Here is a 144,179-nt window from a genome sequence, read left to right on the forward strand (position 1 = left end):
GTGTCGGGCAACACAAGTTTGTTTCTCAAGGTTTGAATTAAATCTGTCCACAAACTTTTGAAGGACATGCTCATGAGTGTTTTTCTTTCCACTCCTTTGCTGGTCTGTTATATCCGTCCATTATTACCTAATTCTTCATTCCTGTCCCAAAGAGCTTATAGTTTACGTATTCACTCCATGTTTGTACAGTTCTGGCACAGTGGAGCTCTAGCCTATGATCTGGGCTCATAGTTAATATGAAAATACAAGTAAGAAGAAAGTTGAACTGTGTGGTCTTCTGTAAATTAATAAAACTGGGTTTAAAAAAAAGGTTTACAAGCACAGGAGAGTTTAATAAAACTCAGGAACAGATTCCTAGAGAGCATTACATAAGTTCATGCAGGGGAAAAAAAGAAGGCCTTCAATTCTAGCTTGGGACACTAGATTTTTCTGGCAAGTATGTTGCCAGTGAGCAAAATAACCACTCAAACCAAGAAGTTAATTATTTAATGCATTATCAGTAATGTCTAGCATTTCCCTCCCCTAAAACTGGAGTTCATGTTCAGGCATATAGTACCTGAGTTATGAATGAGTGCAATTGTTAATGCATGCACACTGTGCGTGTAAAAATGATTCAGTAAACAGAAAAGTTGAGCTTTTAGCTCTTAATTATAATGAACTCATAAGCAAAGATGGCTCTGGAGTCTGGTGCAAGCATTCTCTGTATTAGCGTTAAACTCAGAGTAGCTCAGGTAGTATAAATTTAGAGTTGATCTAGTTTTTTTCCAGTGTAAACATCAGAAAGTACTTGGACTCTGATTCTGTAATTACCTGATTAAATGTCCCACCATCTTAAAAAAGGAATAGTTCTCCTAACATAAGTAGGTATCTTTATACAGTACCTACAGTTACCCGTGATAATTTGAATTCTCTGTCTGGTTTGCATTATTTTTTCCCTTTCTTTTTCTTTTCCCTTCAAGTCCAATTATCCAGTACTTCATTTTGTCCTTCATTTGAAGGCACAGTAGTGCTGGTTATTGTAGCGTGTAAATCCTGGCATTTAGTCATCTGCCTCTTACTGCTTGATTTATTTGAGAACTTTTAAAAAAAAGTGTAAGTAGATGTTACGTAGTTGCAGAGATTTCTAAAACATTTGCCCCCCCCCCCCCCCCCCCCCTTGATTTTAACATGTTGCCAGTTTTGTCTGTCCTGCTGGTTTTGCTTTGTCTCTATTCCTGGGATCAGCTGTTCCCGCTGTTTCAGTACCAGGTACTTGAAGATCTGAGTAGTAAACAACTTTGAAAAGAGAAAGAACGCTGTCCTTGTCCAACATAAAGCCATACAGGACAGACTTTATTCCATATGAAACCATCTTGCTTTTGGCAGTGTGTTCAATCTGTCACATCTAGGCAGATGCTTCTGGCCTACACCAGCCATCAAGTCTGACCCGCCTGAGCTCTTTGCACTTTGCCAACTTCAGCTTCTGGATTTTGCTTTCCATACGGTTACAGTTAACAAGTATTGTAATTGTCACAGTCGCGCATGTTAGCCAATACAGTTCTGACATCATTTCTTATTTTCCTTCTTTGGCCTCACTGTTAACAGGCGAGATGATGACATCATCCTCAGGAGGACTGTGATGTCATCAGAAGTACTATCAAGTTTAAGTCATCAATGAGGCAGGGGAGTGACAGGTGAGAGGGGAAACTGAGATGATTATTTTGTCAAATGATCAAATGTCAGATTGTAATTTTCCAGGAACTCTTGCAGCTGGAATTAGAGGCAGGGTAGGAGGCACTGGTCATGTACCAAAATGCTCATCTGTAACAGTAACATGCTTATCAGGTCTCATGCCATCAGGGCTTGCACTGCATAACCAAATTTGATGTGGAACCAAGTACTTTTGGACTTAGTTTTGTCACAGATACACTGTTTCCCTGCCTCCCCCCCCAAATATAGTCTCCAAAAGGGTATCTGTAGCCGACACACTACCAGACAAGTTTTTTTGCCTTTTCAGAATATAACAAGTCTTGATGATGAAGGTTCTCAAAAGAGCCTTTCTTTTCCCTCTAGATCCACATCCAGCCTTGCAAAACCATGAAAACCTCAATGCTTCCTTTATATCCTAGCAGCTCTTTCCACAGTTAAAATTCAGTTCTCAGCTACAAAATACTTGGCTACTGAGAAACAGAGGCATCTATTGACTGCTATGATCCAAACAAGGCCAAAGCAAAAGAGTGTAGGAATATTTAAATTAGGAACAAGAGAGGCTAAATATATCAACCCTGCTGAGGGTCTACTTGTACCAGTCCAATCTCATCAGACAGTAATTTAGCTGCAAATCTGTAAATAACCAAGCTTGAGCTCCTAAATAAGCTTAGAAAGTCCTAAGCCCTGATAAAGCAAAGCAATCACAGTGTATGAGATTAAGGATATAACAGTAAAATCAACATGTTCTTTCTTCAGCCAAAGCCTAGAATTCCTGCATAGGCATGTTTAAACACAGACCTGTACTCTGCTCAGGCAAAATACATACTGATGTTTAAATGCACACACATACAAGAAATGAGAGATAATACACCACTCCATGGAAAACCCCTCCATCCTGTTTTGGACTGAAATGCTTTCCAGCCCAAAACCTAGCTTTTCATCAGTCCAGTAAATCTATGCATGACTAGCAAAGCTTTTGCCCAGAATACTGTTTTCAAAGCACAGCAAATCAAAAGCAGGATCATCAACATTATTTGTTTAGAACAAAATAGTACAAAACACACTTTGAGAACTTCAAACAAAGCTGCTCTACTTCCCACGGTATAATCTTTTCTTTATTATTCCTGTAGCTCTTGCAAACTAAAATAGTAATCTTAATCTTGAAGAGGAAAAGATATTTGGAAACCAATTTCTTCTGTTGAGAAGATTGTTGCTTTCCTCTCAGCCTCACATCTGCAATTTCTACATCAGACTGCCTACCAATATTGAATTATCCTCACAAACAGGTTCTGAAAGTTATTGCTCAGGGGTTGTAAAGTAGCACATCTTGATTAGTTCACTGTATTGTTACCTCCTTACTATGCAAACTAGTCCCTCTTTCCTGTAGCTAGCAAAGATGTAATAGCTATAGCCAACTTAAGATAATAAGAAGATAAACAGATACAGGAAGATAAACAGAGATTTTGTATAAAGCTTTTTCTTATAGTAGGCTAAGCAGTAAGTGCTAACAGAGCTCAGCTTGAAGTTCATTCTGTAACTACTGAAATAGTGGTCTAAAATCAGGTTTGTAATAAAAGTAACAATATTTGGTGCTTCTCACTGTGACAGAAAAATTCTTCACTTTTGTGCAGACCAGGATATAAAAGTGGCTGTTCTGTGTGTGGCTCCTGGTGAATGAAGGGGCACTCCGTCACTTGCTTGTAGTTACAAGACACAGGTTTACTTGGCTTTGAAGTTAGAAAATTGTGCGCTCTCTCAGGTACTGTCATTAGTTCAGGCTGTCATAAACTGGATGAAAAGGGTTTTAATCTCCCCTCAAGAAAGAGGCAGATGGAGGATTGTGAGCAGGCTGTCAGAAGAGGCAGACCCTGGCGACTTTCTCCCCCACCAGTGAATGGATGGAGGAGGCCTCTGCAGGCTCTGCCTGAAAGTTCTCCTCTTCAGTCCTATCTTATTAATTTTGCTTAAAAAATTGAGATGATCCAACCCCTTGCTACTATTTTTTTATTTCTCTCACTATCAACTTTCTTGAATATTCAAAGTGGTAGAATGTAACCAAGTTAGGACTTTTTTTTTTAAACATCTGTGTGTATCATTTAAAAGGGCAATTTTCCACTTTTCCCAATTCAGCCGGTGTAGCAGGTGTGGATCCTGCACCTCCGCCTGAAGGGCTCCTGCTTTCCCTCCACAAGGCTTTCTGTAACGGTGAGGCTGGCGTAAGGGTGCAAGTCTGTTCAAGGGCTTTGGCCCTCAGGTCTTTCCACACTGTCTTCTCATTCCTTCTCGTGTGCTGAGCTGTGAAGACACCTTAATCTGGCATCACAGATTTTAGATCTCTCTGATCTTTAACCCCTAGATTCAGTATCAGGTGATTCAGGAGGATGGGTGAGATACTGTTTGGGATAACCTGTTCTAGAGTAATTTTCTTTACAATTCCATTCTTGGGGATTTAGTGATTATGGTTTATATCAAGGACTCTGCTTGTTCTGGATTTAAAGTACAGTCATTCTTTGAATGCTTGTGGTAATAATTTCTTCAGGCAAAATTTGATCTGTATGGAACAATGATAATGTTTAAAAATATATTTGTCTTAAGCAAATGATCTTTTCAACCTCACTTGCTGTCAGAGCTGACTTAATCTTACTGTGCGTGGGCTGATTTCTTCTCAAAATACGTTGTTACTGATAAAGTTCACGATCAAGATTGTGTCGAAATTCTGGAAACAAGTTGAGGCACAGAATTAAATTCTGCACATTCGGTCACAGGACAATAAATTCTCTTTAATTACTTACATCAATCCTGAACAATTAATCAGTAAATAAGGCTGTTTACTGCAGTCTTTCTCTTATCTAAGCAGTTCACTCTCCTGGTTTAGACTGAGGACTTGTATAAAACTCTCACCGGTACCTCTAAGTCAGGTATGTTAAAGCGGGAACATTGTCATTTATTTCAGTTTTGTACCTGCTATCTTTCTTTACATCTTCTGTAAGGACATGCATATCTATGTGACATTATCTGAGGAACTGGCTTCATTTTTATCTGGAGTGCTAATATAGTTAATAGATGTGATCAGCTTTGGAAACTCATGAAAATAGTACTTTATTTCAGTTTCATCTTCAAATTTTTATGAGGGGGAGAGGTATCCCTGGTAACTTAACAGTAAATCTTTCCCTCAAAATATTCTTGGTGTCAAAATGAGTGCAGTCTTTCCAGAAGTGCTATAGCACTACAATCCCTGAACATAGTAATAAACGTTGTTTTAGATCTGCAGTTAAACAACACTTCATCTCCATTAGTCTCAAAATAATTGTTTGGAAATCTAAACTTAGGTTTGCTGTGACAAAGAGTATAACAGCCAATTTGGATTTGGAAAATGAAGTATTTAATGGAGGAACTGTGGATTGAAAAGAAGAATTTCTTCTTTCTGATTTCTGCAGTTGTGTTGAAAGCTGAGCAAAACTAGAATTTTACCCTAACAGAAAGTTTCAGTATTCAAATATTAATATTTGAACAAAGACTCTGAAATATAAAAGAGTCTTGAAGTATAAAATGCACAAAAGTTTTTTCAAATGAAACACCTGTTTTAAAGGGGGGTTATTATGGCCATGTAATCTGGCCAGAAAGTACGATGTATTTGAATGGCTCTTAAGAGACAATGATCCATTGTAAGGAAATCTAATTCAATGTTGATCTGAGAAAGTTGAAACAATTTTAGTTAGTCCAGTATTAAAATACTGTAAATGAATCTCTACCTGGTCTACGTATCGTTCTCTAGATTCTGCCCTTACATAAAAGCCAATGAGGGTCAACTCTGTGTCCATGTATTTCTGTTCATAATTTGAAAAAAGCTTACAAGCACTTGCACATACATACAAGAACTTTTTTTAAAAATCATGTTTCAGAGTTATTTTAAGAAAGTGGCTGCATTCAAGAATTAACGTGCAGTGAAAATCATTTATCCCTGTTTCATAAATTGGCAGAGGTGTTTCCTAAAACAAGCATTTTGCATAAGTCTATGGAAATCATTTACTTCAGTGAAATTAGCGGAATCCATTTCATTAGGTCTAGCATGTTCTGGGGTAGAAAGCCTTTGTCAGGGCAGTCTGTATGCTTTACATATGCCGTTATGCAAATCTGAGAATACATCAGAGACTTTGCCTCATTCCTGCTACTCTCATTACAGCTTACTGTACAGTTTATCTACTGCAGACAAATCTACATACCATGAACAAACCTAGCAGCTTCTGCCCACAAAAGCAACATAAGCTTGTTTTACTATTATTTGCACATCAGCAACATTGTGTTCAGAGTATCATGCGCAAAGAGAATTCCTATCCCAGTGAGTTTAGAGTCTGAAAAGTGTCAGGCCACACAAAGCAAAATAATCCCATTGAAGCCAGTGAACTTTGTATTACACAAGCAAAGGGTCTTGCTCATTGTTTCAAACAGGTGAAATTTTTTTTTAAAAAAGCAAGGCTAAGAACAGGCAATCAGACAGTGCTTTGTATCAAGCTCTGCTATAGCACAAGAAGAGACAAAGGCCTGGTCAGAAAATACAGAAAATAATTCTATTTAATAGAATAAAAAACAAAGTCATACCCACAGGTAGCTCAGAGTCATGTCAAGGTACATGTCTGCTTCTGATCTGAACTCTTCAAACACCCTGTTTTTCCCCATGCCCACCCCCACACTGCAATCTGGGCACAAACAAAAAAGCCTCCCTGTGCAGTCATCCCGGTGATATCAGATGCCCCTCCCCTGCAGCCCTAGGTGACAGCCCAGCTCATTCACCCTGCATGTTTTGCATGTTGCTTGCATGGGGTTGGGATCATGCTTATTGCTCATCTACCTTGTCCAGGTCAGATGTAATGTATCCTGTGTAATTCTGCTTCGTGTGGCAGATTCCATTTGATATGGGTTTCTCACTTTCTGTTTCATACTGCTAACGTGTCTGTACAGACGTAGGCACAGCTTAGTGCGAACACATCTTTTGTCTGCAACATCTTTGTGATTTTTTTATCGTTAGTGGTTTGATAATTTCCCAAGATCTCCCTTCTGGGTAGCACATTTTAAATATAGCACATACATATTACAAAATTCTTCCTCCTCTTCATGTATTTCTGTACTACATTATGAGAAATCTAGGACAAACAGTGTAATAATGATATATAAAAATTAATTTAAAATTTTGCCCAGATAAAACATAAACTGATTCTTCTTAAAGTATAATCTCACTGCAAGAATGCATTCTCCTCAGTTCTTTTGAAGTTACAGTACAAGTTCACATGACATATTTTGGTTACCCAGGAGATGTTCTTGTAAAGTTCAGAATCTCACCTGAATGCAGATCTAAATGTTCCCAAAGTTTGGAAAGAAAAGATCACAGCTGTAGTATTGCTTTGCATGTGTTTAATTTTCAGATTTTATGCTGTTCTTTGCTAATTGGAGTTCCTTCACTGTTTATTTTACTGGCATTTTGAATTTCCAGGTACTTTTCTGTCTGCATAGCTCAGCTACTGCACTGGTGTCCAAAGCCAACCCCTGACAACAGCAACTAACCTATCCCTCATTTCAGACTGCCTCTTTGACTTAACCACCTGTCCAGTTTACATGACATAGCTAATATCAAACTCATCGTAGAAGTTAGATTCTCAATTTGTAAAAGTTGACATACCTTCATGGAAATCTTGACCTGCATCTGCCAGACCCAAACTGAAAAGCTGCCAGGCTCTACCAACCAGCTAGCACACTGAGAAGCTACATGCAAGTCACCATAGACCCCTGGATCAGGAAAGTTCCTCCGTAAACCATGGAATATATCCTACACTGTACTGTGTAGGTTGTACGGAAACACCTGAGTGGGATCTATGTGAGATAGCAGTATAGTTATGCTAACATTATACTCCACCCAGGCTAATACGTCTCTTGTGAGACCTACGCAGAGCTGTACAGTGACTCCAATGGTTCAGCCAAGAGGATGTGTCTGCATGGCTCTGCTTGGTGCTGGGTAGAAATGCTGTGGTCCTACCTGTGATTTCAAACACATCAGCCTCTAAATATTCTGCTCCGCCATCACCGTAAGAGTAGGTCACTCTGAGGAATACAGTCCACAGTGACTTAGGAAATTACCAGGTTGTTTCCTGGATCTGCCTCTTTTCCCTTCTTCACCAGTTGTTCAGCAGTGGCAGTTCTATAACTGGGGTGTGAAGTGACATTTTCCCTTTCTCGTTACTTCTCCTGAGTGGTTCTTCTGTATAATTCATGGCTGTGTCCCAAGACCACCACCTCACAGATGTACTCTCTGTTTTTCAGGAGAGCAGTAGCAGGGGTGTCTGGACATGTTTTCCCTGGCTTGGGACCTGTCTTGCATCTCACATTTGCCACAGGTTTGCTGATTCTGTGCTTATTTTCCAGGTCAAATGTCAAATTTCCAAATTTTTGTGCTGTTTCCCTCCTTATCCTGCTAGGACTGGCCACAGGTGAGTGCCACCAGTTTCACAGAGCCACCCAGCCTTTCACAGCAATAATAATACCACAGTGGACATATAGTAACACAGTGTCCAAAGGGTGACATTTGGACATGCTGTGCTGGGTACCAGAAGATGGACAGGAGTTAACCACTGCCTTGTCCTGTTTTCCCAAAGACCCACCAGGCTTCAAGTTAGGTCTGCCCTAAGGCACTGGAGTTAAAAAGAAAATGAACAATTAAATTCCTACATTTAGATTGCGAGTCCAGACGTTTCGAATCCAACCAGGATCTTTCATCAATGGAATCTGAAAGAAACGAAGAATAATGAGGAATAATAGAGTTAATTAACTATGCACAGAAGTTAATGTATCCAAGCCTCAATTATGGTCTTTGAAACTCAGCTGCCCTAATGAATACCTCTCCTGTGATTCCTTTGTAAGCCACATTACCCTTGTGTGATCCTCATTTTGTATCTGTACTGGGAGATGTTCTCAATATTCTCTTTCTACCATCTGTTTCCAGGGTTTTTGCAGGAGGATTTAATCCTCTGCTAGTAGGATCTGTATTGTCAGATGGGGAGAGGTTGGAAGCAGGGAATCCCTGTGAGCTCTGAAGAAGCATGGACCACAATAAGCTCTGTTTATTCTTTTGCAGGATGGGGATGCCCAGTGCAAAGGACAGAGGCAGAGCTGTGATCGCACTCTTCTGCCTAGGGAAAAAACCTTTTCATGTGGCAGCATCCTGAGATCTGTTCATGGTACAGGAAGACCTCTAATACCCAGTAGGACAGGAAAAGCAATTCGGTAGGACAAGAAGAGTACATTTCAGCACCTTTGAAGCAACCTGGGGTTCAGGGGCTGCATAGCAGAGCCAGGACTTTATTCCCTGAGCAGTGCGCTGCTGACAGGCAGCACAGAAGCCTCAACAGAGTGGCTGCACTTTCAGAGTCAGAGCCCCAAGGCTGAGGTGGCACACAATTACTGTGGTCACCTCTTTCTGAATACACAGAAGTAGGAGTGAATGGTGACTTCATTTTTAAAGAAGCCACCGTTGAAAGACACATTGACATAAATTAATGCCTAGTAAAAAGGGTAAGCTTCCGGTGTTGCTGGAGATGATGGGATTCATGTTTAAAATAAAAGTTACTGAAGAGAAATTCTGTACTGCATTTTATACTATTTTTTATTCCATAGTGAAATTTTATACTGAAAGGACTAATTCTACAGGATTGATAAATACGATGATATGAACAAATAATTTGAAAGATTTCCCTTTGATGTTTAGCAAAATTAACATTCAAATACGGCCAGGTTTGCTGGTGGTGTGTGTTCTGAAAACATTCATATTCCCTCATATTCAAATCTCATAATTTTTCAAGCACAAATGCTCACCATAAAAAAACAAACTCATTCTACTCTTTATCATTCTCAAGTTATATGTCACCCAGAAATACACTGTGGAATCTTACTGAGCAAGTAGAAAAGGCATGAAATGATCCCTTTTCTGAAATTTCTCTCATTTAAATACAGCTAATGAAACAATAACAAATACGGAGAAATCAGAAATAGAAAAACAGACATTACAGAAATAAATTCACCCAGTTCTGATAGGTGTGGTTCTTAAGAGTTCCATTAATGTTCATTGCACTCACTCACACACTCTGTTATATGTATAATTAGAATAACATTTCGTGTGGGTGACATGAAAAGTAAGTTCGGGGTGGTACCATCAGGAGAAGACAGTAGACGTCTGGCACATAGCCCTTCTCTGTTCACGATAATACCTTGCACTTGAGCATTCCATTAGGGATTGCACCACACTATTCAAACACAATATACTGAGTCTCTCAACAACCTTATGGGCCAGGAGGTATTATTAATTCCATTTTTCAAATGAAGAAACTGAGATACACCCTGATTAAATGACTTACTCTGCATTACAAAGGAAGTCTCGCATCAGAATTAGAAACATCTCTTTCCATATGGCCCATTGTTTTAACAAGTCTATCCTTTCTATTCTCAGAAGCAGAACAAAAATACTGGCCTTATTGAACCAATAATTGAACAGAAATACTCTTGCAGTTTAAATTATTAATTGAAATACAGATGCATGTTGTATGCAAATACTGTATTTAATATAATTACATTTTCTTGTTGCATGTGCATGTTTGGGTTTAAGAGGTATCTTGCTGCTTTGTTGACCAAGATGGTGACTTGAAGCTATCATAGCAGTTGCCTGCTCAGTGACAACACTAGATATTTTAGAACATGAAATATTGCTGTCTCATCCCATTGTACACAGTCTGAGGTGTGGGTCTCAGTGTATGTCTTTAGTCTTTATCACTTTTTTAATTCTAGGTCCACTTCCACCTCCCAGGGAGAGCTGCCAGCCCTGTCCACATCTTGACCATGTAAGAAGGAAACCCAGATGTCCTGGCTGGATGCAGTGTTTGGGGAACAACTGGGTTCATTCCTTGGAAAATGCCTGCCCCAGAGATTGGTTGTAGCCTCCAGATTTCCCAGAGGAAATCAGCTGTGCAGAACAAGAACCAGCTAGGGTACCGATCTGCCACCTGTGCACACTGGGTCCAGAAGAGCTGCTTTGAGGATGGGCTGGAAGGAGAGGCCGTGAGGGCAGGCTGTACACTAGGAAGTGCCACCTTCTTACTCCCAACATCAGGAGCACGTTGGCAGAGTGGATCAAGGTGGGGTTGTATTAATTAATCCCTTCTTCCTCTTTCACCAGTCTTTGCAGTCCAGTCTGGAGCCCACCCGCTAGAAAACAACTCAGATGAGTAGATTTATTTTCAAATATCTATATTAATGAAAGGGCTAGGCTGACCTTCCCTCCCTCCCTTCCTTTCTTTTTCTTTCTTTCTTTCTTTCTTTCTTTCTTTCTTTCTTTCTTTCTTTCTTTCTTTCTTTCTTTCTTTCTTTCTTTCTCTCTCTTTCTCTCTCTCTCTCTCTCTTTCTCTCTTTCTCTCTTTCTCTCTTTCTTTCTTTCTCTCTTTCTCTCTCTCTTTCTCTCTTTCTCTCTCTCTTTCTCTCTCTCTTTCTCTCTCTCTTTCTCTCTCTCTTTCTCTCTCTCTCTTTCTTTCTCCTTCCTTCCTTCCTTCCTTCCTTCCTTCCTTCCTTCCTTCCTTCCTTCCTTCCTTCCTTCCTTCCTTCCTTCCTTCCTTCCTTCCTTCCTTCCTTCCTTCCTTCCTTCCTTCCTTCCTCCCTTCCTCCCTTCCTCTCTTTCTTTCTCTTTTTTTGCTTTTATTTCGTTCTCCATCTTTCTCTCTATTTCCCTCACATGGAACAATCAAAGTTCCATGATTAAATAAATCTCAGAAACACAATAATAGAAACTGCCACAGGAAAACAATACGTTTCATTAGCAGAGAAGTCAACAGTGTGTTGCAACAGAGTTGGTAATTGTACAATAGTGCTGCTGCCTGTGCATTCAGTTCCTCTGAAAAACAATGATCAGAGACAGTCCTGTAAAACATTCTCTGTGTACTGTTGTAACAACCACGCGACTCTCCAGGATTCCTGCCAGCAGTTTAAAAGTACACTTAATGTTGCAGTTAAGTATTTGATCTTTAGAATTGTCTAATCTCTGCTCCTGCTCACATTTGAAAAACTACCCTAAGGATCTTTCATTCAGTCCTGCAATTCATGGAAAAATTTAGTATTTATTGAATTATATTTTGTCCATTGTTTAGAGTGACTGTTATAAATCAGCTGTCTGCCTTTCCTATTTAGTAGGCTTGGAAATGCAAACTGATATGAGTAAAAATTACTTTAAAGCAGACACAACATGTCAGATCTTTTCTTCAGCTGTGCCAGTCTCTGTAGTCACCCTGCTGACCTCAGAGAACAAAGCTAACGTAGGGAAAAGATGACCTTGCACTTAATCTAGTGAAATAGGACACAAGGGCTATTCCTGTACGAGAAAACTAGACAGAGTCAAGGCACAGGCGGAGGCACTGGGACACTCTGATCTATGCCCTGATACTGGAAGAACAGCACTTGGCATGGCTGCAGCCCTGGCCAGCTAGCAGCTCCCTTCTTGGGAATGAGCACAGAGCATTTCCAACATGCATCTGTATGGGGCCAACCAGTTTTGAGAGTTGAAGGAGCTAAATAGCATGGAGGTGACTAGATCACGCCAGGTAGCATCAAAGCTGGAGAATGGGCACTGTCACTGTTTAGTTCACTCACACCAGTGTAGCCAAGAGATCCAGATCTCCTCTGGAGCCACCTGAGCTTTCTTCCTTATAGGACTGTGAACATACCACAATACCTGTTGCTCAGTTCTCCTGATGTCTAACAGGAATAATATCCTCCTAAGCTGTCAGGATAAATTCATTAATATTCATAAGAAAACTGTAACTTGTGGTGCAAAGCAAATTTGCCTTTTGACCCCTATAGAGAGGCTTTGTGACCCTATCTTGCCTGGTCTGGCAGCATTAAGCCAAGCTGTACTTTTCCCAGATAAATACAAAGCATTTAAGAATGAAGAGATTTCTTATAGCTGTTAGAAGATGGAGTAAAACAAGAGAAGATTCAGAGTTAACAGAGGCGATGCCATGATATCTGCAGGAGAACAGATTAGTCTATACTTCATACTCTCACTAGAGTGAAAAATACATAAAAATATTGCAAGGAAAAAACGAAAAGTTGGTAACTGTAATCCATGGCTCATTGTGAGAGATATGGAGATGCAGTGAGCTTGAAATGCAACAGGAAACATTTAGGCATTAGGAAAACTTTATAATACCACGGGCGGGCAAGCTCTGCTATGGCTTGCCAGAAGAGGCCGAGATCTTTCAGAGCAGGCTGAACATGCATTTGTCAGAAATGTTTTAATTAACATTGATTTGGCTGTAGGCATAGAAATAGACCGGATGATCTCTGAGTCTCTTTCAGCCTTGTATTCTATTATTCTGTGACAAAGTGACATGGTAGGATGAGGTGACATTTTCAGGAGCGCTTTCCTAGCAATAAAATCTCACAGTGGAAAAAAATTCAGAAACTGGTGGTGAAAAACCTGTTACATGAACTGTTTTGAATCTGACTAAGAAAATAGTGCAGAAATGAGTTGTAGGGAAGCATGGCAGAGTAGCCAAGGGACTGGCTGAGTGACCTAAGAGGCTTTCTGTCTCAAACTTCCGACTCAGTCTCACGACATCACCTGACTATGTTTAACTCATCGCACTGATGCAACAGATGTTGTAAACAAAGTTACTCATTTGTGAATTACTCAGGTAATTTAAATCTGGTTCCTACAGTAATCATGCCTCTTAATGTAGCTAAGTACAGACAGTATGTGTGCTTCAGTGCTGCTAATACCAGACAGAAACATCGTATTTCTTCCCTTGAGGAGCATCTGATTTTACAAAACAATTATAAGACCTACCTCTGATGCCTGGAGATGACTTACATTTTCTCTGTAATGTGGGTGCCTAGTGCAGAGGGGCTGATCTGTTCTTTCACAGAGATCCAGTACCTTTGATGAGGGGATGCTATCTCCACTACAGAATATCTTCTAAGCAACAAAGAGGAAGGAGGGCTGGCTCCTTTGAAGATAAGATGACAATCCTAAATTCAGCCCATGACCAAATTACTTTTCTAAATGACCTAAAGAAAGAAAATCATTTCCTAGTATCTGGAATAGTCAGGTTTGATGGACAACATTAAACTTTCCCGGGGAGGTGTAACTAGAGTCAGGTAAAGCTTGGGACATCAGTAAATAATGTCAAAGAAATGTAACTACAGAAAGCTCTGTCAGAAACTGCAGTAGTGAGTTCCTAGTCAACTGGCCTGATGTCTTAACACACCAAGCCAAAGAATTGCTGTCTATGTTTACTTTCTAGAAGGCGGCTACCAAAATATAGCTGCTGGTCTGTAGGAGGCCACATGGGGGGCCTCAGCACATGGAGATCAGCACAGTTTAAGTTCTTGCAACATGAAAACCATAGTCAAGCTTTATTTTATGAAGTGGAGGAGGCTCAACAAGAAAGCAGTTCTGCTTTAGCACCTCACAAGGCAGCACATGGAAAGAGGGTCACAGGTATAGGGTGGGAAGATCCCAGCAGCTTGGAGCCTCCTTACTTGCCCAGCCTTCACAGCCTGCCTTGCTCCAGGGACAGCATGAGAGCCAGGACAGGTCTTGCAGCATGAGCATGATGTTCTCCCTGCTGAAAATACTGATAGCTGCATTTTGCACTACCTCAAGTTCCCAAATGATTTTAAAATCCAGACATATGCTGAATGCTTTGTAATAACCCAGTCTCTAAATTTAAAAAAGTGAGAATATCCAGGCACTTCTGTCCTGGAGCTCCAATCTTCTTGCTAAGCATCAGTGGGAGAAGGGAACTATTGAAATGCTGTGATCTGCAGCAAATCCCAGGCACCATGATTTGCTAGCCACACTTGAAAGTGAGTTTGAGTAAAGAACTGGAGGTGAAACACTACACAGCAGTTAAATTATTTAGCCAGGCACGTCCTTGAGTACTCCCCAGCACTGGGTTAGTGCATAAGACTCCAGCACCAGTCTTTGATATACACCCATCCAGCCTGGTGCCTTATGACAGGTCTGAATTCTTTCTGCTGAGCTCCTCCCATTTCTTAACCCCATGTTAGTCATTCACAGTGAGAATTATCAGCTGTTTATCATCTAAAATCTTGTGACACATCTATTGACGGCTGATAAGGCCGTTTCCTCATCTCCACCAAACCATTCAGCTGGAGGAGCGTGTTTGACCGCTGCCTCCATTGGCTGACGTGGTGGCCCCACCGCCACACCTGCTGCTTGCTTTTGGCAGATATTTTAATGACTGCAGTTAACACTGCACCTGGGAATGTTCCTCTTAGAAATTACCCCAGGCTACCAAAAGGTATTTCATGAGGTGTTGTTTCCACATCACCCAATCGTCACACCCTCCCTTGTAGCATTGTTCTTTCCAGACCCGGGGGCCTCCTAGCCCTCTCCTTCACAGGTCAGCTTTGCTATCCAGCCTGGAAATGGGGACTGCCAGCTGCAGCTCGCCATCGGACTGCCGAGGCAGGTCATACATGCCTTTCACCAAAGGAGGGTTAAAATGACTGCCTCCTGCTCACAGTTAGGGTCAGAAAGCTGGTGGGTAGTGAAGCTGCACAACTGTGTTATCTGCATTGTACATGCCCTGGCACATGGGCTTAGCCTTCTGGGAAGCTTTGGTTCATCCAGACCCTCGATGTTAAGTACAAGGCAGAGGAGTTGAGAGCTAGATCTGGCAGAATATGGGATTTGCACCCATGAAGAATCTGGAAACTTTTTTTTTTTTCCATGATAAATGGAGAACAGACCAAGCTGATGATACTAATATTCATTCTGAGACACCAGATACATGCTTAGTCATGTATACAGAGGACCCTCACAAGTGAAAAAAATCGGGAGCTATTAAGAAGTTCTTGACTTAGTTCAGACATATTCTGGTCAAACAGGTACAGCAGTGGAGCTAAACCCAGAGCAGTTCTGTTTACAGGCTTGAGAAACTTGTGACACACATTGGATCCTCAGGCTCTGCATCACCTAAAAGTACACAGGCATAAAAACTGCTATAACTGCTGTGCTGCTTATGGCTCCTTAAATAACACCAGGCACAATTTGTGTGTGTTTTCACTTACTGGTAGATTTTGCTATAGGTCACATACAAATACCTTATAGAAGCTTGGGGGAGCTTTTGGAAAGGAGCATTTCCCTGTTCCCATTTGTTTTCTGTGTAAATCTGGGCATGAGTTTCAGGAATGGGGATGTGGTTGGGAAGATGACAGGCACAAAACTGGGTGCTGCACACTGAAAAGCTCTGCAAGCTTTTTGTGTTGTGAATTGTACCCTTTGTCCATTTGTCTGAGGCAGCTGCCTCTGTAGCGTGGCATAAATGTCACAGCAGCAAGTGGGAGGCAATGGTCGTTATCTGGGGCTGACCTTTAAAAATCAGATGGACTTTTTATTCTCTGTTTACTTTTTCTGTTTACTCACTTGTTTGCTTGCAGACTTTTACTCAGAGGTCTTCCCTGTGGGTATCAGAGCCATTTTAGACTGCAGGTGATGCTTCCCATCCCCCTGCCCACTGATTTGGAGTAAGCCTCCCATCAGAATGCAATTTATTCAGAGCAGATTAAATTTTGCCACAGGCTGAACTTGCTTCAAGTCAGTCCTGATATCTGAGTACTTATGTATAAGTTACCATCCAGAGCCAGCAAGTGTACAAACAGAGTAATGTGCACATCAGATTTCAAGATATGGCTTCATGACAGGTTTGAAAGAGTGGTAACAAGTCTGCATTAAAGTATAAGGGAATTAAAGTACACATGGGGTTTTTTCTACTTTTCTCTGTCCATCTGAGAAAAAAAAAATAGATAGGTTTGCTATAATTCTTTCAAACCTTTCATGTGGTCAAATCGTAAAGCCTCACATGCACATTATTAACTGCAGAAAAAATGTATCATTGTCTTATGTGTAGTCTTCATAGTTTTTTAAAGGGATTTACTAGCCACAGCCTTTTAGAGAGTAAGTTTAGTGGAACATGGGTATGATTGTAATATGGAGAGGACAGAACTTCAGTCCCGAGATCAGATTTCTGAAGAGGAAGCAACAGGAGAGGAAGAACAATCCTACCTCTGAGGGGTGGGTCAGGAAGTTTGGAAACTTCCATTGCAGCTGGCACTATCGCAGGCTTTCCGTGCTCTGCTGCACAACCCAGCTAACCTTACTCTGCTTCTGTTTTTTTTAAATAAAAAATAGAGAAAACAATATCAGCCCTAGAGTACTGTTATGAAACTGAATTTCTCAATGTTCACAAAGGTTCTGAGTTCCTTGGGTCAGTACACAGGGATCACATGTAGTAAAGACTACGTGTATGTAAAAGTAAACACAAGTTCATAAATAGTCTTTGGAAGCAGTTCCCTACTGGATTTTATCCAGGAGGTCAGAAAATAAGGAGGAGGGGAAAGCTAAGTGTGCTTTTCATTGCACGTGATTTGTTTTTCTCACTAACACCACACTCTGTTCAGGACTATTTCTAGGAAGAAGGATCATAAAACCCAATCAAAATATGCTACAACTTCGCTGACTAGTAGATAAACAGCACGTGCAGAACAAGGAAGCTTTTGACTCAAATTCTTGGGCAGAAGCATTGCAGAATGCAATGGGGCAGGAGCATGTTATTCCTGTGGCACAAGTTTAGTATTTGTTCATATAGAAAACTTTAAAAGTCTTTAGAAATATTTTAAAGGATGTTATTAATCCTTTAGGCTTAACTAGGTTTTAATTAATACTAAAATAATTGGATTGGCTTTGGAATTCTTCCACCATGCAATAATATCTCACTTTTAGGTGTTCCCTGCCTCAGTATTTTGCCTTCACTCAGTATTTTGCCTAAGCCAGACTCAGTGGCCTGGCATCTATCACTCTTTTGTTAAATGTCCTATAGTTTTTCTCCAGGGAGTGCAATGCTATGGGTGAAGCTTTACAGATCCCTGGCTGTAAAGAATGCAATTTATGTCACCAGCAGATGCTCCACACAGGGCAGGCTGACCTAAGAATAGAGAAACAGGTCCTAATATTAACTACAAGTGTTTATTTTACAGTCCTGAAGATGCCATTGCTCCTAGGCTGGTGGTGAAGCAGTGCCTAATTGATACAGCAACAGTCAGCTGCCCTCAGGAATGCTTTGGGACTCTCTGTTTTCTGGATTTGTAATTTAAGAACAATATGGAGAATTGGGTGCCAAGACCTGCACCACAAACCTCCCCCAGCATCCAACGACGTGGCCAAGGACATCAGAGATCCACCTCTGTCAGTGGAGGATCCTGACTGGTGTTTCTGTTACCTACACGGGGCTGGTTTTCCCCAGAAGTTAAATCAGGGAACATTCAAAGCTCAATTTTGTGAATCATCTCTTATTGAGTACGTTAGACTTTAACGGTACTCCCGCATTCAGATGGATGAAAGATAGTTAACTCTGTGATACTCCAGACTAGCAGGATCCATTTTTTAAATAGGCTTCACAGATTAGGAAATCAGCAAAAAGTGAGATAGTGACAAGAGATAATCTGTTCACTGTAACAGGAAACAGCATATTTACTTGTTTTCTCTTCATTAATGCAATGCCTATAATGTAATTATTGCTATGTGAAGGGATTCCTGCAGAGAAGAAGCACATAGGTCCAGCTGTTCTTGTTTTGCTTGAGGTGGCAACATAGGACTATACCTTTTCAGAGCCTTTCTCTCCCAGGTCACGGTTTTCATTATGTGGCATCAGTTGAGTAGAAAGCTGTCCTGCCTCTCAGTTGGTTTGTTAGTGTTACTGTTAGTGAGACAGCATTAGATTTGGAGTCCCCATGGTATACAATGCAAAGATGCTTAACAAAAGAACCCTCCTACATTTAGCCCAGGTGTACCTATCTGACTTCAGGGACAGAGAATAGTCCCCCTGACTTCAAAACCACCTTTCTTAAGTGGGATCAGATCCTGGGGCTGCTCCTCTTATATTAGACATCCATAACAAAGATGGTTACCTCTGGACTCCCTTTCTAATCAACAGGAAGTGTGGCATTGCTGGAGCATGATCCATCTGAGCTACCTTAAGATGGCACAACATAGAGCACTCAAATGCAACCTGTTTTCTGTAAATGGACCTCCGGCCTGTCTTGGGAAGGCAGTTTCCATAACTGCCCACTATTCTTTTTCCTTTACATTTTTCACCCTTTTCCCCCACAGGATAGATCTGCTTTTGTACCTTGCCTAAAGCATGCTGCTTCCATTAGGGGTTGCAGCTCCATGAAACAAAGTCTACTTTTCTTCAGCAAAGCTCTCATGGGCAATGGAAAAGTGAAAACAAATGCAAATACATCCTGAAAACGAGTACGGCAGTTAAAAGAGCTTCATTTTGTCAGTATTAAATTATCTCAGGGTTTACAAAGGAAAAGAGTATGCACTAAGACTCACATTTTATACTGCTCTTTGCTCGCCTTCAGCAGAGTTTAGAAGCTTTAATTGTGGCCCACTTTGCCACACACTGTACAGGAACAAAAGGAAAAGGTTGTGCCAGGGTCTTTCTCTTTTGCAATCGTCCCTAACTTAAGAAAGTGAAGGATTTCCAAATATTAACATCCAAAAGTCTGATCAGTCATTCACTGTCTGCTGCTTGTAACCAGCTTTATTAATATAATAAGGAACAAGACATCATTAATGTAGGCAGTGTAGGATGAGGTGAAGAGTTTGCTTGATGTGTATGGCAGGATGAGGAATGTATTGTCCAGCTGCCGCAAGGCCAGCGGACAGTCAGGAGGTATGTCTGCTCCAGCACTCCCAATGTCCTGGTTTCAGGGATGCTTGTCTGGGGATTTATAAAGGACTTTTACAAAGCAGAAAATAAACCACTGGCGTTACCAGGTAAGTAAGGGCACCATTTTTCAATAGCTGTGAACTGGCACAAGGCAGTTAAAGTGAAGAACTGCCTCTCCCATGTGTGAATGTGGTGCAGATCCCCAGTGAGTAGCATCTTCCCTAACCTTAGCCGAAGCCTAAGCAAGCTTACAGTTCCCTCTGTAGGCCGTGGAGAGGTAGAGCCGATTTCAAGGATTGATTTACTCCAACAGGATTGTTGTCTTTAGATTGCAGAAATGAATCCTTCTGTGGGTTCAAATGAACCCTCTCTTTCCACTGAGCACAAATGCTGTAAAATAACCTGCAGCATCCTGATTCACTCCCTCTGACATGGGTGGAGATGAAATGAGTCCCTGGGAAATCAGGAGGTGGGAGCCCCAGGGCACCTGTGGGAATCCCTGGAGAGGCTGGGATGGAGGCTCCTTCCCAGATGCCATGCGAGGAAGGGCTAAAGGCTGATGCCTCTGGCCTTTGGCAGACCTCCTCAGTGGAGGGTGAAGGTTGCCTCCAGCTCCTGCCAAAAGCTAAGGGAAAGCATTGCTGGGCTGGATGCAGCCCAGCTCTTGCATACATTTTATATGGGTGCTCTGTGGAATGGAAACCTTTTCCCCACTAGCCAGTGCCCCCATCCCTCTGGATCTGTCACCCCTCACCCCCCAGCTCTATTTCACTCTTGCCATTAACTCCCCTTCTCTTCCCTGCCTTTCTTCCAAATCACCACAGGCTGTCCTGCTAATAGTCCTTTCCCAAGTACAGGCTACAGGAAAAGTGCCGAGCCCGTGCAAAAGCTAAATATCTGGGTCCTGCAGTACGCACTGGGTTAATACTTAATCCAGAACATTTTCCTAGTGCCTTATCCATCTCAGAAACTTCCCTCTCGTACCCAACTGCCCAGAACCACTGAGAAAACTGACTTGGGAAACTTGACCATTGCCTTTCCTGCTGCACTAACCTGTCACCCATTAGGCACATACTGCCTGCAGGAAATTAGACACCTGCTTTGGTCTTCTTGCAGTCATTAAGTGTCAGTATAGTATGTCTGCCAAACCCCTATTAATAAACCACCTTTTTGTCTGTCGCAGAGTTATGCCAAGATAAAATGTCTTTACCCTTCTACCATCTTTGTGTTTCACAGGTCCTAACAGAGCTTTTTTTACTGTACCATTTCCTGATTTACTGAGATTTGTGCAGCACTTACAAGAGGAAGAATAATGTAAAAATCAGTGAACTAGTCACATTAAGAGTTACAGGAAACTACTTGTTCTCAGTTATACCATTAGGGCCTGACTATCCACAACCTACTACCGTAGGGGAAAAAAGAAAGAGAGAGAGAGAGAGAGAGAGAGAGAAAGTATATTCATTTTGAGCAGAACGTAGACTTTATAGCACAGTTTATAACCAAATGTGTTGCTGCAGAAATGTTCTGTGACCGTTTTGATGGGCTCCTACTTTACAAGTCTAATACAGCTGCTGGAGGGGCACAGAAGTGTCAGATGAAATGAAAAATAAAGCAAACTTCCCTCTTCCATTATTTAAACTCCTATTCACTTAATGTTATTTTTTACATAGAAGGGGGGGAAGTATTATTATGTTTATAATCTGTTTATTAAGTGCATTGTCCCTCTCATATACAGCACAGCATCCATGAGTCTCAAAGTATATTACAAAAGATGTTATTAGCATAATCCCCTTTTAACAGATGGAGCAACTAAAAGTTGCAGTGGGTTATTGAAACTCATCCAGCAGCACAAGGGAAACAGCTTTGTCATCCTGTCTCAGGCCAGCACTGCACAAGAGCTACAGTTCATTTCTCAGACTAAGCTGAGAGTCAAGTCTTACTTGACTTACATTCAAGTTTTGGCCTCTATTGCACACACAACATAAAACTTCCAGGGGAAGGGATTTATGAGTACCCAACATTTTTTACCAAAGGCCATGTCTGTATTGCTTTAAATTAGCTCAATTGCAATGACTGACTGCATTTCCACTGACCTTCCAAAAATATCAGGACTCAGCCTGATATTTTTGAATTTAACCTTAGTTAAATTGGATTCATTGGATCTAAAGATGAAGAACATTTAAATACCTATAGGAAAACTCTTCTTCAAGTTTAACCTGTTTTGTTTTAAATTAGGCTAATACAAATTAAGGAAACCATTGTTTTTCAAGAGAGTGTTCATACAAATATTTCTTGCAATTTATTTATTAAAGAGTATATTTCCATTGAATTTCCTAAGTGTACCTCTGAAGAAAAGCGCCCCTACAGACATCTTTGACTGGTAAAAACCTCTAAGCAAAAGGTGACAGGCTGGAGGTTCTCAGACATTTACGATGAAAGGAGATCTCTGAACTCTCGGAGGTATTTGGAGATATTTACTGGGATCTCCAAGGAGATTTCTTGGAGATATTTACTGGGATGGAGATCCCACAAAGCCTCGACTTACACCTCTGCCCCATTTCTCTGTTTTCAAGCATCCAAGAAATAATGAGTCCATGGGATCCTAAAATGCTTAGGAAAATATAGGACAATCCATCATGTTGTCCAGATTTTAAAGGAAAATTAATGATTTTATTAGCAAAGCTATGCAGAACTTCTAATTGCTGTGTAAGTAAAAGTTCACCTTGAGATGCTTGATGATACTTTAGTTGCTTTTTAAAAGGTCACCTCCATCCTGTAGCAGATTGCTATATGTAGAATTTTAGCAGCAAAGCTGTACTACGTGCAGAGGGTGGGCAAAGAGAACGGTGCATTATAACCCAGCATAATGCAGGAAAAAAAAAAAAACCTGGATGTAAAACATTGATGTAAAAGAAAATAAATTTAAAACGTTCATACTGGTTAGCAGGTATGCAAATAACCTGGATGTAAGGGTACATCAAGATTAACAGACCATTTTTTGTTTTTAAAGGATAAATCCAATTTAATTAACCACGCTCGATGCAGGCTATTAATTATCAATTGCCTCATTTCTAACAAAAGGAAGGAAGATAAATACCAGACGTCAGCCATAAATAATGTGTGTGACCACTGGAGGTCACTTTTGGTTTAGAAATCCTCTGCTTTAGAGACCTTGTGACAGCAATACAATTTTTTGCAAAAGCAGAAGAGAGCACAACTGAGGTTTGCAACTTGTTCATGAAAATTCATTGGAAAATATTTATTTCATTTTGGGATATTTTGTAGCCCAGAAGGGCTTCAGGGAATTCTAGCAAATTATCTTCATGAAACAGCTACTCTCATTCAATTTTTTCCATATCACAGAGTTTTGCAATGTGGCTATTTTGGCCTGAAAGACAATAACAATAATAAATCAATAAATTGAAACAACTATAGGATTGGATTAGAATGCAAAAGAACATATTTTTTGTCTTTGTGGCTAAGCAGACACATTACTGTCTCTGCATTTAAAAGAAGAAAATGTTAAAACTATTCACCAGATCCATGGATCAGCTACCTACCAATTAGCTCAAAGGCTCCAAGTTTCCAGCTTTTGCCACTGAAGAAGTAAACAAGCAAAGAAAAGTAGCAATACTCTTTGTACTGGATTAATTTCTAGACTGATCCTGCAAAATCTTACTCCTCTGAGGGGTCATCCTTAGATGATTGATAAACTGACTTCAAAGGGACAGTGTGTCTGAGTAAAAAAGTTTTGACCAGCCATCAATGTTCAGCCTCTTTTTGCAGTTTTTTTCTTGTTTGCTCAGGCCCTTGTGAAAGGGGGCTGCTTCCCAGCCTCCCTTGCTTGGGAGCAACCATGCAGTCCCCTGGCCCCTTGTGTTCCCCATCTCTGTTGGGCAAAGGACAATTTGCTCATCCATTAGAGCAATGCATTTCGGCTGTGATGCAACAAAACCAACATTACTCCAAGATTGCACCAAGGCTTTTGCGGAATTCAGAAGACAGAAGGGAAAAAAGGAAGAGAGGGCAAGAGAATATAGAAACCACATAAATTCCTCCATCAAGTATTTTCTTCTTGGCCTTTCTGAAGGAAGGATGAAGAATTTATTGTGAATGGGCATGTCTCCATTGCCTGGTAACAGTGTCTGTAATATAGCGCCTCCTGTGTTCAAGTAACTGACTGCTCTTTTGTGTTGTGGTCTGTGGTTTTGATGATGAACTTCCTGAGAGACTGTAAAGATAAAAATCGCAGCTTGCCACTTGTTGAAGATTTAAGAAGAATTAAGATTTCTACTTAGGGATAAACAGGCTCTTGACTCCTGCACCTGACCGCCATGGCAGTGCTGCAGAATTTCAGTTGCTGAAACCTAAACAAAAGTCACGCGCAAGCACACGAAATTCCTGCCCGTTTCCCTACAATCGCTTCTTTCGCAATGCAAAGAGGCTCTGCAAAGCTGACCAGAGACTCTCCTTTGCTGTCAGCTTTGCAGGGAAACCATCCCAATACAGCAACAACGGGCAGCAGCGCAGCCATACAGAGAGCTCGAGGATGGCAGTGAAGGTGCAGCAGAAGGTACCAGCTTCATTTGAAACAATACAGACCATAGACTAAAGGAAAAACACTTTCGGGAACTTCTTTTTCTCTCTGCATTCATATATATGACATTATACTGGTAATTTCTCATTAAAATAGCAGCTGATTTTCCTGTGAGAGTGGCTACTGCTATCAAAAGAGAGAAAATTAATTCTGAGGATGGTCTTGGGGTCACTTTCCTTCCTCATTTCATGAACTGCAATCCCAGGTGGGATGTGCCTTGGTTCTAATACATGGTGCATTTAAACTGGGGGCACAGGGGCTTGAGCTATAAGGCAGCATGCCCCGGCAGGATGGGCATATACAAGGTTATGCAGTAAAACATGCCCTTCTCTTCTTGCAGCTTTTACTCCACAAGCAAGCTTAGTTTTGCTTTCTGCTCCCATGCTCACTTCCACACCTATTTCTAGCCCTCAACATATGCAGCTTTTTTGCAATTTCTTAATTTCTAGCTCTGTAAAATCAATGTGGTCCACAAGACCATTTACTCCCATTTGCTTAACACTCCCCCATATATGTAATTGTGAGTGAAGTAGGAGACAGTTCTGCCATGAATGCTCTTCTCTGATGATCTCTCCAGCTTGTGCCTGTTAAAACCAGAGGACACACATTTTGGGATGCCAACATGATGGTCCCTTTTCAAGGCACACCCTGTTATAGCACCTGTGGCCTCATGGCTCCCTGGGTGACAGCGGTAGGAAGCACTCAGCTGATGACAGCCCAGCCCTTATCTGCTGGTTGATTTGGAGTAGAAGCTCTTTGGGAGCCTTCAGTGTAAGCACCAGACTTCTGCTGCTTTTCAGGAAGCTTTTTCTTATCTCCCAGAGACAGGGGACTTTAAATGGAAAAAAGTTTTAACCTTTGCCATGACTGGTAAAAGCTTGATACATTTTTGAATGTAGATGTCTGAAAGCCAGTAGCAGGAAACAAGTATCACTGCTTTGAAAAATCTCAGATTTTAAGGCAACCCTGGTTCTTGGAGATGTGTTTGTGCTTTCTGTCTGTTTGGACTGGGCTTTTATTGTGTGCTCCACTTCTAGGAGTGTTTTGCACTTGCAGCCCAGATCTCAGCGTAGGTTTTGCTTAGTCACTTGGTCACGGCTGCTGAAGCTCACCCCTGGGCTGATCAGGCCCAGGGGTGAGGCCTTGATGTGGTGCAAACTCCTGCTCCAGATGAGATTCAGCTGTCACAGATCACCACAAGGAGTAGGAGAGTTGGAAGCAGAGAGGTTAACACTCCATTTGTATTTATGGCAGCATAAGATAAATAAATGTTATTAAAGCATTACTTATCATGCAAAGAAGGGTTATCATGCAAAGGCAGTGTAGGCGACAGGAACTGGGGGGCGAAGCAGCTGACAGCCTTGATACTATTTGTCTACCACTTATTGCCCTCACAGCCTTTTATCCCCATGGACCAAGCTGAACTTTCAAATCTATATTAAGACAGGACAGGCTCTCGGAGACATGATCTCCAGATACAGAGGATTTCTGACCTCCAGCAATCTGCTCTAAATAAAGTGCAAAAGGACTCGGTCCCCAGTCAGCTCCCCAGAGAGGTGCTCTGGGAGCTCTGGGGTGAACCACAGGGAAGGGTCTGTGTTCAGTTTACTGTTTGTTTTTCAGTAGGTGGGAAGGCAGCATACATGCTTGATGCTGAAAGAAAGTAGATCTGCAGTGAATACCTCTGAGCCTTATTTACCCTTGGAAAAATACATCCTCCAGTCGCTGAAGTGTCAGCCCACCAAAAGGGGAGCAAGGGGCTGCAACCAGGCAGCACCTGCTCCCCAGGCTGCAGCTGCTGACCCGCTGGGCACGATGGAGTAGGGCCACCATGGGGGAAAGAAGCACCTGCCTCTGAAAAGTCTGAGGTCTACTCGACAGATGGGTGCAAAAAGGCCCACCAAAATAAAACAGAACAAGAGCCCACACCATGAACCCTGTGCATAGGGCAGTAGTTCAATCCTTGTGCCTGAAGTGGTACAGATCAGCCACAAGTCAGAAAGCCAGAGGGAATCAGGCCCCACATGAGAGACCCTTCACTGGGGAAGGTCCACGGGATGGGGCAGTCCCAGAGTCCAGACCATTCTCATCTGTGGGGACGGCTGGAAACAGTCCTGCTGTCAGAGTAACTGGAGGCATCCTTACTCTAAAAGTGCAGGGGACTCCAAGAGACCAAAGCCACTGGGTAAATGGGCTCTGATCTCCAGCTGACCTGAGCTGGTGCAACATCGGAGGGGTGAGAGCAACCTCTGGTGCCAACCTGCTCTTTCCCATTTATGCGGGATAACAGTTTTCTTGCAGTAAGTCTCACAGTGAGAGACACGCAGATGTTTTTAGCTTTCCAAAGAAACTGATGCTAATTAAATTGTTATCCCCACTGGAATTTGGTAAACCCAGGACTGCCTGCAGCCCTGGAGAAATGACAGTCTTTTATCAATGACCCCGTGGTTTGGCCTGGGACTGGGCAGAGATTGATAGAAACTTGCCCTTGAGAAGCCAACCAGTCCCTCCCCCATGGCAGCATCAACGGCAGCTGTAGCACTGGCAGCAGATGGCAACTTAATTGCAGCAAGGCTTTGTATTTCTAAAAGGCTTCTTCTCCCAGCGGATCTCAAAATACAATATAAGCTTCAGGTTAAATTAACCTAAAAAAGTTGGGGAGAGGTGGAAAATTAAGGTTACAGTTTTCAAGTATGCCCATTTATTTTGGGTACCCAGTACAAGCGGCTCGGGGGATTTTCACAGATGCTCAGCCCTTGCAGTTCAGGTGAAATTTGTAGAAATTCCTCTGAACTTGAAGGTCTCAAGCCAGGAACTCAGAGCAGAGCTACCTACAAAAACTGGAAACACTGGAAAATAAAACCTGAATTTTGCTTAGTGCTCTATGGGAAGTTTGTATTTGATTCAGGATTTTGCATAGATCTCCCTGTGTCTGCTATGCTTTGACAGGCCCAGTCCTGCTCTAAAACTTGGCAATAATGAGGGTGGGTGAGTACTTTCAGTGTCCCTCCTAGATATTTCTGTAATTAAATGTGAACAGCAGTGAGAGCATCTGTTAGCTAAGCTACACAGCCCACACTATTTTATTAGTTATCAGGCAAAAATAAATCTTTATGGGATCAAACTGAAAGAAACACCACCATATGGAGAGCTTGGAGATGTTTTAAATATTCTCTTTTCTCCAATATGTTTTGGGGTTTTTTTGCTAAATATGTTACTGGCTTTCGGTGCCCACTGCAAAGTGTAACTTGGAAAATCCCTCCATGGCCCAGCCACTGGGGCTGCTGGGGGGATGCGACAGGAAGGCAGCAATGCCCAGGGATGCCTGGGGACAAGTCAGGCCAGGCACCATGTCTGCATCTGAGGTAGTCCTGTTGCCTTGCTGAATACGATTGCTCTTTGCCCCAGGCTGGAGGAGCAGAAACATTCTCCACACATGGCCCAGCAGTGGTCATTTTGGGCAATATTTGGTTGGAAGAGAAGCTCCCCAGCCACCCTGGGACTCCTCCACCGCAGCTGGTGTCTCTCCCTGGAAAGCAGCAGCGGTACAGCCCAAAGTGTCTCCCCTAGAGCCACTCCCCACCATCCTTCACTGGCAAGACAGCTGCCGGCCCCAGAGCATGGGGATTTCAAGCACATTCACAAAAACAGGGAGGCACAGGTGAGTGCAGGAATGGTCCCCGCCCTTTCCAGCTTCCCCAGCCCATCTCATTTGGCAAATATGCTCAAATGTGGTTGCCAGTCCCAGTTCTAGCCCTACACCAATGGTGAGGTTGGGATGAGCTCCTCACCAGTAACACATAGCCCAGCTTGTCAGACACTTGCAGACACTGTCACTGTCTCCAGGTTGGTAGAGTCTGTCACCAAGAGTTTGTCACCAGTGGAAAGAGGGGAGTGAGGAAGAGCCAGCCTTGCTAAAATGCTGGTGGCACAGTACTGCCACATTTGACTCCTCCATCACAGACCATTCCCCCAGGGTGGATGTGTTGTCTTCTACCCCTCTTTCTGTACATCATGAACTTCTCACCTCCCCAGCCATCATCTCCCCCACCTCTGCAGAGTGCAGTCTGGGGATATTGCCAGTACAGTGCTTTCTGGGTCAGGGATGGACTGGGGAGGCTTTAGTCTGCCCTTCCCAGAGCTATCAAGAACTGTGAAATAAGTTCTCCGCAGCATGAAAGAGTACCGTAGCACATAGCAGCCTCTCCCCAAATTAGATATGGGCTAAACCGGTGCAAGAACGGGCTAGAGGTATCCACCTGTGCATTATCCATACAAAGCTGTGGCAATGCACTATAACAAGGGTTTATAATTATCTTACTTCCACAGGAGTTCTAGAAAGGCAGATACTTAAGGACAGCATAACCTAAATAGGGCTTTGGGTCACACTGCTCTGGCAGAGGCCTCCCTTCTGAACATTCCCATTTCCAACAGCACAGGGTAGCCACAATTTTCTGTTGAAACTTCACATGCTGTCACATTGCCAAAGACTGGTCAAAAGTGGAAAAGAAACTGGACTGATTATGCAGGGGTTTAAGGTAATTTTTCTTGCTGCTTAATTTGTGTAGTTATCATAAAGCTGTCTGCCCAAGTATCGTTCTGTTTCAAGTCTAAGGGCACTTGTGTTTAAATTCTTGTACCACCATCCCCACCGTGTTATATCAGCTTCTCTCAGTGGTGCATAATTTATTTTTTATTTTTTCTTTATTCCTCCTCTGGAAAGGACAGAAGTGTACAATCTCATTCATATCCTTAGGGAAAGAAGACATCTGTATGAAATCATATTTGTGTCATCCTCTTGCAACATCATGGTAAATCAGAGGAAGTGTTCTGAGGTCTAGATGCTTGCAAAAACCAATTTTTGCTTCTGGAAGCATTTAAATTTTTAATCACATGCTACATTTCAAAGCCTAGGGCTTGTATGTTTATCTTTGCATACCTAGGGGATCTTTTTATCAAAGAGCTCTTTATTAGGAGTTTTTTATATTCTCAACTATATGTATTCTGTCATCCTCTCCCAGGACCACAATTTTCTCTGTACTCTATGACACACCAATATGCAGAAGCACTACAGTAAATCTATGGAGGCAAATGGTACTTCTATTCTGAAGTCCTTAGCAGAAGCCCAGAGACAGCAATTCCTAAAGGCCAATAGCAACAGTTTCAAATGATCTTTAGCACATCTATTTCTATCAGAAATCCAATATGCTTTATATGGTGAATAACACTGTTTATTTAACTTGTAATGAAACTTACATATTTGTTGCAGAACAGATTGTTTCATGGAGCAGTGGGATCCATGGTTTCCCTTGGCAATTAAAAAGACTTATATGTGAAGGAAATTCCCAGAAGGAAACTTAAGCTAAAGTACATATCATACACAAAATGTTGTGTAGGACATCTTAATTTTTAATAAAACTGATAGCCAGAAATACACTGATGTTTGAAGTTTAAAAAAAAAAAAAAATCCCTGCCTTCTTTGTTTATACTGAAAGTTTGGTTTATATTGAATGTAATTTAGGTGTTCCTTAGCACTTCAGCCATCTGCCAACTATTCAGTACCTATCTCTCCCCAGCCAGCCTACATTCTGCTCAGTATGTAGGGGATTTTCAGTGGAAATAGAAAGTTTCCACTTACGTTTAATTAAGAAACCAACATCCATAAATTATCTTCCTACCCATCAAAAATAGACATTCACCAACACACAAATACTGTTGCTCACCAAGAAACCTGTGTCCTGATAGTGAGAACAACTGGTAATCCTTTTCATCCTCCCAGCATGTTCCTCCAAAGGTGAGACTATTTTAAATCCACATTCCTGTCATCAACTAAACCAATTTATTCTATGCCTTTTACCTTCAAAAAGCAATTGACTCTGATAACTTGGGTACCTGCACTGTTGCATCTTTACACACATCTTCATGCCCGACCACAAACACCTAGACACTATTTCAAACACTGACATTTCCAGAAAAATCATAGGTGTGCATGTCTATAAAAAGATATGGAAGTTTAAGGTTATGACATGAAACCATAAATGCTATTTTCAAGACATATAATTGGTTTTTAATCACTTTAATGCATTTTTTAAAGTAATTGAAAACCTTGGTTGTACATCCCCCACCCTTTTCCTGAAATTTAGAGAATTCCCAGACCATTCAGTAGAACTGTTCCTACTTCCACTCAAAGCCCTTTCAGAGTGAATGCATCCTTTTCATCAGAAAACCGTACTGACCCACATCATCTCCAGCAGCATTAGGCATCAAGCCCAGATCTTGAAACACAGGACCATGCAACCACTGTTAGTGGACTATCAGTGCGGACTGTCTTTCATTAAGGCAGCTTCTATCTTACTAAAAAAATTATGGCAAGACATTTCTGTATTTGTAATAGGCGTCTTGCTGACCCTTTTCTTAAGGCAGACCTTCAGAGCAAACACTTGCACTATTGTTTACATCATTTTCCCTCCATTATACCTAAAAGGTGTCTTTGAACAGTGCTCCTTTACATGGCCAGTGAAACAGCAAAGCAAACAGTACAGAATCAACCAGGTTTTCTTGTAGCATCTGACATGCATAACAACAGCAAAAGAAAGTTTTCCTCATTCAAATTTTTGTTTTAAATGTCCACGTGTAGAACTAGAACAGATAATCTAACCATTAATGAAACACAAACTTCAACATGAGAGTAAAAAAGCTGATGATACTCAGTTCTATCTAGGTTCACACAGCACAGCTTGTTATTTTTTTCCTAGAGCTTTAGTGTTATTTATGCAACCTTACAGCATAAGCTCTTACCCAAGACCAAGGGGAGCCAGTGAGGGTCTCTGGCTGGTCCTCCTCCTCAGACGACGTCCTGAGCCGATAATTTTCCCCCATTATTTGCATACACTACTAAAACCACTCTTGGTTTCGGCCATATACAAAAAATGCTTCCTTCAAGTTTTAGCTGTTGACAACAAAGCTCCAGAGAATATAATTTCCCAGCGATCATGTTTGCTTGCTAATTTTACCTGCTGAAGTTCTTGGAAGCACAGTCAGAGCAAGAAACCTGAGCTCAGTAAACCAGAGCACACTTTCCTTGCAACTGACTCTTCAAGTATCCTAATTAAGTCATAAGGTTCAGTGAAAAATTAGAGCCTGACAAACACCAATTCCAAACAGTTAGTATCCTCACTTTCATAGGAGATTTTATGGTTGGACAGTTTGCTGAGTTGTAAATTCTGTGAACAGAATATAAGGAATTTTCACTGCCAACATTTTGTTACCATCATTAATCATATTTCATATGGGTTTTAATGGTTTAATTTTGTTTTCAAGACAGGTTCTTAATGTCAAAATCTAATTCTACCTTTCTGCACAGCCACACGACTCCACAACCATAATTGTATGTTTGTGAAGGCAGCAAGCTTTACTGTTCTTCTGTGCAATCACTTTTGAAAGAGGACCACTTTCTTTTCCATTTGCCCCTTTTGGTCATCTGTTTCTGTTTGGTACCAGAGTGTAGAATCCTATTATTATTGATCTCATCCTATGTAACTTCAGACAAACTTGCTCTGTTAACTGTGAGATTTCTGGTTCTGCGAGAGGCAGCTGCTGATTCCAGCATCTTGAAATCACTTCTGGCAGCTGACAGGAGTGGCAGCTTTGTCTCCAAGATCAGGTCTAAAGGAGGCTTTGTGCCTGAACTGACCACTAATTCGCAGCTATGATATGCTTTCAAATTCACAACCTTTAGCTTGAATTTTATTATTTATTATTCCTCTGCTTATAAGGCATCCAGCTGCAGTAGCAGGTGAAATAAAATTGTTATCAAAACCCCTGAACCCTTCTGATACAAGTCTGACTTTGGGCAAAGGCTTATAAGTCTTTCCGCTGAGTTATATAACAAAATGGGCTATTTATAGCACACCAGTGCAGGAGAGTCCTAGCATTAGCTATGAGCTGATAATGATCATCAAATGAACAAATATGCCCAGCCATGTTTGATATTTAACCTTAAGCTATATGCAAACTCAGTAAGTAGGAAAAAAAATTAAATGGTGGAAAAAGAAAACTTTGGAAATATAGCATTAAGTAGAGAAATAGCCTGTGGCCAGCGCGTGGTCTCTCATCACTGTGAGCGTCACTAAGCTGGGCAGCATGTAACGATAGAGAAGATTAAGAAGTGCTAGCCCTCTCTGACAGTTGGCAGCCCACCAGACATTGTCTACTTGAGGATTAGGGTATCACAGTCACATGGGCTGTGGTTTGACAGTGTGTTGTTTTCAACAGCAACATCAGCGTCAGCTGTACTTGCCTCCGTCATCCTCCTTATCCCAAACTACAACATGCAGGGCTTTTAAAAGTCTCAAACAGTTTCCTAAAACAATTTATTCTGGGGTCTCAAGAAGAGCTGTGACATCCCAGGTGAGAGGGAAGCTCACTGCTGCATGGAGTTGCCTTTAAGCTTTGGGAGTATTGGGAACGAAGTGCTATTCCCATGCATCAACCAAAACTAACAGAGCTGCCAGACTGCTGCAAATGTCTGACATGGCAAAGGGAATGTCAGTTTGCATCACAGGACAGGCATCAGGTGCAAGCAACACACTCTTGGCTCACTCCAGTTACTCACTGGGCCTATGGGAGGCTGCTGGGCTGCCCTCAGCATCCCTCCTGCACTGTCACGCAGCCTCGTGCTGCCAGCTTGGACCTGCTCCTGCCCCTGAAGCTCTGCCATTCTGGCCCACTGGTTCCAGCCTGATGGGTGACAGGATCACAGGACATTGACTTGGAAGACATCTGGAAGAGACCTAATTTTCAGAAAAATTGATGTTTACCTAGACTCTTTCACGTTTTACATTAGAAACTCAGAATCTGAAGTGGCCCAGTAACCAAGTCACTCTCCAGTTGTAGGCTAACACTTCCAAGAGAAAGCAGCACAGCACTTAAGTTACCAAGATGCTCAAGTTACTCAACAACTGTACTGTTGTACACCAAATGTTAAGACTGTGAGCACAGAAACCCATTTATTAGCTATCTGACAGATCACATTTTCTTTTTGGAACAATTTCAGGGAAGGAAATTCAATACAATTCTTCTCATTTCAGCTAAACAGGGAAATGCCACACCTAATGAATTTCAATGGCATTCCTGCCTCTGCTGAAAGATCTATTCACTAAACTTAAAAGATAGGAACCACTGTTTGTTGGAGTAGTTTTCCACCGTCCCACCCATTTCTTCTGTTAAATTTGCTTTCAAGCTGTGATGGGTAAGTATAACAATCTATCAGAAATACTGTTTAAATCATTGTAATATGTTACATAATGTTTATTTATAAAACTCTTCAAGAAGTAGCTGTGCATCTTTCCCAGCACACTGTATTTCTGAAGCCTTTGTCATATTCTGCGCCACCCAACTTCAGGATCTTTCTGCTTTCACCCAGAAGCACTAACAAGTACGAGCATTTCTTCTGTGCAACATACATGAACCCAACGACTGCTGTTCCTAGATCAATGCATCTGATAGTCTGGTATGCTATGTCCAAGGGTGGCCATCACCAAACACTTCTGATCAAGATATCCAGAAATGGAATAATAACCAGATGTAAAAAGAGCTTTCTCCATAATTTTCATAAATGAGGACAGTGGTTCCCAACCTTTTTCCACGGTTGCTGTTCCCACCACCTGCTCCCCTTCCCGCCTCCTCTGCTGCCATGTCCTCATAGCCAAGCCACGGTCTCTTTGCCTCCTTCCCAGTGCTCCCCCACAGCCCCAGCAGCTGCTTTTCCCACACTCCCTTCCCATTTCCCCACTCCCAGGACTTCACAATTTTGCTGCTACTTCCCCAGTTGGTGTTTTCAACCAAAGACACACGTGGAACACGGGGCTGACACAAAATTCACAGAAATTATTCTCAGACTCACAGTTCACAAAAGCTTCACAATGGTTTTTGGACTCCTGTTCAGCTCATAATCTCTGTGACATCCTGTAGCAACAAGTTTCATTGGATAATTATGCAGTGTAAACAGAAATCTTGCTGTCAGTTTTAAACATTGCCTAATGATTTCACTGCATGATGACACAGGGTAAACAGGAGCCAACTTCTTTTTATAAACAGTGTTTGTAAGTGCTGTATCATGAGAAGGAAAAAACCACTTGTAATCATCACAGAATATTAAAATATAGTAATATTAGCTCATGGTAACCTTCATGTGAACTTCATTGTGTTGAACTGATAAGATTATGTCATCTTATTTTTAATAGAATAATTGTTTAACTTTAAGATTAATTTAAGATATTGTTAAATACAATCACAACTCTACTGTATTGGGACAGCATCACTCACCCAAAATAGTTTTAAGTTTCTCCAGCCTTTTCACATTACTGCAGTTGCCATGGACAAAGTGTATGGAACTCCTCTTCTCTATTTTCTTTCTGTAAAAGGCTTCTGTCTCATAAACAGCCATAGCAATTTATAGCACCTTGGTACCTGAAATAGGGCTATATTAAGAAAGCAAGAATAAAATCTACCTTACACAGCTGCTGAGTTGTAACTCTCTAGTTTTGCATCTCCTGCAGAGGTAAGATTCAAGATGCTGCATGTTCAGCCCAACGGTGAGCTTAGTAGGGGATTTCATACACAACACTGCCAACATGCCCCAACACAGATGCCATCTTGTCTGGGACAGATCTATGAAATTTATGGCTGATAAATCAACAGTATTTACAATAATAATTTAAGTTTGAATAGAAAGAAATCACACCATCACCAAAAAACAGGTTCTGTGTGTTTGCAAAAGCATGTTCTGCATAGGTATCATATGATGCAGAATTAATCCTGTGGTTACTGCAATAGTCTGTGAGCCAATAACTGTTCTCCAAACCGTTACTGGTCCCTGTAGGTAGTAACAAGTGAAAACTCACTTTCCTATCAATCCCATTGTCTCTAAGTATAAAGAAAATTGTTAAATTGCTGTTAACAGGGCCACTCAACATTTTCTATAGCACTTCAGCAGACACTGCCAGAATTAACCCTCCTTAGTATGCTCAGAGTTTAAGTGCATAATCAACACATCAGTCATGTAACAAGTGTGAAGAAATTTACTTCTGTTTATAACACTATGTAAATCTAAATTAAAAATTTCAATTTTCTTGAGGATATTTATCAAAAACACTTTTACATATGAAGCAGCTTTATGAAGCTGCTTTCTTAAAATCATAGTAGTTGATTCCAACCATCTTTTTCTCAATGAGCAGGAGTCTCACTGTTATATCCAACACCCCATCACTCCCTTACTGAATAATATGTCAGCAGTGGGCAATGCCAGCAATTGGACTATTGCATCAAAACTCCTGGAGCTGTCCCCTCCACAATCGTCAATGGTTATTTGGGGCACTGTCAAAACAGGACCAGAAAGGTTATAAAAGCATTTGCAAATGACTAGAACCACTGAGTATTTCTTCACATGAAAACTGTAGCAGGGATAAGGAGTAGAAGACAGTCAACAGGCAGAGGATGTCTGGGACTAGTTCTACTTCTCGTCGAAGAGCTGTCTCCTTAAGGAAGTACGAAAAAGGAAAGAATACAGATTTTATTTCTCACCAACATAGCCACGATATTTCAGTGACAGTTGATGAAATATTAAGGCTGGTTGCTGAGGGGTGGGGGATGACGTGTGAGCGGAGGACTCTGGTGGCAGAGCGGCGGATTGCGCGTGGTGCGGCGAAAGGCCGTGGTGTGGGTGTGTGGGTGACTGCCAGCGTGCAGGACTCTGATCGCTGCCAAGCAGTGCGTGGTTGGTCTTTCAGATAATTGCAATGCCTTACCGCTCTGAAAATCAGCTCCAGCATTGTCATTTCTGCTACAGGTGTCGTGGCAGTGGCTGGGGCACAGAGCCTAGGAAGGAGCGATGTCTCGAGACCACCCGCCAAGCCCCGCAGCCTGCCCAGCCCCGCAATCCGCGGCAGATGGCCGGGACCCATTGAGCTGGGTGCTTATGCCACCCACCTGAATTCCCCCTGGCATGAAAATCCTGATTCTTTTGCACCACATGCAGCCCCTGCCCAGGGTCCTTGTGCCCAGCAAACACTTCCTAACGCAGCCAGGAGCCCTACTTGCCTCCCAGCTTCCTCTGTGCTGCTGCCTCTGTTCATAGCCCCCACTTCCCTTGCTGTCCATTTTCCACCCAGTGGAGCTCTCCCCTGACCCCTCCTTGGGTTGTTTCTCTATTAGTTGTACATCTTTCTTTTTGAGTGAGCGACAGATTTCACCACAGTGTGTCACAGATACAGCCTTTGAAAAGCAGCTCCCTCTCAAGCAATATTTAGCAGCTGCTTTTAGATGCAGAGTGGGAGCCGAGATCTGTACATTCCCTACCACCACAACCGGAGGCACTTGCTAGGGAAGGATGAAATTCCTTACATTGTTTAGTGTTCAAATCATCTGTAATGCCCAGATGATTAGATACCAGACATTAGTGCTTAAATGCTTGTGAAGAGCACTTTGGTAGTGGAGAGAGGATGGTAAGAAGGAAACTAATGTCACCTTCCCAGTAACCTTCTCTATATTTGGATACCGTCTTTTGCAGAAGCTGAATCATAAAGTACTTCACTCTCTAACACACAATACAGAACATGCTAACAATACTATCTGCAGGTGATAATAGTGGATAACTAAACCAGCAAGCATGGAAGGCACTAAAGAAGAAGGTAGAGGCTGTAAAAAGTCTGTAAATGCATGCAGGCAATGCCTTTTATTTTGTTTGCTACTACACTATCAAGTCAATCCATGTGATGGAGAGCTCTCTTTTCTTGCAAAGTCCAAAATCAGAAAAGAAATATTTAAAAGGTTTGTGTACATAATGGGAATGGGCCAAGTTTTCTCGCAAAGGTCACTGGGACTGAAAGCTGATAATTCCCTCCCACGAAAGGCAAGACAAGAGAAGGGTGGAGCTGGGACCTGGGTTCCCAGCCCTACACATTCAGCTGTGGTAAACAACTGCAGCACAAAGAAGTTGCAGCACAGGATGCCAGTCCCACAGAAACAGATTTGCTTTTATTTATCACTGTTATTTATCTGTGCTACTGTATCACCTCAGAGGCCCAGTTGGACACAAACCTTACGTTGTCCCTCTCCCTGAAAGCTTGCACTCTAAGGGAGCTTAGCTTGTAAACTAGGTCAGGGAAGAAGAAGCTTTAGGATGGAACTCTGGAGAGCCGCTCTTCCTGACTCATCCATCATTACTTTTTTGGCATCTTGTGAACAAAATACCGTATTTTTCTACCATATTGGGTGCATAGATGCTTGTATGATCAGAAGCAACTGCATTTTGGTCACATGTAAGTGCATATCTGGTCATATAACAGGATGTGATCCATCAGACAATGGGCCGCGCAAGCAAGTTTCGCCATATACAATTGCTTATGTATATACTCCATGATGGACAATGATTGCAGTTGGTCCCATGATAAAGATACGTCTGGTAAGGCCAGGTCCTGAGACTCCTATCTGGTAGACAAGATACACTAGGTAGTTATCTCATGGAGCAAAGGTTAAAGGTGAAACAACACTCAGGAGTATGACGGCTTCAGCCCACTAGCAGCTGCATTTTGTCAAAGTTCTGAAGGCCTTGTGGCAAAAGAGAATGTTAAGAAAGGACATGATTTTTAAAATTTATTTATTAGTATATACTTTAGGCCTTTTTTCAGTTTCTTGGAGAAAATGGGCATCTAAAGACTCGCAAAGCAAATCTCAGATCTAAAACACAGGAAACATTAACAGACACTTGGTATAAGTTGTTTAAGTATTTGGTTACAGGAAAGGAGGTATCAACCCGCCATCTTTAGTTCTGAGTTCTTGTAAAAACTCTTATGCCTTTGAGGCTGCATTATGCTTTAGGCCATTAAGCAGTACTATACTTTCTTTTGACCAGTTCAAGGCATTCCTTAATTATATTAACTCCTTTCTGCCAATCCTTTTCTTTTTTTTTTCCCTTACAAAAGCATACTTCATGGTCCTGTACATCACAAAGACAGATGTCCATGCAGCATGAACTTTATTTATAAAGGATGGATTAGACATGAATGTCACACTTCTTTAAAAAAGTTTAAATTAACTTATCAACTGGTGAAAACTGAACAGGTAGTACTATTTACATAGGACAATGCTTGCCTTCCTTCCCAAAACTTAAAGTGAATTTGCACTCTGAAACAAGGACAATGAAATATAGAAATACACTGATTTCTAGAAGTTACCTTATAAATAGAGATCTAAGTTTCTCAAACTTACAGAACTTACCTTTTCCCTGTAAATGAACCTAAATTAGCTCTTTGGCATAGTCACACTGATATCTGCATTTCAAGGCCAGTACTGTAATGGACTCAGCCACCTAATGGCATTTCATCAGTATAAAATCAATGATCTTTCCATTGGTGTATCCCGCAAGAAAGGACTGCCCAAATATTAGAGGTCTTCTGTCAATGTCTATACTCATCCTTCCTGCACCTGGACTGAGTGAATCAGAACAGATCTGATGTAGAGAACACTGATTCTATAAAGACAAACAGGAAGTTTGCAACTCGGAGTGTTTCCAAAAACCTAGACAAAGACCGTGGTCACTGACTTCACATTTAGAGTGTACAAAACATTGTGATGCCTGGTGCCATTCTAGAACATATTTTTAGATTTCTACCTGAATTCCTCAGAAATGTAGTCTCCATTTTCTCACTCTTTTGAAGCACCTTGGCAAGAAAATATCCCCAGAAAGTGTATTGGGAGTGTTTCAGAACTGTCTCATCTGCTGTCCTGAGTGCACTGGGCCCAGCTTGAAGTCTGCAGCCAGTGCAACAATTTAATCAGAAATCAGAAAACATCACTGTTCTAGATGGAATAAGTAAGTCACTTGCAGGTCAGTCTCACCATTTGATCTCTTCAATTACTCAAGGTAATTTCAGTTTCAAGTTTAAATATTCAGATCTCATTTTAAAATCTACTTTCTTGACTCTCTTCCTTATGCTAATAAAACCAGACATATAATTATGCTTCTATCTCAAGAGTCCTGTATGGTAAAACTATCCAGTGTGGCACCTGTTCCAAAAATTAAGGTTCCAACTGAGTTCCCACTATTCAAGAAATATACTTTACAAATCTTCATATAAAAGCCTACCTGGATCAATCAGTAGCAGTATACTACAAAACTGTAACAATTCCTGTTGCCTTGTGCCAACTGTTACATAAATAAGACTTGTAAAATAAAATCTGCTCCTAAATTTACATTTCCTATTTCTGGAATGTCCAAAAGTTTTCTAAAATTCTTGCTTATGAACTTGGATGTGGGTTTTTTTGTCACAGAAGTGGTGCACCCATTGACCTCCCTTCTGATCCAAAATTATTTCTGCCATGGGGAGTAGTAAGTTTTTGCATCTCTCCCAGGAATTAGGAATGACTTCCATCAGACAATTAAATTAGAAAAGTCACTTCAAAGTTTGGAAATATGAGCATAAATAGTCTGATTAGATTTCATTCGAATAAACAATGAAAAACGGTCCTGTTTCTGTTCAGAAAGCAGAGAGTCTCAGAAGTCATTTAATAAGATGGTGGCAATCAGTCTCTTGTATCATTCAGGAAATGTGTCTCTTTTCAATTAAATATGTCGTCCAGTCAGGAAGAAAAGTGGTCTGTCCTCTTTTGCATTGGCAGTCTGGAATTCATCCCGCAGTCGGAACTGCCATTCATCTTCCAGCTCTAGTCGGACAACAGTCTGGCGAAGAGAATTGCGATCTTGACAAATCACACACAGGGTGGCACCTAAGCAAACAGTTAAAAAGAAATGCACGTGAGTATCCATTCCTTGTTCTCAGATCACCCATCTTCCACCACCCCTTCGTATGTAGAACTCCACCACTTTCACAACAGGAGTTACAAATGGGGTTGGGAGAAAATTAAGACACTCATGTAGGATTGAAGGAGAGCTATGTTCAGCTTCTCATTTATCAGGATCTTCTTATGTAACTTGAGGTATCTAGTATTCATCTAGTAAACAGGACTAACAATACATTCTCTATTCTTTAAGGTAAGGAAGGGTAAAACTGTCAGGTCTAAGCAGGTGGTAATGAGTCCTGGCAGAAAACAAGATACAGCCCTACATCCATTACTGTTCTAGCCCTACTATCATTACCTTGTTGAATGAAAACCTCACTTAGCAAAACACTTACACCACAAGTCAATCACCATGATGTCTGCCTAAGCTCTTTGTGCTTTGCTGACCAGAAATTGTCTAAACATGTCCTTAAAACTAATCACAAACTTTTTGGATTGGTAGACTAATGTGCTGTCAAAGAAGAATCTGGTCTGTTTGGCTATGGACACAGGCAAATCCAGAATGCCAAAGTAAGAAATATCATATTTTAGTAAACAATATCAACTGTCTTGACTGGCATGCTGATACCATTTTAACTTGCATGCATGATTTCCTGGCTTCTGAGAAAAGTGCTCAATTAAGAGGAAATAATTACCTTGCCAGCATTCAATAATCTGAATAAGATGAAGTGGAAATGCCCAAGACATAAAAAAAAAAAAGCTGAGAATATAATAAAAGAAACCAGACAGACAGTCATGTGATGTTTAATGCTCATGTGGTGGGTTAGAAAAATCAAGTAGACTGCCAAAGGGGATGGAAAAATCCCGAATAAAATACACTTTGTGCTGCACACTATAAAAATTGTCTGGTTTATGCAAAATGAAACTGATTGATAGCCTCTGGTCACTCAAAAAATGCAGTACAAAAGCACTGCTTTCATTTGCAGTTAGTCTGATAGCCTTGTTAGAGAAACTAAAGGCTGATTAAAATGTGGACACTGCTCCAGAATGAGCACAGGCAGCGTCACTCATGTGGCTTCAGGTAAAAGCACTGTATACCCCAATTTGCACTGTGCTACACATACCTACATGAGACTGTATGAACTGCAACAAAGAACACAGCAGTTAATAACAACTCTGCCTGCTTCAGGAAGGCATTTGCCTCGGTGTTCTTCCTCCAGTGACAGTTATAGTTGTGAGTGAAACAAATCCCCAGAGTGCTAAATGCCTAAGTTAGCAGAACAAGCCAAAAGCAGTTTGCAATGTGACTGCCTGCAATACAAATGGAAGTTATTTGTCTCCACTGCTATCCACCATCATAAGGACAACACGAAGAAACTGGTTGTTAGGAATAAATTTTAAATGAGCCAGATTCTATTTCCAAGGATAGTAAAAAGATTTTGATGGAGGCTTGTCCATCACCCATTTTCTATCAAAAATTAGAAAACCTGCAAGAACACAATAGGTAAATGCTTCCTACACAAACCTTAAATGCTCAGTTTTCAAACATAAAGTAAGGAGTTGTGCATAAACACCAGGCATAATGATATGGATTCAACATTCCTCCCTCACTTAGAAATCTGCAGAATTTACAGCACTGTTATATACCAGTTTACTATAGTACAGAGCCAGCATGATCAAGCATCAAAGATGGGTGGGATGTATAAAGACAAATATGAATACATGCATATACATATATATGCACATATATTTTCATATAAAATACATTTTTCCCCAGGTTCCCAGAGACCAGGTCATATAATTCTCTGTAATAAAATTATTGCAGCTCACCTTTAAGAAAATGAAACTTCTTCAAAAAGCTGGCTACAACAAAGGAGTCACAGAGGTATAGCAGGAGACCACTAAATGTCAAACCAGAGGAACTGATATTCAGAGAGTGAGGCCGAGAACTCACATAGCAAACCGCAATCTGATTGGGAGAGGGGGAAAAAATTTAACATTTTTCAACCTTCTACATAAAGCTAAGACCTGATACCAAGCTTTCAGTAGTCGCACCCAATTCAAATTCAGACTTGCTTTCCAGCTCCAAATATTGTGATCTTTGTAGTTCCTTCTGAAACATCCCCCTACTTATTAAAAATCTACATAAAAGCACTATTCATAACTATGTGTTAGTCATTACTATGTATTACTATTATTATCATGAGGTTTAGTTGTGATAGGGTTTGAAAGCTGCAGTAACAATAGCTCCCCACAACCATAATGCTGTGACCTGCCCAACACAGTTTATCTACACATGAGTAAATATAGTAACTGTGCAGTCAGACACAAAAAGAACCCTTTAGAAATTACTAATTTAATTTCCATTAAAATAGGATTAGTCAAGTCAGTAGAGGTGTGCATATACATAAATGCATAAGGTTTCCTCTTGTCTAGGTTTTTTTTATGGCTAGTCCCCAAATCCACTAGGCACTGGGAATATTTATAGCACTCTTTCAGGACTTATAAATTTAAATTAAGGAATCTTCCACACAAGACTTTGTTACTTAGTTGGGGCAGACCCTCATCTGGCATAAATCACCATGATTCAATGGAGGAAGGTTGACCCACAGCAACTGAGACTCTGGCCCAGGATGCCTATATTTATCCATATTCCTTCAATCCTATTGTATTATATTCCAGCTCAGATAACAATTCCAGATCAGAATTGAACTCATTTCATGTGTTGAATGGGTTAGAGTTGAAAGGATGCTATGGATGAAGACAGTAACAGTACAGTGCCCTTCCACAGAGTTTGTTTTTCCAAACATGGTGGGAACATAGACCTCTAAGAGCTCAGCCAGAAGGGAAATTAAAAATATAGTTCAAAATGTTCTGGGAGCAGCATATATGGGAAGGTCATTACACAGCTGTTTTTGTAAAGAAGTTTAGTAAATCCAGCAAGACTGAATTTCATTTAGTATTCAAGTCAGGTGAAAAGGTAAAAGGTTTCTCTCTCCTGAACAACACCACCTTAGTATCACACTTCTATCCAACCTACATTTGAGTTTAAGCATGACCTTGGCTTTAGATTCAAACTCATCAGAGAGCCAACAGCTCCTGAGATCTAATGTCAGCTTCTCCCATTCTCACTGTTTTCTTGGTATTTGCTTCTCTGCCTCAAGCTTATCAGTCAAAAGTGAACTAAAACATTTGTGGTTTGAAGTGCTTTCTAAGGGCTAGCTAGTATTTGTAAAACACTCTTGTGGAAGAAATTTGCTGTAGGAAGGGCCAAATTATAGCAGACTGAGAAAACACTCATCTCTGTGCTGAGTGTTAAAAATGTGCTCTGTGTTAATTCAGAATCTAATATAATTCACAGACTATATTAGTATTTAGGACAACTCTGGTATTGTTCTCCATGTATTTTATTTGAAGCCTCTAATAATATGTCTATAGGACTAAGAATTCGACTTTAATGTTATAGGGATGTAATACCTGATTCTAACTATTACTAATGCATCAACAAACTCATTCAAAACATAGCCTATACACTTCTAGAGCTGCTTGAAGATAATTTTGTTCAGTACCTGTGGTCCTAAGTTAAGGTAACAGTCCACAGATAGCACTGGATGGCTATAATTCTTCAGTGAGAGAGGGAAGAAGCGATGGCTGTGATACTGGAGGTATTTTTCAAGGAGCAATTGAGCAGGTGCTGCCAAGAAGGTATGCTTGCTGTCAGGAGCACAAATGTACTGAGCAGGGGAGATTGAAACTGGAGTGTCAGATACCTATGAGGAAAAAATATTTCTGATATAGATCAGTCTGATCAATCAAGTTGTACTTATCTGAATTTTGGTTTGTATAAAATATATCTCTATCCTACAAATCTAAGATTTATATAAGAAGCAAAGTCATTCAGCCAAAAATATCTGCTACCAAAAAAAGTTTCAGAGTTTCACAGAATTATATTTGTATTTATAGAGTCTTTGAGGTTTCTTTGAACCCAAAGAACCCATACTCCTACATATGAAGTCATACGAAGATGAGGAATTCAATAGCTATAGATAAAAAACTCATAGTAAATGGTTACTTGGATTGTAAAGAGACACTTTAGGTGTTTTTAATAGTTTTAAAGGAAAATGATTCAGGAAAGGTGCATTTATGTCAAGAATATTGTGGATTTCAGAAATAAATGTAAAAAAACCAACACATGACAGACATACCCCATTACTGGCAACTGGTGATGCACCAAAATACCTCAGCTCTCTTGGTTACAGGGTACAAAAAAGGAAAACAGAATTTTAACAATAATGAAACAGAGGTCTCAGTTACCACCTTAGACTTAATGTGGAAGGATCGCTGTCCTCCTACTGCAATTTGCTTTTTCATGGCACTGAAGTGATTGAACCGACAGATGAGAAGGCCAGCACTGTGGACACGCAAGTTGAAGTCAACATCATCACACGTAAATCTGGAAAGAATAAAATCATAGCAGTTCAGAGGAAGGTCTCTCATCACATACTAACAAATACAAGCACTCAGGGGCTTTGATCACCATAGAAAGGACAGGTGTCAAACATACTGACCCTTCACCAGTGCCTATCAATCAGGAAAAGAGGCTTCAGCTTTGTAATAATAAACTAGGCTAGAATGAGTTCAGCAAGATCAGAAAGAGGGAAGGAACCACTTAGAGAGGGAAAGGACCAGAAACACTGAGGAAAGGCGGAGGAGAAAGGTAATAAATTGCCAGGGAAAAGACCTAGGAGTTAAAATATTTTCTTTGCCTTTTACTACAATAATGCAGTCATAGAAAATAGCTACATATGTTACTATCCTAAATCAGGTCAAAGAAATTATTGAAAAAGAAACCTCCACAGAAATGGATGAGGCCCTACATTTGATTTGTCAAATGCACAGAGGTCTCGGACTACTCATTTTTCCCTTAGAATACAATTAGAGACAAAAACTACTTGAAGACAAGGAGTCTTTTCTTAATACAACAGAACTGCTGAGACATAGGAATAAATTAAGCGGAATGAGGCCAAACACCCCTGAGCTAAATTTGACCCATTTTAAAAATAAGATGGAACAGAATAAAAGGTAAACTTCTAAAGCTGACTAAATTCAAATACTCCAGCCTTTGGAAAAAGTTCTCCATTTTGAACGTATATATTACACAGAAAACAGGATGATGTGCAGAACCATCAGATTAACATCCAGGGCTTGGATTTAAGAGAGCTGAGCAACAGCTGACCGCAACGGTCGACATCAGTGAGAAACATGGCATTTAATTATAGGTTTTAAAAATCTTGTCTTTGATCTTAGTAATATTTACTTGGATATTTGGTATCCCTGACTGTCAATGTCTCTGTGTTTTAAAATGTACCTTTTTTCTTGCCAGCCCAGGCTTGGAATGTCATACAATACTTCAGGCTCGACAGCACCCACACAGAGGATTATGGTGAGCCACACATGGTTTAAAGACACAGGCAGGAAGCGGGTGGTGTGATCTGGCATTCCTGACATTTTAGCATTGCTGCCTGTACTCATATCATTTGCTTTGTTGCTGTTCTTTTCATTAGCCCTTCATAATGCTTCATAAGGTAATACAGTTAGACAGCCTGGGAGCACCGTTCTGTACTAGGACATGCACGAGAACAAGTTTAAAATGCTCCTTTAAAGTGTCAGGCTGGTGATGGTAGAAATTTAGGTCATCTGTTTATCTACAGAATAATGAAAGCAAAAGTGCTTCCCTGTGGTTATAAGTAAACTCAGACTTCAAAAGACATCTTCCAGAGATAGGAGACTTCTCCTGAGAAGTAGTGACTGATGTTCAGTTATCTAAGTCTAGGTGTGTAGAGCCATTTTAGATTAACTGGGGTATCCCACCTAACTTTCAAAAAAACACATGTAGATTTCATGTCATACCTGTCAGCCCCATATGGACATCTTGCATATTCTGTGGTGTCTAAAGACCAGCTTTAGACAAGTGAATCCCACCTCTAGTGATATCTACTTCATTTGGTTGTAATAAATGCTTGTGACTCAGAAATGGGGCCAAAACCACAGTTTATTAGACATAGATCAGTGAAATTCTGTGAGATGAAATACCTAGTGGATACAGTTCTAGTAACTGTGGTGATACTGTGTATTATAATCTGATTTATCCTATGTGGCACAATAAATGAAAAAAAAAAAAAAGTGGAATTTCTGAGACACCTGAATGTGAGAAACAACCATCAACATTAACGAGGCTTATTTATTCCTTTCTTCTGATTGTCCTGATGAGCACATGTGCAGTATGCTCCAGTGAAAAAAAAAGCCCAGCTATCCAGCTATATCTCAATTCCATGTCATAACAAGACTTGGTTATGCACCATTCACCCATACACCCCTGTTTCCTTTGGAAGGGAGTGCAGCCAAGTGGGCAGGAGGGGAAGTACAGTGTTTACCAAAAGGCCACTTGGACTAGACAACTGGGGGACCAATACTGCAGGGCACACTGCTGAGTGTGACTACCCTGTAATTCAAATATGAGTATTTTATTTGGACGTATGGAAATGAAAGTCTTTTTGCAACTGCTGGCAATTTGGGAAGGATCTGAACGACCAGTAAGAAAACAAAACCTGTCTGCATCCCATTAACAACCTCTCCAAAAAACCAACAAGAAATTTTGTAAAACTTCCTTTATTTGGTTCATTATCTCTTTTGAAAGATGCTACTTATTCACTTACCTGTTCTGATTGTACTGTACATTCTGTGTCAGATCGACATTCAGCATGATGAAATCATGCACGTGGCAGCAGGAGAATGGCTCCTTGATCTCAGCCCTGTTTGTTTTACTAGACCATTTCCTCATCCCAATTAAGGCATAGTGAGTGACATTGGGAGTTGCTTCAATATGTTGCAGAATTTGCTTCAAGGAAACATTCCTTTCAGTCCATGTATAATCACTACAATAATTATAAAAATGTGTTAATTTTAAAGTATAGAGAAAATATTCAGAATGTCATTCAGCTGAAGAGAAATTCATAACAGTCAAAAGTAGTTATGAGTATCAGGTAGATAACTTCAGTGTTGTCTTTACTGCAACTTTTTGTCTCTCACTCTAACGAAAACTTAAAATTAACCAGGGCTTATGTGTTGGGAACTGTGTGACAGATCTGAAACTTAGTCTGGTTCTTTCAAAATACTCACTCAGATATGTAAACCTTTAAAGTTACCTGGATAATGTTCCAAATTACTCTGTGAGGGTTGCTGACTTTGTGCCATAACTTAAGTGCAAAGTATAAGATCCTTCTAGCTCACCCCTAGGGTCCATAAATCTCAGTTTTCACTGAGTTTAGTTCTCTTTGAAGGTTTGCTGTAAATCCTGCATAGCACCATTCTGGGAATAGATAAAAATATCTAGTACAAACAATGATCTAAAGTAATGAAAACAAAAACACTTGTTTGGGGATTTGGGGAGCTAATAAATGAGCCATACAGACTGGGACTGACAAAAGAGCCAGAGGAAATCAGTTGTACAATTTGCACAGAAATGTCTTTTAGCTTCCTTAGAAAAAGCCTGTTAAAAAATGTACATGTGAATGCCTGTGCTTACCCAGTGTATCAGGGATTGTTTACAGAGTCTGAAATCTGCAGTTCAAGTAACTCTAGTTTGAACTGGATTCAAGCTATACAGCAAAGGCTGCAAGGCACTTAAACCCCCAGGGGACAGGAATGAAAACCAGGCACTAAACTATGTGCCATGCAAAGGCAGATATCTAAGGGAAAATACTTCTCTCATTAGGCGAATATTATTCTCTGCTTGTACGGGGTAAAAGTTGTAGTACATCAAACATAATTTCAAAATCGATATACAGTGAAAGGTTAAAAGAGATCAGCTGCAAAACCATGTATTACCCTATTTACCTTTTCCTGTCTCCTGAACAATCAACTTCTACTGCATTCCACATAACACAGGAGTCATCTGAAATGACAATGAAAGGCCAAATATCCTGGGGTTTTATCCCCAGCTCCTCTTGCCGATTTCGTTCAAGCTCCAAATTATGATAAGACAATTCTTTTATCAGGAAGTGTGCAGCACCTGAAATCAAGGACATAATCCATCAGATTAAAAGTAGGGGCAGAAATTGTTTGCTTTTAACTTGGAAGCCTTTTGAAGTGAATATTTCTGCAGACTAGGGTATGAATTACTCTGAAGGTTTTAACACCGTAACACTCCCCAGAGCCAACTTACTTTGTCTCTTGCCCAGCAAGTGACTTATAGGACCCCACTGGGAAGCACACAAATTGAGGTCTGACTTCTGTGGTAAAGATTTGCTAGTGTTTTAAGGGTTTAGCGACTGATTCTTTTGACCTAACAGATATTTAGTTCCACTAGCATCTCAGTGCAAACATCTAGAGATGTTGATTGACCAACTGAATAACATGGGAACAATTTCCCTTGATAATCTACTTTGAACATTTGTCACTACTGCTGTCTATAAATTGTACCAGCAGTAAAAGCAAGGTGCTAAATATTTCACAGATATATTAGCAGAACCTACCTAAGAGAGGTACCTAATCAGTGCATCACTGCCTATGCAAATAGTACATAACTTATTTCCACAAGGAAACAGAGTAGGTAACTCCACCTGAGTTAACAACCTCAGCTCCCTTTAAAATCAGTAGAGTAGATATTTCTAGGGTGCAATTCATCTAGCTTGTTTTAGGTGACCTGGATTAAGTGAATTGCATCTTCAACTATGACACATTGTCTTCAAAGAGAATCCAGATCACCAGATCAAATATGCTAGCTACAAGGTGTGTGTCTACATGTCACTGCTAAGTAACATCACCTCAAGGGCCCAAGTTGTGTGTCTGCATTTGTTAGAACTTTTTGTTATACTTACCTACTCCTGCACTGTTGAAAATGCTTGGAAGAACAAGCATGATGTGGTTGGGCCAATACTTCTTATATATGGCCATTTCATATTCCTTGACAACTAAAACATGCAAATGACTGGCTCCATCCATTGCATGATATAAATTGAAGAGTCCATGTTCATGACGACCAGTGGTGGGAGTAAAAGTAGGGCTTTTTATGTAATCTTCACTCTGTAAATAAAAAGAGATGCAAGTTTCTGTGATGTTTAAATAAAGAGAATCAGATCCTTCAGGAGAATAAATCAGATTCACTGACACTGGACAAACTGCTACATTTTAAATTGGCTTAATAGGAAAATAAACAACTTTTATAAGAGTTGGGAAAAAGAAAACTCTATCACTTAGCTTATTTGAGTGGTGAAGAGTGTGGTAGACTGGTTAGGACAGCTAATCTTGACCTTCCAAGTGCACAAGGACCTTGAGGCTAGATCTGGAAAAGGATTTAGGTCCATACGACATAAGATGGTAAGGAACACCTTACTCCAAAACTGCAGTACAACCCTTCTGACTGGCTATCACCCAATCTTGAACGCACTGAATCTCACTAGCTTCCAAGTTTGATAGTACAACTTCTGAAACTCTGTTTCTATAGACATCCAGGACTGTTCCAGTCTGAGCAACTGATTTTAGCCTGGTTCCTACTAAGGTCATTAAGGACCCAGAATGAAAGTGTGCCTCTTTACAGAGACTCTCAAAAGCCCTCACAGTTAAACACTCCAGATTTAAAACTGCCAAAGCACGAAATGATGGATTTGATGCCAATGGAGTTCATGAAAGGGAATTTAAAGTGGATCAAGAAAAACATTTTATAATGGTTTGATAATCTAGGTCTATATCCCACAGCACTTTTCAAGCTTGCAGCAAGATTGCAGGCACCATTTTGGAGCAAGTGAACAGAAAAAGAAGCAAAGGAAAAATAAATAGTTTTGGCAAAGCCTCAAAGCAGGTCAGTGGCCAAAGCAGGAAAAGAATCCACAAGGACCCAGTGCACAGTTCTGACTGCGCAGCCAAGCACAAGTTTACTGGGTAAGGAAGAGCAGGAGGTTTCATCCTCACATTGCACAGCTGCTGCTAGGTTGTTTCCTGGGTTCTCTTGTTTCAAACTTGAACTGGACATAAGAACCCAAACTGGAGGGTGGTATTGATTGATTATTGTTTATTAAAAGCAGCTTATTTTCTCAAGGATAGGAGTGCTAATGCTTACTGCTGTTCCACAAATTGCTTCAATACTCCAAGTAGCGTGGCCTGAGCAAGGCACAGCTTCATCTTAGACATGGATATTAGGAATCACTGTAAAGGTCAACATCAGAGTTTGCATAGTCTGTCAGATGGACGACCTTACAAAGTGTTTTCTACAAGTGTGACGTGATTCTTTGGACAGTCTTGAAGCCATTATAAAGATTCTTTGAAAGCCTTATTTTTATATGAAGGAAACTGAGCATTTATGCAGAATAAAACAGGATAATCCACTGCCTTCCTCTACAATAAAAAATTGCTTCCTCTTAGTATGATAAAAACCCCACGTCTCTCAGGCTCATTGCTGAAACCACTCTCACTTTAACATCTTAAACCCATAACCGAAGACCTTTTGCCCCAGATAAGAGAGTGTTTATACCAAAGGATCATCCTTGATAATGAGCAAAAGAAACAGCTTATTGGTGACTTGACAGTTTTGCTTCATGTCTCCCTTTCTGGGAGAAAATACAAACTTAGTATCAGGATATCTTCATTATCTCTTGACAGCAGGACCAGAAGTGTAAAGATTGCTAATTCACCAAATTTTAAAATTGGTGGTGTCTCTCTCCCATATATGGCCATAAATATAATTATCCATCTACCTTATCTGTGACTAGTGGTAGCCTCATGCTTTCCAATTGTCTTCCTGGTTGACTAAAGACAAAATGATGCTCCTTTGACTTTGGAATGATAAAATGCAGCTGGATCTCTTCTCCCAGCATAGAATAGGAAAAGGCAAATGCATGCAGAGTAGATTCATAAAGCTGAGGATGGGAAAAAATAGGATAATTCCAGTGGTTAGAGTCAAACTACAAGGTCTCAGTGTAGTTAATACACATTTATAACATTATCAAAAAGGCTACAATCACTTACTGTATTGCATTATATTTTACCTCATGTTTCATTAGGTGTTAAGCAATGCCCCTTGGCTAGAGCATACACTAAAAAAATTATAAATTAAACTCTTCCCTCTTTTGAAACCATTGTTCCAGCTTCGTTTTGCAGATGGTACCAATACTTACAGAACACTCTCGGCTTTCAGAAATACACATAAAAACCAGTATTTGCACTGCTAATACCTTCTTCCTCACATTCTAATAGGCAGGAAATTGGAGACTTAACTCTGAGTAATATCAGTCTCTATGCCACATATAGACTAATCTATGCTGGGCTACTCCTGTATCAGAAGTCGCATCTTTTGCAGTTACTCAGGTGAAAATGTGAACAAGTCCCAGTGGGAAAAGTTTACTGGGAAAGTAGTTTGAACGGGTAGTATACAGGTACAATGCAGATTACAGCAGTGAATAAATTAGTGTAAATGAGGCAAGGATCAATCCTCTGACATCCTCAAACCTGCAGTCTGGTTAAGGCAGGCAAACCTCAAGAAATAAAAAAATCTGTAAATCAGCTGCTTTTAACACATGCATACAACTTCTAAGCCAGTTCAAATACAAGTGAATGTACACAAAAATGTGTTCGGGTTGTGTCTGCTTTGGTTTCTGATCTGCAGAGTAATATCTGGAAATCTTTACCTGGTACCTGGGATTGAAACCCATATACTGATGACACTGTTCACAGTGATGGTAGGTGTTATATGCTGCATACTTGGACAATCTCATCCTAGTTGTTTGCCGGCGTGTATACATATCGTCCTGTCTCCTGCTCATGGATCTGTCTATTAAAAAAAAAAAAAGAAAACTTAAATGTAACATATAGTCAAGACCAGAATGTATTCCCTTGTGACAAACTGTTTCTGTCACTGTAATTAGCTTCTAGGAACAATGGCAGGATTAAACACATCCGAAACAAATTATGAATTCATTCTGAGCATAGTATGCATAGTATGTTTTATAAATTGTTATGTACAGTAAAGGGGACTACAAAGAAGTATCTGCAAATTCATGATTATGATAATTCTGTACAGATTTCACATAAAGCTAAAGTGTAAACAAAGCCAGATTATTAAAATTATTATTGTTGCTGTCACTATTATTGGTTGAATGCTTGTAAAAGTAGTAAATAGTAAAAAAGAGTCTTATGACAGACATTTGTCATCCTGTGATGGACATCACAGTAGATTATGTGAAATTAACTTGGTAAATTTATTGCTGCTGCTCTTTAGCAAATCTCTACATTTTAAAAAAGGGTCTCCTTTTTGAGAGACTGAAGGAAGATGAGATATAATTTCTGCTGAAAAGGACTTTTGTTATGTCATCTGACCAAACCTTTCACTCAGATTTGCAGCATCGTATCAGGTTGTTCAAAGTTGTTCCTTGTTCCATCAAGTTTTGAAAATCACTGAGTGGAGTTTGCAGAGTCTCTCTGGGCAACCTGCTCCATGGTTTGACCACTTTTATTCTGGAAATATTTTTCACACTATCTAATTGTAATTTCCCATGTTGCAATTTGTGTCTGTTGTCTTTTGTCCTTATGTTGTGTATCTCTAGTAGTTTGTGTCTATAAATTCCCATTAGGAAGTTGAAGACAGCAATCAGATGCCCCTGCTAGACTTCTCCAAACCAAACAAACCCAATTCTCTTCAATTTTCTGTCTACGTCACATGCTTCAGGCCTCTATCCATCTTGGTGGCTACCCACTATACTCACTTCTGTATGTCAATGTCTTTCTTGTACTGGGAAGCCAAAAACTTGACAGAATACTCCAGATGTGGTCTTACAGGTGCCACGCATAGGAGAAAAATCACTTCCCTGCTTGCTAGATTTTTAGTAAGCCGTTAACCCAATGGAGAACTGGTGACTCATGTTCAAATTGTTGCCTAACAGGATCATCAGGTCACCTTCCTCAAAGCTGCTGTCTATACAGCTGGCCCCAGGCTTGTACAAGTGCAAGATCTTGGATTTACTTTTGTTGAACTATATGAGGTTCCTCCCTGGAGATTTCATTCCTCCAGCCTGTCAAGGTGTTTTTGAATGGCAGTGCTACCTTACTGCATACGAACTGCTGCCTTAATTTGATATCATCCATGAACGTGCTGATGTTGAATTCTGTCCCTTTGACCAGGTTATTAATGGCAATCTTTAAATGGCATTTGCCTCACTATCAGTCTCTCTATCCATATTTCCATGAATACCCAGCTGTCAGTCAGATTTGTGCCACTCATCACATTTTGAGTTCAGTGGTCCAGCCAATTTCCCACCCACTTTACAATCCACCTATCCAAACCATCTCTCTCCAGTTTTGGCTATATGGATGTCATAGAAGACAGAGACAAAAGCCTTGTTGAAGTCAAGATGAAACCACTGCTCTTCCTTTGTCCATAGTGCCAGTCATCTCATCATAAAATGCAATCATGTTTACCAATCATGATTTGCCTATGATAGACCCATTCTAGCAGCTCCCAATCACTTTCCTGACATTCATGGGTCTGGACATGTCTTACAGGAGAGTTTGTTCCACAATTGTTTTGAGGACTGAGGGTAGGCTCACTAGGCTGTAATTGCTTCGATCCTCCTTCTGTCCTGTAGAGGAAGCGCATGGCATTTTCCTTTTTCCAACCATAAGGAACCTCCACCAATTGTTGTTACCTTTTAAAAATGATAGACAGTAGCCTTACAAAGATGTTGGCCAGCTCCCTCAGCATGCTTGGATACATCCTACCCAGTCCTGTGGGCTTGTGTGTGTCCAGCTGGCTAATTCAAAGGACTAATTCACACCTCAATACTCCATGAATCTACATCTGGACATAAGCATCTCATGCTTTCCAAACTTAAACCAAAACCTAAAAAATAAACCTATAAACTCTTTTAAGTACATAATTAACTTTACTCACATAAGTCATTTCATTGCTACAGAGCAGGATAATGCTACTACATAAAAACATTTGAATACACAGACTTATTGTGGAATCAGAGCTTTTTAAATGAAAGACTACCTATGTAATATTCCATAAAACATTTATAAGCCTCATACTTTGGTGCTTCATCTGGCAAACTTCAAATCTTTTTTCACTATTACTTAGTCAAGTGCAATTCTGATAATTTCACTCAGTTTAAAAGTTTAACGGGATTCTCACGTTAAAAACAAATAAATACATTTATGTGTACGAATCTAGATTTTTCAAATTCTAACCTTCACTATTTATAGTTTGAAGTTTTGAACAAATCAGGCTTGCATCTTCATATTTAGGGTCATGGATAGTGTAGTCAAAAGGCATCTTCTTAAATGTCTCCAAATCTGGCCACATATCTCCAGGCTGATGGTAGTATTGATCAGATTCTTCTTTTATGTCTATGATATTATTGAAAAATAAGAATTCATGTAATTACAATTTTTAAAGCTCTTCATACTCCTATAGATGTTTTTGCTATGCCTACTATTCCTGCAACATGTTTTCTTTCACCATTCTGAGGAAGCAATATTATGATGCATCTAGAGGTGCACTTTTGAACAAATGTACCTCATACCTCAACGCAACTCTGGCTTTTAAACCTTTGTTTTCAATTTAAGACCTCTGTAATCTTACTGGAGCAGTTGGTGGGATGATGATGAAAACAAAGTCAAGAGTCTAGTAAGGCTAATCTTCCTGCATCCAGGCATTTGGAGTCTTTCCACTGACCACCACATTTGTGAACTCAGTTGAGGAAAGATATGTTATTCTCCCTGAGGAAAAGAAGCCCTTCTAAAGCTTCAGAAATTGCAGTATTAAGTACAGTGTAGAGTTAAAGTCAAATGCCCCTTCTAGTGATAAGACCAGAGTAATCAAAGATAATTCACTCCAGGATAAGAGAAAAATAGTAAATGGTATTGGTATAATGTGCAGTGAAATTACGCCTTTTTCTGAAACAGGTTGACTGACATAAAAACCCAGATGTACACAAGTCCTTACAAAATACTTTTCTACCTTTGTCAAGAAGATGAAAGATCTGACAAAAGTAAAATGGACAGTAGTGAGGAGTTCAGTTTGGAAGGCATCTGTAAGCTGCTGTAAAGGGCCATAACTCCATGTCTATGAGTATAAACTAAACGATTATTTACAACAGGTGAGATCCTGACTTTTGGCACCCAAAGTAAATATGAAACTCATGTGGAATTAGTCAGATATTGAAAATATTTCATGCCCTGACTGTGAGTTACCTCTAAAATCCTGCCTGAAATACAAAGGACTGCTTGCACAAACCTCTCCCCTATCAGACTGGTCACCTTTTCCACAGGTTTTGCCACAAACCTTAAGGGATAGATGCCTCTTTCTCAAGCACAGCTCCGTGTGGAGGAAGACTTCTGGGTACTGCCCCAAACCGCCCTCAGAGACAAGAGCAGAGGCACAATCCCACAGTAAAATGACTGAACAGCTTCCAGCAAAGGTCTGATGGAGACACTAGCAGACAGGTAGCACCCACCTGAGTATCTGTACGGCTGACTGTGGGCATGCTTTTAGTGCAGAATTAGACATATCCCATAAAATATCACCCATATTTTTCTATGTAATCCAGCCCTTAATTACAGAAATACATCTGGAAACACAGGGGAGTAATACACTGTAAATAAAGGAAGTCTGGACTAAAATTAGCTATTAGAGAGCAGGAACAGTTTTCCTCCCTCATGTAGTCTTATGTGCTCAGAAAATATGACATTGCTCCTCATGGTATAAATCTGCCATAATTTCACTGATTCTTTTGATATAGTTTACCACAAAAGTTCATTCCAATTCTAAACTCAAAACCAATGTCTGGATATCATTTAATATACATAAATGTTGTTTATTACTTCCCAAGAAAAACAGAGGTATGTGGTTTTCTTTCTGAGAGGAAGATTAAACTTTAAATGATGAGTGAAATAATAAAATATTCTTAAGTATCAGTTGAAGATCACTCAAAAATTTTCTTTAAATATTTCAGTAATGTAAATTAATTGCAAATGTAAATGGCGTAGAATATACAGACAACTACATTTCAATTTAACATAACCATTTTCTAGTCTCCAGAAGCAAATGCTTTTATATCAAGTACTTACTAATGTTGATTTCTTCCTCATCATAAACATCCACTTCTGTCAGTCTAATCAGCATTCGGGACAAAATACTGAGGAACTGCAGATAGGCACCTGTTTTCCCTATCTGTAAATATATAAATTAGAAAATACAAAAGTAAACTTTCATTTTTCAACATGTTACTTTTCCACATACCTGGAAATTGCAGCTGCAGTGAAATGGAATATTAATATTCAGCGCTTGCATATCCCTGTATTTGTATAGGTCCTTGGCATAAATGAAATGATTAAAGGCTCAACAGTTTTGTTCTCTCTATGCAGGAACCTAATTTGGAGAACACATTTTACATCACAGTTCTAATTTACAGCCCCTCAGACGAGCATTTTCTCTCCTGATGTTGTAGTTTCTACATAGGCAATGAACTTTTAAAAATCCATATAAGCTCATAAAATGTTCCAAAGAAACTCCTCAAACTACACAATAACAGACAAATTACCTCAACCCTTTCATATTTGCATAATTGACCAGTACACTGACTGCTATTGAAGTTCACCGACTATCCTGAAGAACGAAGTGGCATGCATCCATAGAACTCGTGCAGGCCACTTCCACTCCTGGAGGACATGGTATATGTACCAATGTGTTGTTCCACCTCTTGTGCTGAAAATATATTATTTCCCTTCCATTGTTTTAAAGTCTCCATTTTAAAATTATCTTAAGATTATAACTTTCTCCTTTCTTTTTTACCCCATCAACACACTATAATATTTCCTCTTCATTACGCCAAATAGCATTGCTGCCCTTTTATAGTTTTTTCAGCTGAAAGGTATAAGCCACAGTCAATTATTTGCTCAATGGATTGTTGTGTGTCTTCCACATAAAGTTTACTGATTATAACATCAAGTAAATAATGTCATATCTAAGCAGACAGCATTACAAACCATTACACTTGAACAGGAAGCAGTACACAATGGGTTTCAGTGAGAAATAAGAGACCAGCAAGCTCATGTCACTCTCACAGGAGAATGAACACACCGTGATATTGTGTGTGTGTGTGTGTATACTTCAGCCTCAGAATGGCACTGATGTCCAGTTGACAACTTAAGACTAATGTCACACCTGTACAGGGGCACTTGACATGTAGATCAGTTATGACACATTCTGCTGCAACTGTCTGATTTCACAAAGTGGTATCAGATTTTGGACTAAGTTTATATTACCACTGAATTGAAAACCCAGCTTCACTGCCATTACTGCTAGGACATGGCAGAAACATAGGGTGTTGAATTACTAAATATAGTACTGAATATACTATTTTCCATACCTGTCAAGTGAAATTTTCATTTTTTCCTCAATATTTGAGAAGAGGAGGCTTTGAGGCTTAAGCAAGAGTAAATAAAGGTTCGTTTTGATCAAAGTTCGGCATCTGTTGTTCTTAAGAAATCAGACTGCACTTTAAATAGTTGTTTGCCAAGGGTGGAAAAGGGAACTGTCATCCCTGTTGAGGGTCAAAGAAGCCCTTCAGATGCACATGGCAGACCATGTGTTAGCACATAGCTCTCTGTTATCCAGGAGTAATACAGAAAAATGCGACTTTGAATAGAAGAAATGATAGCATGGACCATAGCCATCCCATGGACCAGCTGTTTCTAACTTCCAGTCTGGGTTTTCATGTAAGATCCATTGAGCCTAATGAGAATCTTTCTACTGACCCTGGAACAAGGTTCTAAACTTGACTGCAATGGCTGCTGATTGGTGAGCTAAACAAAACCATCTTATCTTCTCACATCTGAGGCAAACCTGATGATGCTTTGTCCTAGAAGAAAATACTTTCAGTGTTTTCTCTCAAGTCTGAGATTACCTTTATAGGCCCTTATGAACATAGTCTTTTAAAGTGTCTCTGATCATCATTTCATTAAACACAGGGTGGCCTGACAGATTAACAATTCCCTGTTTTCAAACAAACGAGAGATCATTTGTTGAAAGTACGCAACTATTTCCCTTGATATTGCATACCTATGTGAAAAACTAATTCCTAGTCTGTTTGAAGTATATACTTAGAATTGTCAACAGAGCAATGGATGAAAACCTTACTTTTTCTTTTTGGTAACCGTTTAAAAATTATTCTATCAAAATCATGTATTTTTCTTTCCCTGTGGGACCAGTCTTCACCAATGGTTTTCACTAATGTATCTGGAAGTGACTAGGCTACTACTACATGGTGCTTAGACAAAAGGTATCTGTAGTCAATTGACTCAAGTATACACAAAGGTCATGAGTCAAAAATGTTAGAAACCACAGGACTGCAAGTGCTAGTCCCTAACCACTAAACTAGAACATATGTAATTATGATATTCCATGCATCGTATCTTACCCAATCTCATTATCTGTCACACAAAAAGTGTCCAATACAGTACTGTGAGCTTTATGAATTGTTAGATATTAGCAACACTATATGTAATCTCTCCACATTTTCAGGATGTTTCTCTGCCAGGAGAGAGATCAGACTGAGTGCATAGCAACATTCATATTTGGACTCCATTCACTTGCACGTTTGCCTGCATTTGCTGCTGAAGAAATGAATTGGTGAAACAGGGAACACCTTTTCCAGGTCATTTTGAGAAGATTTTCAAAAAGAAAATGAGAAAAGGATGACTTCTCATTTACAGTCGTTTACTCCAGAACGGAAGAACCTTGAACAACTGAATTTGTAGCATGCCCAGATAGGTAAATGCACCTTTAAAATTAATTGTATTGTTTTCTATGTGTACCATCTCTAGGTAAAATGGACAGAGTGTCTTTCTTTGAAAATACTGAATAGCTGTCAACAAACAGAGCTTTCACATCTCTCTAGAGTCCTTGCCCCATCTGTCACCACCTCTCTTTTTGATAGTTTGGGCATCGTAGGTAGCTACAAAGAGATCTTGCAAGCAGGATATTGTACAACTTTGAAGCATAAAGCCCCATATTTGCCCATCCTCCATCTGACAACTACAACAAAACAGAAGATCTGCAAAGAAATTTTAAACTGTATACATGATTGTGCTGTAGCTTTACACATCTTTAGAGAAGCTTAGTACAATGCTGTGTTGATCCTAATTGGTGACTCTGGGCTTAAGCATGATATATTAACAATTACGATGACTGGTAAGGAAGTACTCTGAGCAAGGTGTTTTTCTCCCTATCTTTGGAGTTTTATCTCTTTGCATGCTCTGCATGCAAATTCTGCAAACAAGTTAAAAGAATGAAGGAACTGGGCTGCATTTTTACATTCCTGAAACAAAATGTACATGAAGGAGTCTGCTACTACAGACAGCTCTGCTTGCCAGAAATAGGTTCCTCAAATATGTGGCAGTGCCCAATACTTTAATAGATGAGGCACTTAGGGGCCAATATTCCCAAATAATGGAAGTATTACTCTAATTTGTTCTTATCTACCTGAATTTAGAAGACAGAAATCTGATGAATCAGACTTGGAAGAGGAAAATCCCGGAAGAGTAAGAAATAAAAATTTCAAATCTTGTGAAAACTTATGATAACTAAGGAATTTGGGGCCTGTAAAGATGTAGTATTTTGGTTTCTATTTTCATCCTTAGTGCAAAGGAGGATTTGACCCATAAAAAAATAAGAATATGTTTACCCTGCAGCTCTTCATTCATGAAGAGTGTAGCTGTAGCAGAGCAAGAGGAAGGAATATGAATTCAAAATCTTCCTGCAGAAAATTCAAGAGGTATGAAGATCTAGGTTTTGTGTCAAACACATACACTACCTGAGAGGAGTGGAAAGTTTTCCAAAGATTTTGACCACTGAACTGTGTTTGCCATAGATATCAAGGATAAGCTGAAAACAGTCAGCCTGTCTAAGAATCTGAAAGAGATTTCAGTCAGAGAATTTACATGTGTGCCTCCGTGCTTATTCATGGAAGTGGCATCCAAAAGTGCTGTTGCAGCAGGTCTAACAGTAACGAGTTCCCTTTTTTTAACTTGTTCCAGACACTGGACACCAGGACCACTAGAAGAACTTTATTATTCTTACATGTTGCTATAATGTATCATCTGATTTCAGTCTTCACATTCAGAGAAATATGGCAAAAGGGGAAATAATTCCATAAGGCTTTTCTATTTTAATTTCCAGATGAGATAGTTCTTCACATACCATGGCACTGGTTTTCAAACTGCAGTCTGTGAACCAATGGTGATTCACAGAAAACATGCCAATGGTCCACAGGCAGCTGGTCAAATGGTGCTGGCTCTTCTCCTTGTTTCCACTTGCTACATTCTTCTAAAACACAGCTAACAATAGATATATTCAATATTTCCCTAACATTTTTCTTACATAACCTGAATGGTATATAAGCCCATCGTAATAAGATTTTAATAGGAGGAGAGGAAAACCAAATAATATGGGCAGCAGTTTTCTTCCTTAGAAAGTGTCTTAGGACATGCTGACTTCATTCCCTGGCTGTGGTGCCATGGGACTGAGCCGTGCTCACAAGCAGCTTCCATGTTTAAGGAAAATGCTACTTCTAAGTTGCAATATCTAGTTAAAAAACAAAGGTACAAAACCTTGATTTGCAGTTTGGAGAACTTTAAGATGAATGTTTCTAAGAAAAATATTTTAGTGAATTTAGGCTTCCTTATAGGCATTTTCTTGGGTGCACTAGGGACTAGATTTCTAGACATGGATATAATACATGTTCATGGTGGTGCATATTTACTCATACTCACTAACCAATGGCTTAACTTCGATGATGTGAGCTAACTTACAGATAAATATATACATCTATTCTATGCCTATCCAGTTTTTGCTGCACTTCCTAGAGCCTCTTCTAAAAATAATGCATGTATCTCCTTCTAATGTATATAATTGTCCTTGTAAAAATGCATCGTCTTTTAGCAAAACATTTTGATCGGTACAAAGGGTAAAATGTGTCTGTGAGAGAAAGGTGAGTGTAATTTATTACTAATTACCCTGACAGTGAGAATTATAATTTTGATTCACTAATGGGCTTAGTTTTCTTCCTCTGGTGATTTCATATTTTTCATTTTAAGCAACAAATTGCTTCCTGATTTGAATTTTAGTAAAGTAATTGCTGCCTGATAAAGAAAACAACTACTTCCTAATTTCTGAAAAGATAGTACTCTGGCAGTCTTATACTTTGGCTGAGATATCAACACTCAGATAGGTGCTGTCTAATAATTGTTTTTATTTCAGCCTGTATTTATTCATGCATTAAGCCTTAAGTCCATGTAAAATGTTGATATTATCAAACACATGTGAGTAAAACCTATTTCAGGAAGCAAAATTATTTCTTCCCAAAAAGAGAAGAGTAATTCTAATTTCTGTATATTTTACTGTAACAATTCCCTAGAAGAAATGCTGCATTGTTATACCTTAAACCAATAAACAGTGAACTTACTTTTACAGCTCTTTGTTTGATTTACAGGAGATTTTAGCAATTTGGGAGGTTAAAATGGTGAAGGAAGCAAAGCTGCTGTCTTTTTCCACATACTGAAATGAATGTATACCCCTACATTTTCATCTTAGGAAGAAGACGTGATACACCTGATTTGATATGTGTGAATTTGTTCTGTGTGAAACTTATATTCTTCAGAAAGAACTGAGAAGAGAAATGAAGAAATGAAAGAAATTAATGAACATGTGAAGTGTCCTTTAGGAACTGATCTAACTGTATGACCCCCTGCAAGACTAGGAGATAACCTGCCTTGTGGAGACAGCTGGAGAAGAGATGGAGTTTCAAGTAAAAGAAGTGATATCAAGGCTGAAATTCACTGCTGTACAGGGGGTCAATATTTCAAAAAAGAAAAAGGTTTGATAGCAAAAAGTGGTGAATACCATGCCCTGGAACAGAGCTGATGAATAAATAAGCTGCCTGTTTAATTGTAATTCATTAAATGGCAAGTACCAAGTGTGTGAAGCATCAAAACTTCCTCACAGGTGTATAGTATGCTTGCAGAACTCTCTGAATGACTCGTCTGAGAATCATGGATTTACATTTGTGGCCCATAACCAAATGAACAGCAAAGAAATAATTACTTATCAGCTAATCTGAATACTTAGTGTGGTTTTGGGAATAGTATCTTTGTGGATTTGATGTGTATACATATACAATTCTTACAAAAACTGTCACAACCTGTGTTTTACTTTGAGATGGAAATGAACAACTCTCTTCCAGAATGCATTTGGTTTTATGCTGCAGCTGAGTATGAAATCCAGTTTCTTGATCACATAATACCTCAATCTTTGGCAAACAGGGACAATTTAGATCAAAGGAATGAACACTGAAAAACTGCTCATCAGAGTACTTTTATGAATTACAGGTTACTGTAAATTTGCAGGAAGTCCCAGTATGAAAAGCCCATTTATGTTCTTTCTACTCTACTGCACAATAAATTTGGGTGTACAATGGAATACAATCATTTAACAAATAGCAATGTGGAGTTTCCTTTTGCAATGCATGGGCACAGAAGAGTGGATCATGAGGCAAGTTAAATCAGTAACTATCATTAGATTAATTCTTTGGGTTGACATTACAGTAACTGGCAATATGGGTCTTTGCCTTGGTTTGGATTTATCCTTTTTGACTTCTGAAGTTCACAGGACATATATGTGTTCTCAGCAGGCATGGTATCTCTTCCTATCCTGTTGCTTCGTATTTCAGCAGACATGAGAGGCACAATTATTATGTTTAGCATGTAACATGTGCAATGAACTATGAGATACCTTACTCAGAGATAAGTGCTAACATTCTTAGATAGTTTAGAAAAGAAGGAACTTCTTCGAACTATACGCATTTTCATATATCTTTTCAATGTAATTTAGAACTCTTGGCTCAGCTACTCATCTTGGAAAGATGGCTCTTCTAATGTTAAACTGGACTTCTTGCATGTATTATTTACAACAGCTTCTATTTCTGTCTGCTGTGTGGAGGAAACTGAGAAAATAACTTAGTTACAAACTCCCAGCTGTCTTCAGATTGATCATAAGAAAGTGGTTTTGTGAAGATCTTTGATCTTTATTTAAAATGTAAATGCATTTTCAACTTTAACAAACTGAAATTATACATCAAAACTATCTCTTGAGCAAACTATCTTTTAAAACATTTTAATGGAGAGAGACTGACAGAAAATGAACACTGCTACAGCTTCATCATCTTCAAACTCAGACTAACAGTAAAGAAAGGAAGATTATTTCATTAGAAATGATTAGGAAATAAAATATAAGCAACTTACTCTCCACCAAAAAAACCCCTTTCAAGTATGAATGATAATAACTAATCTATTTCTTCTGAGATTATGATAAAATTAAACAAAATAAATCAATGATAATACCTTGTTCTTATTACACACCTGTGGTGGCCCACTCAGCAGCAGCCTCCTTGGATGAAAGGTGTCCATTCTGCCCTCATTTCTATTGTTGTAGTCCATATGGATTGGCTTGGGAACCGTCCATTGGCGGTAGTATAGAGACTGCTCCGTGCAAGTCATCATCTTACTCATAAGAGGACGAAAAGAACTTGCCCACATAACAGAATGATAAGGCAAGAGTGAAGATGATTTGGGAAGTCCACTGCTGTCCGTAGAAGTAATAATGTCATAAACCAATTTGGGCAGGAAAACTATGGGAGGCTGTTTTGATGCTTTGGTCATGGAGCACTGAGAGGTCTGTAGGATGAAGGAGTTATGAGTAGGTGCAGAGGAGGAAGAAGAGGAGGAGAAAGGTGAGGAGGAGGATGAGGTGATGGAAATTTGGGCACTTTTTATGTTTTGTTTCATATCCAGCTGTTCAGTTACCGGTGGCAAGTGTTTGCTGATTGTTGTTTGTGCCCCCTTGTCTACTTTCTGCTTCTGCCTTTCATAGTTATTTGTATTTTCTTCAGTGCTGTTGCTTAGGACTTGGTGGGGGGATTTTGCTGTATCCCCTGATGCTATTAAAGGAGGAGACGACTCACTGCAGAATGCTGTAACTAAAAGAAAGTTTGTATTTCAACACAGTGCAACTATCTCTGCTAGTCAATGTCATGGGTTAACATGGATAGAGTATCCAACAAACATTGCAATCCCACTCCTGTTCTTGCTTTCACCTTTCTCATACAAGAAGTCCTAATGGGACTAGTTTCAGATATACATCTTAATGCAGAAAGTGGCTTTTAAAGCACTGAAGTGCATAGGAAAGATGTCAGTGATTGTCCTGTCCTCTACTTCTCTCATTCATTCCTTGCTTGAAGTGTTCATCAGATACTTTCATCACCAGACAAATACAAGATTACTGAAATCATCATTTAAAAGAATGTAAGAAAATAAATATTCACAGGTTATAGCCCCATCAGACTACAGAAATGTCTACACAGACTGACATCTAGAAACAGTCCTTTGAGTCAGCTCATGTGTCTGCATCACTACAGCACGTAGTTTGATCTAATAAAACCTGGCTCTCAAGTCTCTGGTGCTACATAATGCATTAATGCATTCATACAGCTTTTGGTCAGTTCAGAGCACATACTGAACTCACAAATGTTGGCCTTGAATATGTCATGTAAATATACCCCACAGCTAATTGCTGATTTTCTGAAAGTGGTATATTTTTACCTTCTATGTTCTAATTAATAAGATTTCTTGAAAGTTTAAGGCCTCGTTTTAAGTGGTTCTGAGCATCTTTAATGCTTAGTGAATTCCAAAGAGGAGATGCAAATACTTCACAGTCTTCAGAGTAGACTCAGAACTGGTTGAGGAATCAGTCTCTACATGATACTAGGAATATTTATCTGAAGCTAAACATAGATAAACACAGCTTTCCTCTCATGGTAAAAACAACAGTCTTGGTTCTAAAAAAACCCCCATATTTTGAACTAATAAAAGTTGATAATTTCTCTTGGTCTCAAGACATAGTAAGATATACTCTAGCTGCATATTAATCTAAAGTAGCCAGTAAAGGACATTAGCAATAAATACAAAAATATCACCAGCAGTATGAATGGCTATAAATAAAACCACTGTGACATCCTTCAAAATACCAGTATCCAAGAGCACAGAAAAAAAAGAAAGGAAAAAAGATTTCTTTAACCACAGACAAATTGAGGCCACAAAGTCACAGGCACGTCACATGGACACTGTGGAACTGATGAACAGCCCAACTTTAAAGAAAAAAAAAACATTTTGAAAATTAAAGTGTTGATGAAGCTTATCCAAATGTTTTCAAGATTTTTGTCCTTTTTTAACCATCACTGTGCCTGTAGAAAAGAAATCATAGGCCAATTATGCACGTCACAATGTTGAAAACTACAATTAGATCAAAATGAATTTACTGTCACTGAAAAAAAACAGCATGTTTTTAAATGCTGCATGAGACTGTGACTTCTAGGAAGTTACAGTAAAATTTATATTCCCCACTTTTATTCAACTCTCCTCTTAATATTATCTGCATAAAAGAATGCAAAGAAATTTATCAAAGGGATGTAGTAGTTTGCCTCATGCTTTCTACATCCCTTTGCAGATTAAAAAGGATTTAAAAAATTATCCACCTCTAAAAGAGCTTTCAAACAGTGCAAAATTAATGAGTGAACATTCCAGAGCAAAACCAAAAATACCAATGAGGATGAGCATGCTTTTTCTCCTACAGATTTTCAAAAGGTTTTCAAAAAATGTGAAGCATGTTTTCTTTTTCATAAGTTGTCATGGCTTCAGCGAACACACTCAGCCATCACAGTACTAACTGAGGATTCATACCCCAGTAGCACATATTGAAGAAGTGCCTGGTTTAGGCGCCCCACCCTATGATTATTTTTCAAGCAAGAAATGATCTTATTTCTTATATTTCAGAAGTCTGATCCTTATTTGTTTTAAAGTTATCTTTAGTGATCCCACTAAAATAGGCTTTATCAAAATCTTAGTGATTTATGCCTTTTATTATTTATCTAATAAACCAAATAAAAGGTCTCTTTTTATGTCCTAAATGTAACTTAATAGAGATGATCTTAAGGTCTTACTGGAAGCTTTTGAAGAGAGAGATGAAGATGCAGAGTCATGGGAACGAGATCTTTCTCTTTTCATAGGACTTCTCTTTTCTGAAGTAGAACCTGTTTCATGAATGGTAGTAAGGGAAAACAAAAAATATAATTTAAGTAAGCCTGTAAGAAAGCACAGCTACATTGTCAAGATACAAGTAGGGAAAAGTACACAAGAGTTTGTGTGGGTTTTGTCCTCATTCTGACTCTGTTTTCAGTATGCAGTATCTGTTCCTACCATTGGACCAGCCTATGTCCTAATCTAACTATGCTGAGCTGCAGTAGCTTCACCAAATCAATGCTGCAGCCAGAAGCTGGTAATTTCTAGGCATGGCTCAACCATGTTTTCTCTTTCTACCCTTGTCTTATTTTCCTCACTAAACCAGTGTCAGGTAAACCAACAGCCAACAAGCTCTATTTTGTCAGTATGTTATGAAATTACATCCTACCCCATACATTACAGCTTTACAGCCAGATTATACCTCAGTTTTTGGTGATGAAAATCCACATTTGGATGGCCACCAAGGATATTCACTTGAGGTTCCTAGCTTAGGCTTCTAAGTTAAAATACTTGTTTCTATAGAGTCTTACCATGATAAACAGAGACATAAACACTGCCAGCAGAAAAATTAAGACTGTAAGTCTATCTCAGGTGTTCTGAATTGAACTCTGGAGGAGCATACCGTACTTCACAGACTAGGAAAGCAGCCTTACAATTTAGACACCTGACAATTTAGATGCCCATTTGACTCAGATCACATACAATCTCAGCATGCTTCAACTAAATGGACAGAAGTAGTCATCACATCTAAAGTAGGCCTCTATTGTAGACAGTCTGAGTATGACCTCAGGTATTTCATTCTTCTATGTAAAGTACATATCCAATTAAAGTAAATATTTTTGTTCTGCTTGTTCTGCTATCCTTATTATCAATGAGTAAGAACTTAATAGGTGAACAGTAGCCAGCTATCTTCCTCCTCATAGCATAGAAAAGGAAATGAAGGCAAGAACTTGAGATTTAAATAACCTATGGGGATAAAAATCCCTTGTTTTCCACAGTTACAAGGCACAACAGACAGTGAACAAAAATGTAAAGAACTTAATGATAACTGATGATGCCCATCAACTATCACTCAAAAAACCCCCCAACAGTTCATGGGTAAATTATTGTTGTTTGTTTATACATTTATATGTTCCTAATTGCTTTCTTAAGAAATGCTAAAGTCACCAACACTACACTATCAGTTTGAATTAATGGACATTTTCAAGCAGTGCTCAGAAGTTACTATGTTCAGATATATTTTCTGGCCATACTATCTAATACCTTACAAACTAGAGACTACTCAGCTGTACTATACACAGTTTCCTTGGGAGGAATCTTCATCATTGTCAGTATGTAAGCATAGGTTCGGTATCATCAGTCAGGGACAGTTTAGGTGGAGCTGCCCGTGCTGTGAGGGAGGGGATCTGGTCACTGTTTCCCGGACGGCAAAGCGCACACTTCCCTGCTGCAGGGAGGGCAAAACAGTAGTACAGCACTCCCAACAGTGAGCATCACTAGATGTAGCCAGCCAAGCTCCACATTGCAGCTGCCAGAACATATGAGGCAAAGGACGTACAGAGGGAGGGGAGAGAAGAGAGCCAAAAAACCAGAGAGAGAGAGAACAGATGCAGCAGCAGAACTGCAAGAGATTAAAATGGTGCAGCAGCAGCAGTCCCCAGGCAGGGAGGGTGAGAAAACACAGGTTTGGTGAGATGAAGCAAAACTGAGGAGCAGAATTCACTCAGTAAAGCTATCTCTAGAAACCCTCACAAAGTAGGTATCCATACAAGCCTGCTTTTTCTAATACAGCTCAATCATTTTACAGCTTCTTTTATTATCACTACTAATAATACCTTCCGTCGCTATTTCTTCATCTTCATTATCAGTGCTGCTTAGTTTCTCTGGGTCACTTTCTAACACATCATTCACAACTGCTTTCTCTGTGTGAATTTCTGAGCTCACAAAATATGCTGCCAAACCAAGTTCTTGCTCCAAGGTTGTCCTTACCAAAGAAGATGAATTTATTAAACGTAGGTCACAGTATCTCAGTGATCTAGAGAGAAACAAGAGGGGCTCGTATGAAAACTCACTGTAATCTACTCCCTTATTTCTTTTACAAACACAGCCAAAGGGGAATTTTTTCATAATCTGCTTAAACTACAGATGAGATGATATAACACAGTGTATCTTCCGTGCTTAATAAGTTTACCACTGTGGTGCATACACTTTTATTTTTTTTAACCCAGTTATGCAGCTTCATCTAGTGCACTGAACATTAGCATCAGCATAAGAAAAAGAATAATCATTTGGGTTCTAAGCCTAACACACAGAATGGTATTCAGTTGAACATACAAAAGCATTTAGTGCCCCAGGGCATCCTGTCATTCCAGAAGGCACTGATCTCTCCACACATTCTGTAGCACATATGCCAGCATCACGCAGATGTCTCAGCTACCCTAGGGTATCTAAAGCAGCTATACTTTCTTTTTTACATACCCTTATTCTCTCCTCTAAACTAGGACAAATCATAATATTTTCTGAGGTATTTATATCTTACTATAAAAAGGAAATTATCATTAATGACATAGGGTTTGTATTTATGATATAAAAACTGCCAAAAAATGGGGAAAAAAATCTTGACACTGAAACCTGTTTTCTTCTCCCACAAGTAATTACACAGTTAATCTTTAGACATTTGGTAAGCAATGGATAAAACACTGCCACTGAGAAAATACTGGATCTTCTTACCGTGGCAAAGACTCCCCTTGTGGATCCATACCACTAAATATCAATATACAAGGCAAACCTTCCAGTTCCAAATAAGTCTGTGGCCTCCAATCTACATCTTCAATTTTCTGCCAGACCTGTATAAGGTAAGAAACACTGTTGGACATATCTATATGGCACAAATAAAAATACAGAAATACATACTTTGATCATCCATTACATGAATCGATTTGTACAGTGGATGGATGTTCCACCAAGGGAAGGCACAGAGCAGAGCTGATTTCAACATAGGTAGATTGCACAATTCCTAGAGCATTACAGGTAGCAATCTGCCTGCTGTAAATCTGAGGAGGTTGGGACAGTATGTTCCAGTCTGAAAAGCCTCCCAGCTTCCCAGCTGCATAGCACTGAGGCCAGAGCATAGCTGGGTAGAGTGTATATGGTACAATGGACAGTAAAGCTGAGTAGGAGCTTTGGGGGAGAGAAGAGTACAGAGGATTGCTTCTTGGGGCAGATAATGTCTGGATGTCTGAGTCTAAGGAAGAAAATGAGCTAGGAATGAGACTTTTTCACCTTAGAGGAATAGGGGAAAGCTGGAAGTGTTCAGCACATATACCAGTGTCCTCATTTGCTACCCACTGAAGTCTTCTGCTCTCCCCAAAAGCTATCTGTTTTCCTGATAACTTCATGAGAAGTTCGATAACTAGATCTATTGTTTGGCTGTTTAACATCAGGCTGTACTGCTTTGCTCACACCAGTCAGTCCTTTTTGCTCTAAGACTGATCTACAGATAAGGAGTACACAGTAGGACCAACAGTACAACAACTCAGCCTCTGACATTTGTACATGTACCACTATTATGTATGTCAGAGAAGACAACCAGGATGTAATTCAGAACTAATACTGATTTTTCAGAATAAGTTATGCCTAATTTACAGAACCATTAGGCCCTGGATCTCAAATGACTGCATCTAACATGTATTGAATCAGACACGGTACAGAGTGTACCATATATATATTACACCATCGTAGAATGTAAATACATTTTTGCTTTGGTGATCAGATGATGGTAATTTTATGAAAAGCAAGGGAGTATCACAGGCTTTTGTTAAACAGATGACCACAACTCTGGATCTAAAGGATATAAATTAATTTATAAACCAACACATGGTCCAGAATGCATAAAGTCCTGAGCTGTGAATACCAGGGTGCTCTAGGACCCATAACCAGCACCACTGATCTGGTGCCTTCATGCCACCTGCTGGTGACAAGAATAATATAACTCAGCTGGTCACTGATTAAAATCTATTTGCACTCTGATGATTTTGTGAGAAAGTTCTGCTAAAACTGCGGCCACTTTATTTGGCTTTTTTCCTTATTGGTCATGGTCCCTGTAGGTAAAAGCAGTTCAGCTGTTTGGGAGGGTTGTTGCTGGAAGTCAGGTTCTAGCCGTATTAGTTAATATTTCACTGAATATTAACCAGAGGTAGGACAGTAGAGGCATCACAGACAGTATGTCTAAAAGATAAAAGTCATGCTCCTTATGGTAGGGGTTTTTTTTACTAGTAAGACCCACACTTCAGCTCATGACCATAATTCTCACCAGTAAAGTCTCCCCACCTACCCATCTAATGAAGCTTCCCAGTATATGTCATTCTGCAAGTTACCTTTAGTTGCTCCACAAAGTGCTTCCCTATTGTGATTCCAGAATTAGGATTTCCCAAGATTATTTCAAAGTTATCTTCAAGAGCTAGTCTTTCCCTTACATTATACAGACGTTCATATGCCACTGCAGCCAGCGGAGTACATGGAATTCTCAACACTACCATGAGGCCATGACCACTAGGACATTGTCTTGAAGAGTTTATTAGGTTTTGGGTGATTTCCAGAGTTTCAACTGAGGTGTAATTCTTCATCTGAGAAAGACCACACACTGCCATCATAGCTGCAGAGTAGTGTTGTATGAGGACAAAAGTCCTTATCACTGCACTGTGTAATCTGGGGAACCTGAAATAAATGGTGAATTAAATAGTGAAGTATTAAAGGCTAAAGTGAAAAAGCTAATTTTTACAACATATAGTAAACTCAGGATTTTATCCTGTAAAGAATCCTTCATAGCTATTATACAGCAGAAACTCACCAAATTGCAGTTGGATAGCCTTTGCAATGCATCATTTCACAATCAGAACAGATGTCTCTCCATTTCTTAGTAAAGATTTACTAAGCAAGTAGTCCAGTAAGGTTACATCACTTTAAGTTACCAAGACTTTACTGGTGTTACAAAATTTATCACAGAGTATTTGCTAAGGCACTCAGTAATATCATCAATCAAAATACTGTGAGAATAGTATACTTCATTACGTGTTATTCTTAAGGCAGGGTGGGGGGTGTTTCTCTTTTTTTCTTACTGAAGCCCTGAACCAACTTACTCTTGTTTCCAAGAGAGCTGAATCCAATGAGCACTCCAGGTTCCCAAGCCCAGGTACACCCTGTCTCAGTCCCCAGTCTATGGAAGGGAGAGATGTGGATATGCAATAGGTTCCTGTGCTCTGGTTTTCACAGAAATGAAGCCCAGATGCACAATAAAAAGAGCAACCATGGCTTGCTTAGAAAAGTGCCTGATATGCGTGATCAGAGCTCCAAAGCACCCTGTAGGAAACCCCAGCAGTTAACTGTGTACGTGCTCAGTCTACCAGTTAGCAATAGAAATTCACAAGATTTTACTTGTCCTGTCTCATTCTTCTTACAGATCCCAAAGAGTTCATCCACAGCTGCACGCATGCACATAATGTGTCACTACTCTTTTTCAGGATTCTACACTTGCTTCACAGGGATCAAGGAAAACTGATTATGTATTTTCAAGATCTGATGATGCTCTGAAGTTTTTATCATTGTTTTAAGTGTACAAACCACAGTGATATGTCCACTTCTCTTTGTGGTCCAAGTACAGTATACCCAAATTCTACACATTAAAATCAGCCAGGGTCAGCAAGTGATAACATTGGACAAAAGTAATAACACATTTGAAATTACATGATGACGCAATGTTAGATTATTATAATATAGAAGTAGCTACTGGTCACAGCAAGAACACACTCTAAATTGGGCTAAACTGTGTGTGTGTGTTCATAGTAAGAGGCAGCCTAGATTGATTAGATTACAGGCCAAATATATAAAAAAAAAAAAAGATGGAAGGAGAAAATAAGAACGAGTGAAATGCCCTTGCATACACAGTTGATCTGTGAGACAGCGAGGGAAAAAAAAAAGAATCAGGCTTCTAGGTAATAACTCAAGTCACTGGAACACACCTCCTGAATTTTCTGTGTTAAACAGAGGAGGATACCATACCTTTTTCCCAAAGCCATGACCATTGCTTCAAAAGAGCTGTCGTACCGAAGGAGTGGAATACTATGTCCAGAGAGGGTGGACTCAATGAATTCTGACAGTCCAAAGTATTTCCTGTTTTCATGGTATAAATCTACACCCTAAAGCAAATGAAGCAATAAAAATATAATGGTAAAGTCTATCAATTATTAATTTACAATTGATTAACCATTGGTATCTGATATATTTGCAATCGCATTCTCTAATAAGCATATATCTACACAGACATTAAAACAAGGAGAGAAAGAAAAAGAATGAATTTTTTTGAGAGAACAGAAGTTTGACCCAATTTTTCCTTGCTTCTTTCTCTCTCTCCCCATATACATGTACACAGACAGGATATCTATGTATGGAATAAATATGCACACATATGAAGAAAATCCATAAATGTTCATATATTTATGCAGTAATGCACTAGAGACAGATTTTCAGATGGTTTCCTCTTACGTAGCTCAAAGATTTTTAGCAGAACTACTACAGTTTATAGAAGATATAAAAGGAATAAAGAAAAAAGGCAAGAAATGACAGGACAAGCAAAGGGAAAAGAACACAGACTGAACAAGATAAAGATGCCATGCAAACTTCATTCTTGTTTACAAAAATCATGGGGCCTCCACAGTTTCATCAAGTATGTAATTGTAAAATAACTTATGAAAAGCTCACAAAAGCACCTCAAAGCATCCATCTTACATTGCTGTATGAAGAAGGCCAGTGGATCTCATTGTAAGGGCTGATATGGGTATGCTGTGTCTGCAGCGCATAGGGGAAGGAAGTCACATGGAGGGTCACAATATTTGGCGCCTCTTTCACCTCCCTGCAGTTCAACAGTCTATCAACAACTCCTGTAGACAGTTCTGTTTGAGGATAAAGGCTATGCATAGCACTGCAAAAAAGAAACCCAAAACTCTCCAAAGTGATCAGCACAAGGAAACATTTGTGTCAGTGGAATAGCTTTAACCTGGATGTGAAATTGAAGTTAAACACATACAAGGAAGTTAGGACTCTATTCTTTGCTCTGCTTTTGTTGCATAGAAGGATAGAAAAAAAAAAATCAAATTATTTCACTGCAGCTGAAAATTTCTGTAAGTCTGACAAACTCCCTAGACAGCAAATTACCAGTCCCTTACAGCTACCAGAATATGAGAGATAAAGGATGAAAGAAAGCTGATGTTTTGACTGTTACCAACAGGCACATAGTCCTGTAGTAACTTTGGCCAGATTGTTAGTGCTGCCCTTAAGAAAATATAATTCTTACCTACAAAAATCAAGATAGAAAATGACACAGTAAGTCAGGATAACAGGAAAACATAGGGAAACTACCTGAGATAGAGCTATTATGAAAGGGAAAAATAGTTATTGTTAGGGCAAATGCTAGCATCATGGAAAACCTACAGTCAATTCCTTGCTCTGGTGTAAAACTTCAGTCCACATTCATGCTATTTAGTTTTTGGCATCTACCTGCAGTGACTAAGTTACAAGCCTAGTCTCTGCAAGCTCCTTCTATTACCAGCAGAGAGAGATAAGTAACTCCAAGAGTGGTTGTGCCCGCCCATGATCTAAGTCAACCCTCAGAGATGTCGTGTCTCAGTTGTGACTATGTGGGCAATCCCAGGCAATTACACTCCTGTTTTAGGCACCTCATTTAACTGACTTGAGTTAGGTGGCATGAATCCTGCGGTGCAGAACAGTCACTTAAGTATTTGTCACTTACATATCTTTATTAGATAAGAGGAAAAAATATCAGAGTTAAGCAGCAATACAGGTATTTCCCTACCACTGAAGGATGTTATATAAATAAATGCCTGAAAGGCTGTGATAGCTGTAACGGGCCATGCAAGTCCCTCAGATACAGAGGAGTTGGAACAGGAAACCCTCACATGCAGATACAAAGTTTTGGTGAAAATCACCATTCCTGACCAGTGTGAAAGACAAAACCTTGTCATTTCATTCGCAAGCAAGATTCCATAGTTTTTAGTTTCAGAAACACTACTGTGCTCACAAAGTTGGAATACGTTGGTGTTTCTGGAATTCAGTGTGTTCTCCAAGCTTCCCAGTGTCTCAGGAGCCAAAAAGCAAAAGCAGCCCAACTTCTGAGCAGGCAGGTTGTCGAGAAGCCAAGGAAATGGGGCTCTGTGAGGGAATCAATGAGTTATGCAAGTGAGCTGATGGGGAACTTGGTAAACATTGGACAGAAATCTCCCTGCTTCTCTGAGGAGTCTACCTGACATTACTATGTATCCACAGAAGCTTTCCATTATTACAAATCAGTGATTCTGGATAGAAAAAATATTGTACTGGAAAATTTCCAATCAGTTAAAGAAATAAGCAGCAGTGCTGGCTCACTAGTTGTCTACTCACTGTGGAGGGTTTTTGCATGTTTTCCAGCCCAGAGGACACTGACAGAGGATAATGAGCTCTGTGTACTTTCACAGGAAGCTTTCCTTTGAACAAATGACAACCAGACAAAAAAAAATAGTTGTGGCTGAAAGAAGATAAGAATGGTGAGCAAGAAAAGCTGAAATGTTCCACTGAGGCATAATATAATAAGCAAGATAAGAATAAGTCATGAAGGACCTTAAAAGAAAACACGTTTATTCAATGCATGGGAAGATAAGAGTTAGCAGAAAGATGCAAACAAAGATGAGGGAAGGGATAAATCAGAAAGCTGATCTTGAGAGCTAATGCAAACAATAATAATTTCTCTAAAAATGAGTTACAGTTTTCTTACCTCATTAGATCCCAGTGTGCGTGATCATGGATTAAGACAAACAGTGTATGTGGATTCTGCATAGAGTTTTGTAAAAAGACTTTGAATTTAATCTGGGCCTCTGCATCTAGTTTCACAACATACTGTTCCACCCTCTGCTTTGTAAGATGTTCCTTTTCTAATCCAAGTTCTAATAAAATACCTAAAGAAATGGAACAAATGTCAGTATTTCCAGATACAAATGAATTTAACAATGTCCTGTAAATCTAAAATAAAGCTAACTAATGAGCACCTGAGTGCCAGAGATGAAACAAAGTCTGCTGATAAGTCACTTCGGAGGGTGGAACACAAATCAAGAAATCAATTTTCTCAAAGGAACCCAAATCAAGATTTTGAGTGCTGGAGTCAGCAATTGAGCAAATATGAGACAGCAATTTCTGAGCCACTGCTAGCTGGAATGGACGAATCTGATGTCGTTCAATCTCATAACCTGGAAAAAGGCAAAATTCTGTTTAGATATATGCCCAAAGTCTAATCTAATGTAAAATATTAGTCTGGCAAAGAATGACTGATCTACTCTTTAAGGTACTTTGCTTATGAACAGGAGTTGCAGTTTATGAAAAACTATATGGAATATGCAAAGAAATCTTTCTGCATTTGGTCATTTTGGTCCTGTAAGTCTCTTAAATGTCTGAGAGCTGAAAGTGAACTTGTGCGATAGCATTCTGCTACCACAGAAGTAAGACTCCGAGCTTCAGAGACTACAATACCCAGTGGAATGAAGCAGAGATTCCATCAGTAAATCTGATTATTCCAAGACATGAGTTGCTGTTTGTGTCAGGACCTTCACCTTCAAGAGCCTAGGACTCCACCCAGATGGATCTAACTGCACACCCAGACACCTGGTCTCAAGTACCTACTCTGTTACCTCTTTAGAAAATCCTCCTTACTTGTACACGCAGCCGTTCCAGTTCCATTCAGCGCTGTTGGTTTATTCACTGAAGCAGAAAGCGCTGAAGATATGTGCCCTTGGTTTTCCTGATAAAATTTCTCCAGCAAAAGATCAATGTCACCCTCTATCAAATTGAAGGGATAATGGAATAAACATCCATGTTAATAAGAGCTGCATTTCATACTGATTTTGTTTTGTAGATCTTAAAAGAGCTTTATATTGCTATCTAGTTATCCTGCCCTTGACTTATACAGGAACCCTCCTGTTATTTTCTATTGCATCTGTTTTTACAGCATATCACTAATAAAATGCAAATCAGAGCAGGGAATGGTACATCAGCTCTGCACACCACTGGCTAGGGCATTTATGGAGGATGGTAGAAAACTAGCCTCAAGTCCCTGATGCAAATCAGCAACAACAAAGACATGAAACTGGCTTAGTTTATGTTCAGATCATGGCGCTAGACTGTTCACTAATAATGATTACAAGAAGCTTTGGAAAATCTGATAAATATTTTAAAATCTTTAACATTTTTGAGAGAAAGAAAAATAATTCCCTATAAAGCTGAAAGAGAAATATGAGGATTTTTTAGCTATACACAATGCTGAAGCAAGCAAGGTGTGCTTTATTGAACGATACATATCTGTAAATATATCCTATTCTATTCAGCAAGGGACCTGCTTACAGACAAAAGCTATGCAGAGAATACAATATGACTGTCCTGAGTATTTAGTATTTTCTCAGCAGTTGAAAAGATGTTTGAACATGTCTGCACTGAGCTCAGAAAGGCAGGGTCTGCCCCGTGAAGTGCCATCCAGTGGATATAGATGGCAACTATTTTTAGGATGTTCATTTACTTGTTCTGCTCAAACAATAGCAATAGCAAAAGTGATTTTGAGAACCATACTTTGAAGATACTAAGAGTAGAAACACTAACATAACACTACACGGTGGTTCAAGGAAAATGACTTTCTCTTAAGTGACCACTCAAAATATCATGACGCATCCAAAAGGGTTCTTGTGATCTAAGTACAGATTTACGAACATAAAGTGAATGGCAAAGAGGACTGTGACATCCCATTAACACTGACAAATATGCTGCATTTGCTCTAGTTGTGTGATACAGTTTAACTTTCCCTGTGGCTAGATCTATCCCCAGATAATCCTGCCTGTAGTAATCCTCAGTACACTCAGTTAAAAAATGATCCAGTAACCCTGACTCTGCAATTTTCCTCTCTTTCCCATGCACCATGACCAAGTTCACAGTATGGTAAGTTGAAAGGGCAAATCCTTTGATAAAATAACTCTATTATGGTCTCAGTGAATTCTGTGCTTAGGGCAAAAAAATTTATAGTTTCATATGGATATGGACTTGCATAGTACATGGATGGATTTGCATAACTAAGAATAATATGCTCAGCTATTTGCTGGCATATTTTTACGAAACTGAGAGATTTTAGAAACTGACACTTTCAGAAGGAATTTCAATTCAAATGTATTTTCACAACTTTGTCCTGCATTTTTTATATATTTCTAATAATGTCTTGCTTCTGGAAAGGTAATGAGCACAGCTATTTTCTCTGACTTAAAAGTTTCAGGGACTTGGAAACATGCCTCTTTATAGCCTGTTAGGTACCTGGGCAGAGTGTGCTAAAGAAGGACCCCAGAGTTTCCACTTTCCCTGTGACCAGCTGATAGTTAACTTCTTTTTGGTAGTCTGAAGGAGTGAGCATGCTCTCAGACAGAACTCTTGCCTGATACTTTCCTAAAAGACAAAAAAGTAATTTTGAAAGCACTTCAAACTAAAGTTAAAAATGTTCTAAGTCATAATAAAAATACTACCCAGCTAAATGAATACCACACACACAAAAATGGCAGAGATGAGTCTTTTCTCTCTCCTATGCATGTATGCACCAGACATCTGTAAGATAGATTCATGTTTCATAATTCTTTGTGTTTCTTTCCCAGTTTAAGAAATATTTATTGATACAATATAAAAAAGACCATATAAATAGTCAAAGGAATTGTCAGTTATCTTACACTCCTAATGAATCTTTGAATGGCGAGTCAAATAATTTCTTTAATTATCAGCATAGTCCTCAATAGGTTGTTGAAGAGAACGACATTGAAAGACCATCTTTTTTTTGGAAGCTAAAAAAATATGTTCAGTCCTCTGCTCGCAGTAATATCCCAGTCACACAGAGCAGGAGAGCTTTATGCACTGTGTGTGCTGTCACTCAGTATTATTTGTTCGTAGTAGTGTTGGCTGGGATGCCTTGGTGAGAAAACAGGTAACGCAGAATATGACTTGCTGGGGAGAAACCCAACTATGCAGCGTCAACTTGGGTTCATCAAAACCCATTACTTGTTGGGCAAAGCTCTGCTTTCTGAGGGAGCTTATTGAAACTCCAGCCAAACTCCTCATAGCATTGAATTACTCTGCTTTGCCTGGAGATACACCCTTCGGATCTTACCCGTTATCACAATGCAGGAGTCAATAGCTCGATTTCTACTGGCACATATGATCACCACGTAGTTTGTCTTTATTAATTTTCCTTCAATGAGTAGCTTAAACATTTCTGAAAGCCCTTCAGCCAGAGAGTAGCTGCACTCAATGATATGGACACTATCGTTACAGGAGCTAGCTGCAAGGCCCGCCAGCCAGGGAAGCTGGGCTGAAGTCACTGGTGCGATCTGGCTGGGCACCTGAGGCTGAGGAAAGGTCTGTGGAACAGCCTGTTGGTACTGACGGATTTCAGACAGGTGTGATTCCCGCCATGAACGCATGAATATTTGTTCCAAATCCTCAATCAAAGGGACCTGGTCTGAGGCTAAAAAAAATTAAGAGGGAAGTATTATGAAACAATTAAACAAAACTGTTGAGTTAAAAACTTTTTTTTTCAAAATATGTACTTTTTTAGAGATGATCATGTTTCAAATTTATGTATGCATGCATGACTCTATTGCCTTTAACAGATGTGAATCAAATTCTTCATTTTGAAGTGCCTTGTGATACTCAGATAAAGCTGCCCTAATTGGAACCTAAGTATCAGTAATTAGAAGTATTTAAGAGGTTGAGAGATGCCTGTTTCAGCATAATAATACTTCTAAACCACAGACTGTATGCAAGAGCAGTGAATTGCAGCTCTTTTCCTTTTTTGATTTTTAGTTGCTGAGGTCCCAGGTTATAGAAAATTAACTTTTTATGATTATATTTCAATCTGCCTAGTTTTCAAGAACTAATTATTTAGTTTTGTTTCATTACAACTAATTAAATTGTTTAATATCACATGTCCCAAGACATTTAATATTGTCCTGCCCTAATGTTCCCTTTCTCATTTGCTGGGATGTAATATATTCATTGCAGTCTATCTGGATGTAAAATAATCTTACCTAGTTGAACAAGGTAGTAGACAGTCAGTAAGAGTTGCATTTCCTCTGAAATAGGCTGTATTGTGGAGGCACCATATTGTTCATATGCTCTAGATAAAGACTGTGAATTTCTGTAACAGGTGTACAGCAAAGGACTCACTATCACATCATTAATGTTCCCACAGAGATATGGGAAGTTTCCATGACCTACAAAATAAATGACGTTTGTGCACATCACACTAAAATTTGTAATTTCCCATGTATACATTAAACAGTTTTAATAGTAAACCTTTTAAAAGTGACAGCTTTAGCAGTGTTTAGCAGTAGGATGTATCTTTACACCTCTTACAGAAAAGATACAAGGTCTTGTTGCAGGGTTGAGATTTTTACCTTTAAAAATAACTGGCTTTGCTTTACAGATTTTCAGCAAGTTGTCAGGAACTGAGACCGGTTCTCCTGAGCCCACCATCGGAGATGAGGCTGGCCCCGCCAAAGCAGAATGTGGTAAAGATGATAGGCTTCCTCCATCTAAGATTTTACACATATTATTACTCGAGTCAGGTCTAATAGTGATTTCCTCAAAGAAAAGTTATTTAACATCATCTCATAGCCACATTTGGTATCAGTGTTAAATGCTTTTTATGGTTACATCACACATTTCATGAGCTGTTACTACAGCCCATACTATTATGCTAACTTTCTTGGAGGACTAATTACATTGGTGTGACCTTGAACATCACACACGCATCTAAAGATTTTGAAATGTTTATAAACAAACAGTTCCAGCTATGAATGCAAGAATACAGCGACTTATGTAATATCAGTGCACAAATAGTTACAATTTGTGTATTCTGTATGATATATTTAGCTTCACTGTTTCTAAATAGGTTTTCTTGCAACAGCAAGAAAGAAAAAATTAAGATTCAACATTTGCTCTATCGTAACTTCTTTACAGCATTTTTAATTTAAGCAATAGCACATTAGAAGAAAACATGTTTGGGTAAGCAGGTTTATTTCACTGCATGTCACTGTAGTCTGTATCTAGACTATAAGATCCAAGTGCCAAGAACACTGACAAATAATTGAAACAAAGAATGGTACCTTGACCTGAGTTATGACACTAATTTTAACACCCCAAAGGTGTTTTGGTGCCTAAAGATGGACACAGACACCTGTTAGGATTTCTTAATAATGACTTGATGACTGGATCCTGATGAGAGTTAAGCTCAGGGCCTCAAAAAGAAATTAATGGAAATGAACATAAATAATTCTGAGCATGTACGTACCAAACACTTTTCAAAACTCTAATGCGAATCTGCATGCATCTTTAGAATATTGCCTCTCTTCCCCCATTATTTTCTGAATAATGAAACAAACATTACCATTATGTTGGGTATAGCTTACCATTTTTAATTCTGTTTGGAACCTGTGGGTTCAGCTGCAAGTTCCAGTTTTCAGTAGATGATGGAGATTCTGGTGACCAACCTTTATGGCGCTTTTTTGGAGGCCCTGAATTTGTTAAAGTGCCTGAATAACAGTAATATTTCAGAAAAGTATTAGAATAAAATGTATTCCATTTTGTGCATGGTAATTCAATGTTCTGATAGACTGAATGTGTGTGTTAAGTACTGTGGTAGACAGGGTCAACCCTGTGAATATAATCCTTTTTTACGGTTTTTATTTTACTTTGCTATGTCCCGCATAAATTTCTGGGAACTTTCTGGTGCAGGGAACTCTTAATTATCTAGGTAGACTTCACTTATTTTATACCAGTGTTTACTCTGTATTAATAATAACATAGTAAGAACAAGACATGTACTAAGAATGCTTCTAAGTTAATATTTTGAAGACAACACGGGGAATTTTGCTCTTTTTATTTCTGAACACATGACAGTGTTTCATGTAACTTATCATGAAAAATAAAATTCTGAAGGGTTTCAGGGTAACGTTAATAAAGGTCTCAGTTCTTTTCAACAATTTTCCCATTTACAGGATTTTTGTCACTTCTTGCTAGTCACCATCTTTGGTTTTATGCTATTCCATATTAATTCCTAGAAAATTACTTCTGTACTTTCCTCCTATCCACGTGTAGTTCCAACACATTTGCTTGCAAAAACATAACTTTCTTAGAATTTTTCTAGGAGATCCTGATGATTAATTTCTTGGATTTTCTTTCATTAATTTCTTGAATCTTCTCGTGCACTCCTGCGAACTCCTATAATGATGCGCTTCCACTAACATTACGTATATCTAATTATCGAGAGTCAGTGGTCCTCCAGGAATTGCTCAGCATCTGGCAGGATTGAGCTATTTCTGTTTCTGGACATGAGTTTGCAGAGGTCGTAACACTATTTGACACCGGCAAGGCTGTATCTCCTGGCAGAATGGTTAGTCCCACATAAAATTCAAGACAGAGTAAGAATCTTATATGAAAAAGGGGGGCTAATTTTGCAAAAGATATTAAAATGAAAAATAAACCTGAAGTCTTCAGATCTAGAGTAAGATTGTTCACTTTGCAAAACCTTACGTAAAGGTTTTCAAAGATGACTTTGTCCTTTAAACTTTTACCACGTGAGGGCAGTATTTAGCCATTTGTTCTACTCAGGCTTTCATTTAGTTTCCTGGCATACTGTAACAAAAGTCACAAGATAGTTAAAGCAATACAAAGAATTTTTTATTTGAAAATACTCTTTCCTGCAAATATGTTGATATGTGAATGTAATTCATCTGAAATAATTTGGCAAGAATATGTTGCTGCATGGAAGAAAGAGATCAAGAACCTGAATGGGCAGAGAAAAAGAATTTGGCTGTGATGCTTGGAGGGAAACCTGGGAAGACTTATTCAAAAATAGAGCCATAGCATGTTTCTAGCCGTAGTGAAGACTAACTTTCTTGCTTAAAGAAGCCAGTGACACAGAATACAGTTTGTGACAGAAAACAGTTAACACAAATCTGATAATATGAAGTGAGGACAGTTTCTTCAATTTGGAGCCAGTTGTCAAAGTCTAGTGCTCCATCCCAAGGTGAACAGCAACATAGGAATTACCTTATGAGTGATTACTTATAAATCTTTCTCAATTTCCTTCACAAAACTTGCTGGTGAGATTGATGCAAACTGACACATTCTTTAAGAATCGGGATTCAGAATCTAGTCAGTACTTCTATTAAATGAATGAACTGTAATTATAACGAAAAACTTCTAATTAATAATATGAACTGTAAGAAAGCTATGGCTGAAAACATATAAACAATTTGTTTTCTGAAAATTAACACAGAAAAAATGTTATGGTCAGAAAGGACTTGGAAGACAATAGTCATTTCTATTCATATAGGAAATTACGATCATGATATCATTTGTTCAATGTTTCTATTATACCCATGAAATATAGAATTTAGGGTTATTAAAATATAACAAGTCCATACAAATACCTAACACCGAAGGTCTTGTCAGAGCAGACAGGTTATTTTTCACCAACTGTTGCTTAGGTGATTCTTTGCCGTTATAAACTGCTGAACTGAATGCTGCTGTTGAAGGGGTGTGATCTATGGCTGCAGCTGGGAAGAAAAAAACCAAAATATTTACATTAAACATTTCTAGGTCGAGATCCCTGGTTGATAAATAAACTGATCACTTGATCATTTACTTTAATAGAGACATCAGGATCTGCTTAGAGAGAATGCAATGATGAATAAAACAAACCCAGTTCTGATCTCGTACCAGATTATTGCTGTTTGACTCCCAGTTAAGTGCCTGGGTAAAATCAGATTCTGCAATTAAATACATATGTCAGATCCTTTAGCTTCTCTGCAAGTGGACTCTAGCTCTTACATGAAGTTTACTCAGGAACCAACTAAAAGAGTGAGAGAGGTTGTTTAAAATTTACTAAAAATCTCCTAAGCCTCCATTCCAATTTGACACCCTCTTTCCAAACTTCTTTTTAACTCTGCTGCATTAAAAAGACAGGTTTCCTCAAGCCTAATATGCTTGTAATTAACGTAGCTTTTTTCTATATATAACCTTTGACAAAAAAAATGCCAATCTGCTATTATAAAGAGATTGATGATTTGTTCTGGAGGGGTACCAGTATTCCAGATCACAACTATATAATAGGCTTCTATCTCACAGAGAGAATATAACCACAAACAGATGTGCCTCAGTTCTTCTGTGTGAATCTCTGTAACAGTCACAAGACACTAAAGAGCTGTTTTCATTATGAAAAAGCTCAGAGAGATCACTCTAGACTCTGTCATCCATCACCTTTCATTTATGTCAAGCTAATGAAAAAGTAAATGTTTCGGAAAGAATTCTTATTACAGAAAAAAAAAGTTACAGAAACTGATCATTAGTTTGTTTTTTAATATTAAAGCCACTTTTCTCAGCAGAAGAAAAAATTCAAAAGCTTTTCAGCTGATGGCTATATGATGCCTGTGGTAAAGAGGATTTTGGTCATAACATAAAATAGACTGGATCAGAAGAAAAAGCTGAAATGACACTGGTTCATGTTACAGACATTTGTCATCTGTGACCAGGCAAGCAACAACTGGAAGAACGCAATACCTATTCTCAGCAACTTTAAAAATAATGGCTTTTTAAAAATTTTGGTTTGCCTTAGCTATGAGCAAGCTGCAGAACATCTATTTTATTATTTGCTAACCTTTTATGCATAAACCTGAGAGGAAAAAATGAACAGCAACAAGCCTTCAAAGTATGATTGTTTTCTTTTCTGTAATGTACCTCTAAACCTATTTAACTTCTTTTATGTGGTAGTGTGCTTATTTGTTTGTTTTTCCATTCACACACACAAATAGGCATGCACAGAAGAGTAAGAGGACATGGAAACCCAGTATGTTTTCCCTCTAAGCAGTACCTGTTTGTTGAGTCCCAGCTGGAGCACTTGGGTTTGCTGCAGGGAGCAGCTCACTGGTGGTGCTCCCCGAGAGGCCCGAACTTTCTGGCAGTTGGAACAATGTGCTTGAGCAGGTGCTGGATGAAGATTGCCGGCCTCTGAACTCTTAACAAAAAAGAAACTTCTTATCCCCTGACAACAGTGGCATTTGCTTTTTCTCTGCATATTTGATTTGATAATTTCACACATGAATTACTTAGAGGCTACAGCACTGAAAGGGAGGAACTGATGTCTTCAGACATGCCATCCTCATGTTAGGTCAGTGAATTGCTTTTTACAGCTGCTCTAGTAATCACCTAGCTTTAAAGAGCCTTTCTTTCAACTGATCTGTCTTAGGTTTTACACGGATGCCAGTCCCTGCAACAGCTAAGCTTGGATGATGAAAACCAGAGCTTGAGGAAGACAGCTTCATTATCTTACCTGCCCCTTTCCAGCAGATCACAGATCCTTTGGTCAGAGCTCCCTGTGCATTCCTGACCAGATAATACTTTAAGTGTTTCTGTTTCTTGGGCTGAGTGGTCAGTTTAAGATTAATGTGATTTGAGAATTCTGTAAAGTAGCAGAAACCCTTCTTGCCACAGCCAACACAATTGCCAGAGAAGCCTGATAAAATAAACAATACATATAATCCAGTGAGATAGGTGGGTCACTATTAATAACATCCAAACACGACTCCTTCCTGAAGAAAAGCTGTGTATATATATTTTTCAGAGTGAACTTTTTATCAACATTTTCCTCCAAAAAAAATTACATCAAGACCACTGTATTGCACTTTTGTTATCAGATTGCAGGAACAGAGCCCCATGTTTACAGAACAATTAAAATAGGCCATATTTTTCATTTTCTCCCACCAGAAAAAGATCACAATTCCTATTTACTACCTACTTGTAAAACATTAAACCAGTCTCTGACTGAAGAACACTGAATCACATGCTTAATCCCAGCCCTATTCAAAACCACAGAAAGTACATCTTCACTTCTGTTTCAGCTTTCATTGAAATTAAACATGAAATTAACTCTCAAGAAATCAAGTATATTTAATCTATTATATTTAACTAGAACTAAGTACCAAGTACCTACTACAGATGCTTTTTTAGAGAGGAAAAAATACTAAAGCCTTCCTGGGCTAATAATGTAAAGTAGCTTTCTCCAATTATGGCTGGACTGTGTTAGCACTTCACAGCAGTTTAAACTATTTATGATTACGGAAACAAAGTGTCTGCAACTTTATAGGCATAGTCCTTGCACGTAAAGAAGCTTATTGTACTCAGGCTTGATGGGGCATTTCCAGGGATACTGCCATTTCCTCTCATTCTGAGATACAGTTTGAGCCTCAAAGAGGGGCTCATGATGGTGATGTCATTATCATCGTAAATAAAAGGCATTCCTTGCACAACTGACTGTCTGCCTTTTGATTCTTAAACAACTTTTTTTTGTCTATTTTCCAAAGTATTTCCTAAGAAATTTTCATCTTGCATCAGACCAATGCAACTGTCTGAAAATACTTATTATCTACAAAGAAATCCTATAGTGTGCAATTAGAAGATAATCTTCCACATGGAAATTTTCTCTCTGTTCCCTACATGTGACCTAAAGCATGAAGTTTTCTTCTATTTTAATCATATCTAATGAACATTTTTATGTGTCATCACAGGAACTGAAATGGAAAGGGTATGTTCAGTGAATTGGAAAATGGCAAAAATAAAGGAAATATATTTCACATAACATACGGACAATAGCATTGGAAATAAATAACTGGAGTAGAGGATCAATAATATGGTAGATTAAGAGCCATTTATGAAAATTATTATTTCAATCACATATTTCAAACAAATTAATTTTTCAAATTAATGGTCAATACCTTTTTCCTTCTGTAAAATAGAAGCACTGAAATATAATGCTTTGTAAACACCTGCTGCTTGGTTTACAACCCGAGCACTTTCATTAGTTTTCAAATGGCTCAGAAGAATTTATTAAAAACCTAAGTTCGTGTGGAAATTGGTCTGGTAGCCATGGGAACAAGTGGCTAACAACTATTGAAAGCTGTCTATTATCTCTCTGATCCTGGTCGGTAGGATGATAAAGGTCATTATGACTCATAAAATCAGGACAAGTCATGACTCTGCAGAATCCTCTGTGTTATATCAGTCAGCACAAAAGCATCTGTCTAACATCACAGAGCCTTCAGTAGCTGCAATAAAAGCAACAACAAAAGGAAACAAAATTAGAATGGATGTGGCAAAAGCTGTAGAGTTTGCATGCATTTTATGCAGATTAAGAAATCATGAAAAATGCTTTTGCTAGTAAATGAAAACTTCCCATACATTTGGCAGCACGCTGAGCATGACCAGCAACACTGCAATTTTTGCCTGGTTGCCACTTACAAGCCCTTACGTGTTTTCTAATACAAGCATGAAGGGACCATTTCCAAAAGTAAAATAGAAGTACCTGTATACTTTTTAGGTTTTTTTCTGGGAGTGTCCAGCCACTTATCAAAGCCACAGGTAGAAATATTTGTTCAACAGAAGTTGGGCAGTGGACATAAAAACTTTTCATGTGCACTTTAGATCAGTCATTATTGGTAATTTTTGTAAATCATCATCTGCTTAAACCAGATTTAGCAATAACTTCTACCTGAAATAACCTTTTGTCCCAATCACATATTTTTAACTCTGTGAGATCTACTGGAAAATTAGTTTACACCACATATAGCATACAGGTGAGGCCTAGTAAGGATTAAACAGATCTAATTCTCTGCTTGTTTTGCAAAGTACTTGGAGAACTTTTAGAAGTTTATTTTTTAACTTTTCTTTTAAGTCAAACTATCATCTTTCCCCTCAAGCTTCCCCAGCTTCTCTGAGTCACGTTAAGAGTCCTTTCTTGCAAGCTCCTGCCAACACCATTTTCGATCCCATTCATTCTGACACTCTCTGATGACAGCCATTGCGTTGTTAATGCAGCTTAGTCCTGACATCACAGATAGAACACAGCATGATCTTATAATTTCAATGAAATAAAATGCTGTTGAATCATTACTCATTGCAGGGCTCTGCCAACCTCACTCATAGCACTTTATGCAGCAGATTGAGTAACACAGAGAACCCAAACATTTCATCATCCTCCTTTCTCTGAATGCCCTGTTCATACGCTATGGCCCAAGGCAGCAGCTGACAGAGGGGACAGCTTGTTTCATAAACAAGCTGCATTAAATATTCTTCCATACATTATAGATAGGACAAAGGTCAGGAGAGTCGGGGCAGCCATAAGGTGACTCAATATATCTATGTCATGGGATTGATTTCACAAGAGAATTAGAAATCAATGCCTGGACTTTAGGGGCTAAAAGTCTTTCACCTTTAGGTCACCAGTGCATATCCCACTCAGTTCAGTAGTGACTTAAGGCTGTTACCCACTCAAGACTGTTTAATCAGAAGGTCTTTGACTGTATCTGGTATTTTATCATATGCATTTGCTTGAATTTGCTCACATCACAATCATCAATTGCCCATAATTTAAAAAGCTCCTCCACAGTAGGGACCCTGTGCTCAGAAGGAGGGCTTTGGACTAAAAGGGTATGAAACCTGACCTACCTTCTCAGTGGGGAAATGGTTCCTTTGGATCAACAGTGAGCTTGTGCTAGGGATAAAGAGAGGACTTCAGGATGGAAGGCTATCCATCTAATATTTCATAATCTAATCTTTCATAAATTGGCAGAAAAATTTCTTTCTGTTTCTCTTTTAAATGAATAACAGGCTTTTAAGTGATGTTAATATTTTTGTGGAAAGTTGGCAGCTTGCTTAAACAAAGAATTATTATATTTTCAACTTTTCAGCAAAAGTATTTATTCTTTTCAGTTCTACTCACAAGAAAAAGCACACATACACTGACAATGCTCCACATTTTTCCCACCTACTCAGTCTCACTTCATTTGAAGACTAAAGTCCTAAATTCATAAAATCAGTATGGTCAAGCTGAAGAGCTCCATTGTACAAAAACTCACTATTGTTAAAAAAGCCCAGTAGAACATTGCACATTTTAACAGAAGCAGCCACAATATTTTATACTACAGTGTTTTCATCTTACACACAGCTTACAATGCAAGCAAACTAATCTTTTCCTCTGTCATTCTGACCTCAGGGACCCACTGATAAAAAAAAAAAAAAAAAAAAAAAAAAAGATTTCTTATTTCCTGCTAAGAAAGTGGGCAGCTGTTTGGTCTTTTGGGAAGGAAAATGATGAGTGAATAGCTGCTTCGTTTACCATGACACACTCTCCTTAAGAGTGAGAATTGGGAAAAAAAAAAAAAAAACAGAAGAGAAAAAACTTTTGGGAGTGGTACACGATAGCTGCTTTCATTAGGAAACAGTAAATATTGCACTATCACAGAAGTGCTTCCTTCATCTAAGCATTCCTTTAAGTCACATAAAAGCCAAGAAACACCTTCCTAAAGGCAAAAAGCTGAATCTGTTTTGCAGAGTAGATAAACCTGTGATCTAACTTGATTAACAAAATCATATGAGGTATATGCTCAGACACAGAGAACTTTCTGCTTGCAAGAAAAATAGTCTTTTTCAGAAAATGGCATTTTTTTTCTATGGAATAATATGTCAATTGTTAAAACAAAGAAAAAAAACAACCTCCAACAGAAGTGACTTTCAAATCACAAGCATATATGCCTTCATGGTGGGACAACTTATTAGCATAATCAATAAATTGGCACATGCCCCAGAGGCATATCAACAGCCCCTAATGGGAACAAGACCATAAGTCAAAAGCTGGCCTGGAAACTACCAAGACATTTCCTGTTTTCTTCTGGAATTTTTGTAAACTCCACAGGCATCTTCACAAACATATGCAGGCAGATCATGAGAAATCAGGAAACTATTGGGTAATTCATTAGTTTCTTTTCCTTTCAAATTAACTGTTTTGGAAAAAATCTACAGTACCACAGTATATTAAGAAAAAAAGCATGAAATTAAGCAAAAACAATGGGGCTAAAGAGTTACAAGTGATGTGCCTGTATCACCAATAAGCCTTACCAAAAGCGTGGTATATAATCTGGCTCATGATGATAGCTCATTTCAATTCAAAATGAATCCAATTCTATTTCCCTCTAAACTTAGAAAGGCTTGAAGGGACCACTTTCCATCTTCTTTCAAAAGGTCAACATGCTTAAAGAACAGCCTAAACTCAGAATACCAAAAATAAGCATCCTATCCTGTCTTTAAAAGCAAGATAATAAAAAGAGCTTCCCTTCTTCATATGAAATGTTTTCAACTTAAATCTATCACAAGACAGAGGTCACCGTGTTACACTAATAGACAAGAGAATTTAAAGCAAGAAGGTTCTTTTATCTCACTATGTGTCTGAAACCCTGAGACTATTCATGTCTGCTTCTAATTTTACTTACCCTGATTTGACTTGCGTCAGTGTATGAAAAATTTCTATCTATAGTATGATCTATTGTATGAATAGTATGCTATTATGTCAACAAGATATATGGTGTTTTTTCATTAGATTAGGGGCCAGGAACAATATTTTATTTCCAGCTACCAGATGAAGACTTTGGATCTTAAAGTATGGAATTTCTTTCATATTTAAGCTTGTTATAGAATACATAAAAGTCATCCTACAGAATTAGTAAAATTCTTTGCAAAAGAATGTGATTCACTGGCGTTTAACTGTGTAACAGCTGAAAATAAGCATTTAAATGGTTTCAGGAAACTAAAATGTATTAAATAAGCAAGCTGAGGATGCAAGTAGCATAAAAACCTCCCAGTTATGTTCCTGTTGCCTTTTTCTGTTCTTGTTTAGCATGCAATTAACAAATACACTACTTCCTCTCTGCTAACAACCTAAGGAGCTTAAGCTGTTAATAGTGCTAGCACTGAATGACTTGAGTGGTACAACATTCCTGTCTTTATCTTTAAAATGACAACACGTGGGTGATTTACAACCCTCTTAATTCTTTTACAATCACTGGTCAAATGTACTGTGACCAATCCAACTCTGCAACATCACATGAGGGAAGAAGTTACTGTACATAGAATTACGTTATGCAGCTTCACACTACACTGTCATCCCAAATGCCTTGAAGAGTTGCTCAAATTGAGATAACAACCGAGTTCACATCATATCCCCCAGTCTTTGTGAAAGAAAACTGTTAAAAGACACAACAAATGTTTCCTTTTTGCTATTTATAGCTCAGACTGGTACATAGATATATGATGCAGCATTTTTTGGCTAACTAACTAAGAAAATAATACATAAGAACCTGAGAGTGCCTGATTGAAAAAAGAGTTCTCCCTCCGATTATATACCACTTTTCCCAATATGAAAACTATTCAATTTTAATAACTTTAATATTCAGTTTATTCATTCATATGATTGCAGATCTTCCCCATTTGGGTTGATCTGGATGAGGCTAATGGCCATCAGAAAGGCTATAATAAAAATGGATAGAAGGACCTAGTTTTATGTCAGAAGTTAGACTTTTAAATAGCTGAAAAGCAAGAAACTGAAGTATCCTACAAACAGTATTATTTAAACACATAGTATTACCTGATTATACATAGAGGAAAAATTTCAACTTATAATAATTCATATTTATTTATATTGTGATAATAGCAAAAAGTCATAGGTGAGGATCCAGAACCCATGCTATTGTTCACAGTGGAGAATATTACTCCTATCTCAAAGAGATAAATCAAAAATGTCATAAATTTTTGTAGTCCAAACCATCATCAAACTGCTTACATGCATATAGTAGCCTGAAAGCTCCACTTGACAGACCTACAGTCTCTCCATGTCAGTATCTGGAAAGCTAAATTAGAGACAGGCAGCAGTTCAACTAGACCAGTTACCAGATGTGCAGTTCCAGGAACTAGGACATAAACCAGTCAGACAACGATTTTAGCCTTGGACTAATGGACAGAAGGTGATGAAGCATTTTTAATGAACTGTCTCACTCTCTATCTTTCCAAAGCAAACATAGCCAGCTCTGAGTTGTTATCTTGTTGTGCATCACCAGTGAGCATTACTGTAGACATGGAACAGAAATAGGATCTGCTGAACTCACTCTGTAAAAAAAGATTAGCTATTAATTATAGCCCACAGAAGAATCCACTTACTGCAATCACATACACTTACCCAAGAGGGCATTGCGCCCATTGTCATCTGGCAGGAATCTTTTATCCACAGCACACACTAAAAGGTGATCAGGTAAATTTGGTGATTTTGCACCAACAAGTAAAAACCCTGATGGTACCTCAATATGTTCATTGGAAATTGAAACCAGTCTCAAATCTTTACCAGCCTGGCAGAAACCTAGAAAAAATCAATTCAATGTATTTTAAGTTGACCAGATTTTTTCATTTAATACTCACAATTGTCTTCATTAAAAGACTTCATATATTTTTAATGAAAAACAAAGTTGTATTGTCTGAGGTCAAGGGCAAACTAAGAGATAATTTGCTTCCCTGCCTTTCGGTCAGCCATAAACAGATGCTACCAGTATAATAAACAAAGAAAAATCTGAAAATGTACAGTGAAGTTTCTCTTGATGATGTTCTGCAACCTACATACTTATGGGACTATTTACTAACATCATCATAACTTAGGTCAGACATTCAAAAATGGAGATAAGAGTTCTCAATATCTGGTGAATTTCACTGGCTTTTCCTGTGTTTTCAAATATTTTTTACAGCAACATTGAATGAGGTACACTTTAAATAGAAAAGAGCAAATTACCACATTCATTTTAGCAAAAGCCATGCCTGCAAACTCAAGCTTTTAAAGGTCGCGTTGTCTAAACGAACAGAAGTTCTGCCCTCATGCCAGGCATTCCAACACAAATGCTTATCTGACACACTGGGCAAAGACCCTGTCAAGTGTAACAGCAACCAAGAGCAATCCAGCTTTATCTGGGAGGTATTGAACACTGACATTTTTAGGATTTCTATATCATATAGATTATCTCATTCTGATGAATTACAGGGGAAATGGGCCCAATTCTACCTTTTTCCATAGGGCAAATACCTTCTGACAGCATCTGTATTGCATTTCTTACCATCAGTAGTGCAACATCCTTCTGGAGGAGGCTTCATCTGGTAAGAAACAGGAGGACTACTTGATTCTGATCCTTCTTCCTCCTCGTCTTCTTCTTCTTCCTCATTATCTGCTCTGCTGCCTGCTACAAATGATCATAGTATAAATGACTCAGACAACATAAAACATAGGCAACAAAACAATGAATGAACAGGGTGACCCAGTTATAGAAAGTATTACAGCAAACTGGATTCTCTCCTCTTGACAATGACTTTACTGCTGCCAACTCTTAAGGTATTTGTTATTTCCTTAAAGCTCCAACTTCCAGTCATGCTTACAATAGAAAAAACCCTTTTAGCTCCTGTGCAAAAAAAACTTCAAAAGCATGACCCACCTGCACCTGAGAAAGTAAAAAATACTAAAAGACAAATAAAAAGAAGCCTCAATTTATGTTTTTTTTTTTTAAATTTCATTATTTTTAAGCTAGCCTCATAATTTTCAGAGGCCTAAACTCCTGGTGTTTGAACTCTTGCTGATCAAAACAGTGTAACTGTATCCTTTGTTTGTAATATTAAAAGCCAATATAAACCCAAAGTCATTACTTCTTAGCACTTTAGAATGTCCTGGCTGCAGTCCAAGTACAGATTTTATTTATTAGGTATTGACCATGTCCTTGATGTTGTACAGGGGACTGAAGAAACGGTTCCTGCTTGAAACTAGGTTCACCACAGATGATGCCACAATAAGAACACCTAATTCTCAGGCCGTCTGTCTTCTACCAGAATCCAGAGCTCTGAGCAAAGTACTGCCACTCCCTGTACAACATCAAGGAAAGGCAGATGCCTAGGAAGATGATTCACAGAAGCCTATGCATGGACTGTGCTAGTCCAGGAGGCAATACTGAATGCTGGAGAGAAGAATACATGATGTAGGCTTAATTTTTTAGAGGGTTTTAGGTGTTTCTTCTCCAGATTCTCTGCTGTAAACTACTTTTCTGGTGCACCGGCTACCTAAATCAGAATTTTTACCCGATAGCATACTTGTTAAGAGAATTGACCTGCATATTATTGGTGAATGTTTCAGCCTTTCAACTAGAGACTGCTTCTTTCCTTCTTTCCACCCATAGGGCAATAATTTTTTCATGCATTATGCAACAGCTCCAGCAAAACATACTGAGCAATGACTCCATCCCCTCTTATGGCTCAGACACACTCATGGCAAATGGGACAAAGCTGGAAAGCAGAGGAGTGCAACTAAATGGTAAATGGGGAGAACATTTCTATGGACAGGACTAAGGAAAATTTCAGACCAGATCCAGCCTTACATATGACAGAGATAGGACACAAGTACTAAGTGAACCCAGTGGGGCTTATGTCTTCAGCTTCTAGCTTCTTGACTTCTGTAGGGATATGCCTGCAGCAAACACAAAGAGCTTTCACTGACAAGATTGCGTGATGAAGGGTTGCAGGTACACGAGGATCAGCTGTTTGGACTTGGGCAAGTAAAATAGCAGTTAGGCTCCTACGTTACTTCGTTGATTCAGCTTTTAATCTTGAAACAGAAAAACAATGAAGCACACTGCAGTCATCCTCCAAAGCTGTGTCCACTTGACATACTCTCTTTGCTTCAGCTGATTTTGGACCAGGCACTCAGAATCCCATATATTCATCAAGGATTTTTGTTTTCCTATGACCGTCCTCAGAATATGTTTTTATTTTATTGACAAATTCTTGTAGAATCAGCTAAATAAATACTACAGGATAAATAAGAATTAGGGAGAAAGCTGAAGAAAATAAATCTGGAGTATGAAGACTTGTCTCTAAAGGTTATTAATACTTACACCCCAATCTAGAAGAGGATTTGAAGGGTATATTTACTTTTAAGTATCTAAACATCAAGCTTCAGTCCTGGTGCACACAGATAAGGGCAGAACATTAAACATCACTGTTTTAAGGACGTAGTCTAAAGACAAAAATGCTGAAAGTGAACAAAGGGAAAAGTGAAGCTCTCAGTCTTTGCTGTTTAAGTCAGGGGTAAGTTATGTGTTCTGACTTAACCTTGACTAACATCCAAATGCAATGCAAAAGGGGTGAATCAGGCTCTCCTCTCTTTCCCCACACTCCCAGCCATGAAGTTCCTTCCTTCCTCTTTGTGCCAGCTCTGACACTTACTGGAGCCTGTGCTGAGCCATCCCAGCTTGCTAACTCAGCAAAAAACAAAGCAAACAGAAGTGACTTTTTTTTTTACTGTGTTTATGTATTAAAGTAGCTCAGTGAAAGATTCAAAAAAATGCCAAAATTGATAAAAAGGGAGAAAATGGGAAGATATGGCTAGCAGGAGTGGGGGGAGCAGTGTGTGGGATTTTCCCCTTTGGGCAGCGGTAAACTGTTAGGTTTGTTCAGCCATAACAGGTAATTTCACACTAAAAAAAAAAAAGGATACAGACAAAAAATGGAAGTGGAGACTAAAAAATAAGACAGCTACAGCACTCTCAGGTCAAAAATGAAAAGAGTACAAGAGCAAATATGTACCTATAATAGACAAGAATGACCTGCTGTCACCTGTAAAGGGCATCATTAGGGTTTCTGCTGCTTGTTTTTAAAAAAATCTACAATTTCTGCTTCCATTTTACTTTTAAAGCAGGGCCTCTTCAAAGAGCTCTACATTTGCATGTGTCTGTTACACATCTTCTCTTATTAAACAATCCCAACAGAATATACAAACACTCAAAACCAGAGACAAGATGGTGACAAAAGTGGACTCAGTACCATAGTTCTCATGTTGTATGTTACAGAACTAGGCAGTCGGCTGATGCAACTTGATATAGCTCCATTAAACCAACAAACAGACATACTGCAAAGATTTTGTCCATATTTTATTAAATTTAAATTTATTCGTAGATACCATAAACACCATTATTTTCTTTAAGCAGTTCTTTTCAGTTCTCACAAAGGATTTATTAAACCTTTATGTTATACAGTTGTGATTAAGACATTTTACATGGAAAATTCTTCTCTCCTTAAGGTATAAATATAAATTAAGTTCTGGAAATATTTTAATATACATACAATTTTTTCTCAGTGGGACTATTCATAGGGCTGGTATTATCTGCAAACAGCGTCAGGGCTTAAATGAACAGCCACAAAATATATTGTATCCATGAACAGACAGCCTCCCTTAAATGCAGATCAGGGAAGGAACCAGTTAACCACAGACACAAGGGAGCTGCGAAGTTCACGTCAGAATGTGGTGCTGCTACCAGGTGCCGAATACAACAATACTCAACAAACAATCTCATGGCAGTGAAGTCAGCTGCCACACTGCTGCTCTGCATTGCTTTGCCATGCCATTTCCTACCCTTGACCCACTGAAGTCCCAGTGATATTGGTGGTATAGGACTTGGATGCTATCAGAAAATTAATGCTTGTCATTAACTTTTGAAATCAGCTTCACACCTCTTTGGCACAAACACAACACATAGGCTAAAAGATGGCAAAAAATAACAATGAGGGGGGAGGACAGGGGCTTATACAAGACCCCAAGGATGGGCTCTCTGCTTCAGATGGGCCCTGGCCCTCAGAGCACAGGGATTCATGTAGCTAGAAGTGGAAATTTTAATTTATGATGAGGCTGGAGTACATGATGCCAGCTTGCAGACCTCTCCCACCTGAGGAACAACCTATGAAAAACTCTATTACAGGTCCCTTCAGAGATTCCCTTGTCTGAAACTTTCATGAAAGGAATGTTCTCTGCCAGGCTGTTGTGAGACTTTTAATTAATTACAGTTGAATTCTGTTTCCATTAACTGCAAAGAAAACAGAATCAGCCCTTCAAGGTTTGGAAAGTTCTTTGAAAGCCTTGAAAGAAAGAAGTTACAGAAGCGTGAAATTGTGCTTTTGTTCCTGAACAATGCATCTGCCTCTGTAGCATCTTTCCCAACTGATGTCATAATCCATTTTGTGACATCACAGCTGGTTGCCATGGAAAAGTTTATGAAATCCTCATAGAAGGGTGTGATAGAAGGATCACACTTTATGTAGGGAATAAGCAGCATATATATGTAAACAATGAATGTATATTCATTATTATGTCCTACATTAGGGAAAAAAAAAAAAAAAAAGACGACATGACTATGTGTGAGCTGTGAGCAGATTTACTTTTTCAAGAAATGTTTTCTCAGCTGTTACCATGAGGTAATAGTAAAGAGTTTAATCTCTGCAAAATACTTTTATCTACTACTATTTGGGCTGATTTTTTTTTTTTCTGTTACTGTAGATTGTTAACCATTATGCATTTTTCATTACATATATACCTAAGCCATCTTTAGCAAAGTATGACAGGGAAAGTAAACCTGGTCAAAAGATGAAACACCATCCTGGTGACAGAATGGCTAAATAATGAAATTATTAAAGGTAACTTTGCACCAACATGCCAGTGTTCTTCACACACCAGTAAACTCACCAAAAACCGTGAGACCACTACACATAACAGCACACCAGAACACCAAATTGTATCATTAGTTTGCTTATCAGATCTATACAGTTCATTTAAACTATACTAGTTTCAAGAAAAAGAAAAGACTGAGCAAATGAAAGTCAGAAAGCAGGCTTCTCTAAACGGACACAAAAATTCAGTGAGAAATCCCATCTGTTGAATACCAACTTGTGCAGCGTTTATGAGAGAACACATCCTAAATTTTTACCTTTGCAACCACAGAATAACTAAAAATATTATGCCCAAACTAATTATAAACCTTCTTAAAAGCTAAAAATATTTCTGCTGTATTTATTCACAATGAAAATCAGTTCTTAGCATATATCTTTTAGAAACATATCATGTGTTTACCATCACTTACTGTATAACTTTCAGCAGTGTATGATAAATTATAGGATAACATATTTATGTTCCAAATCTCCAAAGATTTCTCTACACATTTAATGGAACATTTCCTAGTACTTCAATTTATGTATATTGATAAATCTGAGCAAGCAAGTGGCTTAATTTTGTCAAAATAAAAGACAGTGTAGTTTGTATTTTTAATCCAATTCTAATACATATATATATATATTTGTAGATCATAAAAAATCCAAAGAAAAACTTTAAATACTTTTGGTTTTCTGTATTCTGATTTGAAATGTGTGTGCTGAGCCTTGGGAGAGCAAACAGTAGAATTGACTTTAAGCAGAAATATAAATTCCACTATTTCCTACCTTCCAGTGATGACAGTTGCTGTTCAGCTTCCAAATACAACTGAGAAAAGATTGGTCTGGGAACTAAGTTGTTTGAGCGGAGAGAGGCCTCAATAGAATTATGCAACACTTCTTCAAACCGTGTTGTCTTGAGCTGACCAGCGTAAGAATTTCCCATCTTCTCAAAAAAAAAGAGACAAGAAGAAAAGAAAAAAGATATTTCAATTTTAGCACTCAGAACTCGATCACTGCATGTTGATGTCAGACTACAACATTTCTCATGAAAGAGAGAAGCTTCATTGTCCACAAAGAAAGGCAAAGGAAAAGAACATTGACTGCAGCAGTCACTAAGCAGATCCTGCTGGTAAATTACAGGAAGTTATCTAAATGTAACAGCTTTCTGTAATTCAGCAGAAAGGCAGCAAGCTTTGACACCTTCTTGAAGATGTGGCTAGAAATCTGATTCGAGTAATTCCTTGGTTTATATAGCAATTGAGAAGATGCATTTTCAATAGTCATCTGTTAAACAGCATTTCTGTTTTATATTATTTGAACAGAATAAATGCTAAAGGAGCTGGGGAATTTGCACAGTTTTGTGTATTTATGTCTGCATGGCCCATCATGGCTGAAAACTCATGGCTAAAGCAGTTCAACATATCTTTAGAGGTGCTGCCTTGTAAATAATGGAGCATTGCTGTAACTCAGATATTGTGAAATATAACAGCTTTTCCTTCTCACCTTAAACAGTATTTTTCCCTGTAAATATGCGTTTTTGGGGTTTTTTTTAGAAGGAGACATTATCAATTATCTATTTGATTTTGCATTTAATTATTAGGACTTTACTGTTAGTGAAACGACATAATTTATTCATTCTGTCATTGAGGAGTCAGTCTATTCCAGCTGAATATGTCACATACTTAACTGTCGCCTGCTTTCCACAGTGAATACAATGAACTGGTATAACCAAAAGCCATGTCAGCTTTCTTATCCTATTACAAAGTAGCTCTTGCCCTGGGCCCCATGTCCTTTACCTCCTCAAGCAACTGTGAATAGAAAGCATGAAACGCTTCCTGTTTGTGGCAGTAATTCCTAAACACTGAACAGCCCCTCCTCAGCACTGGGTACTGCCTGGGAAATGAGCCTGTTGAGAAGCATCCTGTAGGAATCAGTCAAGCAAAAGAAAAAACTACGGTGAAACCACATACTGCTCTTGATGGAAAAGGGCTTTGAAAGGAACAACATACAAAGCTGACAATCTGGATATCTTTTTATGACTTTGTAAAACATATTTTACATATATAATCATATTTTTGTATACTTGTATCATGTTAATACTACATATATAGTATAGTTAATACTATATAATATAGCATATTGATATTATGTAAATGGTATTAATAGCAGCACAATAAGAATTATAAAACAATGCAGGTATCAATTAAGAACATGATCTAGATTAAAAGCAGGCACTAGTGACAAAATATTTGTGTACATACACAAAAACAAACAGAAAAGTTGCAGTGAGTAGTACTGATGGTGAAGGCTAAATGGGAAGCTGCAAACCTGTTCTGTGCTAACAGGGAAGTGAAGATGCATCTTCTAACACAAAAAGCAGATTACAGTTCCCTTTCTGCACTGATAGGAACCCTGTGGCTCCTCTTGTTTTAATTACCTACACCAAACACAGCTGAAGACAATGAGAAAAGCCTGACATCAGTATTGTCCTTAAAAAGCTTTATCAGAGGTGTACGCAGGAAACCCAAGGTCAAGCACTGAATTGAATTATATTAAATGCTGTTTCTACTCAAAAGCACTAGAAGATGTTCAGTTCTAATTCTAATCTATCTTTCACCATTATATTACTGTCAGGTACCTTGAAACAAGGACAAATAATTATCAAGATACCTGACAGATACCTATTTAATTCTTTGTTCTTTTAAATTCCTTCCTATATAATGAACTCATATTTTCTCTTGTTAGGTTGGAGGCATCTGGGGGCTCAGGGACATATCTCTACATTTTCAGGGGCAGGTACAATATGGTTCTACATGACTGTTCATCACAGTCTTGAAAGTCTGGACTAAAGAGAAATAAAAATTCATGAACACGCTCTCAACATGTTAACATTCAAAGTTACACCTTCACGTATGGAAACAGCATTCAGCTATCATCCATTCCACACACTTTCTTACATAGACTGCTTTATTTAACTACAGAGCCAAAACATGAAAAATTCATATAACATCCAAAAGACTTTTTGCACTTAAAAAAAAAAAAAAAAAAAATCACTGACACAGCACAAAGAGAATATCCAGAAGTTTGACTGCAGTGGCAGAGGTTTGTCTTACAAAGGGCTGGATTCTACTTGTTCTCAACATGACCATGAAAAGCAGACTGGTCTACCTGTTTTGCAAACTTATGTACTTCTTGAAAACATTCATTAAAGCACATGAAAAATAGGAAGTTTTTAAATTCATCCAGTGTGAGGCAAAACATTCCGAGACAACTTGGAAGCACTATCAGACAAATAGGCAGGCAGATTGCCTTATGCAATGAAGACTTACTTGCTCTATTGATGACTAGCTGGATCTAATGATGAATGAGAAAACACCATAATATTTCTGTTTGTAAACTCTATTCCATGGACATAGTCAGCTATTATTCTCTACTGTTTATTAGGAACAGAAATAGATATACCATTTGCAGGGATTTTACATACTTGCTCAGGATTTATAGAGCCCACTAGTGGATAAAACAGAAACCCTGTATTTAACCCTGACGATGGCAGAAACCAGCATCTTATCAATGTGATGTTACAGATAAGGAATCAATGAAGATGAAGTTATTTGTGCAAGGCGTGGGTCCTGGAATCCTTTACAACATAAGCATGTTTGTTAATCCATTGGGGAGCTAATTTAATTATGTGAATGCGTTTGTAAAATGAAACAAAAATATGCTTTCTGGACTTGTACACATGGTAAGCTCTCATGTACCTGTGGGATCTTACAATTACAGTGCCAAACACAATCATAAGTACAGGAACATACTTTGGAAGGTGTGACAAGTATTTCATAGCCATTTTTCATCAAACACACACACACCACTGGAACCAGAAAATGGTCCTTGCAGGAGGTTTTTTGCCAGCATCAGCACAAATTTGCCATTCAGAGCGACTATCAGTTGCAGGAGAAGTTACTTCTATGAAGCAAGCAAGGGAGAAGCTGTTTCCCACTAACTCTACGATGTCTGTCACCCCTTTTCTTTAAAGCTGCTCAGACTATGGTACCTGAATTGTTAGTTGCTGACTCCATGGCACCAGGAAGCAAAGACTTTGAGTCCTGTTTTTCTGCTTCAATGAACTCAGCATTCCCAGCCCAGATTTATGTCTTTCTTGGATACAAGTGGGTGGCACAGGCTAAACTTTCAAATGCTTGTGAAATTCCAAGCTATGAACATAGACGGTGACCAGATCTATTAAAAAAAACCAACACACTGACACAGAAGGATAGCCCTCGACCCCAACTACTGATAAATCAAAGGGCACCTCCCTATCACACTTTCAGTTTCCATGGAGAGCATGCAGAGAAAAATACTTGCCAATAGGGAGAAAAAAGGGAAAGATCTGGATCTGGAAGAGCTGGTTAAAACTATGATAAAAAGAAGAAAACCACACTGAGGAACTTGGGAGTCTAAGAAACAACTGCAGATAAAAATGAAGCAGGTCAGGCCAATGTCTTAGAAACCTATTGATAATGCTGCCAAAGAGAGATGCCAAGTCCAAGCATCTAAAAATGAGAGAAGTGTGTTAGTCACTAAAAAGAGAACAGCCCTCAAATTCCAAACAAGGAACTGGCAGGATTCCTGGGGTAAACAGGGATTATGGGACTAGGAAAAAGGATCTTCTTAAGGGTTAATGTCTGTCACATACAGAGTCAACTTCAAGTTCAATTGCAGTTGAACTAGTCAGGTTTTGAAGGAAACCTGCACTTATCCTGCTATGACCCAGTACTCCAGCTTCTGTGATTTAGAAAGGGAGTTCCCTCTTGGCCACGCGGGCTGTACCTACCACGAGAGCCGTCACAGTGACTGGTCACGATAACATAAGAGTGATTGCCAGCAGCAGGAGGACGTGCAGTCCCATCACCTAGATCTCGGAGGGAGATCTTTTGCACAATGGAACAAAGAGGGTAACCCACTAGTGACTTTCTAGGTGCAGTTGTCTATCATAAAGATCAGTGAGGATTATTAAGATTTTGTGAAGACTGAAGATCTAGCACAGCAATTCTAGACAAAATTTATCCTATGCCTAGGATAGACTGGGTATCCTGAGGAAAGCTATGGACTTTAAAGCATGGGAATTAATCCAGGGCTTTTGAAATAGACTAATGAAAAAAGTCTGCCTTCAGTGTGAAACTGAGTAAAGCAAAGAATACATGTGGGCTATGTTAAGAAGGCATGAAAAAATAGCCAAGGCATCTAAGTGGGAAATTAGGAAGACACTTTAAATTACTAACAAATTCAATCTTAGATATGACTTACAAATTATTACAGGAGGGAAAGTTTTATATTGTGAATTTTTTGCATTATAAAATATAATTGACATTACTACTTTAATATATTAATCCTTCCAGCAAAACAGTATAGAAATGGATACACTTTCCCAGTTTAAACAACCAGCTTTCATACTTTTGAAATGGCCTAACACAATAATTTCTATTGTATCACTTCTAAGAGGAGAATGATGAGATGTTTCCAAGCTCACTATTATTCCAAAATAATTTGTTACCACTATGGCAAGAGGCAGTTAGTCACTTGCATAAAATGAGGGGTTTTGTTTGGATAATATGGATTTAGGTATCCAAAAGGCTATCTATTAAAATTTGTCTGGGAGAAGAAAACATTCTTCACTGCAGGTTAACAATTTGTTCACAGATCAGTACCAGAAGAGTTGTTAGTGTGATCCTTTTGCTCTTTGAACATCAGTTAGATCCATTCAGTAACATCCAAAATCCATCAATATTTCTGAAGTTCAGTAAAGTCTCTAGTAATTCTTGAAAACCTGTATTAAAAACAACAATCTGATTAAGAAGAAAGAAATCCTAGGGCAGTGACTTGTATGTAAATGTAACTCTAAGAAGTAAAGTAAATTTGGAGACAGCACCAAATTGATTCTCTTCAACAGTAGTGATACATACTGTAAGATCCTCCGCATGGATTCAGTTCAGTCACATGATACTGTAATTATGTTTTACTCTTTTATTTCCACTAAGCTATCTGTAATTATAGACAGTGCTTTCTTTAATTTTGTATTTGGAAGTATAAATTATTTTTAATCGTCTATATTAACATTGTTCTTGTGTAAAAGTGATACTGTGTGGTAAATCTATTCCCACAGGTTATATAAAATTCTTGATTCAGAGATCTAAAAGAGACTTTTACTGATATTCACTCCCTACCAGACTCAGCATAGTATTATAGCTTATGTCTTTACTACTAGCCTCAAAACAAGGTTACTCCATTCAAAATGCCTTTTGGGAATGGTCACCGGCCCATCACAACTTCTGAAGTGTGCCTGGGAATTGCTGCAGAGAGCGAGTGCTAGCATCAGAGCCATGCCGACATTACAACAGAAAATTGATTAATTAATTTACTAATACAGCTGTAGCTCATATGGGCAAAGGCAAACTTACTCTTTCAGAAAGCAATCTAGTTGTTCATGTACCACAAAATTATTACTTGTATCACAGAATCATAGAACACCAGGCTGGAACAGACCTCAAGGATCATCTGGTCCAACCTTTCTTGGCAAAAGCACAGTCTAGACAAGATGGCCCAGCACTTCTACCACTCGTAGGAGTAATTTACAAAGGTTTTTATTTGTCGGTACAAAGCCACCTACAGGCATAGTAAATAGGTGGACTCTTGCCATATTCTGAAAAAAAATACTAGTTTCTGGAAGTCAAATCTGTTTCCTCACAATATTCTGTCAGAATGACTTGGCAGTAAGAGAAAGGAAAAAAGGACTCAGAAAACTGATGGTTATGTTATAATACTGGAGTGTGGGAAACATTTAAATACATTTTCTCATTTGAGATCACTTCCAGACCAATGTTTTACTATTCCTATGATTTTCATCAAAATCTTCAAAAAATGTTCAATTTTCTGCTGTATGTCTTACCCAGAAAGAGAAATTTTGAAGCTTCAAAAGTTGCTGAGAAATTAAATTATGATCTTCTGCTGAACTCAACTCTATAGTACTAATAAGATCAAAATCAGTAGTCACTTATGAATCTACTGATTGAAATCCACTTCTTCAGTGAAGCAATTTATTCCACAATGATAAAGCTGTCAGATCGTTAAAAAGTCTCTAGTCATTTGGTGTTTCATACATGAATAAAGTTATGGCAGTTCAGTAGACCTCATTTGGCCATTACATTTTAAAGGCAACACAAAACCTTTAACTTAAACCACAGTTACCTTTGCCAGAAATTACAGCTTCTTTTCTGTTACCAGATCTTAGAACTCATGTATCTCCTGTAGAATTATATTAGAAATGTTATCTACAGGCCAGACCAGATTAAACTTAATGGTTTCCTAATAATGCCACTTTGGAAAGTAGTTCATGATTAAACACAGAGACTCTGATTAAGGTTGATGACAGGTCACAGAGAACATAATCCTACCATCTTTATACTGCCAAGAATTCTGCTACTGTTTCCATAAAGACAATGTACTGCAAGAAGACTACTCAGATCTCTACCACTTCTTTTTCTTTTGCGTTTGCTTTCAATTTTTATCTGATATCTTTTGATTTTGAAAATCAGGCTGACTACAGACACGGGATTTCTCCTGTATTAACAGTGAGATGATTTCCTTTGCTGACTCATGTTTCCAAGCAACAGGATGTTCGAACAAGAGCAAAGATCGAAAGGTGACAAGCTTTCAAGTGCACTGGGGAGAGTGGGAAGTGGGAAGACATCACCGAGCTTTTTGGCAACTTTAGATTCCAAGCCAAATTGCTTCTATTAATGACTGAAATCAGTTCTCTCACTCACTTCAGAAGTAAATAACAGGGAGATGGCTTTATTCTCAGCAGATTGCTGCAGAGATTAATACAGACACCTTTGCAATGAAATCAGATACATGCAATTTTCCCCACCTACTGAAAAATCAAGCCCATTTGTTAACTGCCCTCTGTGCCCTTGGAAAAAATCACACAGGTTCATATGAAAAGGAATGAAAACAGACTTGGACAAATCAACGTTCAACAACCTCAATGAATACACTTTTAAAAAGCTGTTGCTTTCCTTTTTTCCTTCAGGCAGATAATAAATCAAACTGTTTAATGGATCATTCTTAACATGAAATTGTTTCACATCCATTTTGGCCACTGGAAAAAGAACTTCAGCTAAAAACAAGTATTTTCTTATTTTTGCTGAAATTTTTCAAGTGCAAGCCCACAAGCATTACTTTTGAGGACAGAGTGTTCAGTTTTCAATGAAAATGCTACAATTCACGCAGGGAACAGTAGCAAAAATATCAAATTAATATTTTCTACAGAAAAAGGAAAAAAGAATTTACTGATATGTCTACACAAAATATTTTTAAACTTCTCATACAAATTCAACTTTACTTTGGATCAAAAAAAAAAAAAAGCTTGGCTAAATACAAAGCAATCTAAATTGTCATAAACCCATTAAAATATACAGCTATGCTTGGAGATCCAGACTAAAGCATGTTGGCAATTTAGTGACAAGGAATCTAAGCTGTGACAGCCTACATTGTAGTTTTCTGGGGAAACAGAAAACTCCAATTGCAACCAGATTCCTTTAATTATTTAAGGATGAAAGGCTGTTTTGGTTTTAAGACATATTTTAGTCTTCCTTTACAACTAGAGAAAACTTAAACTTCCTTCACCTTAGAAACTTTCCTGTCTACTCTCAAACCAGAGTTGAATTTTTCTGAGACATTTAAAGTAATGATTTGGTTAAAAATGGCACTTTATTTTTGCTTATCTTAATATAGAAGAAAAAATGCCAAAGTTCATATTGGTCATAGTAGAAAGTCCTTTGTGAAAAGTCATACACTGGATTACTACTCAAATTTTTAAAAAATCATAATCACTATTGGGACTGATGCCAGATAAAAATCTATCTGCAAAAAGAATTTGGAAGAAATCTTAATTAGACTTTTTACAGGTGACTGAACAGCTATTATTAACTTGTTTCTTAATTACAATTTTCACTACAAATCTATTTTCAGATATGATAACAATGGTTTTCATTTACTTGCTTTTTTTGATTTAGGATGAACCTTCTTTTCGTAGACAATCATACATGTCATTTCTTAATATCCTGGCAAATGGGCTAAGGAGCCACTTCATAAAAGTAAATGTAGAGCTGGGTGATAGTCCAGTGCTGTAATAATAGTGCAGATGGAGCCTAATATATGAAATAGCAATAAATACATTTAGGCAATGGCGCTTCATCCCATAAATGCTTTCACATTCCTCTCTGCAGGAAACAACTTATTCTGATGCAGATTTCTTTGATTTTCCTGCAGGATCTCATAGACTTTGCAGGTGTTACTGGAGAGAAAATCCCTTATCAGCAGCTTCCAGCATAGTTCAGCTGATATGCTTTACTATTTCTCTAGCACAGAACCCTGACCCTATGGCTGGTCAGGCAGCTCTGCCTTGGCTCCCATTCGGCTTTTGTGTGCTGCTTTGATCAGTTCCTGGCTTTGGATGAAAGCAATTCTTTTAGAGACCACCTTCAAACTCTCTTAAAAAAGAATTACATACATAAAACCAATTGAGCTTGTTAAGCAGCAGGAAGAAGCCAAGTAGAGGAAGGAGAAAGGGAGGGAAGGAGGTGCCACAAATCAACACTAGGAAGCAATGATCAAAGTAGCAACTGGAAAATTAGTAAAAAATGTTCCCTAAGTTGTACAGGTCTAGGTCGTTCCCTTTCCCAGCTCTGTAAGCGCAAAGACTTTCTCACTGTTACCCAGGAAAGAGATACAACTCTCTTTTCAGGAACTGTTAAATACTGTTCCAGTATTTAAAGGGTGGCTACAGAGAAACTCCCTTTTTACAAGGAGTCACATGGAAAAGACGAGGGGTAATGGGTAGAAGTTACGCCTGGGGAGTTTCCAACTGGGCACAAGAGGAAAATTTTTCACAATGAGGACAGTCAACCATTGGAATAATCTCCCCAGGGAAGTGGTGGATTCCCCAACATTGGACACTTATAAGATTCAGCTGGACAGGGTGCTGGGCCATCTTGTCTAGACTGAGCTTTTGCCAGAGATGTTGCACTAGATGATCCTTGAGGTCCCTTCCAACCTGGTATTCCATGATTCTATGAATTGTCTCTGTACCTTTGAGTACAGTAGCACTCAAGATCTTAGAATAAAGCAGTAGGAAGCAGACTGGCAAGCCAGGAGGAGAGAGATTATCTTGAAATGCACATTTTCCAAAGAAAATTCTAAGAAATCAGCACATGGGGTGTATTACTCTTTCTTCCAGTTACTGGTGCTAGAGACTGTTTCTGAGAATCATTTCAGAATCCAATATGAATATACAAAGAGTAATCCTACACTGATTGTACAGGTTAGCTTTTGAGCCACCCTCAAAACCAGACTTCTGTTTTTCCTTGCCCCAAGCCTACCCCTCGAGGCTCATTCCTGGAAGCAGAGCTGCAGCGGTCTGTGGAACAGCCACATGCACACACGGAGACCAGGATATATAGTTTAAAGACACTTCAGAGCCGTCTCTTTCAGAGCAGCAGAGGCAGAGCCAGACAGTCTCTGTGATGGTTCTCCAAGGACATACACAGAGTGCACAGGTTTAGAGGTTTTACCTCACTGACAGAGAAGGGCCTCACTGCTTGAAAGAGATCTTCACAGATTTCTTCTGACAGAACACTCTATGCTATATCTGGATCATACTTTCCATCTAATGAACAAAGAGGGCAGAAATACAATGGCAGCAGTCTAAAATATGCTTTACCATCTGTCAATAGCAAATACATCTCTAGATGAATGTCTGACATTGCAAAATAAAACTGAACAAGGTGTACTCAACCAGGAGATCAGTTGCACATGTAGTATATGTTGAAAACACATTAAATAAAGAACATTCACAAACATAAATATGCAATCCAAAAGCATTAAACAGGCATCTTTAGTAAAAGAACTACTGCAAAGCTCAAATTTCATCAATTTAAGAAACTGAGCCAGCAGTATGAGATCTGAGCTGTCTGTTTTAAGGGTTCAAAATTCAAGTTGTCTGCATTTCTTTTTAATATTTCAAAGTTTTCCTGAGAGGAAATCACCCACTCTAAAGAGAGAAAATTACTGACAAGGCAGAGGTATGCAAAATGCAGATAAATGCATATAATTAAAACATGAATATGAGCTGTAAAATGTCTCTTAACTACAATATTTGAACAGTAACCAATATAAGGCAGTGTCAGTACGTTATCTTATGATATGTTAATGTTTTCATTAAGCAGTAACAGTATTTTTCAGCATGGACATACTAGCTATGTAATAAAAAATATACTGTACCGTAATGAAAGCACATGCTCCTCAGTGACATCCAGTAAATTACTCCCAAAGTTTCATATTCTGATTGCACTGCTGAACAACTTACACCTGTGGTAACTGTCAGTGATTATACCTTTATGGAGTTTTCCTTCTTTTGATGTAGAAGAGTCCGTTGCTTGGCGAATTGGTTAGGACACCTAAGGCTCCTGAGTCAGCACTGTTCTCAACTGAACAACTCAGTCGGGTCGCCATGACATGAACACTTTCCTGTCACAGTAAAGCACACGAAGGTTTCAAAGCTATCTATTCTGCAACTATGGCAAAAACAAAGTAATGAGACCACAATATACCCTGGCAAGCTGTTCTCTAATTTGTGTGCTGGCTTTACTAAATGATAAATGGTCTGACTTTATGTCTTATTAATACAGAAGTGCTGTGCTGGGTCACAGTGCTCCTGGCCAGGCACACATCAATCTGTCAGTCTGAAGCTTTATTAACATCAAAAATTTTGTTGCAGGTTTTTGGAAGGAATGCAGGTGGGTTTTTTTAAAGAAATGGGGGTGTCCTTTTGGATTGTATGGATAACAAAATCACGGAAGAATGCATAAAGTGTATACTATGGGTACTTCATTTGCTAACAGATTAAAAGATTAACAGAACAGAAATTCTGCTGCAGTATTATCTTTGTGTTGGTACTATGTCTGTATCTTCTGAATAAAAGGATAGGAAATCACAGAATCATTCAGGTTGGAAAAGACCCTTGGGATCATTGAGTCCAACCATCAGCCCTACGCTACAAAGTTCTCCCCTACACCATATCCCCCAGCATCTCATCCAAACGACGCTTAAACACATCCAGGGATGGTGACTCCACCACCTCCCTGGGCAGCCTATTCCACTGTCTGACCACTCTTTCTGTGAAAATTTTTTTCAAAACAATATTTGAGAGACTATGTTTAATATACTGCTGCATATACAAAGAAACAGCTATTGTATCATGTTTAAACAAACACTGCAGCTTTTCAAGACACATGTAGAGTACATGTACAGAGAGTGTTTATTTCTGGTAAAGGTATGTTTATCAAACATTCCCCTAGGTCACAAATTGCAGTACATCACTTCAGAAGATGAAAGCAATTATTTTGAAAATTGAATTTTCTTTTCTCTATGGCTCCAAGTCATGAAACATTCAGATACGTGCTTAATTTTAAACTCTGTTAAGTATCACTTAAATTAGTAAAATCAAGCATTTATCTAGGCTCTCAGTTGAATTTAGGTTCTGTATAACCTTTGCATGCAGGATACACTGAACAATGAAAGGAGATTATTTTTCAGTACAGCTTGTGAAACTTCGTTTTCACCCTTCACTCTCAGGGTACGGTTTCATGACTGGCTCAAGCTGCTCTAAACTCAAGTTACAGCTGAAAAGGAATGTCTTTCACTCTTGATTATATATTCCCCCCTGTTGTTCAGTGGCATGGATCTGAGCTGATATGGTTGAAAACAAGTAAATTTTGTAGGGTTATGTTCAGCTAGATCAGATCCCTCATCTAGCTATGTATATAGTATACGGCCATTAATATATTCAAAAGAAAAGGACCAGAAACATGTGGGTAGGGATGGTGGTGAGAGTAGGATCTTTTTCTCCAGAGTATGCAAATGCTTTAAATAACATTTTAAAATCTTAAAACTAACCTTCTGATCCTTCTTCTGTAACACAAGGGGGGAAAAATTGAATTTTAAATCCTGCTGAGGAATCCCTTGGAGACTTAGGTGATTTAGTGTTTTCACTCAAAAAAAAAATTTCATATTAATGGAAAGTTTTCATTGTCTATTTGGTAATTTTTAAAAATACATACTCTATATATACTCAGTTTAAGAGGCATTTGGACAATGCCCCTAACAACATGCTTTAACTTTTGGTCAGCCCTGTCAGACAGTTGGACTAGATGATCACTGTAGGTCCCTTCCAATTGAAATATTCTATGCTATACCTAAATTTTAGATTCAAGCACTGTATGAAAGAATGTGGAAAAGAAACTCTACAGAAAGTAGTAAGTAATGTTCTAGGAGAGTGACTGGTATGTTTTTCTGTTACTATGGAAGTGAACTAGAAGTTTTATAAATGTTCTATACTTAACACCAAATATAAGTGACCTCAGTCATGTCATTTTCAAGTAGGGTACAAAATCATTCAGCTAGAGGATGCAGAAATCACTGTCTGCTTTCCTATCAATCAACACTGTACAACTGTGTACCTGAAACATATTAACCTGACAAGATGACACTTAAAAGACTATTGACAGCCAAGGTTTAGAGAAATCCAAAAGGAAAATAAACACTGCAAGAAATACATGAATGTGTGTGAAAGCATGTGATTTTGGGGAGAGTCACTTTTAATAATTTACCAGGTCAACAATAACACAAGCCAGAAAATTCATATTTCAAAGAGGTATAACTTGATTGATGTCAGCCAAACATACTTGCCCCATAACTGTAGGGCATTCGTGAACAAAATTTCTGCATAGGGTGCTGTCTAGAATGAAGTCTAGGATGCTGCAGTGCCTATCTCTGACTTTGCTTTGGGGTTGGAAATACCACATGACTCTTACAGAATATTAGTATAAGGTAGGTGTTAAAGAAGATGATGTTAACCCAATGTTTATTAATGGCATGCAGAAAGTAAAAGTGGCCTGCCCGCTTTGCATATAGACATGGAGCAGAAGTTCCAGAGGAGAAGGAGAAAGGGCAAGCAAGCACAGAGGGCCCTATTGTGTTTGATTAGTACCCAAAGCAGGAATGCCAGGAATGGGTGATGAGCATGGAGGTTACGTATAAGAGATCTTGTATTCAGAACCAGTGGGAGTTGGTCAGTATGCAGCTGCTGATGTAACATACATCAGAAAAGAGTGGGTCTGCCTGCTGAAATGAGTTCCTGAATCTGTGTGAAATGAGCCAGTAATATAAGTGCCGAATTGACAGAACAGTTGCTACGGAAAAGCTGACCAAGTAATTATTCCAACAAAAGGTATGTAAAATATATACCTTGTACCCTAGGCACTTACAGAAAAGAATCTTCTTTTTCTACAGGAATCTACAGGGCATGTTTTCCAATGTTTGAGAACACTGGAATAGAAGCGAGACAAGAGACATAACCTGAGGTTTCAACCTCAGATTAACAAGATTTTCGGAAGTTCAAAGCACAGACTAAGACACAAGGACAAAAATCATAAACAGCATCATGAAAATATTTTACCAGGACATTCTTTTATGAGGAAGAACATGGAAAGAGTTGGTCCACTGTGCAAATAGAAAGGAAAATTAAGAAATGATTGTTAAATGTAATGCTTTTTTTTCCCAAGAAGATGAGCAAAGGTTATTTGTGATCAAATGGTTGATTTCTCCAGCAGCTTTAGCAGGGAAAAGTGGAGACTGTTCCTCCAAAACACCTAACGACTTAGTATTTGAAGCATTCTGCATGCAGGTTGTGTATGAAAGAACTAAAACTGGGTCCTGCTGAGCAGAATGACTAGTTTAATTGCAAGACAACTACTTTTCTTCTCCAAATGTTTTAAAAATCATTTCAGTCACACATGCCTTTTATGTTTATGCAGAAATATTGAAATGTGTACAAAATCTTATATAAAAAGTTGTGTATATATAGGCTAAAAATACATACCACGTTGAGCTTTTCTGGGTACTTACGTGGAGCCCAGATGGTACCCTCCATGAGAAATATGCTCAATCTTGTACTTTGGACATGTACAAAAGGAGATGTTTAAGATCATCTAGAAATACAGACTGTGATTCAGCTGCCTAACCACAGGCATCTTTTAACTTTGAGAGGGGTCTCCTGTCTGGATTCTAGCTGCTGCTCCAAAGAAGCAGAGGTCTGAGGCAAGTCCTCCGTCATATCTGCCAGTGCTTTATGGGCATCTCAGGTAAACCCAGGAACCTCACATGAAACGAGGCACCTATATTTAGGCAACGGAATCAGACTGCAGATATCGACTGGTTCACGAGGCAGAAATATCCATTATAGTCAATAAAATCAATGGAGCTGAGAGAGTTATTCAGCTGACCAGCCGCTAGTGTTTATTTAGTTCAACATGAGCTGAATGGCTCACCTGGCTCCATTGACCACATTGGCTATATCCTCACCAACTACCAGGAGCTGCAGCTGTAGATGTCTACATGCAGACCTCTATATTCAGGAGTCTTGGGGCTCAATTCAGTTGCTTACACATAGAAGTTCAGTGGTCTTTTATATGCTCCAGGGTACCTGAGACAGCTGCACAGATCCCACAAACACAATGTACATTGTGTAAATTCAGTTTGGGACATTCTGTGTAAATTCTTCTCTGTCCTTTGCTTGAATTTTTTTCTTTTTCTTTTGTGGTTTTTTTTCTGTAACCTCAATGTCCTTCCACTATTTGACTGTAAATGAGGGATAATATCACTTCTCTAAGGTGCAGAGAACAGTTATACTCAAGATTGCAAGCTATTCCAATCATGCCGCCAGAAAAAACATGTCAGGAGACTACTCTTCAGTTTTTGTAGGTATTAAAGAAACAGGAGTTTTAAAAAGGACATTTCCAAAATAATGTGCAGACATCTACCGTGAAATACTAATAAATGTGAAGGAAACTGAAGGAGTGTAGCGAACTGCTGTTTATAAAGTAACTGAATAGCTGGAATAGGATTTTCTTTCATGTAAAACTGTATTAAAGGCACAAAATAACTTTTAAAAATACTGCTTTGTATTTAAAATCATACAAGTAATTTTGTTTTTCATATCACTGAATCGACAAGGATCTTCACCATGATAGTATTCGTTTTTAAAATCTCTGAGAAAAAAATAGTATTAAAGAGTAAAATAAAAGGTCAATTTTTATAAAGCAACCAAGTGCTTCAATCATGAATGAGAAGAAAAAACAAAGAAAGAAAATAATGAAAGGAAATACACACTTGCCAAAAACTAGAGAAACCAATAAATTGCTATCTCTTGCTAATTCCTCCTTAAACACCAACTGTACAGACCATCAAGACTGAAAAATTAAAATAAACAGGGTCATGCTGACCTTAAGGCAAGCAACAGACTTAATTACTGCAACAGACAATGATGAATCATACTGAAGCAAACCTCCCATTCCTTTTCAAGAGAATGTATTATTAATCAGACACATTGTTTTACAACTGGTGCAACCTATGCCAGAAAAAGTCTTCATTTTCTCAGTGCACAATGGGAGCATTTCAGAATGTCTCAACTGCTTCTCCATCGCTCGGTAACCGAAACTGTTGCTGCTTTTATATCTCACCCACATTTCATTTTTATTCATGCACTGCACAAAAGCACCCACTACTTGTTCAGTCATGCTGTACCTGTGTAAAAATCTTAAATGAATGTTCAAAGACCATTTTTTAAAAACTTAAAAGCTACAGCCTGACTGATACTTCTGTAGCTATTAACAGCTCTAACTGTTCAAAACACTTCCTTAAGAGTGTTCCTTCATCTCTAGTAATTGTCATACTGGCAAAAAAACCTCCAAACCTCCAGGCTGAGTAACATCCATTTGAGTGCTTAGAAAAACAGCTCTTAAGAACCCTAAACTTTCTTCTCTCTCATTGTGCAAGACCTCATATGCCAAGCCATGTGATGCAGGACACTGTACAGTACATTGGGTCAGGAGACAAGATGCAACACCATTTTTACCTGGGGAACAGACACATTACATTCTGTTGTGAATGTGAACTGAAATTAATTGAACAAATTTTGTGCTCAGTGTGTGTGATTTGATACGCTTGTGTTAACCTATTACCTACCTATCTTCAAAGACAGTAATGGTGTTATTCCTCTGCAAACTATTAAAGATACTTATACAATTTCCACTGTCATTGCCATGTTTTGTACCTATTTCCCAATGAGTCACAGATATATGTTCCCAACCCCTATACCCTCTTGGGAGGGAGTCGTGTCCATGTGTACCAATAGATGGCTTTTTTTCATAGTCAATGAATCAGAGAGAAATACATATCTCTGCTTGTAAGCAAAACAAATATATCACAGCTCAACTACACACAAAACTGTTGTACTACAACACAACTTTCTATCAGACCCTCTTACTTTAATTACTAGGAATCATTAGAGTTTTAATCTCTTTAGTTTATCTTGGTTTTATATACATTTTTCATAAGAATTCTATTATCTGGTCACTTGATTGATACTAAAGATCTTAGTGCTCCATACTGGATGCATTAATTGAGAATGCTCACAAAAGCATAGTTTTCAATCTCACTTAAATAAAAACTGTGCCTTCTCAGTTTTGAGAAGCAACAGAATCTTCTGTTTCTCCTTCCTCAGATGATGGGTTATGTGTCATAATTCCTGAACACTTCAGTGGTTAATAACATCACACCCAGAGAACCACAGGGAAGTAAGGTTATGTTCTTCCTTCATTTTACTGATGGGAAATTACAATCTGAAGTGATATTAGCATAGCTTCTGTGAGCACCTGAATCCCTAATTACAACTGAAATCCATGGCAAGTAATGTTATCTATATACTTTTAAGAGTCTGGGTTCAAATATTTCAAACAAAGTCACACAAGAACTGTGAAAAAGCTCAGATCTGAGTGCAGCTTTCCTGGAATACCTCTCTGTACTGGATCATCATTTGTTCTAGTATCTTATTAAATATTTACCTGTTTAGCTTAAATGCTGGTAGATGTGTGGAGTTTGGAGGGTGTGGAAGAGTTAATCTTTCAGTTTCTGTAATTCTGCTTAGAAAGCCTAACAATATGGCCATGTAGAAAGAGTCTTTGAAGTAAGTTTTCCAATAAAAAGTAGATTTTTTCCTTATTTAGGTAAATGGTGCTAGAAATTCCCTGTAACTTCTCAATTATTGTAAGCTATAGATGAGGAAAAATAAAGCATACAGCTTTCCTGTCTCCTGTCATCTTCCTCTATAGTTTCTTAATTGATCTGCAATAAGAGTAGAAATCAAAACCCAGTGAGATCAACAGGCTTTGGGTCAAACCCGACATTCTTTTCAACTGTTTCATGAATTATCTTGGATGTTAACCAGAATTTCTGATGATATTCCTTCATTAAAATATTGTACGTTCCAGTGAAAACTCAGCATCATATCAAACTTTCTATAAGTATTACAGAAATTTAAGAAAAGGTTATCCTCTCTAAAGCATTTAGTTAGTTATACAGCTAGCATCTTACTCCTCTGGTTTGCTAAGCTCTCCCAGTTACCAGTCACATGGCTCCACTAGAAAACAGAACAGATCCTGCAAATTTTTACACTGAAAATTACTCACATCTACAAATGTTAACAGTACTGGAACAATGTAACACTGAAACAATACAAAATTACAACGTCAAAAGATTAGTAACTCTCAAATAACCATGCAAGTGTTACCTGCTCTGGGTGTTAGCTATGCCGGAGGTACAGAGACTCTCAGTGTGACTCCAAGCAAAGCCAACTTAGACCTCATACGATCTATCAGGTTAAGTATAGACCATGTAACCACAGTCTTCAGGTCTATTCCTCTACTATGGGTTGTACAGACAGGTTCTGCTGAACTGAGTGTCAATACAGAACTATTCTAGCTGATACTATACTGTGTTAGACTGCATTGCAGTCTCCACATTAATTTCTCATCACCCAGCTATCCCAGCCCCACCTTATCTTCTTTAATGGGGAGTTACCTGTGGAATAAAAATGAATAGGCCAATAATCCAAAGATGCTGAAATGCTGCAGTCATGAGCTCACAGTAGGTTTTAGGTACCCAAGTAGACGAGCAAGATAACAACAGACTCTTTTGAATACTAGTCCTTTGAAAATTACTTAAAGACTCTATTAAAAATGTTAATATCAAGCAACTAAGAAACAATCCTTGTTTTCATCCAAGGAAAGGTGGGTAGGCAGCTAAATTTGCTTTCATTTGCATCTGGAAGACTAGGGAACAAGTTCCAGCATAAGAAACAGGATATTAATTGACAATACAAATGCTGACTCCCTCTGCATCCACGATCTGTAGGGCTGCTTGTAAACAATCTTAATGCTAGCTGCCATTTGGTAAGGCCTGTAAATGCACAGCTGAAGAGCAGCCACCGGAATCGAGCCCAAAAGCAAATATCTTTACGTGTGAGTTCAGAAAGCCTGTGAAAATGGCTTACACAAAACTCTTCACAGAGTAAATTCTAGCAGGTGGAGACCCAGCTGTTGGTGCTAATAATAGTAAAAATGAAGGTTAAGCATTACTCAGCTCAGCATGCCTCCTCCAGCCCTGCTGAAATATCTTCTTCCCTTTCCCTAGAGATATGACAAGAGCAGATGACGCAGATATGGTCAATTTTACATAACTGTTTGCTGAAAATGCCAGAAGACAAGTATAAAGGATTCCATATTTATTTTAAATTTCACATTGCATGAACCAGTTTTACAGTACCTACCTCGTTACCTAGGAAAGTTCTGTAGCTGACAGTGCAGTTGCTTGTACATGGAGATTTTTCTGACTTTTTTTAAAAATCAAAACAGGTCTAGTATTTGAAAATAGCATAAAACAGTATTAGCAGGCTGGGAATCCAGCTGCCTCTGTTTTTTCATTACACAAAAATGAGATGCAGTTATATGGAGGAGCTATGGACACTATTTTGCAAACATTGTGTCCTTTTTTTCACATTCTCTTCTTGAGAATCAATTCATCATTACTGTAACTTTTCTCATACCTATTTCAAAACAGCACAGGCATTTAAACAAGTTTTGCCTATCAATTAACCTCAGGCAAAAAATCAAAGGAATTATTTTTACATCGTTTTCTCATATATTAACAACACTGTGCTTTTCAGCTGAGTACATAAGTTATCAGCTGTGAACAGTTTGAACAACATGAAAATACTTTCATTATCCTATCATCATATAAATTTTAGTGCAGTTTCCAAGACCTCAAAACTTAGCTTTTAACAGAATACTGAGTGCCAAATTGCAAAGGCAAATCCTACAAAATCTATTTTAACTTAACATTCTCCACATGCAAAATTTGGTGCTGAAATAGCATTGCAACTATATATGATGGTGTTGACTTTTGGAAAAAGAAGTCAAAATTTTAAAAAGTAAGCATTTATTACAAAATGACATGATTAAGTATAACGTTTGCTCTTCTATCCTCAGAATTTATCAAAAAGCAATTCTGGACTTAAGTCTGCCAGAACGATATTAAATTCTTCAACAAAATTAGAACTCAATTTGACAAATGTGTGATTTCTGACATTATGCTGAAAGCAGTGTTAAAATCTACCGTTTTTCACCACCTCATACTACAGAAAAGAAGCTGGAGCGAAAGAACACTGTCATTATGACATTTTTGCCCTGTTTGACATTTTGTCTTGCTCTGGTTTGAAATCATTATTGCATGTTATATGACACATACACAAAAAGTATTAGTAGGAGAGGCAATCCAGAGCAATAGATCTATAAAAAAAGGAATACAAATTACAAGTAGTAATTTTTCTTGCCATAAAAAACTTACAACAGCACAATGGCAATTATAAATTACATAATGACAATCACATTATCTCTCTCTCTGTTGTACATATATGTTGTATAATCCTAATGATTATGGTGTTTACATTTGTAATTACAGTGATCAAATAAAATGGCTATTAAGAATTATTTTGGTGTACCTGAAATTATTTTATACTCCTATAGTAAAAAAGGGCCTAGGACTTCAGTGTCTTGGTTGAGAAAAGCAATCTCAGCAGTGTATTAAATGACTTTCTTAGTAACTTCTAACATTTGAATTTTTTTTTTTGCTTTCAATAGTAAGCAAAAAAACCAAATCAAATTTTAAGAATTAAGAGGAAAGGAGCCAAGACCAAAACACAAAACATGATTATGCCACTGGATATATCCATAATCTGCTTATACTGGAGAGCACTGTGTGCACTTTGGGTACACTGTGCTCAAAAAGGACACAGGAGAACTTGAAAACATTCAAAGAAAGACAAGGAAGACCGCAAGGATTAACAAGCTTCAGGACTATCTAGTTGGCTGGGATTGTTTAGAACAGAAAAGAGGTGACTTAGAGGCATATGCTAGAAGTTTACAAAATCATGACATCAAGAGTGCATAAGGACAGACAGTTGAAGTGCTAAGGCTTGGAAAACAGGCCCAAGCCAGAGTTGACCTATAGATGAATCCTGTATATTTTATAACTGGTAACCATTGTGCTAGTAGGTATTGTGCTAGGTTATAACAAACCACCTATGCTGATGTAAAAAGTGCGAAAGTGTTGAAGTATCGATGCCTGAACAACAGGCCCTGAGCCGAAGCTGCTTAGTATATAATCATTAACGAAGTATGTATGCTCATTAGTGAAAGATGTAATTAGACAGAATATAATCAGTAGTGAGGATGAAATGCTGAGAGAATGTATCCAACTTTCCTTTCGTAGCCTTGTTCAAGGCTGAGAAACCGAGTATTTGGCCTTGTTAGAAACAACTTTGGTTCTCCCCCCCAAGCCCTGCCCAGGCTTTGGGTGGAATCCAACAGGAGAATGAAACCAGATGTTTCCGCTCAAAACAAAGGTGCCAGTTATTCTGGCTTACTGATTTTTAGTATATAAGGCTGGACCCTCTTGCTGCGACTACGCGGTGGACACACCGCGTAGGATTTCCCACTTGCCGGGAAAGGTTCTCCAAATCCTCGCTGTAACCGGGTCTCTCCAGCAACTGCAGATCTGGATGATGGTAATGTATGCAAGTCATGATGTATCCTTCTTAACACTATTCTCTCTCTCATGTAGTAATGATTTGATGCATTACCCTGTATTTTCCTATTGGTTTGCTTTAAGTGCATTATTCTGTCTTTTCTTACTGCATGTTTTCTGTATTACTCTGTTACATTATTTAGTTATCCCCAGTAAAATACGCCTACTCTTTTCACTCTGGTGTCCGAGTTTAATTGGTATTCTTAATCAGCAAAACAATAGTTCACTCTATCTTCAACTATAAAAATTAGGACACCCTCTCATTTATATTATTTTTGATGCCATTATTTTAGATGGTTGATAGTGGTTCATATTTTTCAAAAAAGCTGGGCATTGCTCCCACATTTGAGTGTTATCATTATACATTGTCCCTGCAGCAGAGAACAGTCTCTCATGATCAAGAAAGATTTAAAAGAACAGAGTTCATGTGACTAGAGGGAAGAAAGAAATAGCACTCTAAACAGACAGCATGAACAGTACAAAATGGTATGTCTCAAATACCACAACTGGACATAATGTACCGATTGACATGTTAGGAGCAAGCTTTTATGTAACAGCAAAATTCTTTCCTTAAAGGGCTGACTCTTCCACTTCTGCCAGCATCCATTTATCCTGTAATTTGTATAAAAGCAAAATTCTTTGCTTAAAGAGGTGGCTCTTTCACATCTGCCAGCACCCATTTTCTCTGTAATTACTCATCCAGCATATTTTACACACACATATCACTTGTTCAATAGCAGTAAACGTTTCTTATAAAAGACAGTCTTTTCCCCAGGCACTTGATAAAGGCTCTTTCAGAAAAATATGTATCTTAGCTTTATGGTATAATTTGAAAGCATGAGGAAGATGCATTCAGAAATGTTAGCACAAGATCAGCAGGCAACAAGCTTAGACTTATAATTAAACTTTGAAAATGACAATTTTCTTTGATTCTGAGCAGGTCACTTCACCTGCCCACCACAGGGCACCCTGGTCCCACTACTTTGTCCCATATCTCTGGTTTGGGGAGGCTTAAGATTATCCTAATTTGTTATAACACATCCTTACATTAATGTTATGATCTCAGCTTTTGTTTTCTAAACCTACATATAGTTTCTCACTGTAAAAGAGAGATGATTCTACTTACTGAAAACATAGTGAAAGATTTTCCTGGAAATGCTTTGGATTCCCAAAGTACTGCCTATTTTGTAAACACTATTACATGACTTTCAGGAAACAGCACCACATTAGAACCTAACTTTTGAAGAATAAAGAAAACATTGTATTAAAGGTACCCAAACAGTAGCTCTATGACAGAATATGGGATGAACTACATATGAAGAATTCTACAGAACTTATCCCATGTAGGGAAACATCTCCATAAATACTGAGGAATAATCATCATGACTGTTGCTTGTCTACCAGCTGTCTAAGACTCAGGAACATGATCTCTGGCTAAAGAAGAGTATGAGTCAAGCCCACAAGGAGCCCAGGTCACTTTCAGCTAGAAATATTATTTTTCTTCATTGTCTCCTGAATAAGAAAAGTGAGAAACAACTGGTTCACACAATTGCAAACCCTACCCCTACTAGAATTCTGTTATCAAAGTCCTTCCTCTTCTTCTAACACTGACAGGTAACTTTTTTCAGTGCTTGACATCATGGACTTAGAAATAGTATATTATCATCTTTTCCTCATCATCTTCTGCATTCAGTTAACAGTCTATATACTACATGAATAGCATCTTCCTATTAAGGTCCTTATTCTTTACCAGGCTAGAGCTCTATACAATGTTTTCTTATTGAATAGGTTTTTACTTTATAAGCAATTTTGAAGCTTTGCTTCCTTCAAATAAATTCTGCTTATTACCTTCTTAATTTTTTCAGACAACAGTGTCCTAGTATGCTATTAAGAAGGTTTTTTTAAGCAACAACTATATCCCAGTGATGGATAAATCAGGTGGGTGGGTACTACCTGTACATACACAGGTATCAACATGTATACACACACACAGAGTTTTATGTGTCCTCAGACTGAGGCTTAGTTACCAATGCATAACATGACACTTGTTTACACAGTAGTTTCCTCCACCAGTTGACATTCATTGCTCTCCTTGCATGACCTCACAAGAATATTGCACAAAAGGCAAAGTCAAAAGATGTCCTTTACGCAATAACATAAGTTTTAGTTATTCCTATTAGTCACTTTTTCTCTATACGTCACATTCAACAGTCCTTAGTGGTTGACTCTGTAGAAAGGAGTTTATCAGAAGACCCATACAGATGAAGCCCCTGTCATTAGTGCTACTCAAAAAGGCAGGCACTCCCATTCATGTGAGGTTGCAGTTTCACAGCAACCCCATCCCTTTATCAGCTACATCCAAACAGGGAATGTCACTCATTTGCTATGTCTGTATTGCTAAATAAAACCGGGACACAGGTCATTCTGTGCCATGCCCATGCTAGTTTTCTTGGATACATGTAGTGCCCTATGGCTTTGTGGACATAACCATTACATGTGGTTTGAGCCAGAATTTTAATCAATGACAGTGCTGTGTTGCAAGTCATCATAGTGATGCTTTCACAATATGAAACTGAAGGGCTGCGAAAATGTTTTAGTGGGAAAAAGCCTGCTGGGACAGTATGTGAGGTCCATGCACATTGGGAATAGTCCCTGGCGCATGCCATTCCCAGCCCAGGCACTGTCTGGAAGACTATTAACTGCCAAAACTGTACCAGGAACCACTTTAATCACAAGTTCCAGTTCTCAGGCTCACCACAAGCCATTTTATTTAGCACTGCAGATTCTGCGTTCAAGTCCATGTGCATCCTGGTCACAGTTTTCCCTTCTTCGTCCTACTTTCTCTGATTTCTTTTCTATTCACTGTCTTTTCAAAACTGTTCTCTCTAAATGCCTTTCCCAAAAATTATATACACACTCCACTTCCATCTACTTCTCCATTCCAAGAATTTAAATGTACAGCAAAGAAACAACTAATACTGACACTTACACACCATTAGGCTTTAAAATTATCATTGTTATGAAAAAGAAAGTTGCATTTTGAGACTGTGTTGCAGACCCAAAGGCACTATACTGGTTGTATTGCAGCTGCACATATACCCATGCAACCATGAGAAGAGACATCATTTTCTTTACCTTTAAACTACATAGACTAAGTAAATACATGAGCAAGTTGAGTATCTGCCTTTTTCATATTAGTAAAGCTTCTACATCAACTCCCGATTTTCTGTGGATTGTCCAACCTGTGATTTGAGTCTTGTCTTCGCTCCATGCCTTTGGTTACACACAACACCACAGAGGGTAACATGCTGCTCAGACCACTCAGCAGCAAAATTCTTCAGGCTATGCCCATTCTCCTCACAAACAGGTTCAAGTTTTTCATGTGTATTCTTATTAGTTTGCATATTTTAAACTGCTTTCACTTCATCTCTGTTACTCTGTCCCATCATTATGCAGTATCAATGAGAACTGACTGTACAATGCTAGCTCTTCATTTTTTGAGGCAAGTCAGACTGGACAAGAGATTCAGCACACATTAATAAGAACAAAAAAAATATGATGACAAAACAGCCTGAGCAGTCTCTCACTAAACTACATTAATCCTGATTTTATGTTTTTCCTAGGCATAGTAAGAGAGTTATTTTAATTTCATTTTAACGTAAAACAATTTCAAGCATCTAAACAGCTAAATAATAACAAGCCTCATTTTAAAATATAGCAATTAAAAGAACCCTGTTTTTGCAGGGGAGCTGATACAGTTTGCTGCAACATCATCTGAACTTATGCTGCAAATTCTCTGAGCACAAAACCTGTATTACCTAGCAGCACTTACTTTTCACTCCTTTTCAGATTACTCAAATTCCTGTGCACTCTCCCATGGTACATAATAGGTTCCCCATCTCATGCTTTCTGATAAATTTGTAACAGAATTTAAGACCTCAGATATCAATACATTTCTAGTTACCCACAATCAAAACTCTCTTCTGAAAGACGATTAGATCAAAAACTTGCTAAACACCATAGGAGACTGCTTTCTCAGAAATTATTGTAAAATTCAAGTTTAAGTGTTCAATCTAACTGTACCATATCATACGCACCCATTTTTTACATGTGACGTAGTTCAGAAGTGAAATTTAAACCATTTTCTCATGATGAAAACAAGCATATGCATAAGACAAAGTGCTATGGATAAGCATGGGTAGTCAAACATAAAAAACAGAAGAGAAGAAATAATAAAAGCAACCCATTTCTTCATTTTAGATTTGTTGCATGATAATTCCAGTGGCTCCTCTACTTCTTTTATCAGGAGAAATAGTGAATCGTAGAATAGTTTGGGTTGGAAGGGACCTTTAATGGTCATCTAGTCCAACCCCCTGCCATGGGCAGGGACACCTTCCACTAGATCAGGTTTCTCAGAGCCCTGTTCAACCTGGCCTTGAATTTTTCCAGGGATGGGGCAGCTACCACCTCTCTGGGCAACCTGTGTCAGTGTTTCACTACCCTCATTGTAAAAAATGTCTTCCTTATATCTAGTCTAAATCTACCTCCTTTTAGTTTACCATTACCCCTTGTCCTATGGCAACAGGCCCTGCTAAAAAGTTTATCCCCACCTTTCTTATAAGCCCCCTTTAAGTACTGAAAGGACGCAGTAAGGTCTCCCTGGAGCCTTCTCTTCTCCAGGCTAAACAACCCTAACTCTCAGCCTTTCTTCACAGGAGATGTGCCCCATCCCCCTGATCATTTTTGTGGCCTACTCTGGATCCGCTTCAACAGGTCCATGTCTGTCCTGTGCTGAGGACTCCAGAGCTGGACACAGTACTGCAGGTGGGGTCTCACGAGAGCGGAGTAGAGGGGCAGAATCTCCTCCCTCAACCTGCTGGCCATTCAGCTTTTGATGCAGCCCAGGATGTGGTTGGCTTTCTGGGTTGCAAGTGCACATTGCTGGGTTATGTCCAGCTTTTCATCCATCAGTACCCCCAAATCCTTCTCAGCAAGGCTGCTCTCAATCCCTTCATCCCTCAGCCTGTGTTGATACCAGGGGTTGCCCCAACCCAGGCGCAGGACCTTGCACTTGGCCTTGTTGAACCTCATGAGGTTCACATGGGCCCCCTTCTTCAACTTGTCCAGGTCCCTCTGAATGGTATCCTGTCCCTCAGGTGTGTCAACCACACCACTCAGCTTGGTGTTGTCTTCAGACTTGCTGAGGGTGCACTCAATCCCACTGTCTATGTCACTGATGAAGATATTAAACAGTACTGGAACCAATATGGACCCTTGAGGACCACCACTTGTCACCGATCTCCATCTGGACATTGAGCCATTGACCACTACCCACTGGATGAGACCATCCAACCAATTTCTCATCCGCTGAACAGTCCACCCACATCAAATCCATATCTCTCCAATTTAGAGAGGAGGATGTTGTGGGAGACTGTGTCAAATGCCTTAATCAGTGTTTCCAGTACAATTTCTTATCTTTCATTACCTTCTAGACCTCCTAGAATTTCTGTTCTCTCTCCCCATGCTTTCCAAAGCTGAAGAATTCTTGCATGTCCAGTCTTTCCCACAGAAACTCCCCCATACCTCCAGACATCCTTGTCTGCATTCCAGGACTCCTCTGCCTCTACTCTAAGACCAGAACAGTACACATTATTCAAGATATGGGTAGACAGCAGGTTAATACAGTGGCAAAATACTGGTTTCCTTTTTTTCCTTTCTTCTCCTCTTAATAATTATAAATTTTTTACTTGCCTAACTGCCACTGAGCTTTGACCTAACAACTGTAAAGCCTGTCTCTTGAGGGAGAACAGTTAATTCAGATCACATCACTATGCATGGACATTTAGTTGCCATATATATTAGTTTTCATTTTTTTATAACACTAGACATTAGGTATCATTTAATTACTAAGTCATTAATTCTACTCTAGAATTAGTGATGGAAATCTACAATGTCTGACTTCCCTTTACAACAGTTAATGACTTTTCCAGCAGCTCTTGTAATTCTAATTAGGCTTCTCTAGACTGAACGATGTAGAATGAAGGCCAGTACTTAAAAATGGATTTTTTTAAAAAACATTTTGACAGACAAGTGATCTACAGCAGATACAGAGAAACATCAGAGACAGGCCAGCCCATCTGAACTTGAAAAAGGCAATTTCTGTGCTTCTAAGAATGTCAAATTTTAACTGCCTACTTCAAATGTCAACATTTACAAATGTGTACAAGCAGATGCCAGAAGAGGGGATCCATTCTCCCATAGCACAAATTCTAAAGAATTTTTTCAGTACTTTCTCCAGTTTGTGCAGTGAGTACCTCTCCCTTCTGGGCTAACCCAAGCCTTCATGCCTCTTATTTTGTGTGGACACAAGTATTCATATATGGAAATGTTAAGTGGGATTAGGGCATGACCTAGCTGAAAAAATGATCTATTGCTTTTTTTCCTAAACTGATTTTCAGCCAGATCAGTCCCTTAAACTATTTTACCATATAGCCACATGAATGCATATGCTACCTATGCAGCTGTGCAACTGTTGTGGGAATGAGTGGCCAGCAGCAGCAACTGCCTAAGAGATAATGGCCACAGTCATTAGGAGTATTATATAGCAAACATATTTTTTAAAATACATTTTTAAATGGCACTGGGGAAAGAAAGACTGTTCATAAATTCATATAGCACAAAGTTCTGCATGAGTGTCCAGTAGAGATAAATAGGCAATTCTGTAAACCTCAAATATGGTCTGGAAACCTTTATGAGAGAAATTACATTTTTCTCTTGTTTCCTTGACTTCTGTCTTCTTATCCTTACTTATAAATAATGCATCCGTGACACAACAGAATATGCTTTCAGCTGGCAAAGAGCAGTGACCTATTCATTAGCTAAGTCTGCTATCTAAGCCACTGCTGAAATACAATACCTGTAGATGTGTATTATTTCTGATAAAAATTTAAATTCTATTCAATCTATCTATCTATTTAGCCACAGGATCAGAATTTAACTACAGGATCAGGATCTCACTTCTGCAAACACTCCCCTTTTGTGTGGAGTTTGTCCTTCTTCGCTCATTGGAAATGTTCCCTTGTGTAAAGCTAGGGACACAGATGTTTGCAGAATCAAGATGCAACTATGAGAAGAAAAAATGCAGGTGTAGTAAGAAAAAGGATAAAATATTATAGGAGATGCAATACTTTGTTCTCCATGTTTTTCTAAAAGTAATATTATATATTATAAAATATATTAACTATACAATACACAAGCTGCATTATCAATGTTCAAGATCCATACTCTGAAAGTGAAAAGCATTTACTTTGGACTCAATGTAGCAATGAAAATGAATACAATCATCTAGCCTCTCTAAGGTCACTCAGGCATGCTAGCAAATCTGTAGCTCTTCAACTTCTTTACTAGACGAGGACATAGGAAGGTAAGTAATGGTGAGTCATCAGCAGCCCAGAATAGCAGTTTTCAAGTGCAATATCCGTCCAAATAAATAACAATTATCCCAGAACATCTGTTACTTGTTATTAAGTTTAGTGTAGCAGCAGTGATACTATTATACATGTTCTTCTAGTTAAAGTTAATTCGTATGTTTATATCAAAGTTTTCTCTTCAGTCCTAAATTACAATAAAATGAAATATGGTACAGAAACAAATTCTCCTTAAACAGTTTAATTTCAGACTTTTGAAAACACATTGCACTTACACTTTTAGCTATATTTAAAGATGTCACATAACTACGTACTGACAAATCCAAGCTCCAATTTCCTCTTTTCAAGAAAGTGTCATTGATTCAACCACAGGTTTTTACTTTTAATACTTACATTACCATTTGGCTTAACTATCTGATATTGAATTCATATAGTTTTATGACAATAATGCAATTATGTATATTGATGTGGCCTAATTTATTAGTAAAGATTTCAAGTATATTCTAGTTAATAATAAACTCTTAGCAAAATGTGTGCAGCAATGAATCTTAAGAGCCAGTTTTATTAAATATTCCTAAAGACTGATTCATAGTCAGAAATTCTACTTAGCCCTCAGTCCTGCAAAGAATTTTTACATTGTGTCTACTTAGTTCAAGAATGACAACAGTATTGCATAATGACAGAGGCACTGTCATTGGTTCTGAATCAACAAAAACCCCAGTTAAGTTCCCAGGAATCACAAGCACAGGCCCATTTCTAGTCTGACTTCCTCTCTGTTGCTACCTATTTTAGGCTTAATGACCTCTCACATGCCTGGGGCCCCAGACTATTACCCTGGTTGTTCACCACTAAAAGTTCCAATATCTGATCTCTAAAAAAAAAAAAAAACCAAAATTACAAGGAGCAAACTATTTTTTGCTTTTGCACACGGGCAATTACAGAAACTACTCAAACCTATTTTCTCATAACATTTTCAGAATAGATTTTTTTATTGCATTTAGCACACAGAAACAGCTTAGCAATGGTTAGTCCTTCACCAGTGTACAAAAGGGTGAACAGGCAATACAGGAACTGAATTGTATTAGGTACAGGCTTTGTTTTGGTACTGTAACTTTTATTTGTTGATAAGGAAAGCAATCCATCTTGAAAATGATGGCATAGCTCTCCCAGACATCAAAGACAACATTTTAAGCATGAATTGCATCAAATATCAGCTCATTTTTTTACTTAAAAAATACCTCAGTACATACAACCCATGAATAAAAAACTTCTTTGCAAGTGTTAAAAGAAAGGTGGAGTTTTTATTTTGTTTTCTCATAACTGTTCTCCATAATACTTCAGAGCAGGCAGAAAATGAATTCTTTAAAGAGTAAGGTCTCATTACATATACATTATGAAGAAACATTACAATTGATTCTTGGATGTGCAATGTATAATTTATAGGCTTGACTAATTTGCATTTTTAGAAACTAACAGATTGTTTTACTGGTTACTGCAAATGTTATTGATCCACTTTCTTGCTGAATTAATAGCACTAGCATAGGACAACTCGCTTTCTCAGCTTTCCCAATGTTTTCCTGAAAAGAGGCCCGTTACATGGCAGGGGGCAAAGGACAGGCCTAGATAACACTGTTTAGACATTTCTTTGATGTCCACAGGCATCATCCTCGACAACTGCCCACTAGAGACAAAAGAGCACTCTTAGGCTGCTGGAAATCCCAGCCATTCTTCTCACCACCTTTTGATATCCCAAGGCTTCTATACCCTGACCTCTGCACTCTGACATCCTTATTTGAAGGATGGTCAGCCATGTCAAAAATTCTTTCCAAATTTAGCCAATAAAATAAAGATTTATTTTGCTTTTCATAATTGCCTTGTGTCCTAATGTACCAGTGGGAACACTAAGAAGATTTTACAACAAGAGAGGAAGGAAAAGTGTCAATGAGAAAAAACTCAATTTTCTGGTTTTGAAACCATTCTCAAACATCTACTTTCTTTCACAAACCACTCTGTCTAAAGCTTCATGATTATACCATCTTGTGCACATGTACCCTCAGTATTTCTACCTAGTCCGTGTCATACAGAATTCCACTTTTAACATGGAAATGTTGCTTGCTAATGTAATTTCACTCAATAAACGTGCACATTTTAAATGGTGCACATGCTGTAGTTTAAGGACTGATATCAATTTCTATATGTTCATATTTTAAAAAGAAATGCAATTTTAATGTTTTTCAAAGTGTTCTCCTCCCTACACATGGTGTGATTGATAATAGGATCATTTTCCTATTGTCTTCCAGAATATTTAGAGAAAACATTTTCCACCAAACTATCAGAGATGACCATGGGTACTTTTAACAAAGCAGTTTCATTTTCCCCCCTTCTGAGGGATTAAAATTGAACAAAATGGTCATACAGAAATAATACACATCTAGCCAAGACACTGGCCATCCCCTAACATCATTAACAACACAATACATTCCCTACAGCATTCAAACATTTTCTGCACAAGGTCAGCCAGGCAAACACCTACAGGAACACCCTACTCCCCTTCATTATTATGGGAGGTGCTGCTGAAAACCCACTCTAGATACGTGTAAATGAAATCACATATGTAAGTAATAATTCTAACAAGACAAACTTACTGATGATCACTAAGTATGAACAAATCTGGAGTTCAGCCAAAGTAGTGTCTATATTCGGTCTCTTGTGCTTTGACAATCACTTTTGTAACACACTGCTAAAATATCATCCTGCTGTGAAGTTCTGTTGCTGGAAACGAGGACAAAGACTGGTCCAAAATCTGATGGATTTCACAGTATACACTCTTCTAAACTAACTTTAATTTGAAAACATATGCCGAAGTGGTAAACTGTTTCACAATGATTTTTTTTTTTTTCAAACTAGCATTGATACAATTTTTTTCTACCCTGACACTATTCCTCCTAATTTATAAGTCAATGAGATATCAGTGATAACACAATAAAGCAAGCATACATGCCAACATTTTAAAAATAAAACTCCATAATTTATAATGCAAACACTGAATTTATAATGGTTGTTTTAAAGCCAATTCTAAATCACCTCATATTATCTATTCAGCTCAGCCAGTATTTATTTACTTTAATGTAGACATCTATCAGAAGCGAGCGAAACTGAATTCACAAAAGGAACAGTGTGATTAGAATAACCAAGAATCTTGACATCTTTAGAAACTCTCTCCTCTATATTAATTTACTATCATAAAAAATGAGGCATATAACAGCAAAAAGTAGAAAAGAGGGGAAAAAAGAGAGGGGTTTTAAGTTTTAGAATTCGAAAGTTCTCAGACAAAATGGTGATGATAGCCATACAAGGGCTGTTAGAATTGATCTTACTGGTTTTGGTGGGTTTTGAACTAAACCAGACCCTCAGCATTTTTGCTCAGTGATTACTTTTTGTTTTTTTAAAAATAAATTGCATGTCTTTAGACAGAACAGGGGACTTGACTCTCAATCAGTACAGAGCCCTCAGAGCACCTCCAGCATGAATGTGAAACAGATGAAGTTAAACCAGGGTGAAAAAAGGCTCTATGTTGAACCACAAGTCTGTAAATATTTTCATTTAACTGAATCCTGGCCATGGATAACATAAACTACACCCAAAGAGGCGACATATATACAAACCTAAGGTCATATCTACATAGCAACATGAAAAGACTTAAAAATCAGTGGGGTAAACTCAATGCACATAAGGCCATTGACAAATCTTTCATTTCTGGCAGTGTCCACTGAAAATATTACAATCACTTTTATAAAGGCTTGTTACTGATCTGATGTTGGAAATTATTCCCCCTTACAGTTTTACCCGCATCATTGCTCCTGTAAGCAATCCCCAACCCTTTTCAGTAAAAAAAAGTTAAAGCTGTTAAAATAATAGATCTTCACCATCCCCATTCAATTTCAAGCAAAACAGACCAGGAGCCATGCACGGGAGCTGCTCAGCTGGCAGAGTCACCTGTGATAACCTCTGACAGAAGTGCAATCAGGAGGCACTGGAGCAGTAACCTTCTTAGCCAGCACAGCTGCAGTCTGAAGAGGATGTGGGAATAAATCTTAGTAAAATACACTAGATTTTCATGTACATGCTTTATAGATGGCCCTGAGTGTAGGCAAACTCTATGGCTGCAGTTACACTTAATTCTGATGTAGGTAGAAGTTAAAAATTGAATATTCATTTGCAGTCCTGCTATTTGTCAGACTACTCTTTCTCCATGGTGTCAACTTCATTAGGAGCTGCCATACTTTCGTCACATAACCTAACAAACACAACCATGTAACCAATTTCTAATTGGATAGATCAAAAGATGTACCTTAAAAAGAAAAATGTATTTCATCCTGGATCCACAGAAGCACACAGTCGAAGAAACAAATCTCAGGGAAGCTTGCCCTGTAGATTAAGATCTCATTTGCAAAATTTAAAGGAATCATTCCAACACTTAGTAAGATTTAGTTTGAATTCAGGATAGCCTTTTTTCTTTAGAAAGTGAACACATTGCCAAAGAAACCAAATTACATGCAAAAGCAATGCCACTTAGCAGTGAAAAGACTGTGAAGCAGTATAGCCAATTTGAAATGGGGATAGTGCCATCCATAAAGTTTTGCTTTCTTGCTGCCATCCTACACGCCATTGCTTCATATCCAGATTGGCTTGTCAACATGACCTTACACCTCTACTGCTAAAAGCATCTGGCCCAGGAAGAGATGCCTGGCCTTTACATCAAGGGATGGAGAATCATTTGCGTTCACCCGCAGGATCATGTTCACATTATTTGATGCTTGGCCAAAGTGTCTTTGGGCCTCTGTTGGGCCTCCATGACCCTGACATAATTATTCGTGTGTGGTCTTTCCTCCAGTCAGTTTCATTCAATTATTATGCAGGTTGTATTGCAGCTTTTATCAGAGTGACATTTTTTAGCATGTGGTACATGAATCGGGATGTTGCATCACATTACACACAGGGTAAGAGACCTACTTAAAGAGTATTAGAAAATTGTGTGGGATTAAGAAAGTCATAAATAATTGTGTCATCCATTTTGCCCTAGTGGGAGCAGTCCTTGAAGCAAATTAGCCCCAAAACAATGCTTAAGTTATGTCTTGGAGGGAAATCATTGAAATACTGTAAAGGAGAACCCAAGAGAGAACACCATTCACACAGTGAACATCATCAGAGGACCAGAACCTGGGAATGAACTGAGAAGTCAAGTCACCTGCCCTGCTTGCTGCACTCTTTTTCATACAAACTGACACTCCCAGTTGCATCCCTCAGCTGCCTTTGGCTTTCTCTTGTGCATATGAAATGCTGGCTGCATAACAGAAAGAAAAGAACTAAAATAAGCATCAGTATGTGTCGGAAAACTTCACTGTATAAAAGAAAACAAGACACACACAAGAAAAGACATATACTAACACCTATAGAAGACTATACACAGTCACTGCCTTAGATTTTAATTTTAATTTTAATATTTTAATTAATGTGAAATTGAAAAAGGTAAACTGACCTTTTGAGATTGTAGGGATCCTTCAAAGCACAGTAATAATGAAATGGTAAAAATGCATAGGTATAATGAAGCATTTGCATTTTCAGGGATTATAAAGTAATGATCTAGCTTTTTAATAAGCACATCTTTTTTACAAAATATTGCCGTGTTAAAATCAGTAGAAGACTTACATTATATCTGGAGAATACTATAATTTTCTATGCACTTTAACTAACCAGCCAAACTGTAGATAAAAGCATGTATCTAATTTGATATATACGGTACATGGAATCATTGCCCTTCCCACATAGGAAGGCCGCCCATTAGATAGATATGGCATCCATACAAAAAACATCCATATGGATAGTGATGTTACGGCTTGATTACTCAGATGGATGAGAGCACAAAATTAATCAGATGAAGCGATATTCTAGATCATATAAAACATACATGAATTAAGCTATAAAAATACATGGCAGGAGCATAACAGAAAGAAGAATGATCAGTGGTGGAGCCAAAGATAGGTCCATTAAAGACTAGCAGGTCCATTAACCAAAGAGCCTTATTAACATAGCTATCTGAACTGGTATGAATAAGACCAGTTTTTGCATCAGCAAACCTACTGCCTGTTTAATAATCCCAAGGAAAAGAGACCTGACTGTACTTCTCTTCTATTCTGTGATCAGTGCTAAGTACATCTTCTCAGAAAACAGCAACGCTGCTTGTTTTCCTAGTTGTTCTCCCTATCATTTTTCTGAACAGGAGCCCTTTTTCTTTTTGATTTAAACCTCTGTATGTGACTGCTAAGTTGGAAAATGTAGGATTGTCAGTGTAAAGATTGCTTGTAGCTGAGTAGATGAAATTAATAGTTTGCCTTTCAACTCTCCCAGCCCACCAAGAATTGTACCAAGAACTGTTTCAAAACGTACTTACATATTATAGTATATGGAGCTTTAAAAAAAAAAAAAAAAAAAAAGAAGAAGATTATGAATATGTTTGATGGAAGAGGAAGCAAATGGCAGAAGAATCAAAGAAATGTAGAGCATGAGGTTGTAAAATGGAGACTGCAGTGAAGTCTTGGTGCAAAGTAACCTAAGGTCTCTTACTTCTTTATTAAAGTCTCACAGACAAAAGCTTTTAGTCATGGGCAACTACGACAAGAGCAGCTGATCAAGCATGCAGCTAGGCCATGGTAACTTACACATATATCCATAACATATGTTGTCTGTTTAGGCTGTAAACTCTTGTTTATGTATGTACTATTTGTAAAAGAAATAGTCTGTTGTTCAAACTGGGGGCGTGTGACCTTTGGCACACCAGTGGGCTAGCGCAGGCAAATGGAAGATACTCTATAAATGGAAGTTGTCATAATTTCACTCATTTAATGTTTCTGTTAATTTTATTGCTGGTTTAGGCATGTAGAAAAAAGGCTGTTTTAAGTTTAAATTCTAAGTTACAATACTATAAAATTTACAGCTGACTGTTCAAAGGTGGTCAAGATACAGTAACATTATAGGACAACTTCTATTTCATGTAGAAACAAAATCTGTCATTTTGAAGGCAAACTTCTCAAAGGCAAGATGACAAGATAAGGGCTCAGTAAATATAGTAAATGGGGTTACATCAGGCTGGCAGCCAGTCACCAGCGGTGTTCCCCAGGGATCAATTTTAGGGTCAGTGCTCTTTAATGTTTTTATAAATGAAGTGGACAAAGGCATCAAATGTACACTAAGTAAGTTTCCTGATGATACTAAACTAGGAGAAGCTGTGGACTCCCTTGAGGGTCAAGAAGCCTTATAGAGAGATCTGGCTAGACTAGAGAGCTGGGCAATCACCAGCCGTATGAAGTTTAAGAGCAAGTGCCGGATTCTCCAGCTGGGATGTGGTAATCCTGGTTATATGTACAAACTGAGAGACGAGAGGCTGGAGAGCAGCCCTGCAGAAAGAGATATGGGAGTCTGGGTTAATGGCAAGTTGAATGAATGAACAGTGTGCCCTGGAAGCCAAAAGGGCCAACCATGTCCTGGGGTGCATCAAGCACAGCACAGCTAGCTGGTCAAGGGAGGTGATTGTCCCGCTCTACGCTGCACTGCTGCAGCCACACCTCGAATGCTCTGTGCAGTTTTGGCACCTCAGTATAAGGACATCAAACTATTAGAGTATGTCCAGAGGAGGGTGTCCAAGACAGGGAAAGGTCTCGAGGGCAAGACTTAAGAGGAGCGGCTGAGGTCACTTGGCTTGTTCAGCTTGGAGAAGAGCAGGCTGAGGGGTGACCTCATCTCAGTCTACATCTTCCTCAAGGGGGGCAGCAGAGGGGGAGGTGCTGATCTCCTCTCTGTGGTGACCAGCGATAGGACATGAGGAAATGGAATGAAGCTGCACCAGGGGAAATTCAGATTGGACATGAGGAAAAGGTTCCCCACTGAGAGGGTGGTTGGTCACTGGAACAGGCTCCCCAGGGAAGCGGTCACAGCACCAAGCCTGTCAGAGTTCAAGGAGTGTCTGGACGATGCTCTTAGTCATATGGTTAATTCTAGGTAATCCCTGCAAGGAGCAGGGAGTTGGACTCAATGATCCTTATGGGTTCCTTCCAACTTGACATATTCTGTGATTCTACAGTATAGCTTCCTTACTGTATCCAGATTTCCTCTAAAGAGCTCCATAAGCAAGAAAGTGTACGGTATGATGGCTCTCCCACAAGTATTACATAAAAAGAAATGGACTTGCAAAGAGTCTGTTATCAATTTCTCCTGACATCACAGATAAACGTCCGTGAATCTACCACAGTTAATCTGAACCTGCCACACATGGCTGCAGAGCAATACCCAAGATTTATTGATTAATTCTGAGGCCTGGTACCAAAACTCAGTAAAAATCAGAAGGATCTAACCAGTTGTTCAGAATTCAGCTGTTCAAAGCTGTCAGTAGGTGTGCATTGCCGTGCTCTTTGACCTGGAGCAACAGTACACAGCATCCTCCTCAGTGGTAAGAATTAAAACAGAAGATTTACTGATATCAAACTGCACAATATTAAACCTCCTTGGTGATTTTATAACTCATGCCTAGGACGTAAGAAGATTGACCTCACTACCCTGAAAGCTGGATACTTAAAAATATTTTTTCATCTGAGCAACACCTAGACAAGCATCTCTAGACAAAAATAAATTTTCAACTAATTCAAAATTAACTTTCTAAACAATACTTTAAATTGCAAGAGGAAACACATTCTAATACACTGGGATTATATAAGAGACAGTAAATTCCACAATAATCCATCAATAATATTAAAACTACAAGTTGTCCTTGTGGAGCTGCACCCTCATTTCATATTGTGGAAGCCTATTTGCCCCTAGAGATTCAACTGCAGTATCAGTGGAAAGCCCAGAGCTTTCCAAACACCATCCCTCCGATTCTGCACCTGGATTTGCTTCACAGAATTTAAGAGGACTTTTCCAGGTCTTTGCAAGCTCTTCTAAATATAGAATGTGCACTGTACGTTGCTTTTTGCTCAGCCACCCTCTCACACGAGTAGGCCTGGTCGATATCTCATGGCACCCACCATGCTGGGCCATGTATCACACACATGGGATTAGACAAATGCTGCTGCCCAGGAAATACTCCTTCTAAATGGTCTTCAAATGGGGACCCCATGGTGAGGCAGAGTACTACAGTACATCACCAAGATTCCTCTCCTGCTTTTCCAGCATCACATGAATTTCAAAGCAGAAGATACATTATAATGCTGCACTGTAAGTGTGTAAGATGCTTGTATCATAGCTGGGGGGCTGGATATTGGGTCAAACGTTTATCTCATGCTGAGAAAACAAGACTTGGCTTATCCCCTTTCTTTTATGGCTCTCTTGCGTCAAGGCCCTTCTGAGCAGAGACATAATTACCACTGATGTGAAAACTATGCTCTTATTTACACAAAAGATGACAAATGACAAAAAATGTGGGAATATAGCAGAACAAGGTGGAAAACAGCAAAGTGTATAGCAACATATACACCTGTTGACAGAAGATTTTTAATTGAATAAAATTATAAACCTGAAAACTACTAAATCAGATATATTCTAGCAAGTCTGAACTGGCCAGCATCTAGATGCATTTTCTCCTCAAATGGGAGTGATAAGTGACTTTTTCACGGGTGGCAGGAATGATTGAGGCCAATTTACATCTGTATGTCTATGCATATCTCCACAGCATATTCATGCATGGGTTTTAAACAATTAGGCCCAAACCATTTATAGTTCCATCTATACAAAAATGCCACCGAGATACGGATCCCTCACTTAACTAAAGCATCCTTTCGATTGCAGTCAAGTCACAAATGTTTTCTTTAAAAACAAATGCATTTACAAAATAAATCAACCATTTCATTACCTCTGGGGTGAAAATAATGAAAACAGATGTCAGATTAGGATGAAACAATCTTTACAACTTTTTAACAACTTCAAATCGTTCTTGTGTTCAAAAACATTTTCACTACTGTTACTATAATTAACATCCTGAATTATTACAGCAGTGATATCTACATTTTTATTTACCACTCTATGCATATGGTTTGACCAGTTTGTGTACGGGGTATTACTTTGCTACTTTAATCTCTAGTTCATACAGAAACTGGGAGAGTACAGAGATTTTGAAAGCATGTGAAAATGTTGGTCCAAATCAGAAAAGACTATGCTTTCCTTTTTTAATGCACTAAACTTCTAGTTGATAGAAGGAAAACCAGTGCTTTTCAACCTGTCTGTATACCCATGCAAGTCCTCTTGCAGTTGATATATATACCCCATAGATGAGGACTTGTATGATAAAATCATAACAGAAGTGCAGTCATAATCATTAGAACATAGCTTATTATCTCAAAGCACTGTATAATGACACTAGAACTTCACAGGACAGGATCAGATCAATATTTTTATTTTAAATAAATGTTTATCCTTGGAAAAGGGATAGGATGGATATAGGATAGGTGGAAATAAAAATTTTCTGCCCCACAAGACAAAAATCTATGTATTTGCTCCCTCTCATAAAAACAGAAGACCTAGCCCCACACTTTCCTACTAAGGAGCTCTAAAAACTAAGACAGCTAGGTTAAAAACAGTTATTCATTTTGCAGGCAACCATGTAAGACAACAGAAAAAGTCTTAAAAGAGTCAATAAGTTAAGTATCAGGATAAATTCTCATACCTACAAGTACATCTTTGATGGCAATTCTTTGTCAGTCAGTACTGCCTATTTTTATAACTGTGATGATTATATACTTTCTACAAATAATTTTTCATTTCTATCTACTGCATAATTACATAAAATATGCCTCCAACATCATTACAGGTTGCTTTTAGTACATAAAGTACTGCTGTGCTATGTAGCTGGAGAAAAGGGAGAAACAGGATATTTCTTCATATAACACTCAATCAGTAGTTATATTTTACAGCATTATTTTCCAAGCTATACGATGTCTAAATGGCAATTTTCTTTCACTGTTTCTTCAGAAATACACCATTGGCTGTTACTTCTTAGACTTCTTTTATTCTTCACATAAACACTCAAGCATGAAAGGCAACACATGGATAATGGCAAATGAAGGCAAACAGAAAAGCAAACCAATGTTCTTTGGAATCCTTAGGTGTCATTAGAAAGGAACAGCTACAAATGTCTACAAACTGAGCACAAGTGACACTAATTTACTAAGGAAATTTAAATGTATCTCCTGACACAATCTGTGTAAGAGAAGTTTTGAAGAGTTAGTCAGATTTACAGACTGACTGAATCATTAACCACAGTCTAAGTGGAAAAAAATGAAATAATTTTCAGCTGTAGTTAAAGATGCAATGCTTTCCCTGTGCATGTGAGTGTAATACACAAATGCAGTCATGTTTTTGTGTAAGTAGGGATATTTGTATGTAGATTTTGGTTGTTGTTTAGATACACTAGCCTTTTATGCCCCTTCATGTAGCTTTTATTCACATGAAATAAACCCCTGGTTGTGCCTATCTCAGCTGAGAGTAAGTAAATGCTTTATTTTGTATGAGAGTGAAAAAAGGAGTGACAGATCACTTATCATTCACTGTGCAGACTTTGTATTCATTAGAAGAGCCACAATCAATAAGAACCAAAGGCAATCTTTCCCTAAAGATAATTATGCCCAGTATCACTAGAGTGTTTAGGAGTCTGACAGGCTTTCATTTATTAATAAGAATCACCTTTGAAAGTTTACAACTTCCTAATCCAAATTTGGCCTTACATAACACGTGCTGTAAAATGTTCCTGGTTTATTTTGTTATACAAAACAATACTGTTTTTCTAATGGTTACTTTGACATTGTGTAAGTTGCATTAAGTTTCATACACAGAAAAACTGCAAATATCAAACTGACTTTGCCACTTCTCACATTTTATAAAGCAATCTCTTCTGGGTTTTGGGGGGCAGGTGTTTTTTTTAAAGAGAAACTATGGAAACCCTTAGCTTCTTATACAGAATATGTCCTTTTAGTTTAACAAGTAAAACAGAATTCAAACGATTGTTTTTAACTTGCTATTTCACATTAGAAAACTCTTTCCTTAATTTTGTGCATATTATGCACAGTATTATTGAGGTTATAAAATCTCATCTAAGAGATTCTGAACTATCATATCCAAAGACAGACTCCCTCAACAAAGTCTTTAAATATAGACACAAATAGACAATAGATTTAAGACCTAAGTTAGAAGAAAATTTTTGAAAAACTATCTTCACAATACCAAGGAATACAGACATTTTTAACGCAAAATAAATTAAGCATTGCTTCAAAAACATTCTGGCTACCAGATATTCACAAAGCAAAGACGATCACAGCATAAGTGAAATTCCATCCCTAAATCATTCTGTTCTGCGCCTGTGCTTATAAGATCTTCTGTCAGGAGCTAATCTCACGTGACAGGCCTGATCCAAAGCCATTTGAAGTCAATGGAATGTCTCTTCCTGATTTCAGGGAGCTTTGCATCCAGCCCTTATAAACTTCAACAACAATACAGTTCATAGAAGGTTGTTTTAAGAGAACAATGGCTAACTATTGTCTAAGTAAAAAAGAATTTTAGCTTCAAATGGAATTTACCTGCAGTAGTAGATTTGTGTTAGGTTTGTTTTGTTATTGGTTTTTATGCACATAACACAGTTAAACCTTTCCAAAGTAAGAACATTCCATTTCTTTAGCAGAAGCCATAGAAAATCAAAACTGTAGTTAAATAAAAAAAAAAAAAAAAAGGCAATTTTGTATGTAACAAGTTCAGTTTTTCTAGAGAAATAAAAGATCACTTTTAAGGTCTCAGTTAATTTGAGGTTTTCTTAAACAGCTGTACATTAAGGACAAGATGGAACATGAGGTTTCAAAATATATCAGGCATTCCTGCAGTTAGCAAACCAAAAGATAGATTAAAATAATAAAACTAGTTGTGTAATCAAGGAGGGTAAGGTGACAGGAAAATAAGTTATTTTGGTTCTTCTTTTTCAATAAAAAAAACCTGATTCTCTACTGACTGAAGTCAATTTCAAAGCTAAAGCTGACAACTACCACACCAGATAAGCTGATCAAAGTCAAACTCTTATTTATTGTTTGAAAATAAGAACAGAACTGTAAGCCCTGAAACAGTAGTTAACATCATTGTAAAGACTGGTGAAAGAGAAGTTCCATTGCTGTGATGTGGCTCTTCTCTAAGAAAAATGGGGCAATCACGAAGTAGACCACTACAGAACCTGATGCTGAACCCATATACACTTGTACCAGTAAATTTACCCTGATGAAAAAGCAAATCAAAATCAGGTCCACCATCTCCAAGTTCCCCAAGGCAGCAGAGAATGGTGGTTGTAACTTCTTCATTCACACACCAAATCAACTCACTACAGCTATTTTAGTTACCTCATGTGGAGATGAAAACACAGAAACTTTCAATTAAGCACAAATACTCCAGAATGTCCATCTTTGGAGACTGATTCTATGTTTCAGAGTGAAAAAAAGACATTAAATCCTAAAGACTCTTATTCATAAGACATACAAGCCACTGTTAATTTTCTTTCTAGTTGGTTCAACATCTTTAACAACAAACTCTCACAGTACTGCCATTATTAGTTGATAATTTTCAGATGGGTCTATGAGGTGTTAGATAAAAACCAAGGTAGCTCATACCTCAAAAAGTAAAGTAAATGAGACAAAGCAAAAGGAAAAGGCAAGCATCAATTTCTCCAATGTACAGATGCTATATTTTCTGTCTCCTTCATCTAAGCTTCCAGTATCTGCAACTAAAAATAAACAATTCACTTTATAAATACGCCTAAACAAATTGCTGATTTTTTAGGCTGAGTGGATGAATCAAACATAATTACAGATTTCATTTCAGGCGAGTACAAAATTATATTGTTTTTTCTTAAATGAAATGAAACAGTATTTCTCAGGTCAAACAGCATACCTTGTCTTGGTATCACAAATATTTTCTTACAATAATTGTCAAACAGCCCATTCTGTTGACTCAAAAAAAAATTCCATTTGGGTGTTTTGCCTTTTTTTCGCCTTGTTGTTATTAAATGCACTTCTTAACTGAAACATTGCCCTAAAATGAAAAATCAAACTTTCATGTAAAAAAGTCAAAACAATATGCAGATTTTAGCTTTGCTTTTCATTTATATTTTTTTCTTCTGACATGCACAAATTAATGAATTGCTTTATTCACTCCAAAACTACATTTTGAGTAAATAAACCATTCATATATTTTGTTAAGCCTTATTTAGCCATGTATTTCAGGTATCAGAGCATTTGCTTTCACAGTTCTACCTTATTCTCTCCTCTTTCTACACAGGCAGTTGGGACACAAACCGCCCGCTGCTGAATATGGCTAGCTGGTATCCTGATCCTCACGGACCTGATCTGCTCCCCTCTTACTCCGTTCGTGTTGCTGCTGCTGCTAATACTTCCTTAGCCTTCAGGGGACCTGGGCGTCCAATTACCTCCCTGCCGTCTCTGAGCATTCCCAGGTGCTGATAAGCTTTTCTCTGTATTGTTGCTGCTGCTTCTCCTTATTTTGGCAGATGTTACAGCTTTGCAAGTTGCAAGGATCTTACCTCTGAGACCCTCTTTGTTGCTCTGTCTGTGACCACGTTGGAAGCAGGGAGTGATGGATATTAGGGAAGCATGAGCCTCCCCTCGCTGTTTAGCAGCGTGGTCTGCAAAGAAAGATAGAGATGCTGCTCTCTCCTCCTCCTCCTCCCCCCTCGCTGTCCCAGCTTCCTCCTCCCTCCTCCTTGCTCCCTCCTTCCCATCCACAAACTCTAGTTCTGTCTGAGCTTCAACACAATAGCTACCTCTCAGCACCAGCTACCTAAGGTCAAGAATACAACCCCCTCACCCTTCCCCCCTGCCTTTCCCTCTCCAGTCTCATGCATCCTCACCCCTGCTTCCCACTCAATATGGTATCTTCCCAACTAGACATGCCTTATTTGGCTCTAGGGTCTAAAGCGCAGACAATTTCAGCAGCCCTAAGAGAAAAAGAGTTATAAAACAGAAGATGCACCGGGAAGACCAGGGATATGAAGGGAAAGTGGAAGTCTTCCGGAGAAACTGGAAACTTTGGGGGTTTATCTGTGTGTGAAAGAAATCCAGTCACAGCAGCCAAAGCCTGCCACTTGGAGATTAGTTTAAAAGATCTATACAGATTAAAGAAAAGTGCCCTGGATAGCTAGTTATCTCTCAAATCCAGCTTACCTATTATGTTCTTTGTTTCTCAATCCTTATCCTAAATAACTTTTTTTTAAAGAAGCTTCCAAACTTTTCCCCTGCAAAGCCAGACTTAAATACCAGTATAATCTGCTGATGCAATAGTGAATGAAAACAAAAAAGTAATCAGTGGTATTTTTTAAAGTTATGAGCTATGAAATAATCACGTTTAATATCATGGAAAACACAGGCAAAAGTCCTCTGACTTTTCAGCAATAATGATAAACGTGTTCAAGTGGTCTTTTTTCACTTTCAGCAGTTATGATGACTAGAAGCACCTTCAGGTGACCAGTACACGGCTTCCAAAAATCACATATAATTACAGCTAGCCAGCATGTTCTTCTTAAAGGCCTAATTTTAGACATGTGATAAACCAGTCCTTCTAAAGTGTTTATGTTTGTTACAGAGGCTATAGGGAGAGGTAAGTGATGCTGAAGACTTCCAAAAGATCTTGTCTGCTTAAGGTTAAACACTTTAATTAAGTGGACAGGATCTCCCTCTGGAGGCCTTGAGAGGCACCTGACTCTCTCCAGTGATGTATGAAGATATATCAGTCACCTACTTCATGAGATCTGTTTTACTGACTGCCTAAAATTAAGCAGCAAGTTAGCTACTGCAAGGCCAAGGCCAGACAAGGTGTAATAATTACAAGTTATCTTAAAACTTGAGATATCCTAGCCCATGTTTCTTCATTGTTCGTGGCCTCGCAGGGCAACTAGGAGGCATGACACATCTAAGGTCAGCAGAAGGTGGTCCACAGGGCAGCAAAACAGCTGCTCACATTCCTTGGATCATCTCACAAATAAAAGAAAGATATCTTCTAAGGAGACTCTTTGAGCACAACAGCAACATCTGCCATATCAAAACAATCTATTGATCAAACTTTGTAAAACTCCTGATCAATTTGAAAATAATCATAACATAGTCTTTATCTTCATTCAGTGCTAGGACAAGCTCAGTAACTAGTGCAAACAACATAGATTCGATCCAATTTGAAAATTATAATTAAATGAAATGAACTTCAGGAACTAGTCTAGTTACTCTGTCATAATCATCTCAATGATTTTGCCCAGAAATGAAGACTTAAAAAAAAAAATTATTATCCAAACTAGTCAAATCTTATGAGCTCAGCATGTGATTCAATCAAGCAGCTTCTTCCACCCTTTTGTCTGCAGCACGAACTGTATCACAGCACAGTGTCCTATCCCCTCTCCCTCTTGAAGGCACACCAAGTGCAGCTCTTGGCAAATTGTTTAAACTTAACCAAATGTATCTGACACATTCAACACTCAGAAATGAGCTACAGTATTGTGCTGCAGCAAAAGGGCATGCTGCCTATTTTCATGCTCTTACACCTCAGTGTGTCTCACCTAATTTAAATAACCAAATTAATCTCATGTCTCAAAACCAGTGCAGAGCTTTTTCAAAAATCAAGACAAAGCGAAGACCTGAATGTCTGGATAACTGTTAACAAGTGGACAGACTCCCAACATCAACATCAAGACTTTCCTTCCTGAATTGTAGGCTGCAATATGCGTTCTAAGAACTAGTGCCATCTTGCACTATGTATGGAAATATTTCCTACCAACCTTCAGTACACACACTACTTTCTAATAGCCTTTACAAACCCAAAAGGACAAGAGTACCACTCCTAAGTTGTAGAAGTAAGTCTCCCAAAAATTTGTGTGTGCAACAAAGTTTTCAGACCAGAAACAATCCTTAGAATCATTACGGCAACAATCTCCAGGTAAGTATGAGTAATCAACTCAGACTGATGCTGTTCATGTTGCAGTTGATAAGATGACTAAGCCAGAGCATATATTTTTATGTTAACAACAGGTAAACTTTAAAAATAAAAAAGGTAAAAAAAAGAAAGGAGAGAGAATCAGATTTCTCACCTATTTTGGTGCTAAAAGATCTCTATAAAATCAGCTAGATGCTTTTTCTAGAGCACTCCAGAGATGTCACATGTCAGCACAACTTCTGAAGGTCAGAACTTCTTCCTGATGGTCAGCAAAGGAAGTTTTAGAATGGACAGGTCATTTGGAAATAACATATCACCAGGACCAGAGGTTTTTTAGCCAAATACAAGGCTGTTGAACTACTAGCTATAAGGTGAGACATGTAAACTATAGCTTAAACCAACCTCAGTACCAGCAGAGTGGTATATATGAGTGGGACACCAATGACTGACTGATGGACTGTCTCTCAGCATATCTGCCAACTATCTGGAGAAGGTGAACACTGCTGTGACAAAGCTTGATACATTGTACAGCACAGAACAGTGAAATGACAGAAAATTATTCAGGATACCCAAACATAGACTGTGAAATGTTGCAGGCATATCTCATAGTACTGGATAACTGAAAAGGCAGGTTAAATTAAGTACTAATAAATGAAAAATAATGGATGTGCTATAAAAGATCTGCTTTGTAGCTGTAGCAAGCCATAGTGGCACTCAGGGGAGGAAGAAGTCAGAGGCAAGAGGCTGACAGTATGATACTCTATAGAGATTTGGAGGTCAGTGGAAGAGCAAAAGCAGCTGTCCAGAAGTTACCTATCCAGAGAGCAGGCGAAGAAAGAATGGTATGAAGCTGCTAAGGCAGAGGGCAGCAGTCACCAGCACCAGTCAGGGAACTAAATCCGGGTCCAGCTCTGCTTAGTCTCTCCAGTGCAAAAGCATACCAGGGGCAATGGACATGCTAGTGACACAAAGTGCAATCCTTTCCCCTCACAGCAGACAACTTTGGAATGTTTTTGCCAGTGCTTCAGCCAACAGCAGCAGCCACAGAACTAGGGAATCCCAGAGATACTTCCTCCTTTCTACCTGCTTTTC

General features: G+C 38.6%; 1 protein-coding gene across 2 annotated transcripts; it reads right to left on the reverse strand.

The window, feature by feature from the left end:
- Window positions 1-39,413: 39,413 nt before the first annotated feature.
- On the reverse strand, window positions 39,414-97,558 carry GREB1 (growth regulating estrogen receptor binding 1). 2 transcript variants are annotated; one of them, XM_074864702.1, is made up of 32 exons: window positions 97,342-97,558; window positions 92,154-92,276; window positions 91,235-91,411; window positions 84,506-84,688; window positions 84,047-84,190; window positions 82,608-82,733; window positions 80,583-80,705; window positions 79,569-79,706; window positions 79,200-79,385; window positions 78,281-78,637; window positions 77,443-77,571; window positions 75,805-75,930; window positions 75,147-75,344; window positions 74,876-75,056; window positions 72,838-73,030; window positions 72,112-72,248; window positions 70,431-70,770; window positions 68,785-68,900; window positions 67,890-68,089; window positions 65,976-66,065; window positions 63,340-63,956; window positions 55,993-56,095; window positions 54,112-54,270; window positions 51,555-51,697; window positions 50,625-50,786; window positions 48,753-48,957; window positions 47,770-47,944; window positions 46,590-46,808; window positions 44,191-44,326; window positions 43,443-43,643; window positions 41,704-41,842; window positions 39,414-39,861 (listed from the first exon to the last, which is right to left on the reverse strand). In XM_074864702.1, the coding sequence occupies exons 1-32, from the start codon at window positions 97,496-97,498 to the stop codon at window positions 39,698-39,700; spliced, it is 5,847 nt and encodes a 1,948-aa protein (XP_074720803.1). In that variant the 5' UTR covers window positions 97,499-97,558; the 3' UTR covers window positions 39,414-39,697. The 2 variants fall into 2 exon arrangements, with proteins under 2 accessions (XP_074720803.1, XP_074720802.1); XM_074864701.1 differs by having other exon boundaries at window positions 63,322-63,956.
- Window positions 97,559-144,179: the final 46,621 nt, after the last annotated feature.

This window comes from Strix uralensis, chromosome 3 (genome assembly GCF_047716275.1).
Source record: "Strix uralensis isolate ZFMK-TIS-50842 chromosome 3, bStrUra1, whole genome shotgun sequence".
NCBI classification, from domain to species: domain Eukaryota; kingdom Metazoa; phylum Chordata; class Aves; order Strigiformes; family Strigidae; genus Strix; species Strix uralensis.

What these genes read in the sequence shown, in the direction of transcription:
- GREB1 (XM_074864701.1), bottom strand. Translation starts at nt 97,498, where the DNA reads ATGGGAAATTCTTACGCTGGTCAGCTCAAGACAACACGGTTTGAAGAA. An exon ending in CCTTCCACATTAAGTCTAAG is followed by an intron (nt 43,644 to 44,190) that starts GTGGTAACTGAG and finishes TTTTCCTCATAG; the next exon opens with GTATCTGACACTCCAGTTTC. An exon ending in GAAGTTTCATTTTCTTAAAG is followed by an intron (nt 39,862 to 41,703) that starts GTGAGCTGCAAT and finishes CTGTTTGCTTAG; the next exon opens with GTGCCACCCTGTGTGTGATT.